Genomic DNA, 109,819 nt, shown 5'->3' with positions numbered 1-109,819 from the left:
TTAAGATTTTATTTATTTATTTGACAGAGAGAGACAGCGAGAGCAGGAACACAAGCAGGGGGAGTGGGAGAGGGAGAAGCAGGCTTCCTGCTGAGCAGGGAGCCCGATGTGGGACTCGATCCCAGGACCCTGGGATCATGACCTGAGCCGAAGGCAGACGCTTAATGACTGAGCCACCCAGGCGCCCTGGCAGGTTCTTTTCTGTCTGAGCTTTCGCTAGCGTGATTTACCATCCTGGTTGCCCAGGACTGTACCCATTTTAGCACTCAAAGTCCATGTCCTGTGTCACTTCTTGGGCCTGGGGGAGGTTCTAGAGAAACAGGTGAGACCCATGTTAAATCTCCCAACAGAGACTCGCGATTGTTCTGCTAAAGGCACTTTCCCTCCACTCTGAGGATGCATAAGCCATAAAAGTCCCATCAGCAGTACCCTGCCCTTCTTGACCTCAGGGCTCATTTTGCCACTTGTCCTTCACTGCTTCCCCTGGGTCTGTGAGGGCTTAAGCAAAAACGGGTTGCTGCATCATTCACGTTCAGCAACTGTGTTTTGACTTGCCAGTGTGAGTACAGCTGTTGTATGCACTTGCCCACTTTTTTCATACTCTTCCTTCTAGTCCACCGGGTCACAAACCTCTTTGACAATCTACGTGCTTATTCATAGAGTCATTCCTGCAACGAGTCAGCAAATGTTACTGAATACCTGCTCTGTACCAGGCTGTGACTAGGCACTTGCAATATTGTGAAACATACAGACAATATTCCTGCCCACATGAAGCTTATAAATGAGCTCCTAATCTTGAATCTGAGAGAAACTATGGGCTCTTTCCTCAGAGAATTTGGAGAAATTATAAATTTTCCAAACGTTAGCAGGGAGTTCACATACCTTACCCTAAAGCCTAGGATGCCTGCCTGTAAGAGTAACCAAGAGGGATACTTGGGCTCAGGGTTTTGTGGAAGTTGGTATCTTTTTTTGCACTCTTAACTTTGTTGTTTGTTTGACAGAAACCATACTCAGGAGGTCTCTGTCTCCAAGAAGCAGCCCGGGAAGGCAGCAGCATTTCTCCACCGTGGTTCATGGCCTGTAGCCCCCCACCCCTCTCTGCTTCCTGCAGCCCCATTGGGGGTTCCTCCCAGGTGCTGAGTGAAAGCGAAGAGGAGGAGGAGGGGGCCGTGCGGTGGGGGCGGCAGGCACTGAGCAAGCGGACACTGTGCCAGCAGGACTTTGGGGACCTGGACTTGAATCTAATTGAGGAGAACTAAAACTGAGAGGCTACTTCCTGGGGCCACACAGACTGACTCTCTATGGCTACTAACAAGTGTCGAGGCCCCAAGGCCGGGGGCCCAGCCTGGGAATGGGGGTGAGTGGAGGGCTCCGACTCAGGGCAGCCGGAAATCTTCTCGCTCCAGGAAGCTCGACCATGCCAAGAGACTGGCCGGGACAAGATAAACGGAGCTGGTGGCGGGAGGGACAGCCCCAGAGCAGACCCTTCCCATGGCGGCCCTGAGTGTGAGTATCCCTGCCACCGAGAAAGCAATGGGCAGGGAAGGAAGGGGTCTGCTGACCCCAGCTCGGGGAATTTCACTAGCCCCTTTGCTTCAAAGGGCACTTGTGTCTTAGAATTTGGCCAGGGTGGGGGGTTCATTCAGCCTCCTCGGAGAAATTGTGTGAGAGTGTGTGCGTGTATGGGAGTGTACTTGGGGAAAGGTGTGTTTGTGTAGCCTTAGGGAAGGAAGGCAGTTGCTCCTTAACAGCAGAGCATCATGATCCCCCAGGATCTTGAATTTTCATGGGATCGCAGGCTTATTCAAAAAGTCAAGAGGAGGGCACCAAGTTTTCCTTTTTTCTAAGTAGCTCTGGAACCAGGCTTATAATCCATAAGCACCTCTGGTTCTGCAGAGGATTATCTTTGGGGTATGGCAGGGTCTTTTAAGTGCTGTGACCCCAGCTAATGGTCTTTTTCTTAGGCCCATCCCCTCCCCTAGGTAGATCTAATATTGGAACTGGAGAGGGCTCTTTACATTGATTCTGAGCTGGCCTTTTTTCCTCATCAGATTGCATAGGCTGTATACAACTTGCCTTTGTCTCTAAGTAGATGTAAGCGCATGTGGGCAACTGAGGCAGAGTTGGAGGGGCTCCATCTTCCTCTTTCCCTCTCTACTGATGGGACTCCCCCCCCCCCCACTCTCTGAGCTTCAAGGGTCAAGAACATGGAGGGAAGGCCGTGTGTATTGGTCCCCATTATCTGAGGCCCACCTGCTGCAGAAGTGGCATTCCGTGCCCAGTAAGCATGGGTAAGCTTATCCCAGTGCTGCCCTTTGGAAGCAGACTATAGGGAAACCTGTTGTTAAAAGATCCAGGCCTAACCTCTTTTCTGACCTGCTTGAGAAAGTGGAAAGGGATGTCAGCATTTACCAGTTTGCTTGTCTTCCATTCCTGCCAGGAAATGTTTATTTGCCTCTAATTGTACCTGAGAGACCTCAGGGAGGTTGGGGCTCACTGAGGGTTTGGCTGAGGATGTGTAAAGCAAAGGCTATGAGAAGCAGCTGGGAGTTTGTTGTTGTTGTTGGATTGAATTTGCTTTTTTTTTTTGTTTTGTTTCTCACCCATAACTTGAGCCAGGGCAGCAGGTCCCAGTGGCTGCAGTGGTGGGTTTAATGGCTGCCGGACCCTTAGGCCTGGCACCAGTGGAGATACATATGGAAGCGGCCGCCAAATAGCTTGTGAGGCTTTATCCAGCTTTGGTTGACCCTGCACAACTGAATTGGACCTGCCATTCTGGTTTATTGGAGGAAGGTCGTTCTCTTCAATTTCCAGGGTGTCTTGGGATCCAATTCCTCATGTTAGGGAAGAAGATCAAAACCCACACGTTTTCTTCCTCATGGAATTGAACCTGTTACTTTCTTGGCTTCCCACATGTTGGATAGGAGCATCACCGGGGCTGCAGTCTCCTCACCTCCACTCCTGAGGATGTGGCCATTTATTCTTGAGCCTCTGGCTCTAAAGGTTCTACCCTTCCAAGGCTCTTCCCCTTCTCCTGCTAGTTACCAGGTATTATCAGTGAGCTACCAGGTCTGTAGGGGTCTGAAAGAGGCTCTCTGGAGAATCCAGGGCAACTGTGAGCCCAGGAGTTGCCCATCCTTGGTTTTATCCCTCCCTTGGCTCTAATCTTTCTTTAGGCCATAATTTCCCTGGTGCCAGCTTTTTTTCTCCTGGGGCATCCTTATCCCTGGGCTCTCTGCTGCATATTGGCTGTGCCAGCTTCCAGTAGGCCACTGGCAAGGCCAGTGGGGTCTCTGCAAGCCCTAAGCTGAAGAAGTGAGGGCAGTAATCCTGCCTCTGCCGTGGCTTCCCCAAAGCCCCTAGGGGTGCGATCCTTAGGGGAGAGGGTCTATAGATACCGTATTTGAATTCCATTACTTTAAGATCTGGAAAGTTAAACTAGTTGAAACGGTCATCTTGCTTCCCAATCTAAGCACCCATGACCCTGGGACAAGCCTTTTCAAGAAGTGGTTCATTTTGCTTTACACAGTAGATCTGTTCCAACAGTTCTGTGTAAGCCAAATACTATTTTGTGATGCATTTGGACTGCTGACCATTTAAAAGCAGCCTGTGTGATTGCTTCTTTTGTAAAGCAAGCAACCTCCCTCTACTTTAGCTGTTTTGACTATTCGGATTTTCACATATTGGGCTTACCCAGAGTGGAGCACACCTTTACAGGGCTGTGGTTGACGCTGGGTAGACATCTGCATCTGTGTTGTGTGTGTGGTGTGGCTGACCAGTAGGTGAGTATTCCTGCGTGTGTGAGTGAAGCCACTCCCAGGCTGGTGCTCTCCTCCTGTGCCCGGTGACTGCCCAGTGGCAGCTCCAGCTGCCCTTCACTCCCACCTGCTGCCAAAGTCCCTGTGCTAATGGGATTACAAATACAAAAAGTGGAAAAAAATTTTTCGTAAACTTTGTTTTATATTAAAAAAATCCATAAGTCTGTGTGTGTTAAACATGAGGTCCTGCCTCTGTGGCTGTGTTTGAAAAAATAAAGTTTTATTAGAATAATTCCTTTTCCCAAGCAATCTTGTGTACTCTAGTGTCTTCTTCCCTTCTCCACAAAGAAAGGCAAGGAGGAAGCAGGGAGAAGGCCACCTAACTCCAACAACCCCTTCCTCTAGGGCATGGCTGGGCCTTCACCCTTTGAGGGTGGTATCTGGTCCCTAGACCCTTCACGGCCATGGCAGACATATCCTGTGGCCCAGGCTTGTGTTAAGGCCTTGGTTATTTCTGGCAGTCTGATTTGGTCTTTGTTGCCCTGGTACCTATCTCCTCTTCCCTACGGTCACTCTCCCAGCAAGTTGAAGTCAAGTATTTATACATTCTAGCTCCCTGAGAAATGTCTGATGGCCCAGTCAGGAACTTGTCTAGATTGGTTTGTAGGCTTTAGGAAGTGGGGAGAAAGCAGGCCGAGAGATTTGACTGGGAATCTTTTTCTTTTTTAAGAGTTTTCACATTTTATACCCTGGAGAGATGGAGATTTAGTCATCAGAATTCAGATTCCAAAGACCTAGGCAATTTCTCCATTCTAAAAATACTGCTTTTGGAAAATTATCCTAACAGCAGAGCTTCTCTTTTGCCCTAGAAGTTGGTATTTTCCATAGTGCTTCAATTTGGGATGTTCGTGTGTTCAGGGAAGCTGTGTGGTTCACTCTCTTTAGACATTGCTATTCCACCCTTTTCCCTATGTTAGCATTCTTCCAGTTTGTGTGGGTGAAATTTAGTTGCTTAGAGATCCAGGCAGGAAGGAGCCTCTGTCCCTAAGGCATAGCCTTTCTTTACCAGTTGTGGTGCTGACTTGCCAGGCACAAGAAGAGTCAAGTTGCTTAGCCTCCGTCCCAGTTTCCTGCTTCAAATTTGTGGCACTCATCTTTGAATACCAATGAAGTGTGCAGGAGGACAGGATTGGCTTGATAACCTGGAGCAGGAGCCTTTGAGGGGATGAAAATACACTCCAAAAAGAGTGGGGGTTGTCACCTGCCCCACAAACAAAGGAGGGGCTTTGAGGAGGGTGGGGCTTTGGCATGTGGTTAAAGAAGGCTCAGTATTAAAAGTTTTTTCTTTCTTTAAAACTGCTGCTGTTTCATTTCACCCACTGAGCAAGGGTAAAGTTTGAACATCCAAATTGACTTTCCTTTTTTTCCTTTATGTTCATTCTGTTGTTGCTGTTAGATTTTTATACTGTTTCTTTTCTGTGAGGCCAAGTGAGATTTCATTTTCCACTCCTGAAGTGTGCTAGTATAGGAAAGAATGTAAACTCCATGAGGACAAGGGTTTTGTTCAGTGTTGCATCCCCAGCACGTTGAAAAGTTACTGGCACATGGAAAGGGCCTGCCATATTTGTTGAATGAATTTCTCATCTTTGCCTTCCCATCCCTGAACTTAGGCACATTTCTGTCTCTGGTGCTGAGAAGCCAGCTTTGGAACACTAGGTCAATAATTAGAACTCCATTCAGGAGAAAATCCCAACAGTGAATTTTGGTAGAAAACCTGCAAGGCAGCCAGCCAGGTTTTAGGAATTCACCCTTGTTCTCTTAACAACTGATAGTTTGTGGGCCGTGTGCTTTAAGAGATGTCTCTTGGCTCAGGAAAGCATTCTGATTCAGGCCTCGGGTTGGCTTATGTGAGATGGAAGTTCCAAGGAATAAAGAGAGAAAAAGTTCAAGGAAATGTTTCCTTGGTGCTCTACAAGGTTAGTTCTAGAATGACTTCCCAAGAGGTTTCATACTTTTTCTAAAGTCAGTAGTTGCTGCCTGCTCCCCCTTGGAGCCTTAGACCTTTGCTGCAAGAAAAGTATGTCAAGGGTAAAGAAAAGGTATGGACAGGAGTTAACTGAGTAGGCACATAAGTCTTAGAAAAGAACCGGCTACTGCTCTTTCTGTCTGTAGGGCAGATCATTGAAAGAAATGGTCACTTTTAGGATAACAATCAGGGATTATTTCTAGACCCTTTATCTATGTGGTTTGTATCTACTTCTGTATATACTCATTCTGCCTCCGTAAGACCATGCACCCTGTGCTAATCTGATACTGTTGATGTCAATGATTGAGGTTTCCCAGTGCCTGGTGTGCAAGACCATCTAGGTCAAAATTTCAGTATCTCCCCTTCTCTACGGTCCCTTTTCTATCAGGAGTTATCAATCTCTCACAGCTATATTAAATGAATTGAGATAGGAGTGGTGGGGTTTTCTTTGCCCCCACTCCCACTACTTCCATGGTAAGAGGAGGTGCTATTGAACCAGAGAGGAGAATCTCTTTATTGCTGGTCTCATCCCAATTCCCCTCTAAGTTTAACTGAGAAACACCTGTACTTAAAACATTGGCAGACTTGGAAAAGGAAGAAGTTCCATGGGTTTAAGTCAAAATACCAGGACATTGGAAGCACATGGGCCTTCACCCAGTGGAAAGAATGGTATTGTAACATCCACTGGATGTAGCACATTGGTCAATTGGAAAGGAACCTATGACGTACTGGGAGTATAGAATAGGATGGTACTATGTTATGGGCCAGTGAGAGAAAGATATTGTGTCCCATGGGCCAATGGGGAGAGTTTCCTAAAAGAAAGTGACAGGAATGGTAAGGGCGTATTTTCAGGACAGGAAATCAATAGATATTGGGGCACTAACTGCTTAGCTCAAAACACCAACTCGAGGTACCTTGCCCCTCAAGCCCCGCCCACCCCAGTAAAAGTCTTTGGGGTCTGAGGCGGGTAAGCTAAAGCCTTCTCACATATGGGACCCCCCCCCCAGAAGGAAGGTTGGGCCCAGGATGGTGCCATGAAGACCGAAGGACCCGCCCACTTCCCCACCCCAGCCGAAACTGCAATTCCCCTCCCTGCCGCAGGGGGCACTGCAGGCCCCGGGGAGGTTGGGGCGGAGCGCTGCGAGGGGCCCGGAGCTGCCGCCCCGCTCCGGAGCGCGGGGGGCGCTGTGCGGGGCCCGGGCTGCGGCTCCGCTCCCGGCCACGGGGGGCGCTGCGCGGCGCCGGTGGTTGGTGGTGGCTGTTGGGGGGGGTGGGGGGGAGCCGCGGCCGCGGGTGGTGCGGAGGGAGGCCTTGCGGGCGGATCGGGCGCTCAGCGGCAGAGGTGGTGGGAGGCGGCGGGCGGGAGCGCGGGTCTGGCCGGCCCTGGCGATGGCGGACGCGGCGGCCTCCCCGGTGGGCAAGCGGCTGCTGCTTCTGTTCGCGGATACCGCGGCCTCGTCCTCGGCCTCGGTCCCCGCGGCGGCGGCGGCGGCGGGCGGAGATCCGGGGCCTGCGCTGCGCACTCGGGCCTGGCGGGCCGGCACGGTGCGGGCCATGAGCGGGGCGGTGCCCCAGGACCTAGCGGTGAGTGGCGGCCGAGGCGGGCACTTGAGGCCGGGGCTGCGGGGCCTGCGGGCGGCCTCCCCGGGGGCCTTTGTGAGGGGGCGGTGGGGTGGGGGTGACCCAGTTCCGCGCCCCCAGATCTCCTTAGCGCCCCCCACCGGCTCCTCAGCACCCCGAGCTCTGGCCGGCATGGCTTCCGCGTCGGGGTGCGCGCCCCGGTTTCCCCCCGGGGGCGGCCAGGGCGCCAGGAGCTGCCGCTTCCACCTGGGAGGCCCCGCCTCCTGAGAGACCCCTTTCTCAGCGTCCCCCTCTCCCCAACACGCCTTGGGAACAGGCTCCCGAACCCTGGGTTCCCGGGCCCCTCAGAGTTCGGCTGGTGCTGTCGCTGCCTCCTGAAAGACGCGGACCTGTAGTTCCCAGCCTCCCTGGAAACCTGCGCCCTGCTCCCTTCCTCCCGGAGCCCCGAGTGGGGCGGGAATGTGGGCAATTGTGGGAGGCACAGAGGCTGCAGTTGGAGCTGCTCGGGGCTTTTTTATCTGGCAGTTACTTCCTCCTTGTCTGAGCCCGGCTCGGCCTGGCGGTCTCCAGAAAGGCCAGCTCTCGGGACTCTCTTCGGGCTCCTTTCTCTTTGAGCTTCTGGGTGACAGGAGCTGCAGTTGTGGCTGTTTTTGATAAGTTTGAGATGTGTCTTAGCGGGCGAATGGGGCTGCTGCTGGGTGGTGCTTTTTTGCTCCCAGCTCGGCTACTCCCTCAACCCTGGGAGAGGTTTTGTTGTGAAACTTTGTGTTGGAGCTTGGGCGCTTTTGGAATACTTGCCTTGGTATATTTTGTGATTAAAGTTGTTCGGTAAAATAGAACTTAACTAGTATTTGGGATCAGGTTGTGTTATTTTTGTTAATGTGGCGGCAAAATATTGTCTTTGAGCTTTGCAAGCCTCTTTAGTTCCTCATTCTGATAGCGGCCCTAGCTTCTCTGTTAAGATACTATGAAAATAGGGAGATTCTTTTGGAATGTAATGCATCAGCAGGCAGAAGGCAAATTTTCGTGATGAACTTGCTCCTCTAGATATTTTATTTGCTGTAAATTGGAATGATTTTGGGGGATTTGATATTGTAGGTTTCTGATACTCATTTTTCTATCTATTGATCGGTGGTGGTAGGCTTCCCCCCCTCCCCCTTATCAAGCTTTATGGGTTGTTTGGCTTGCGGTTGGCTTAGCCTTTGCTTCTGCTACTTGAGTTCACATTCTTTGATCTTTCTCCATGCTAAATAAGAAAAGGCTGCTTGGGCATTTATGAGGCTTCAGTGGGGCGAATTTGTAAAAAGATACCAGGAATACAAGGGGACGAGGATGATGATGAAGGAGGGGATTTGGATTTAAATTCCTCTGTGCTTTCTTCAAAAGACTGCTTTCTAGGTTGGGGTGGGGGAGAGGTGTCTCTCTCAGAGCCATTAATTTACCCCCGTAAGTGCAAAACATAATGAAGATCCATCATTACATGCATACTTTGACCTAAGGCCTAGCCTGCCCTAGCTTTTCAGTTGGAATTTTATATTCTAGTTGTTTCCTCCATCAGATGAATTGCTAATGAGCTCTGCACCTGAAATGGCTACCCATTCACTTTGTTGTTTGCTGGGCTCCCTAAGGGCAGAGGTTTTTGAAGCTCACTGAAATGCTGGACACTACTAAGCTAAATACTGAATAATTTTACCACTGGGCTCATTGAATTGGTTTCTCAAACCAAGTAAAAAGTTGCAGTGATTCTTGGAAATTAAAGCCAAGCGTACATTAGAACTGTGTTGAGGTCTTGCATGGAGCTGTATACATAAAGAAGCAAAGGCAGATTAGGATTTTGAGAATAAACAAGCTTGTCCTGTATGTTTATCAAGGGACATAGATGAGAAACAACCACAACAAAACTCAGAGCCTTTAGAATTTTTCACCAGTTTGCAAAATTGCTCAAGAATTGCAGTTGCTATGTTGAGGTTCTATTAATGACAATGACTAGTCTAGGATGAGAACTGGCCGTTTGTTTTTCTTTTTCATTAAAGAGATTTCCTTTGGACCCTAGACATGTGGGCCTTACCAATTTGCACCACACACCGTAGTAAACACAACCGTCTTCCAATCAAAAGTGTTCTTCCTGTACTCAAGGGTGGAGTTTTCAAGCAGCTGGCCTGTGATTGGGCAGATTTTCATTCAGTTAGTTTAAGATGTTTTCAGGCATGCTTGGTTTTGAGTAATGCATAGCAGGGCGCCCCCTGTTAAGGATGAGTAATTGAGGGTTGGATGAATGAGTTTTTGAAGTGATTGAAAACACTTCTCAGTTTTAGGCTCCATTAATACCCTCTTTCTAAATACTTTTTAATCCTGAATGTTTCAAAATGTAGCCCTGCTCCATTTAATGAACCCTTTTCTGGAAAACAATACCAAAGCCATGTACTACCTTAAAATGAAATATGAAAAAAGAAAAGTCAGGATCCTTTTGATTGGGAGTTTTGTTGTTGAGGGTTTGATAGTGGGCATCTTCATCAAAGCTATGCTAACAAATAATTACTGAGATTTTTAGATGTAATAGGGAAAAAACCTCCCCGCCCCCCATGGAATAGTAGCTTTATTTGTATTTCTAAATAGGCTTGTTTAAAAAAAAAGTCTTGTTGCAAGATTAGTTTAATGGATTTTTATGCATTTCTTTCTGACTCTAAAGTCTGTCCTCTTTGTGTTCTAAATCATTATTGGTTCATATGAGTTGCAGAGACCTTGGAACCTTCATATATGTAGGGACGGTAGGTAAGACACATAGACCAAAAAAAAAACATGGGTTTTCCTTCCCTTTTTTTTTTTTTTTTTTTTGTTAAAAAGCAAGACTTCCATTTTGTGAAATGTCAAATAACCAAAAGTACCCAGGAAAAGCCAACAATTATCTTTCACAGGCCTCCACTTGCAAAAGAAGGCTTTGCTCATCTTTCTTCATACTAGTACAAAAAATGTAAAAACATTCATCTATATACAAAGGGTTGCCTTTTTCTTAATCAAATGTATCACGCTGCACAATATCTGCAGGCTCTTCCCCCCCCCCTTTTAAGTAAGGACTCTGTTTTTTTAAGATTCTATTTTTAAGTAATCTCTATACCCAACCTGGGGCTCAAACTTAGAACCCCGAGATCAAGAGTTGCAGGCTCTACCCACTGAGCCAGCCAGCTGCCCCTCTCTCTCCATTCAACATCATACCATGGGCATCGATACCTATAGATCTTACTCATCCTTTTAGGTAACTACATTGTATTTCATAGAATGGATGTACCATCATTTGTTCAATCATTCCTCCTTATGCTGTTAAAGTTATTGAAAAAAAATTTTGGTACTACAAATAATGCTGTGGTTAATAAACTTGAGCATATATCTTGTGTAATCATGGTTTTATTTCTGTAGTTTAGACATTCAGGAGTGGGTTAGGAGCTACAGGAGTGTATGCATCTTTTATTTTATTAGGTAATGCCAGGTTGTTTTCCAGTGAGGTGAAAGCATTTCATACTCCCACCAGCAGTGCGTGCATGCAGTGCTTTCCCTTTTTACCTTTGCCATCATGGTGTCATCGGTCTTTGTCATTTTTGGCAATCCAATGGGTAAAGAATAATATAGCATTTTCATGACTACTGGCTTTTTTCTATGTTTATTGGCTCTTTGTATTTTTTTAATGAGTTTTATGCCTATCTTTTGCCCATTTGAATAAAGGAGTTGTCATTGCTCTGTACAAGTTCTGTGCATTTTCAGGATATGAACTCTTTTACTTCACAAGTGTGTTGCAGTTATTTTCTCTTTGTCTTTTAACTTGATGAGTTGTTTTGCCATACAGAAAAACAAAAATGTTTATATCATCAGATCTCTTGGACTTTTCCTAATGGCTTCTGGGTTGCTTGGGGACAGCTCCCCTGTCTTGAGCCTATATAAATGTTGTTCAGGTTTTCTTTATTTTTACCTTGAGATCTTTGATCCACCTGGAATATTTTTGCAAACGGCATGTGAGGTGGGGGATCTAACTTGTTTCCTACTGAGTAACCAATGGTGGCAGCACCAATTTTATTAAGTAAACTGCCCTTTTCTTGCTGTTTCTTATAATTAAATGATGCCTTTAGTAGCACTGATTTGTTTTGAATGTGTAGCGTAGCTATCACAGCTCTCCAGAACTTGGAAGAGGAGTGAAAGCATATCTGCCTTATTTTTTTTTATCCCTTAATCTTTCATCTTTTATCTGGCGGAAAGGTGGGCTCTAAAGTACTCCTTTCCTTTGATTCCAGATAATGTAATAATTGTAGCAGTGTCCAGGCTAGTACCATGTTTCTTCTGTCTGGGAGTCTTCCAAGAGGACTGAAAGCATATCTGTATCTGCCTTATTTTTTTTTTTACGTCGTCCTTGTCTCGGGTTAGGTGGACTTTAAAATACCTCCCTACTTTGTTTGTAGGTAATGTAATGATTAGAATCAGGTCCAGGACAGTACCATGTTTCCAGTCCACAGTCAAAGCCTGTGACCTAGAACTTCAGTCCTAATTGAAATGGGAGTTTATAGATTTTAATGATTATCCTTAAGTGTCCTTTTCTTATAATTCCAGAAGTTTAATAAAAAGCTGCATGATACACGATACGCGGTTTATTAAATAGAATATGGTTTTGTGGATTGGTGTAAGGTTTAGAGAACTTTAAATAAAAGTGAGATTGTACAAATGAATATGTAATGTTTAAGTGTGAGCCCCTCTAACTGCACTTTTCATTTTAATTCTCTTAGAGCAGGAGGTCTGTTTTTGAGACAGTGAGCCATCCTTGAGTTTTTCAGGCACTCAGGTGTTTCATATTGTTCTTTTTTTTTAAGTTTGTCTTGTATGTATGTGTATAATTGTTAATAGTTGCCTCTTTGTGTTTGCATTCTGTTTATTTTAGAGCTGTGTAGTATATCCACCAGTGATCACATACACTGGTCATTTTGTCCATCCAGCATCCTCTCTCCCTTTACTACACAATCAGATCTTTCCTCTTAATTACCCATTTGTTTCTAAGAGTTCCTTCACTAACTCCCCACCGGCCAAGGGCTCATTCCCTCCTTCAGTGCTCACTTGCCGGGTTCTCATTTCCATTGTGTTATGGTTGATTTAGTTCCCCACTTTCCTTCCCCTAAATGGTGGGTAAGTAACATGGCCTTTCTGTTGTTAGTGATTTTCTCAACAGCTGGAGTTGATTCCTGTAGGCTTTGCTTCCACAGGCCTGGGGGACACAACACCTGTTGCTGCTTCTCAGTTTTCCACTGCCTTTGACAGGTTGGTGGTTTTTAAGCCCTCCCTACCCCACTCCCCTAACTGCCAGAGTGTCTTTTACCCTTCTTCTATAGATGGGTAAAACCTGCCTGATTGTTAAGTAGTGACTCATATAGTATGACCTCTCTGTTTTGCAAGAGCAAAAACTCCATTTGTGTGTGTGTGTCCAGGAGTAATCAGGCTCTAGGGAACTGATTCTCACTAACCAAACTCTCTGGAGACTTATTTGTAAATCATCATATAAGGTTATTAATTTACAGTGGGAGATAATACCTGTCCAGAGATCTGCACAGAGCCCCCTCCTGGTCTACTCAAGACCAAATTACAGATAAGAAGGACCCTTGGTGTGCAAAGAATCGAATGAGGGAACGTGGGTGTTGCCAAACGATATTTATAGCAAGTATCCCTGATTCAGTGATCTTGCACTTTCTTAATACTTTCTGGCTTCTGCTTTGTTTCCCCTTGACCCCTTTGCTTTTAATGTTAACCATTGAAATCCTATAAAGAGAAGAGAAAGCCTGTGCATTCCAGGTTCTACCACCTCTGTAAAGCCTTTCTGAATCCCCAGCATGTTTTTTTTTTCTTTGCTACTTTAGTACTTTGTTATATGCCTCTTTTGGAATATTAATCACGGTTTTTCTTCTTATAGATATATAACAAGATGTATAGCTAGCTTATCTTCCCTACTAAATTGTAAGTTCCATCAAGAACAGAACATGCATTTTTCTGTTACTTTAAGAGGACTTCTCTGACTCCCATATCTTAAAAAGAATATTTAGAAGCTGGTATTAGATTAACTTTCACATCTGATTTATTATGGAATTTCTACTTTGTGGCCTCCTGTCATAAGGTGTTTATAATTGATCTTTAATTTTTTTGTTACATATTTCTGTTGATATGGACTTAGTACTAATTTTTTGGTCTTGAGATTAATGGAATCTTACTTGGGACTCCAGTCCGAAGTCCATCGTCCACTGGTTTTTGTGACTTATATCTGGCTTATTAGATTAGAAGCATTAGATGTTTTATTTTTGTGATTCTCAGGTAATGCATGCCTGTGATACAGAATGAAGAAATTATTTTGATGATAATTTTAAAAGTAGCCCCTGTATGTCACAACCGATTAGAAACTGCTGTTTATGTTTTGATACATATTCATCTAACCTCTTTTTTAGAATTGTTAAAAGTCGAATTCATACTGTATTTTCAATTTTGTGTTTTGCTTTTTTACTTAATGTCGCAATTTTCCTGTGTTACTGAAAACTTTTGTGTATGGGTGATTTTAATTTTCTTGGTGCTTTATTTTCCACAGGTAACATGTATTCTCAACTGAAAGGAAGACAATAAAATGCTTTCTAAGAAAAATCTTACAATTTTTATTGGCTGGATAATTTATTTAACTGTTCCTCTTTCATTGAATATTGAAATTGTTTCACATTTTAGCCTTTATCAGTTATGCCGTGATGAGCATTTTTGTGAATAAAGCCTATCCTGGATTATTGCCAGGAGTGTTATTATGGAGACACAGAGTGTTCACATATTTAAGATTCTTGATAGATAACATTTTTTTTCTTTTTTTAATATCATACCAATTTATAATCAGACCAGTAGTGTGAGTTTCTTAAGGAATGCAAGTTTATCAGGAGACCAAAGTCCACTAGGCCTTTTATGCTTTTATTTCATTTAATCCTCAGACAATCCTTTGAGATACTTACTGTCCCTATTTATAGGCAAAGGAGGTGAGGCGCAAAGAGGCTAAAGTGACTTGCCCTGGGCTACACTGCTAAGAAATGAGGAAGTTGGGATGCAAATCCAGATCTTTGTGATTCCACAGCCCCTAAAAGCGCTATATATGTATATGCTTGAGTTTTTATTCAGGTTATCCCTATGGTACTCAAGTACTTAACATTTAATTTATTGTGGTTGTTATAAGGGGGGGGTGAGGTGGTGAATAAGGTTAATTGTTAGAAAGCTATCTCTCTCTTTTTTTTTTAAAGATTTTATTTATTTGAGAGAGAGAATGAGAGAGAGAGCACATGAGAGGGGGAGGGTCAGAGGGTGAAGCCGACTCCCTGCTGAGCAGGGAGCCGGATGCGGGACTCGATCCGGGGACTCCAGGATCATGACCTGAGCCGAAGGCAGTCGCCTAACCAACTGAGCCACCCAGGCGCCCTAGAAAGCTATCTCTTGATCAAAGGAACCACACAGAGAAAATTGTTTTTTGTTTGAAAACTGCTGTCTTCTAGACATGCATCATTCCGCATCTTGGCTATCGAGATATCCCACAGTTTTGTAAAATCATTTGAAACAGACTTTACGTTTTGTTTAGAATCATTAAAATTCAGCTGGTAGATTTTATAGATCTTAAATTGGCTTTTTTCAACAACACCTGAATCAGGCAGCAAACCCTTGTGGCTGATCAAAGGAACTCCAGAGAGCCCTGCAAAATGAAAGACATTTATAGGCAAAAGGAGGTGGGACAAGAAGATTATTCTAGCAAAGAGCTGATTGTTTCAGACAAGACCACTTTCCTTGGGGGGCAGTGGGGGTCTGTCAGGCTGATTACATCACTAGTAGTGACCAGGTAGTTCCAGATTTACTGGTTTAAGATTCCATTCCTGGGAGATTTGTGATTTGATGACTTGGGCTTAGCACAAGTGACTCCATTTTGGACCTGTTGTCCTTTTTGAACAGAGTGTAGGTAGGAAAATTGGAAAAGAAAATTTAGGGACCTTGGGAGTTGAGTTAGTCTTCCATTTCCCTTACTCTCAGTCATCACAATATCCTGTTAGTATTATCTCTGTGGTTTCTCAAACTTTTCCCTTCATACAGCCTTGTGGGATTAGGCCTTTTTCATCTCTTTCCTGGATTATCATGGCTTTGTAATTGGTCTCCCTGCCTTCAGTTTCTTCTCTCTGTAATTAATCTTCCACCCTGTTCCCAAAGTTAATACTTTCCCTTTTAAAAGTATTAAGCATTTTTATGAATACATATTTTTTTAAAGAAGAAGGCATATTTACTGATTAAGTCTAAAATACTATTACCTCTTTTGTCTCAATCCTTCTGTTCCCTCACTGCCCCCCCCAAAATCTGTAACCAGCTTTTTTTTTTTTTTTTTTTTAAGATATTATTTGTTTGAGAGAGAGAACAGTCAGGGGGAGGGGTAGAGGGACAAGCAGACTCCTGCTGAGCGGGGAGCCTGACACAGGGCTCGATCCTAGGACCCCAAGGCCACTACCCACGCTGAAGTCAGACACTCAACCAACTGACACACCCAGACGCCCCTGAAGCCAGCTTTTTTGCATATAATACATCTTGGAGATTTTTCCTTAAGTGTTTTAGATGTATCTTTTTTTTTTTTTTTAAGATTTTATTTATTTATTTAATTGACAGTGAGAAAGGGAACACAAGCAGGGGGAGTGGGAGAGGGAAGATGCAGGCTTCCTGCCAAGCAGGGAGCCCAATGGCGGGCTCCATCCCAGGACCCCGGAACTATGACCTGAGCTGAAGGCAGCCGCTTAACCAGCTGAGCCACCCAGGCGCCCCTAGATGTATCTCATTTTTTAAAGACTTCTCAATACTACTTCACGGTATAAGTAAAGTGTGTTTAGACATTCATCTAATTTAAAATACTTCGTAATTTCTATTTTGATTTTCTATTTTAAACTGAGCATTAAGTTTTTCCCCAGATGGCACTATCTTTATAAAACATTTTACTATGTCTTCCCCCTCCCCGTTTAAAACTATCAGTGGCTCCCCAGTGCCTATATCAGGGAACATAAACCCACATGGGTCCAGGGTACCAGGCTTATGAAAATAGGTGAAAGACCAGAGGGTAGAGTGGAGATTGGCACCTGGAGAGTGCAGACACTGCCTAAAGATGCACATTAAAAACAAACCAACAACAACAACAAAACATTCTGCTGGCCAAACAAGACACCTTTGCCACCAGATTTCAATGCATCACGCATTAACATGCCAGTCAGAGCCCTTACAGAGCCCTTACTTACTGACTGGTAGCTCTGGCTGCTGCCTGGAACACACAGTCTGCTTTTATGTTTCTGTTCCTTTGTACCTGCTGGAAAGGCTCTCCTTTCCCTGCCAGAATGCTTGTCTTTTAAGACCCAGCATGGGTACTACTATCTCTTCTGTAAAACTGTTCTAGTTTCTCAAGGCAGATGCCTTTTCTGGCCTAATATAGCATGTTCACATCTTTGTTACTGCCCTTATTACATAGCTCTATGATCATTTCTATACCTCTCTGTTGACTCATCTGGGGTGTGAGTCCCTCTGTCAATTGCTAGCTTTATTCACCTTGATATTCTTGACCCCAGTAAATGCTATACATTAACATAAGAGGTGTTCTGTTTTTGTTGAGAGTGAATAAATGAGTAATTTTATTAATTGTAGGAAGGATGGCCTTAGGGAGAACCAGAATCTAAACTGATGATTAAACAATAAACATGAAAGCTTATGTTACTCATATTACTACTATCTGATGTTATCAAACGTGAGAGAAATTAATTGATTTTATTAAAGAATTTCTTTGATTTTAATGTCACTAAAATAAATGTAAATCACTTAGATACTATAAAAGGAATTTTTAAATAAAAGCAAGAGTATTGGCACTAACTTAACTAATGAAATATTTTACATCTAGTCCTTGGGTTTTAGCTGTAGCATGTGTAGTTCTATTTGCTGCTTCTATTCTAATAATAGAATTTTTAAAAAAAGATTTTAAATAATCAACTCAAAACTGTTTTAGTCTTGTTCTGTTCAGATACTCAACCTGCCTTGGTCATCTCTGACTCAGTCCAACCACAATCATTGATTTTTGTTAGTTTATATCCCTTCCTCCTGTTCTGTGACCTGGCCACTACCATTTTAAGAGTTCATGTTCTAGGTACTTTAGTCTGAAATGATTCTTTATATGTTCTACCTTCTTCCATTACTCTAGCTAGGGAGTAAAGCACAGTGCTAGGGCCAGAAATAAGCCTCACTGTTGAGAGAATATGTTTACATATATCCACATTCCATATTGCTCTTTATTTTCCTTTTTCTAAAGATTTATTTATTTTGGAGAGAGAGCAAGTGAGCGAGCGAGTGGTGGGAGGGGCAGAGGGAGAGGGAATCTCAAACAGACACCACACTGACCACAGAGCCCTATCTCACCGCAGGGGACTCAATCTCAGGACCCTGAGATCAGGACCTGAGGTGAAACCAAGAGTTGGACGCTTAACCGACTGCGCCACCCAGGCACCCCTCCATATTGCTCTTAAAACAAATTCATATTGTTAGCCTTGAGGTATAGCTTGCTCCCAGAACATACATCACTGTTGTTGTCATCAAAGTAAACACTTTATTCCATATATGTCCTTTGCCCAAGTGGGTTGCGAGATAATTTCCCTTAAATTAAGCAAGATCTGGCTTTCCAATAATTGAACTTTTCCCTGATGTTTTCAGATAAGTGATGATAGGATTCCTGAATATTAACTTTTGGAATGTTGAAGTTCTTTTGTACATAGAGTAAAAATTGTTACAGCTGTAGTACAGTTACTTCTTTTAGCGTTGTTGTATTTGTGTGTTGCTATAACTTATAATTTTGTGACTCGGGTTGATTTTTAATGTGGTTGGCAGATTAGAACTGCAGCATGGCACCTGGCTGTCATTTGCCATGGAACCTCAACCTCTGGTTTTCTGAGTGATGCCCAGTACAGGACTGTCACTCAGGGTCAGACTCAGCCAGGGCATTTAATGCTTCATGCTTCTTTACATGCCATGCAAGGTCTTGTGTCTCTTTTAGCCACCTCCTCCTCCTGACATCAGTTATGTAATGGTACCACTCTGGTTCAAAATCCAAGCCATTGTTGCATTTTCCTTTGCCCTTTTATCCAGCCAGTCATCAAGCTTGGTGATAGAACTCATGGATTCTCCTAAACACAAGTCATTTTTTTTTTCCTAGTCTCACTGCTCCCACTCTAAGTCATCGAAGAACACTCCCTATTACCTTCCCCAACTCCAGTCCATCTATAGCCACTGGTAGGTAGGCGAATTTCCTTAAAGCTGACTGCTCTGTTCATAGCTTGACCTCAGTTAGAAACCTTTTAGTGGCACTTGTGTACATGCATGCACACACAAGCACACTTACCCCTCCCATTGGCAGCTGGATGAATCCCCAATTTTTCATCCCAGTATTCAAGGTCTTCCACCTTGACTCTTAGTTTTTTTAGCCTCATCTCCCACTCCTTCCTCCACAGTCTGCTTATATAGCTCCTCGCCATCCTAGAACTTGATTGGGACTTTTTTTTTTTTTTTTTTTTTGGCCTCAGCCCATGTAAGTCCCTCTGGACCCCTGAGGTGATCTCTGCTGCCTCTTTATTTTACTTTATTTCTCTTTGTTTTATGGCATATTATTCCCTAAGTAGTGCTTTGCAATTGACCAAAGTGCTTTTGAATCCATTACTTAATTTAAATTTCACAACCTCTGTATGAGGGAAGTAAGACAGGTGTGTCGTATCACAAGGGAGAAAGCCAATGCTTGAGGAGGGAAGAGTGACTTGTCCAGTGTTGCAGTTCATAGAGTGGAGCTAATGCTCAAATCCAAGCCTCCTAGAACATAAACTCCAACCTTTGTTTATTTATGCTGTTACTACCTTTCTTGGTGCCTGGGTCTGCACATAAGTGCAGACTTGATTATCTCTTCCCAGTTGTACGCAAGTTATTTGAAGTTGTGTTTTATTCCCTTGGAACATATATGTATATGAGTGAGCCCATTCATATATTAAATATATTGCAGTTCAGTGTTCTCTTTCTCTATAAAAAATCATGCTTCTGCTTTCTGAGCCTCGTTTCCCCTTTGTGTGTGTGTAAGTAGAAGTGAAGCTTACTTGTTATAATAAAACTGGAGCTTTATATAATGAATTTAATTTCTGGGATAACTTTTCAGCAATGCACTCCACACCCACAAGGTTATATTGTCTGTGAAGAGATTAAGCCTAATGCTAGGCTACTGAGAAGTGATTTCACACTTTTCAAGTATAAGTGTCCTGAAATTTCATATAATTGTACCTATAATTTTGTATGTTGACTGGATGAGAACATGTATACCAACAAAAGCTGATACGAATTCAGTAACAATTTTAATGGATTTAAATTTTATTCATTATATCATCAACATATATTTTTCAAAGATTTTATTTATTTATTCATTATTTGAGATAGATAAGGAAGAGCACAGAGGGAGAGTGAGAGAAGCAGACTCCCTGTTGAGCAGAGAGCCTGTTGTGGGGTTTGATCCCAGGACCCTGAGATCATGACCTGAGCTGAAGGCAGACACTTAACCAACTGAGCCACCCAGGTGCCCTCATCAACATATATTTTTAAAATAATAGTACATATATATACGACATATGTAGTACTCACTCTATAGGAAATGCTTGGTGCCCCTAGTACTTAAAAATCTTGGTAACTCCATGGTTCCTAGTTGGGAGTCACTGCTCAGGGATTCTGGCTTTGTCCTACATCACTCATTGTTGCCTTAGGAAGCTTCTTGTGAGAAATTTCCTACAGTGCCAAGGGGTTGAAAAAGCATTGCTTCCCTGCGTAATGGCTTTGTTTTCCGACAGTGAGAGGGGCACCTGGCTGGCTCAGAGGGTAGAACATGTGACTCTTGATCTCCAGGTTGTGGGTTTGAGCCCCACGTTGGGGGTAGAGTTTAATTAAAAAAAAGATGTAGATGGTGGGACCTATGCAGCTGACTTCCCATTTTCAAATTGGCCTTTAAGAAGCTTAGAGCCAAAAACATCAGTTAGTCATACTAGCTGTATAGATCCTTAGCGGCCAGCTTAAGTTTTCCATTTTATACTTTGATAGTGACTTCCTTTTGTAGTTTGCTTGGTCTTGATTTTTTTTTTTCATTTATATTTTATCATTTTATTGCATGTGTTTCCCAAAAGCAAACTAAAATTCTGTGAAAATGAATGAACACTCTAGCCCTTCTATGACCAGCTATATTTTAGGTCCTGGGTATAACTATTTTAAATACTGATACCTATTTGCATATGTCTTGCTCTTTATGCTGCATGTGAAACATGCTCAGAAGTCAGAATTTATATGGAAAAGCCAAACCTAAGCATACTATTTATTAGAAAAATGTAGTTTGATTTAATATGAATCACTTTCAAAAACTTCTTACACTGTCTACTTAACCATGTCTCAAAAAGTAGAGTGTCTCTTGTGGGAGGAAGCAAAGCCTTGTTGATGATGATAGCATGCCTCTCCTAACAGATATGAGATCACTCCTGGCAGGGGTAATTTTTTTTAATTAAATAAATTTTTAAATTAAGTAAAATCCACACGTAGGACTGGGAGGGCAACTTCTTTTTTCAGTGTTTATCCTTTTGAATTTTGTGCCATGTGTGTGTATCACCTATTCAAAAAAAAAAAGTATCAAAAAAGTTCATAGTCCTTTTCAATAGAACTGTAAAAAATTTCTCTCCAGCCTAATAGACTGTGAGCTCTTTGAGACCAGGAAATGTGCTAGATTTCTCTCTCTTATTTCTGAACCTAGTCCAGTTCTTTATACATAATAAGTCCCCAGCTGGTGTGCATAGATGTAAATTGGAAACCAAGAGTTACAAATTTCAATAGGATCACGGCTAAAAATTGTTGACTGTGGATGTGCCCCCTTAACTCTGCTACCCTTTTCAGAGTGAAGCTGAGCACAGCTTCCTTGCTCTGAAGTAAGATTGATTTTTATTGAAATTCATTAGAAGAACTTAAAAAAAAAGTAGAATTTTTCCTAGTCACGGTTTATGTTTCTTTAATTATTACAGTGTGGATTTTTCCAGATGTGACCTCCAAACTCCTTTTCATCTCTTTTTGCAGATCTTTGTAGAATTTGATGGCTGTAACTGGAAGCAACACTCCTGGGTTAAAGTTCATGCTGAAGAGGTTATTGTGCTTCTGCTGGAAGGGTCTCTGGTATGGGCACCCCGGAAGGACCCAGTCCTTGTCCAGGGCACTCGAGTCTCAATCACACAGTGGCCAGCCCTGGTGAGTGATTTATTGGCTAGGAACACATTTGGGCTTTACTCCTATGTTATAACTGTAACTGTGGTATTTACCCAATAGCTAAACTCTTTAGAACTCCCAAAACTCCGCGTTTATCCCTAATATACCTTTATTCTGAAGTTACTAAAGCAAAAATTGGGAGATCTTTTCTCCTGTGTCTTCTGAAACTTACTTTGTTTTATTGAAGTATAATTAACATACAGGTTTATATTAGTGTTAGCTGTACAATATAATGATCCAACAATCCTATGTATTACTCAGCGCCCATCGTGATAAGTATACTCTCAATCCTCTTTATTTCACCCCTGCCCCCACCTACCTCCCCTCTGGCAACCAACCACCAGTTTGTTCTCTGTATTAAAGGGTTTTTGGGGGGTGCCTGGGTGACTCAGTTGTTAAGCGTCTGCCTTCGGCTCAGGTCATGATCCCAGGGTCTTGGGATCGAGCCCCGCGTCGGGCTCCCTGCTCCGCGGGAAGCCCACTTCTCCCTCTCCCACTCCCCCTGCTGTGTTCCCTCTCTCGCTGTGTCTCTGTCAAGTAAATAAAACCTTAAAAAAAAATTTATAAAGGGTTTTTTTTGTCTTTTTTCTTTGTTCATTTTGTTTCTTAAATTCCACATATGTTGGAAATCATATGGTATTTGTTTTCCTTTGTTTGATTTATTTCACTTAGCATTATACCCACTGAGTCCATTCATGCTGTTGAAAATGGCAAGATCTCATTCTTTTTTATGGATGAATAATACTCCATATGTGTGTGTTTTCTTTATCCATTTATCTGTGAATGGACACTTAATTGCTTCTATATCTTGCCTGTTGTACATGACCCTGCAAGAAACAGGAGTGCATGTATCTTTTCAAATTAGTGTTTATGTTTTCTGGGTAAATACCTAGTAGTAGAATTAATGAATCATCTGGTAATTGTATTTTTAATTTTTTGAGGACCTTCCATTTCCCACAGTAGCTGCACCAATTTACATTCCCACCAACAGGGCAGGAGGATTCCTTTTTCTCCACATCCTCACCAACACTTGTTATTTCTAGTCTTATTGATACTGACGGGTGTGAGGTGGTATCTCATTGTGGTTTTGTGCATTTCCCTGATGAGGAGTGATGTTGAGCATCTTCTCATGTGTCTGTTGGCCATCTGTATGCCTTTGGAAGGTCTGTTCAGGTCCTCTACCCATTTTTAATTGGATTATTTGGGCATTTTTATGGTGTCATGTGTTTTTTATATTAACCCCTTATGGAATATATCATTCGCCAAATACCTTTTCCCATGGAGTACGTTGCCATGTCATTTTGTTGATAGTTTCCTTTCCTGTGCAAAGGGTTTTTATTTTGGCATAGTCCTGATAGTTTATTTTTGCTTTTGTTTTCCCTTGCCTGAGGAGACATATCGAGAAAAATGTTTCTATGGCCAGTGTCAACGAAATTACTGCCTATGTTTTATTTTATGGTTTCAGGTTTTAACATTTGGTTGTTTAATCCATTTTTTTTTTAAAGATTTTATTTATTTATTTGAGAGAGAGAGAAACAGCATGAGAGGGGAGAGGGTCAGAGGGAGAAGCAGACTCCCCGCTGAGCCGGGAGCCTGATGTGGGACTTGATCCCAGGATTCCAGGATCATGACCTGAGCCGAAGGCAGTCGCTTAACCAACTGAGCCACCCAGGCACCCCAATCCATTTTTTTTTTAAAGATTTTATTTATTTATTTGAGAGAGAGAATGAGAGCAAGAGAGCACATGAGAGGGTCAGAGGGCGAAGCCGACTTCCCGCTGAGCAGGGAGCCCAATGCAGGACTCATCCGGGAACTCCAGGATCATGATCTGAGCCGAAGGCAGTTGCTCAACCAACTGAGCCACCCAGGCGCCCTAGGTGTTTAATCCATTTTGAGTTTATTTTTATATTGGTGTAAGAGAATGGTCCAGTTTTATTCTTTTGCATGTAGCTGTACAGTTTTCCCAACAATATTTGTGAAGAAACTATCTTTTCCTCATTGTATATTCTTGTGTCCTTTGTCATAGATTCATTGACCATATAAGCTATAAGCATGGGTTTATTTCTGGGCTCTTTATTCAGTTCAGTTGATCTTTGTGTCTAATTTTGTGCCAGTACTGAAACTTTTTATGTTAGGTAATATTTGATACTTTTGTTTCTAAAGAATTTTTCCCCTTTAGTGTCTTCTCATAGTAAGGTTATGAAACAATGTAATCCTTAAAGTCTTTTCTTTCCCTAAGAACTCATTATTTTCCCCCCAGCTAGATAAAATTGACATACAACCTTGTGCAAGTTTGTGAACAACATGATAATTTGATATACATATATATTGTGAAATGATTGCCACACAGTAAGGTTAGTTAATATATTCCACTGGTTCACATAGTTAATATTTGGTGTATGTGTGATCAGAACTTCTAAGATTTACTTTCTTAGCAACTTTCAAATATACATTATTGTTAACTTCAGTCACTATGCTTTACATTAGGCCCCTCACAACTTATAACTGAAGTTTGTACCCTTTGACCACCTTTACCCATTTCACATTCCCTCTGACCGATGGGAATCACCAGTCTCCACTGTATCTCTGAGTTCTTTTTTTTTTTTTTTTTGGTAGCTTCCATATGTAAATGAGATTCTATCTTTTTTTTTGTCTTGTCAGAGAGAGAGAGCAAGGGAGCACAAGCAGGGGTAGCAGCAGGCAGAGCCAGAGGGAGAAACAGGCTCCCCACTGAGCAGGGATCCCGATGCGGGGCTGGATCCCAGGACCCTGGGATCATGACCCGAGGCGAAGGCAGACACTTAACCAGCTGAGCCACCCAGGCCCCCTGAGATTATATCTTATTTGTTCTCTGTCTGACTTATTTCACTTAGTAAAATGCTCCCAAGTTTCATCTATGTTGTTTAAGTGATGGGCTTTCCTCCTTTTTTATGGCTAAATGGTATTCCTGCGTGTGCACATACCACATCATTTTCCTCATCCGTCACTGGATGCTTAGGTCGTTTCCATATCTTGGCTGTTGTGAATAATGATGTAGTGAATGTGGGGGTGCAGATTTTCTTTTGAGATGGTGATTTCATTTTCTTCAGATACATACCCAGAAATGGTATTGCAGCATCATATGGTAGTTCTATTTTTAATTTTTTGAGGATCCTCCATGCTGTTTTCTATAGTGACTGTACCAGTTTACCCTCAACTGTGCACAAGGGTTCCCTTTTCTCTGCCTCCTTGTCAGCCCTTTTTGTCTTTGATGATAGCCCTTCTGACAAGGTGTGAAGTGATGTCTCCTTGTGGTATTTATTTGCATTTCCCTAATGATTAGTGATGTTCAGTCCCCCTCCCCACTTTTTTAGAGAGAGAGAGAGAGAGTGAGCATGGAAGTGCAGAGGGGGACAGAGGGAGAGGGAGAGAGAATCTCAAGCTCGCACCACTTGGGGCTCAGCACAGAGCCCAATGCAGTGCTTGATCTCAACGACCCTGAGATCATGACTTGAGCCAAAATCAAGAGTCAGACTCTTGGGCGCCTGGGTGGCTCAGATGGTTAAGCGTCTGCCTTCGGCTCAGGTCATGATCCCAGAGTCCTGGGATTGAGTCCCGCATGGGGCTCCCTGCTCCTTGGGAGCCTGCTTCTCCCTCTGCCTCTCTCTCTCTCTGTGTCCCTCATGAATAAATAAATAAAATCTTAAAAAAAAAAAAAACAAGAGTCAGACACTTAACTGACTGAGCCACCCAGGTGCCCCTGTTCAGCTCCTTTTTATGTACCTATGGGCCATTTGTATATTTTCTTTGGATAAATGTCTATTTGGGTGATTTGCCCATTTTTTAGATTAGATGATTTGTTTTTGCTTTTGAATTGTGTGAGTTCCTTATATATTTTGGATATTAACCCTTTACCTAATACATGATTTCTCCCATTCCTTATATTGCCTTTTCATTTTGTTGGTCATTTCTTTTGCTATTTGTAAGCTATTTAGTTTTTTTTTTTTAAAGATTTTATTTATTCATTTGCGAGAGAGACAGAGAGAGAACAAGCAGGGGGAGAGGGAGAGGGAGAGCTAGAGGGAGAAGCAGACTCTCTGCTGAGCAAGGAGCCCGATGCGGGACTCGATCCCAGGACCCTGGGATCATGACCTGAGCTGAAGGCAGACGCTTAACCACCTGAGCCACCCAGGCACCCCAGTTTGTTTGTTTTTGCTTTTATTGTTTTGTGCTTAGTTTTTTTTTAGTAAGTTTTGTTTTCTGAAGTTGGACAGAATCGTGGTGTAAGTTTAATTCTGAGAGTATCCACTGTTTATATCCTGTTAGCAAAGTAAAGCATAAATGTCTACTTTAAAAAAAAAAAATCTCATTCTCCTGTGGCTAACCAGAGTAAATATATAATACTCAAAACAAATATTTTTTTACCTATTGATTATACACAGCATCATTTACTGGACTGTCTTTTTGTTTTTTAAATTTTTATTTATTTATTTGACAGAACGAGAGAGGGAACGCAAGCACATGGGGAGAAGGAGAGAGGGAGAGGGAGAAGCAGGCTCTGAGCAGGGAGCCTGATGCGCAGGCAATGCGGGGCTCAGGGGCTCAATCCCAGGACGCTGGGATCATGACCTGAGCTGAAGGCAGACGCTTAAAGACTGAGCCACCCAGGCACCCCTCTTTTTGTTTGTTTTTAAGGCCATTTCCAATTGAACTTGTAGAAGAAGCTCAAATTGACATGGGCCCCTGGGTGACTTTTGTAGGCTGTTTATGAAACAGTAATATGAATTTACCCATGAACATTTATACCAGTGATTATTTTACAAATCTAACAAAGATTTCAGGAGTTCTAGAGACCATAATGGTTTAAGTCTTTATTCTGGGAATTTACTGTAATTTAGCCCTCTTGAAGCCTGACAAGATTAGTCAGATCCCTAGAGGGATTGCGGAATTTCTCATTCTTTGTGTCCTTTTTAGCTGTAAATAAGACTGTTGAGCTGACTTTCTGGTCTAGTTTGCTTCCTAGTATTATTTGTGGGGTAGATGCTGGGTTGGGAATGTTTTTAAGAACTTACACTTTAGCTTATCTGTATTTACTGGAGTGAAATATATTAATAATGGATATTTTCTCTAAAGTTAGAGATGTGGTTGAATTGTTACCTATTTTCTTTTCCAAGTTCTAATCAATTTGTCCTTTCTCTTTCACAGACTTTCACTCCCCTAGTAGATAAACTTGGTTTGGGTTCTGTGGTTCCAGTTGAATATCTTCTGGATCGAGAGCTGCGTTTCCTGTCAGATGCTAATGGATTACATCTGTTTCAGGTACTTAGCACTTGTTCTAGTTCTTTTTTTTTTAATTTAATTTAATTAATTAATTTATTTAAAGATTCTATTTATTCATCTGACAGACACAGTGAGAGAGGGAACACAAGCAGAGGAAGTGGGAGAGGGAGAAGCAGGCTTCCCGCTGAGCAGGGAGCCCGATGTGGGGCTCGATCCCAGGACCCTGGGATCATGACCTGAGCCAAAGGCAGACGCTTAACACCTGAGCCACCCAGGTGCCCCAAAACTTGTTCTAGTTCTAAACTTATTTTTCTCCTTGCTAGTTTTTTTGTTGAATATAAATATGTTCCCCCTTTTAGCATTGAAAGAAGTACTTCCTCCCAATAATTTACTGTGCCTTTTATTTTTTTTTAAAAGATGTTATTTATTTATATATTTGCCAGAGAGTGAGAGAGCACAAGGAGGGGGAGCATCAGCCAGAGGGAGAAGCAGACTCCCCAATGAGCAGGGAGCACGATGTGGGGCTCAATCCCAGAACCCCGAGATCATGACCTAAGCCAAAGGCAGATGCTTAACCAACTGAGCCACCCAGGCATCCCTCCCTGTGCCTTTTAAAGTTTCTCTGCTACCTTGAAAGTTTATTCACTAGCTGAGGCTTGTTTCCTCTCCTGCATACCCCACCCTACCCTGAAACCACTTAAGACTTAAGAGCACAGGGGCGCCTGGGTTCCCCCTCTCCCTCTGCTACTCCCCCTGCTTGTGCCCTCCCTCTGTCAAATAAATAAAAAGGCATTTTTTTTAAAGATTTTATTTATTTATTTGACAGAGAGAGACAGCGAGAGAGGGAACACAAGCAGAGGGAGTGGGAGAGGGAGAAGCAGGCTTCCCACAGAGCAGGGAGCCGGATGCGGGGCTCAATCCCAGGACTCTGGGATCATGACCTGAGCCTAAGGCAGACGCCTAACAACTGAGCCACCCAGGCACCCCTGTCAAATAAATAAATAAAATCTTAAAAAAAAAAAAACCTTAAGATCACAATTCTAAGGGTCTTCTGAGAAGGTGGCTTCCCAGAGGTGGCTCCTTGTATAACTAAAGGGTGCCTATATACTTAGGTCAGTGGCAGAGAAGCTGGAAGTTTGGGCTGATTCCAAGCAGCATTAAATATTGAAGAGCTTAAGGCGCCTGGGTGGCTCAGTTGGTTAAGCGACTGCCTTCCGCTCAGGTCATGATCCTGGAGTCCCGGATAGAGCTCCCTGCTCAGCGGGGAATCTTCTTCTCCCTCTGACCCTCCCCCATCTCGTGCTCTTTCTTTCTCATTCTCTCTCTCAATAAATAAAATCTTTAAAAAAAAAATATTGAAGAGCTTAAGTTTATTTCTACTTACAAAGAAAAGGGATAAGTTAGTAGTTTAAACAAACTAGCATCCGAGTTAGAGTTTCAGAATTTATGGATGGTAATAATTTATTTCTCACTTGTAAGGTTTACTGTCTGAAGGTTAAAAATTAGGAGACTTCTAAGAGTTTTGCTGTCTTATTGAATCAGCCAAGGGCAGTATTTCCTTAACAATGTTGTGTGAAATATTAATGATGATTTCTTTGTTGATATGTCTTCCTCCCTCTTTAGGCTTCACTTCCTCTCACCACCCTTGCTTTATTCATCTTTGCCATACTCGTGCTTCTGTGAGTAGGCACTCAGTAAATGTTGGATAAATACCAAAATATGCCAAAAGAGTTACATGGAATAAGATATTTTGTGATCAGATATGTATGAGAAACACTGACCAAAACAAATTTTTTTCTTCCATGTTTTCTCAGAGCCTTTAATATACTACTGTGTATAGAAAGATAGAGTAGGTAATATTTCCTAAATCTAACTGATCCTAGCATCGTTATTTTTTGCAGAACATCTCATGAGACTAGAGTTTTACAGAACATTCTTGGGCCATGCTGGTGTAGAGCTCCTCAAGGGTATGATTTTTCTAATCTGATTAGATACTATTGCTTTCATTTTAATATTTGGTTGTTTTCTTCTTTTATCTTTACCAGATGGGAACAGATAGCCAAAACCAGATTCTTTTGGAACATGCTGCACTGAGAGATACAGTTAATGCTTTGATCAGTGACCAGAAGCTACAAGAGATATTCAGCCGAGGTAAGAACAGGTAGTCTTCTGTCCCTGAATCCTGAATCAGGTATGTGATCAGTGTTGAAAGTGATTGAATGGGGAAGACACCATGCAACTCTAAACATTTGTGCTGCTTTTTGTGGGGAGAGTCAAGAGTGTGCAGTTGGCTAAATCTCTAGAATAGTTTGGAAAAATACGATCTTACTCAGACCCGTTTTCCTCTTTAATTACATTTCATACTATCCAATTTTGTTGTGAGTTTTGTTCTGTTGGGTTTTTTCCCATTTCTTAAATATTTATTAAGGACGAACCTTGGGGGCGCCTGGGTGGCTCAGTCCGTTAAGCATCTGACTCTTGATCTCAGGGTCATGAGTTCAGGCCCTGCACTGGGCTCCATGCTAGGCGTGGAGCCTACTTGGAAAGAGAAAAAGGACAGACCTTGTACTAGACACAGTGTTAAGGTGGTAGAGCTAGAAAATCTCTGCCCTTATTGAGCTCAGTGTCTGTGAGGTTCTCAAGGAGTAAAGACTATTAACATAAATAACATCTTAGAGTGCAAGTACGTTCATAAAAGAAGGTGTCCACAGACTCCTTCACATTAACAACGTGTTAGTTTTTTTAAGAATGATAAGAATTATTAGCTTTTTCCAGTTCAGATACAGATTTGCCCAAGATTCCACATAAAGAATAGACTATCCTTCCCTTCATGTTGTACATCTACTCCTCTTCCATTCTGAACCTCTTGAAAATTGTGATTTTCAGTGAAATAGAGTCTTTGATTCTCTTTTGTCAAGCTGTATCTGAATGGGTAAAGGTAAGTAAACTGGTTTATTGGGAGAAGGAGAGTATCAGGATAAAGTGATGTTTAGTAATCAAGGAAAAATATGGAGGCAGAAGGGATGTGAGGTAAAATTGATAGCAGAGAGAAGAAAATTGAGTGGACAGAATGAGAGGTGGAGATGTATGGGTGTATGTATAGGAAAATTGAGGAAACTTAATTATTGTTCTGAAAGATAATAATTTAAAATCAGTAATGATTTAACTATATAGTCTCAAATATACAAGATATGGAGAAGAGAGAAACTGTCCTTCAAGAGAATCTGTTCTTTTTGGAGGGACAGCTGAAATTGCAGGGTAACATTACCTGCTGATAAAGTAATATCTTTAAAACTCTGTGTTCCTAGGAAGACAGGTGCTATATTTGTTCAGACTATTATTAGTGCAGAGGCTGGAAACCTCATAAATTGAACTCTCCACCTACTGTTACTGAAAGTCAGCAGAGTGTAAATGGTTATCATTCCTATGGTCACTTAACATAATAGTATACTCAACTTCCTGGCCTTCATCTTTTATATGTATATGTCAGATCAGATATGTCTGATAGATTTTTTTACTACCTGTAGTTTCTATTTGTAAGTGTTCTTTTTCCTGTATTACTTGTGCAACTGGAAGATTGAGATAAGATGAAATCAGATCTGGGAAATGCTAAGGGATCTCCAAATAAACAGAATTTACAAAGATCACTAGGAAAAACTGTGTTTTGTTTTTGAATTGCTGAGTATGGTAAATCTGAAATTGCTCATTTATTCAACTCCTTACAAGTTGGAAAGGCTAAATATTTACACCAAATAGTTTTCCTTATACTTTTAGAGACAATCATGAACTATAGCTCAGCCAAACATATTCAGTACTGACTAATCTCTCCTTTAGGTCCCTACAGTGTCCAAGGTCACAGGGTCAAAGTATACCAGCCAGAGGGGGAAGAAAGTTGGCTCTATGGTGTTGTAAGCCATCAAGACTCCATCACCCGTCTTATGGAGGTCTCTGTAACTGAGGTGAGGTTTTGGCTTATTTCCTCTAAGATTCATCCATCCCCTTACAGAGGGTTGTGTAGAGAAAGGGAGCACTTGACTATGTATTAGAAGACTTGGGGTCTAGCTCTGGCTCTTTCACTTAATGACTGTATGACCTTGAGAAAGGCTGTTCAACTTCCTTAATTGTTCTTCCTCATTGTTCTCATCTGTAAATTAAGAGATATTTCGGTACTCCGCCAGCCCCACCTCAGCACTGTTTTGGGAACTGAGATAATATATTGGAAAGTGCTTTGAAATCTGTAAAACATTAACATAAAAATATAAAGTGGTATTGTCCTTATTTTATCATATCCATAAAGGTTAGTAGTTTAAAATCTAGTCAGTGAGCATTTGCTTCTGTAATACTTACACCCACTCCCCTATAGATGCTAAAAAAAAATGTGTCATTTCTAATGAAGTAAATATAAATAAAGCACTGCATCTAGAGCTACCTGGAGAATTGTCTAGGAAAAACAACAGATGAGTGTTTTGAGACAAACAGAAATGTATTTGTGCTGTCTTTGAATTGGTTTCAGATTTGCTCTCAGCAGTCACATGTAATGTAAGCGTAAATGATTTTACTTAATTCCTTTTTGAGTTTTCAAAAATATTACTAATCTTCATTTTAAAATGTCAGAAATACATATAAATAAAGTAGATATTGGAGGCCACCCCTTCTCCTAGGCAAATAATCACAAATAATCACTCCCCTCATTGGTAACCACCATTAATAGTTTGGTATGAATTCCATATTCTTTGAACCATCTTGTGTGTGTGTGTTGTAATATTTGCATGTTATAAATTTATGTGATAAGTATATGAGCCATACTTTATTAATAAATGGGATTATGTGATATATATAGTTCTATAATTTACCTTTTTTACTTAGCTGTAGATTATCAACATCTTTCTGTATAAATATACATAGAAATTTGCCTCATCCTTTTAAAAAAGATGCATGCTGTTCCACTGAATGGGTATATTATAACTAATTTAATCTAAAATTGATGGACATTTACGTCATTGCCAGTATTTTCAGTAATACAAATAATGCTGCGGTGAATATCCTTGAACATAATATTATACACTACTTCACATATTGGAATAAATTTCTAGGTATATAATTGCTAGATCAAAGGATATGCACATTAAATCTGACAGGGTGTCAAATCAGCTGCTCCCCAGTGTTTTTGTTTATTGATAGAGTGGTTCTTTTAATGACGTTCGGTTCTGTAGGTTTTTACTTTCTGATATGTACAGAATAGGAAGATTTTAGAGTTGCAGAATTTGAAATTAATGTCTCTAAAAGAGACACTTGGGCATTGAACTCAATTCTTTGATTCATCAATTTAACAAATATTTGAGTGCTTACAATATTTCTGACCTTTTTTGGATATTGTTATTCTGGCAGTGAATGAGATAGTAGAGAACCCTGCTTTTGTGAAGCTTTCATTCTATTGGGAGTAGAAACAAAGAGATAATTACATGGATTATAGAAGAATACGTAATTATGTCTTTGGACAAGGCTTAAGTCTTTTTTCTCCCCTTTTTCATATTTTCTGCTATTCTTCTACTCTAGAGTGGTGAGATCAAGTCCGTAGATCCCAGACTGATCCATGTGATGCTGATGGATAATTCAACTACTCAGAGCGAGGTACAGTAGTCAACTGAGTCTCTGAGCAGACTCATGATCTTTCTTTATCTTATTAAGCAGATTCCTCATGCTTGTGTTATCCATGGATGCCCTTCAGGTTTCCACTCTGGCCACTGTACATTTCTTGCTCTCTCCAAGTCTTGTCTAGTTAAGGGAATATAGTCTCAAGAAGGAAGTATAGTTGGAGCAAACCCTTTTAATCATGGCTGTGTTACCCAACCATTTTAGAACTCTATGGCCTATTTCTTCTTACATTCTTTCAGGACAGGTATATTTGATATATTTGAAAGATATAGTAGACAGTTAAAGCTGTAACAAGCAGTAGTAATATTTATAACCTACCTAGTAATAAGAAATGGAGAAGCTGCATCCTTTTTCTTTCTATTTAGTGGTAGTGAGCTCCAAGAAGTCTGAAATTTTGTATCCCAAGAAGAAATAAATCAAACAGGTGCCTAGTTCAGTGCTCAGCACACAGTGGATTACTCCATAATTACTGTGAATCAGGCCAGCTCTTGGTTCATTCAGAATTATCATAACCCAAAAAAAGATATATAATAAACCAGTGTCTGAACCAATCAAGGAATGCCATGTGAATTTCTTTTCACTAAGACATTGACAAGACAGCTGTTTAGCCACATGTTCCTCATAGTCTCTTAGCATCTCTGTAATATTGCTGTCTTGGCTACTCCTGCTAAGGATATGGTTCTTCTCATCTTTATCCAGTCATTCTTGCCTTGATAAAACAAAATCAAGTTAGGAAAAGAAGAATCAGGGTTAAATTTAATAGCTCTTTACTATATATTATATTGCCACAAGTAGGATAAGTCTCTTGACTATTTGCATGACTGAAAATATCTTTTACTTTGATGGTGTGTTGGGCCCCTTTTTATTCCCTTCCTTACTTCATTCATTCACTAAGTACCTCTTAAATGCCACGCACTATTCCACTGGTCAGATATAACTGGAGAGTACTGGTCTCCATGTCTTATGCTGTCTACTCACATGTGAGTAGCTCACTGGAAGTAGGACATACATTTAAGTTATTGCTCAGGGAGGTTGCAATGAGCCAAGATCAGCAATTTGGCTAGATGCATAAGAGGCGAGATCTATGGTTTTCAGAAGCAGATTACCAAAAGTATGGAGGAAACAGAAGTAAATCTTGAGCTTTGTTAAGAGCTATAGAATGAAATTAAGGGGAAAAAGATGGAAATGAAGGCAGCAAAAAAAAAAAAAAAAAAACAAGAGTAGAGAAACTAGAACTGGCAAGAAGAAATATAAAATTTGAAAAAGTTGCAGTTATAATAGCTATATGTTACAACAAAATACAGATCTCTACAAAGAAGCTATAAATATTCAAGGGCTGTAAGATTAATGAAGTTGGTAAATATTAATGGCTGCATAACTGTGTGTCACTAGCTTATTGCCACCCCGACACACGTTATCTGAGTAAAACTATCTGAAAGGTACCTAAATAAAGCTTAAAAAAAATAAAAGGCATTGCTTCCTCGTGGGATACCATTCTAATAATGTTCTAGATAAAAGTTCTTGCAGCACAAAGATTTCTTGAGAGAATGGTAGCTGAGTTCCAAGCCCCTTTCCCCACAAGGAGGAGTTTATTTAGAGAGAGGAATTGTGTCTTCTGATCTTTTAAGGTTGCTTGGCCTCTCAATTAAGGCACAAGTCAGATTTCATGAGATAGGCTGAAATTATTGGAAGAGCTAAGGGAGTTGGCTGTTTGGTCTATGGTAGCCTGCCTTTTTTGCTTTCCTTTGTCTAATACTTTGAAATAAGTTCTGGAGATTGTCTCTTTATAAAAGTGTCCACAAGAGCAATCCAAACCTGCCTGTGTTGGACTCACTTTCCCTTTGGTCACAGACTCATAAATGTTACTCTTCCTATTGTTAAGTTGTCACCAGTTTTTTAGTGACTTCTGAATAGAGGAGATTTTATATTTCAATACTTGAAATGCCAGTTTCAGTCAAATAAAGAGAAAAATATGAAATAAAGCAGATTTTTTTTTCATTGAAGGGCAAATGAGCTCCCATCCTAGCACTAGCAGTCTTCTTTTGTGAATGAAATTCCACAGATTTTTCAAACCCTCAAAAAAGTCCATTTGAGGAAGCGTTTTATTTAAGGGAAGGTTTGCCAAGTGAGTTAATCTCTCGTAACCATTATCTTGAATACATGTGTAAATTGAGTCACAGGAAGATTGGAGCTTTCTGACTAAGGGGATGTCTTAGAGCTGGCATTGGAATGTAGCAATCTGCCTGCTTTGATGATCTGCTTCTAGAGATGGGAAAGAGCTAACGGTTTATGGTTTTCACAGGATGGAAGGTTCCTTATAATAAATCTTTTTTGAATTTTGTTTTGTAGGGGGGTACGTTAAAAGCAGTAAAATCTTCCAAAGGAAAGAAGAAGAGAGAGAGCATAGAGGGGAAAGATGGCCGGAGGAGGAAAAGTGCTTCGGACTCTGGGTGTGACCCTGCATCAAAGAAATTAAAAGGAGACAGGGGTGAAGTAGACAGTAATGGGAGCGATGGAGGTGAGGCGAGCCGAGGGCCCTGGAAAGGAGGGAATGCCAGTGGAGAGCCAGGGCTGGATCAGAGAGCCAAGCAGCCACCGACTACATTTGTCCCCCAGATTAACCGCAACATTCGCTTTGCCACTTACACCAAAGAAAACGGCAGGACTCTGGTGGTGCAGGATGAGCCTGTAGGTGGGGACACACCTGTACCTTTCACTCCATATTCTACAGCCACAGGTCAAACACCTTTGGCCCCAGAGGTGGGTGGAGCCGAAAACAAAGAGGCAGGAAAAACACTGGAACAAGTTGGCCAGGGCCTGGTGGCTTCAGCAGCTGTGGTCAGTGCCGCCAGCTCCACCCCAACCACGGTGAGGATCTCAGACACTGGCCTTGCAGCAGGGACTGGGCCGGACAAACAGAAAGGCAGCCGGTTACAGGCCCCAGGAGAGGTGAGTTGTTTCAGGGGCAGATTTGCAAGATTTGGGCTCATTCTTTTACCCTACTCTAATGTTAACACATTAAACAGCATCTAAAATGCCACAGGGAAGGAGTATTTCTGAGATGTGCTTAAATTATACTCTGAATAGTCCTTTACTGCTCGTTGGGCAAATGTGTATATTTTAATAACTTTATTAGCTCTTAAAAGTCACCTGAACAATTGCACTAATCAAAAACTGATTATAAAACCCAATTTAATGAGATACTCAAAGAGATCTGGTGGGGAATCTTTTTAATTCAATTATCTATTTAGTTCACATAGTGGTTGAGCCTCTACCAGGCCTATGAGAGGCAAGGTTAATGAATTACAGTTGGTAACAGTGAACGCTATAATTAAGGCTATGTGAAAGCGACTATTACCATCCCCTGTTTTTAGTTCATCATCTTCTATGGTATTTCCCTTTGAGGCTAGGCTTCTTTCCATGATTTGATATGGCTATAAAAGTTTTTTTTTCCTAACTTACTCTTTTTAAGGCTTAACTGGAAAATTTGATGGAATTAATCACAGTAGTATCCAACTTAACTATGTTCTTTATCCAATACACATGTTCATTGCTGAAATGGAACTTCTGTTAATTATGAGTTAACACCACGTTGGCTCCCCAGTCAAATTTGAAACAATATCAGAATCATTTCTTACAGTCTTTTGACTCTTATTTTGGTTCACCAAAGAATGATTTATGATGCTAGTCATCTTTTTTTCAGACTGGCTGTTTCCTCAAGCTGGAATATGAAATACAAAGACAAAATATAAATGATTTTTTAAATTATATATAGGAAACTACTGTGTGCTAAGTACTGTATATTATAAACAAAGAATTGAAATCCCTATTTGAAGGAGCTCAGTGCTTAAGATGGAATCATTTTAGGTATAACAGTGCCAGGTAAAACATGGCATATACATTTCATCTGAGTTCTTCCCCTCCTAGGAGATGGAGTTTGTGAATCCTTAGTGGGGAAGGAGGTGAAAGGTCCAGGCAGAAGAGGAGAAGGCCTATAAGTGCAAATTTTGCACTGTTTATGGGTTTGTCCTCTGTTAGTTGACCAGCATTCCCAAGAAAATTAGGTGAAGATCTTATGTGGATGTCCACTGTGTATAAGTCATCATATTGCTCAAATTAATTAAAATCCAGTTCATGTCAAAGGCAGTGTAGATGTAAAGGGGGATTACAAAGTACACCACATTTTATATGCTGCAGGAGGAGACACAATGAATGCTGTTATTCTTGGGGTAGCAAAGCTGAATAGAGGAAATGTGGATTCAGAGGGCATTTTCCAAACAAGTTGCAGAAGTTTCTGTGACTGTATCAGTGATTTTGGTAGTGTGGCAGCCTAAGTATTGTCCTGGGATCTGATTTAAAAGTACAGAAATGGATGTTTCCACTATGATGTCAAATCTTAAAATAGGGACACAGCCTCCAGGAAACGTCTTGCCCTAAAAATTAATTTGAAACCAGTTTGTCTTCGGTTTCTTATAAAAAAAGGATTTAAAATTTAATCATTTGAAGGAAAATGAAAGGCCATCCAAATTATTTTTCATTCATGTGTATATTTATTTTTAAAGGGTAACTTTAGTAGTGAAACCTGAGCTGCCCATGCTGGATTGTTGGAGTCATGCAGGTGTCAAGGCTCCTGGCCAAATTCTGCTAATGAAACAATAGCCAGGGGCGCCTGGGTGGCTCAGTCGGTTAAGCATCTGCCTTTGGCACAGGTAATGATTCTGGGGTCCTGGAATCAGGGCCTATGTCTGGCTCCATGCTCAGCCTGGAGTCTGCTTCTCCCTCTCCCTCTGCCCCTTCCCCCACTTGCGCTCTCTCTTTCTCACTTTCTCTCTATGAAGTAAATAAATAAAGTCAAAAAAAAAAAAAAGAAAGAAACAACAGCCAACCCTTAGGGCTGTGTCTTTCTATTCTCTTCTTTTTTGTTGGGAGGGGGTTTAAGTCAGTAGTTGTTGGTAAGTGGGAAGGAAAAGAAAAAGAATAATGGGGCGCCTGGCTGGCTCAGTAGAGCGAGTGAGTCTTGATCTCTGAGCCCCACATTAGGTGGCCCCACATTGGGTTGCCCCACGTTGGGTGTCGAGTTTACCTTTAAATAAATCAACAAACAAACGAACTTCAGGTTTTTAACTCTAAACTGCCATGAAGCAGCCTCTGTAGCAGATGTCAACTGGAGGCAAGCCATAGGTGGCCAGCCTGGTTCTCGTGCCTCTGTGCCACCCCAAGGAAGTCCTAATGTAGGCTCCTCTTGCATATTTAAAGAATACCTTAAGTAAACAACCCCCCCTTTGGACAATAGCCATTTCCTTTAGACTAATTTTTTTAATTCTGGAAAAGTAACCAATTTACTATTTTAACTAAAGTGTTATAATACTGTGGTATTTAGTACATCCATAGTGTTGTGCAACCATCAGCACTTTCTAGTTAACAAAAATTTTCATCACCCCAGAAGCAAGCCATTGATACCTGTTAAGCAGTCCTGGAATAATTTTTGTTACCAGTGTTTTAAAAATGAATGTTTAGAGATAGCATCCTCTGTTACCTGAAAGTTGATTTTAAGTGTTCAGACCTGCCTATGGACGTTTCTCTTTGCATGTATATGGATGTGTAATATATATGACAGGGATTCTGCCCTTTACACACATACCTTTTATTTACATGCAGAAGTTAACATTTTCAGGGTGGAAAAAAAGGAAAGTTTTTTGTTTTTTAAGATTTTATTCATTTATTTGACAGAGAGGGACACAGCGAGAGAGGGAACACAAGCAGGGGGAGTGGTGGAGGGTGGGGGAAGCAGGTTTCCCGCCGAGCAGGGAGCCCGATGTGGGGCTCGATCCCAGAACTCTGGGACCGTGACCTAAGCCAAAGGCAGATGCTTAACGATTGAGCCACCCAGGAGCCCCGGAAAGTGTTTTTTTCACTCTCCAATTTGTTAGACTGAATACTTAAGTTTGGTGGGTGTATGAGTGTTTACACTTTTCCTCTTTTGAGGCTTGTTAGATCCTAATGATAACAAAAGGGTTCAGTGATGAGTGTGCTTTCTTTCTCTCCCCCTCCCTTTTTTTTTTTTTAATGTAGGCTCCATGCCCAGCGTGGAGCCCAGTGCAGGGCTTGAACTCATGACCCTGAGATCAAGACCTGAGCCAAGGGGCACCTGGATGGCTCATTCGTTAAGTGTTTGCCTTCGGCTCAGGTCATGATCCCAGGGTACTGGGATCGAGCCCCACATCGGGCTTCCTGCTCAGTGGGAAACCTGCTTCTCCATCTCCCACTCCCCCTGCTTGTGTTCCCTCTCTCGCTGTCTCTCTGTCAAAATAAATAAAATCTGAGCCAAGATCAAGAACCAGACACCTAACCGACTGAGCCACCCAGGCTCCCCATGAGTGTGCTTTCTATAATTTAACGTCTTTAGGGCTAACTTTAATTGGAACACATATTCAACTTTTAGGTTGATTTGGGCTCATAAATGAATGGCCAAGTTCTAAAATCATCCATCTGAGGGAGTTTCAGACTAATACAGAGAATATTTTTCCTTAATATACAGTGGGCTTGTGATGGTACTGAAGTTACTTTTGTAAGATGGGCAGTTAGTTTAAATAAATCAAAACTTTTAAATAAATCAACACTTTGACAATAGCTGAGGCCATTGAAGTGGATTAATATTACAGGGCCTCTAAATTCATTTCACAGTAAAAGCTGCCGTCTGTCTGTTCAGGAACCCTTTTCTCCAATTCCTGGTAGAGTCTTTTCCAAATAGAAACTAAGAAGCCTACACAGCCTCTTAGTGCTGTGACAGCCAGTTGGCCAACAACCAAGGGAGTGGCAGGATGAATGACATTCTGCTATCTCTAGCTCACCCTGTTAAAGATGCCCTCTGTGTGGCCTGTGGCAGGTTTCTTCCTTAATGCCTTAATGCTTCTTTAATGTGAGATGTAGTTATAAGAGCAGGTTTATTTGTTTTTTAAAGATTTTATTTATTTATTTGAGATAGAGAGCATGAGAGGGGGGAGGGTCAGAGGGAGAAGCATACTCCCCGCAGAGCAGGGAGCCCGATGCGGGACTTGATCCTGGAATTCCACGATCATGACCTGAGCCGAAGGCAGTCGCTTAACCAACAGCCACCCAGGCGCCCTGTTTTGTTGGTTTTTTTTTTTTAAGATTTTATTTATTTATTTGCACAGAGAGAGAGCAGGAACACAAGCAGGGGCAGAGGGAGAGAAAGAAGCAGTCTCTCCGCTGAGCAGGGAGCTCAATGTGGGGCTGATCCCAGGACCTGGGATTATGACCTAAGCCAAAGGCAGATGCTTAACAACGGAGCCACCCAGGCGCCCCTATAAGAGCAGTTTTCATGGAATTGTAGGAGAGAAAGGTTGACTTGACCCACAAGAAACATTGGCCTAAGTCCAGGAAAGAGGTGGTCAAGAGAAAGCAGCGTCATTAACTCGGGCTATCTTCTTTTCAGAATTCAAGAAACACTGTTCTGGCCTCTTCTGGATTTGGAGCATCTCTCCCAAGTTCATCACAACCTTTGACTTTTGGAAGTGGAAGGAGCCAGTCCAATGGGGTTCTAGCCACAGAGAACAAACCTTTGGGCTTCTCTTTTGGCTGTAGCTCTGCACCAGAGTCTCAGAAAGACTCTGATCTCTCCAAAAACTTGTTTTTTCAGTGCATGTCCCAAACTTTACCCACCAGTAACTACTTCACTACCGTTTCAGAGAGTTTGGCTGATGATTCCTCCAGTCGAGACTCATTCAAACAAAGCCTTGAGAGCCTGTGTAAAGGCAGATCCACTCTTGGAGCAGACACTAAATCAGGCTCTAAGGCTGGCAGCTCTGTGGATCGGAAGGTGCCTACAGAGTCCATGCCCACCCTCACACCAGCCTTCCCACGGAGCCTCCTAAATGCCCGCACCCCGGAGAGTCATGAAAATCTATTTTTACAGCCCCCTAAACTGTCCCGAGAAGAGCCCTCTAACCCTTTCCTTGCATTTGTGGAGAAAGTTGAACATAGCCCTTTCAGCAGCTTTGCATCTCAGGCATCAGGTAGCTCTTCTTCTGCTACCACTGTCACCTCTAAGGCAGCACCCAGCTGGCCCGAGGCTCATTCCTCTACAGATTCGGCATCTTTAGCAAAGAAGAAAACCCTCTTCATCACAACTGACTCCTCTAAACTGGTGTCTGGTGTTCTGGGGTCAGCTCTTACCACCGGAGGTCCGAGCCTCTCTGCCATGGGGAATGGCCGCTCCAGCTCACCCACCAGCAGCCTCACCCAGCCCATTGAGATGCCTACTCTCTCCTCCAGCCCCACAGAGGAGAGGCCAACTGTGGGGCCTGGGCAGCAGGACAATCCCCTCCTCAAAACCTTTAGTAACGTCTTTGGCAGGCACTCAGGCAGCTTTCTGTCCTCCCCAGCAGATTTTTCACAGGAGAACAAAGCTCCTTTTGAAGCTGTGAAAAGGTTCTCACTGGATGAGCGAAGCTTGGCTTGCAGACAGGACTCGGACTCCAGTACCAACAGTGACCTGTCAGATTTGAGCGATTCTGAGGAGCAGCTGCAGGCCAAGACTGGCCTGAAGGGGATTCCAGAGCACCTAATGGGGAAGTTGGGCCCCAATGGGGAGCGAAGTGCTGAGCTATTGCTGGGCAAAGGCAAAGGGAAGCAGGCCCCAAAGGGCCGGCCACGGACCGCCCCCCTGAAAGGTGATCTTGCTGGGGTTATCCATTGGCTTGGCTCGGGCACTAGCCTTGAATGCCTGCCTGTTGTGCTGTTGGGCAGCAGAAGCCCTTTCTTTGATGGAAAGTTCTGTAATCATGTAGAATAACATGCCCAGAAGGGCCCAGTAGAGGCCCCTCATCAGACCTTTTGGTTCAGGGCAGGATTGCGTCTAACCCAGCAGTGTTACTAAAGAGGGATATCTACCTGTGTAATAATTCCATAGACAAGAACCCTTGATACTCCTTTTGCTCAGGAGTTCTTTCCTGGTGTTTTTCTCATCCCTTTCTACTTCTCTTTGGCCCATCCTCTTTAATTTACTTTAGAGGAGTTACTGAGTACTGGACTCTGTTCTCACATAGCAGCCTTTCATAGACTTACTTAAGCAAAAAGAATCAACCCTCAAATTTGCTTCTCTCTGTTACATATATAAAGTTTTAACACCTCTTCCAAAAGCCATTAACTCCTATGCTGTGTGGTTATGGTCCAGAATTGTGTAAGGGCAAGTATCTAAGAGAAAGTTGAATGGTAAAAGTAACTGTTGTCTTTAGGAACTGGCATCCCATGGAGGCACAGGAGTTGTTGATTAGTAGAACAGTTGTATTCCCAGAGGCCTGAGGCAAGTGGCTACCTTCTGCCTTCTTGGGTTTTCCTCACCCATGCCAGAGTTGTTTCCTCGTAATGGGACACTTCCCACAAATTCTCTCCATGGTCTTTAGCTTCCAGCTGAAGCCTCTTTGCTCCCTCCCTTTCTGTCAAGGATGGACCTGATAGGCACAAGCCCAGCCATGGCAAGGAGGAATGAGCCAGGTCAGGACAAGAATGCATCCCCAGGTGGATCATGTTATAGGGTCTCATTAATACCAGTCATGACCAACCGTTTCTCCCCCTTCCCTTGCCACAGTTGGCCAATCAGTGCTGAAAGATGTGAGCAAGGTGAAGAAGCTGAAGCAGTCTGGAGAGCCCTTCCTGCAGGATGGGTCCTGCATCAATGTCGCCCCTCACCTGCACAAGTGTCGGGAGTGCCGCCTGGAGCGGTATCGGAAGTTTAAAGAACAGGAGCAAGATGATTCTACTGTGGCCTGCCGCTTCTTTCACTTCCGGAGGTACCCAAACCCGTCTCCGTCTCCTTCCCAGTTTCCATTTCTCACTCTTTCTCTGAATCTCACACCTTTTCCTTGTTTTCTTAACTCCTTTGCTCTGAGTCTTTGCTGAGGTTCTGCCATAGGAGCCACTCAGGTGTTTGGATTGTGAAGTGACTTGTGGCTTTGTCCCTAGGGAATTGAAGGTGAACAGTCTCAGCTGCTGGCCCCTGAGCTTCGTTGAGTTATTCCTAACTTGGGTTCCATTTGAAACCAGTGGTACAAGCAGAAGGATGCCATGTTGTAGTATGGATCTGCCTGACCACTTTTCGGTGCTAAAGTAACTTGAGTCTCTGAGAGAAGGGGAAGGAAGATTAGGAGATAATGGAAAGTGTCTTTGAAATAGAGGTAACTGACAAATCCGGGGAAGGTCCCCTGCTTTTACCAAACAGCAGGTATTTAGTCACTTTCCTTCTGCTTGATAAACTTAGAAGAATTTCTTCCAAATGATCTTTCAGGAATTCATTTTTTTTTTTTTTTTTAAAGATTTTATTTATTTATTCATGAGAGACAGAGAGAGGCAGAGGGAGAAGCAGGCTCCCAAGGAGCAGGGAGCCCGATGCGGGACTCGATCCCAGGACCCTGGGATCATGACCTGAGCCGAAGGCAGACGCTTAACCATCTGAGCCACCCAGGCGCCCAGGAATTCATTTTTAAAATAAATCCAAATGGTTTATCCATGTAGTGTGGATTCACTCATTCAGCAAATTTTACTGAGCACTTACTGTGTGCCAGCCACTGTTGTGGGCACTGAGGGTTAAGCAGTATAAAACCATAAAGATCCAGCCCTTAGAGGTTTGCTGAGGAGGCAGACAATAAATAAGGAAAAAAGATTAAATACATGGCATGTTAGCTGATAATAACTATGAGAAAAATAAAGACAGGAGAGAGGACTGAAGTAAGGGGAGGTTAAGAGAGGCTACAGTTTAAATAGGATGGTTTTGGGGGCGCCTGGGTGGCTCAGTCGTTAAGCGTCTGCCTTCAGCTCTGGTCATGATCCCAGGGTCCTGGGATCGAGTCCCGCATCGAGCTCCTTGCTCAGCAGGAAGCCTGCTTCTCCCTCTCCCACTCCCCCTGCTTGTGTTCCCTCTCTCGCTGTGTCTCTCTCTGTCAAATAAATAAGTAAAATCTTAAAAAATAAATAAATAAATAGGATGATTTTAGAAAGTGAGATTTGAGTAAAGACCTGAGGGGGTGAAGGAGTGCTCCACACATTTTTCTGGAGACAAGCATTCCAGGTAGAGGGCACAAAGAGCAACTGTCTCGAGGCTGGAATATTCCTGGTGTGTTTGTGGAGCTAGTGTGGCTAAAAGAGTGGAGATGGGGGAGTTGAGGTCACAGAGTTAACAAAGGGTCCGCATTTTAAAGGAATACACTAAGGGCCTTGGCTTTTGTGCTGAAAGAGAAGTCATTGAAGGTTTTGAGCTGATGAGGGACACTGAGGAATGTTTTAAAGGATTGCTGTAATTGCCTTCTTGAGAATAGATTATATTGAGGCAAAGGTAGGAACACGGAGAAATAAGGAGCCTGTTGGAATTATCCAGGTGAGAAATGATGGTGGCCTAGTGATGGAAGTGATGAGTCTGTTTGGATTAAGGATATATTTTGAGTGGGTCCCTGGGTGGCGCAGTCTGTTAAGTGTCTGCCTTCGGCTCAGGTCGTGATCCCAGGATCCTGAGACCAAGCCTCACGTTTGGCTCCGTGCTTATCAGGGAGCCTGATTCTTCCTCTCCCTCTGCCTGCCGCTCCCCCTGCTTGTGCTCGTGCTCTCTCTCTGTCAAATAAGTAAAAATCTTTAAAAAAAAAAAAAAAGGGGGATGTATTTTGAAGGGAGTACTCATGATTTTCTGATGGGTTAAATGAGGAGTATGAAAGAAGGAATGGAGTCAAAGATGATTCTACAGCTTTGACCTATTACTGATAAGATTTCTCAGGGAAAAGCAGGTTTGGGGACGAAAATGGGAACTTTTAATTTGGGCTTGTTAAATTTGAGATGCCTATTAGATTTCTAGATGGAGATGTTGAAAGAGCAGCTGGAAACTCAGCTCTGGAGTTGAGGGGGGAGAGTCCAGGCAGGAGGTTAAAAATTTGAATGTCACCAAGTATTTAAAGCTGTGTGTTGGGGCGCCTAGGTGGCTCAGTCGGTTAAGTGTCTGTCTTCAGCTCAGGTCATGATCCTAGAATACTGGGATTGAGCCCCATGTCCAGCTCCCTGCTTGGTGGGGAGCCTGCTTCTCCCTCTCCCACTCCCCCTGCTTGTGTTCTCTCTCTCTCAAATAAATAAATAAAATCTTAAAAAAAAAAAAAAAAGCTGTGTGTCTACTTGAGATCATGGAAGGAGTCTGGGTGTAGATAGAGAAGAGAAGCATTCCTAGGACCAGTCAATCCTGGTGTTCTCCAACATTGAGAGACTGGAAAGGTGAGAAGGAGCTAGTAAAGGAGGTTGAGAAAAAAAAAGCCAGTAAGGTGTCCTGGAAGGCAAGTGAAGAAAGTACTTCCAGGAAGGAATAATGAACTGCGGCAAATACTGGGGATTCGGTCAGGTCAGATGAGGACTGAAAGTGACCACTGGGTTTAATGGGGGGAATGAGCTTGTCAAAAACAGTTTTGGTATGTTGGTGAGGGAAAGCCTGGTAGGAGTGAATGAAGAGAAAATAAAAGGGAAGAGGAAGTGGTGACAGTCAGTATAGACAACTCTCAAGAAATGCTGCTCTTACAAACAAATAAATGGAGGGTGTGGGATTGAGAGGATTTTTGAGATAGAAATGTTTTAGAGGATTTTTGAGCTAGCAAGTTTAAATACAAGAATGATTCAGTAGGGGGGAAAACAGATGATGTAGAAAAGAGAATATGTGGTGTGATGCCTATGCAAGAGGGTAGGATGTAGAGCATAGGTGGAGAGAGAGGTCTTGGCTGGGAGCTAGTTCATTCCTAGCAGCAGCAGGTCAGATGGAACATGGGGCCAGTTGCAGGAAGGCCTGGTAGTATGGTGGAGGGAACTTGTGGGGCATCTTTTCTCTTCGTATTTTCTCAGTGGAATACATAGCAAGGTCCTCATGGGGAGAATTATACTAGAGGTTAGAAAAGAGATGAAGTTCTGAAACAGGCATCTAGGAGCATGAGTGTGCACCAGGAAACTTGTGACTGGGAGGCAACATGAAGGGCTCACCTCACACAGGTAGATATGAATTTCAAGTATGACACTGAGCGTGGCTGGTTTCCTCTGGTCACGTTCAGTGGTGTGGGTGCACATGTGGAACAGGAGGATGGACAAACAGAAAGGCATTTCTGAGGACAGCTTTTTTTTTTTTTTTAATAGATTTTATTTATTTATTTGTCAGAGTTAGAGCACAAGCAGGGGGAGTGGCAGGCAGAGGGAGAAGCAGGCTCCCTGCTGAGCAAGGAGCCCGATGCGGGGCTCGATCTCAGGACCCTAGGATCATGACCTGAGCTAAAGGCAGACACTTAACTGACTGAGCCACCCAGGCGTCCCCTGAGGACAGCTTTTTAAAGAACGCAGACATACTAATTGTTCACAAGCCTTTCTGCTAGTGCAGAGAATACATACTGTGTTGGTCAAATAGGGTGGAAATGTTTTGGGGTTTTTCTGTTTTTAAGTATGTCTGCACCCAGTCTGGGGATTGAATTTATAACCCCAAGATCAAGAGTTGGATGCCCTTCCAACTGAGCCAGCCAGGTGCCCTCCAGGGTGAAAATTCTTAATGCACACTGATTGCTTTTAAGTCCCTTTAATGTTTCTAGCTCCTAGGGTTTTCAGTGTGTATTAGTTTGCATGGCTGCTGCGTTTTACCATGTATTTGACTGTCTACCTTCCTATCTCAGGTTGATCTTCACTCGGAAGGGGGTACTCCGTGTAGAGGGGTTTCTGAGTCCCCAGCAAAGTGACCCTGATGCCATGAACCTGTGGATTCCCTCTTCCTCCCTAGCAGAAGGGATAGACCTAGAAACCTCAAAATACATCCTGGCCAACGTTGGGGACCAGTTCTGCCAGCTCGTGATGTCCGAGAAGGAGGCCATGATGATGGTGGAGCCACACCGTAAGACACCCTCTTACTTGTTTTCCAGGCACTCCTGCTTGAGAACTTTCATTTTCTGTTGCTTAAAGGAGAAGTGGTGGGAGTGGCAGATGGCCTTTTCTCTGGATGAATTAGACTGATAAGACTTTTCTTTATAGCAAACTAAGTAGCTGAGGCCCTAACTGTATCCAGCAGACTTTATTCCTTCCTCGATCCCTGTCTGGGTTTGGGTCACTGAATATTTTCAGTTTCCTTTGAACCAGTTTATATTAGTGATATTATATGGTTTGTGAATAGATGAAGTGCCACTGGGTACCGTGTTTCGCACCTAGAACCCACCATTATTCAGACATTTATGATATTTCGTGTCTGTGGGATAAAGTACCCAAGGAATATTCTACTATGAAATTACTCCCTACATTTCAAGTGAAGAATCCTCTTACTTCAAACTCCCCCAAATTGAAATTTTTACAGTATCTTAAGTAGCAACATGTGGCATTTATTTTCATTGACACTTGTTCGGAAATATTAGCAATTCCATCCATTTTCTTTCTCTTAACATTTATAGAAACACTAACTTCTTACATCCTTGAGTTTATTGCTGGACAAAACACTACACGTAGCAGTCAGTGGACTTGGGGTCTTTTGCTGTTACTCACGATGATCAGTGTCAACAATATTCCTCTTCCTCTTTTCCACCAGAGAAAGTGGCATGGAAGCGAGCAGTGCGTGGTGTACGGGAGATGTGTGACGTATGTGAAACAACTCTCTTCAACATCCACTGGGTTTGTCGCAAATGTGGATTTGGGGTCTGCCTTGACTGTTACAGGCTCAGAAAAAGCCGGCCGCGCAGTGGTGAGCAAATATTGTCCTGTTCAGTTCTAAAGGTAACCTGTCATTGGAGGTATGGGACTTGAAGCCAGAATGGGTTTGTGCCCCCTCTTGAGCTGCTTAACTTCCCTCATTTTTGTTGCATCGTGAGGCCTTAACAGTTGCCAATATTCCACCTAACTGGGTAGGCTAAAAGAAGCCAAGAAGGGTTATTCTTCACCTTCCCTTGTTGTGTTTTTCTTTTTTTTTTAATAACATTTTTATTGAGATATAATTCACCCTTTTAAAATGTACAATTCAAAAGGTTTTAGTATATTCTCAAGGTTGTGCAACCATTTTCACTATCAGATTTCACTGTGGTCGCTCCAAAAAGAGATAATGTACGCATTAGCAGTAACTCTGTATTTCTCCCTCTGCTCAGCCCTTGGTAACCATTAATCTACTTACTGTTTCCTCTCTGTAGATTTACCTGTTCTGTACATGTCCTGTAAATGGAATCATACAATATCTGGCCTTCTTTGACTGACCTCTTGCACTTCAGCATACTATTTTAAAGCTTCATCCACGTTATAGCATGTATCATTAACTCATTCTTTTGTATTGCCAAATAATATTCCATTGTATGGATATACTACATTTTGTTCATCCATTCAGTAATCGATGGACATGTAGGTTGTTTCCATTTTGAGCTGTTATGAAAAGTACCACTATGAACATTTGTGTACAGGTTTTTCGTGTGAGCATAGGTTTTCAATTCTTTTGAGTATATGCTTAGAGTGGAATTGATGGGCTATATGGCAGTTCTATGTTTAACCCTTTCAGGAACTGTCGAATTGTATTCCAAAGTAGCTACATCATTTTATAATCCCACCAGCACCGCACAAGGGTTCCAGTTTTTACCCTTTGCCAATGCTTAGTACTGTCTGCCTTTTTGGTTACAGCCATCAATATTGGCTAGGAAGGACTCCCTATCTCATTATGTGATTTTGATTTGCATTTCCCTGATGACTAATGGTGTTGGGCATCTTTTCATGTGCTTATTGGCTCTCTTAATTGGTTTATCTTTGGAAAAATGACTAGTCAAATCTTTGCTTCCTTTTGTCCTTGCTTTATCTTACTACTTATCTGAAAACCTTCTTGCCCCTTAACCTCCTTATTCTTCCCTCTTCAGAGATACTGTGCAACCATTGGAACACAGTGGTTTAGAGCTTATGCTACTGGAATTTGAAACCTACTTTCACATCTTATTACACCAACTGTGGTATCTTGGGCTAATTTCTTAATCCCTCAGAGCCTCAGTTTCCTTATCTATAAAATAAAGGTAATATGAGTACTTCTCGCACTGTATTGTGAGGATTAAATGAGATATTGTATTTAGAGTAGTTATCACAGGGCCTGACATCCACTACATAGCGTGTGTTATGTAGCTTTTCGATCTTCCACTTCTGCCCATGAAAGATTAACTTCCACAGGAATTGCCCTCCTGCCTTAAACAAGAAAACCAGACTAAATATATGAAACCACGGTTTTAGACATTGGACAGCAGGCAGCATGAGCCTGTGATCTCTAAGAGCAGGGAAGAACCAAGGCAAATCCTACAATTTCACCAGTTTACTGCCTGCAGGCAGTTTGCAGGCTGCAATAGAGGGAAGAGCAACTAAACCAAACCGTCTGGCAGTCTCACTGAGCTGAGACAGAGATCAGAGTCTAAGAGGAGTAAGGCAGTGTGCTGAAGACGTTAGAGCTTCACAGAGAGAACACCAGAGGTCTGCAGAGAGGTCACCTCAGTTTTTGGCTATATAGTGATCTGCACATATACGAGGTAAAACTCTGTGAGGCCCAAAAAGGAACCTTCAGAAAGCAATTGACTTAATAATTTCCACAACTTACCATTTGTATTGCTACCAGCCAGAGTGGAAAGACACTGGGCAGAGTCCAGAAAAGTCATACTTTGACAGTGGGACTAATATAGTCCCAGAATAAAGGCTGCTCTGGAGATAACATAGTGTAAAGCAAGCCTTGGAAGGATCAAACTGATCTGCAGGCTACTCAGCTATGCACCAGACTAAAACCAAACACTCTTTAAAGGATTACAACAAAATCCAGTACTCTGAAGCATTAAAGTCAAAAAAACTCTGCATTCAGTCGTGAATAATCAGGGGGCACCTGGCTGGCTCAGTCAGTAGATCATGCAACTCTTGATCTCAGGGTCGTGAGTTGGAGCCCCACACTGCGGATAGAGTTGACTTAAAAAAAAAAAAAGAAAGAAAGAATAATCAGGTATGAGTCTCTTTGGTAAATGGTGCCGGGAAAACTGGACAGCTACTTGCAAAGGAGTGAAACCAGACCACTCTCTTACACCATACACAAAAATAAACCCAAAATGTATTAATAAATGTGAGACCCAAAACCATAAAACACCTGTAAGAAAACACAGGCAGTAATCTCTTGGGTATTGGCCTTAGCAAAATTTTCTGGATATGTCTTATCAGGCAAGGGAAACAAAAGAAAAATAAACTATTGGGACTATACCAAAATAAAAAGCTTTTCCACAGCAAAGGAAACTTCCATCAACAAAATGAAAAGGCAGCCTTCTGAATGGAAGAAGATATTTGCAAGTGATATATCCAATAAAGGGTTAATATCCAAACTGTATAGAAAACTTAACTCAAAAAAAAAAACCCTGTCTGGTTAAAAAATGGGCAGAGGACCTGCATAGACATTTTTTCAAAGAAGGCATACGGCTGGCCAACAGACACATGAAGACATGTTCCACATTATTCTCATCAGGTAAACGCAGACCAAAGCCACAGTGAGATCCTACATGTCACAATGGCTAGTATCAAAAAGACAAGAAATAACAAGTGTTGGGGAGGATGGAGAAAAAGGAACCCTCCATGCACTTGATGGGAATGTAAATTGGTGTAGTCACTATGGAAAACAGTATGGAGATCTCTCAAAAAAATTAAACATGTAAATGTGATCTAACAATTCCACTACTGGGTATTTACCCAAAGAAAATGGAAACACTAACTCAAAAAGATGCACCCCAGTGTTTACTGCATTGCTATTTACAATAGGCAAGATACGAAAGCAACCCAAGTGTCCATCAGTAGATGAATGGATAAAGAAGATGGGGTGGGGGTGTATACACATATACACCTACATACCCACAATGAAATACTACTCTGTCATAAAAAAGAAGGACATCTTGCCACTTGCAACAACATGGGTGGACTTACAGGGTATTGCACTAAGTGAAATAAGAGAAAGACAGATACCCTATTTTTCACTTATGTGTGGAATCTAAAAAACAAAACAGGGGCACCTGGCTGGCTCAATCAGTAGACCATGCGAGTCTTGATCTTGGGGACCTGAGTTCAAGCCCCACATTGGGCGCAGAGACTAAGAAAAAAAAAATTTTTTTTAAGATTTTATTTATTTATTTGACAGAGACACAGTGAGAGAGGGAACACAAGCAGGGGGAGTGAGAGAGGGAGAAGCAGGCCTCCCACTGAGCAGGGAGCCTGATGCAGGGCCCGACCCCAGGACCCTGAGACCACGACCTGAGCTGAAGGCAGAGGCCTAACAACTGAGCCACCCAGGCGCCCCAAGAAAAAAATTTTTTTAATTAAAAAATAATAAAAGGGTGCCTGGGTGGTTCAGTCAGTTGAGCGTCCAACTCTTGATTCCAGCTCAGGTCATATATCAGGATCATGAGATTGTGCCCCACGTCAGGCTCTACGCTGGGCTTGGAGCCTGCTTAAGATTCTCTCTCCCTCTCAGGCGCCTGGGTGGCTCAGTCATTAAGCATCTGCCTTAGGCTCAGGCCATGATCCCAACAGTTCTGGGGTCGAGCCCTGCATCAGGCTCCCCGCTCTGCGGGAAGCCTCCTTTTCCCTCTCCCACTCCCCCTGCTTGTGTTCCCTCTCTCACCATGTCTCTCTCTGTCAAATAAATAAAATCTTTAAGAAAAAAAAAAGATTCTCTCTCCCTCTCTCTTTGCCCCTCCCCCCACCCCCTCGCACGCTCTTGCTCTCTCTAAAAAATAATCAAAAAAATAATAAAAACTAATATGAACAAATAAGTAAACTCATAAATAAATGCAGAGAACAGACTAGTGATTGCCTGAGGGGAAGCAGTGGGAGGTGAGCAAAATAGGTGAGAGGGGTTAAGAGGTACAGAGTTCCAGTGATAAAATAAATAAGGCACAGGGATGAAAAGTATGGCACAGGCAATATAGTAATTAATGTTGTAATAACACTGTATGGTGACAGATGGCAACTACATTTATCATGGTGAGCATTAAGTAATGTATAGAACCGTCAAATCACTATGATATAAACCTGAAACTGCTTTGGTATATCAACTATATGTCAACTATATTTCAGTAATAAAAAATTTTTATTTTATTTTTTTAAGATTTTTATTTATTTATTTGAGAGAGAGAATGAGAGAGAGAGAGAGAGACATGAGGGGTGGAGGGTCAGAGGGAGAAGCAGACTCCCCGCTGAGCAGGGAGCCCGATGCGGGACTCGATCCTGGGACTCCAGGATCATGACCTGAGCTGAAGGCAGTCGCTTAACCAACTGAGCCACCCAGGCGCCCCAGTAATAAAAAATTTTTAAATAAAAGCATAATCAGATATGTAAAAAAGCAGGACAGTATGACCAATAATCTGGGGAAAAGAAACCATCAATAGAAACAAATCCAGAAATGACAGTGATGATAGAATTACTGTAAAAGAACCTTCAAGCTGCTATTATAAATGATATAAATATATTGAAAGACATAAAGGGAGACATGAACATGATGAGTAGAGAAACGAAATACATAAGAGACCCAAGTGAATCATAAAGGGATGAAAAATATCTCAAAAAAAATTGTACTAGGTGGGATAATAGCAAATGAGACACTGCAGAAGAAGCTACGAAGTTAGGCATAACAGTAGAAAACCAACACTGAGCACAGAAGAAAGACTTAAACTTTTATAAATTGAAGAGTGCCTTGTTGAAGTATAGGAAATATCAGGCAGTCTACCAAACATACAATTGTTGGGAGTTCCAGAAAGAGAAACAGTGGGAGGGCAGATGCAAAAAATATCTTAACAAATAGAGCCATAAATTTTCCAAATTTGATGAAAGAGCTATAAAACCACAAATCCAACAATCCTCAAACAGAAGAAGCATTAAGAAAACCACCCAAAGCACATCATAACCCACCTTACTGAAAAGCAGTGATAAAGAGAAAATCTGAAAATCACAGGAGGGAAAAAAACCCACAACACATTATATACAAAGTAACAAAGGTAAGAATGACAGCCAACTTGTCGGAAACCCTGTTCACCCGAAGACAGTGGAACATCTGCAAGTGCTAAAAACAAACCTTTTAACCTGAAATTCATACCTACTGAAAATATCGTTCAAAAATGAGAGTGAAATAGTTTTTCGGTCCAAGAAAAGCTGATAGAGATCATCGCCAGCAGATTCACACTCAAAGGTAGTTTTATTCAGGGAAAACAATTGATACAGTAAGGGAATTCGGATTTATACGAAGGAATGAAAAACTTCCTATGTGATAAATATGTGAGTACATATAAAAGACTTTCTTATTTTTAATCTTTTTAAAAGATAGCTGTTTAAAGGAAAAGTAGCAATGTAATGGTTGATTATATATGTAAAATTAAAATACGTAGTTAACAGCCAAAAGAAAGGGAGGGAAATGGAGGAATAGTTTCATAAGGGTCTCACACTGTGTGTGAAGAGTGGTATGATATTTGAAGATAGACCGCTAAGTTACAGATACTTCAAACCCTAGAGCAAACAATAACTAAGGTATATATAGCTAAATAAGCCAGAAGTAGAGACAAAATCAAATCATAAAAGCAGTTAATTCAGAAGACAGAGGAAAATGTAGCAAAAAATGGGACAGATAAACATACACAGTGTATCTTGTATTCAGTTTTCTTGGGGTGGGTAGCGCAATTACAAAAAAAAAAGTCTAAAAAGGTCTTTGAGGGAGTGATAAAGAAATAAAGGTTGAAAAACACTGAACCTAGGTAGATATAGGTGGGAACATCTTACAGAATGCAAAAGACTGAATTTTTCTCCCTGAGATCAGGAGCGAAGCAAGGTATCTGCTTTTCATAACTTCTATTCAGCACAGAGCTGGCGTTACTAGTCCACATGATGAAATAAAAGCATACCCCTCCCCCCAACAAAAGGCCTATAGACTGGAATGAAGTAAAATGTTTTTTAATTTCCTGGTGACGTGATCATCTATATAGAGAATACCAAGTAGAGTGCCTTGGCTGGCCGAGTCAGAAGAGGGTGTTACTCTTGATCTCGGGGTCATGGGTTCATGCCCCGTGTTGGGTGTAGAGATTTGTTCTTTTTTTTAACTTTGTAGTCTTTTTTTTTTTTTTAATACTTTATTTTTAGGTAATCTCTACACCCGCTGTGGGGCTTACACTCACAACCTGAGTCAACTTCAAGAGTCATGTGTTCTACCGACTGAGCCAGCCAGGCACCCCAGATGTAGAGATTATTGGGTGGGGGGGACTTCAAAGAAAAAAAAGAAAATCTCAAGAAATCTACAAAAAAGCTACAAGAACTAAAATATGAGTTTAGCAAGATTGCAGGACAAACTCAACACAACAAAATCAGTTCTATTTCTATATGGTGTCAATGAGTAATTTGAATTTTTAAATCAGTATCATTTATGGTAGCATCAAAAAAACATGAATTGTGTGGGGATAAATTTAGTCAAAATGCAAAAAACGCATACACTGAGAACTGCAACATATTGCTGAGAAAAATGAAAAAAGACTAAATAAATGCAGAGATGTGCCATATTCATGGAAAGAAGACTGTGTACTAAGATGTTACTTCTTCCAAATTAATCTATTACATGTAATTCAAATCAAAATCCCAGTAGACCTTTTTGTAGAAATTGACAAGCTGGTTCTAAAATTTATATGAAATTCAAAGGACTAGAATAATCAAAACAATTTTGAAAAAGAAGGCAGTTGGAAGATTTGAACTACTTCATTTTAAGAGTTATTATAAAGCTACAGGAATCAAGGCACTGTGGTAATACAGTAGAACAGAGATAATACACACGTATATAAGCAACTGATTAGTTGACAGAGGTGCCACAATAATTCAGTGGGGAAAAGATCTTTCAACAAATGGTACTGGAATAATTGTGTATTCTTACTCAAACCTAATTTTTACTCACGCCATATATTAAAAGTTAACTCTTAAGTAAATCATAGGCCTAAACATAAAAGCTAAAACTCTAAAAACCTCTAAAAGGAAAAAAGAGAAGATCTTTGTGTCCTTGGGTTGGATAAGTATTTTTTAGATAGGACACAAAAAGCAAAAGAAAAAATACTATCAAATCTGAAAGTTTTTGCTCTTCAAAAACAGTCTCAAATAAAAAGGCAAGCCTCCCATATTTGTTAAAGGACTTGAATCCACTGTAAAGACCTCTTGTAACTCAATAAGAAGACAACCCAATTTTTAAGTGAGCAAAAGATTTGAACAGATACTTTATCAAAGAAGATCAATGGAAAATTAAAACCATAATGAAAAATCCCTAATATCCACTTGGAAGGCTAGAATTTTAGAAACTGGCTGTACCAAGTGTTGCCAAGGATGTGGAGGAACTAGAACTCTTAAAATTGCTGATAGGAATGCAAATTGGTACCATCACTTTGACCCAGCATCCCACTTCTAGATATTTATGAGAGAAATGAAAGCGTGTCCACACGAAAGATTGTCCTTGGATGTTTATAGCAACTTTATTCATAATAGCCCAAAATTGGAAACAATCCAACTGTTCACCAGCTGGTGAATGAGGGGTTTTTGTTGTGTTTTTTTTTTTTTAAGTATATCCATACCATGGAATAGTACTCAGCCATAAAAAGGAATGAATTACTGATACATGAACAATATGTATAAATCTCAAATCATGCTATCTGAAAGAAACCCAACACAAATGACTATATACTGTATGCTTCCAGTTATATGAAATTCTAGAAGAAGCAAAACGTTAGTATTAGAAAGTTGATCAGTGGTGGCCAGAGGTTAAGAAAAGGCTTTTGACCACAAGCAAAGGACTTGAGGGAACGTCAAGAAGGGAGATGGAAATGTTCTATATCATGATGGTGGTAGTGTTTATACAATTGTATACATTTGTCAAAATTCATTGAAGTGCACACTTTAAATTGTTAAATTTTTTGTATGTATATACAATAAATAACAATAAAACAATGAACCAGATTTTTTAAAAGTTAGATGTTATCTTCTCTGGCCCATGAGAAAATTGGCTTTTAGGATCTGAAACTCTGACTCACTAAGAAGGATACATTTTGTGACCCTCATAAAGTAAATGAAGTCATTTCATTTCTGTTTCAGAGACAGAAGAGATGGGTGATGAAGAGGTTTTCTCCTGGTTGAAGTGTGCAAAGGGACAGTCTCATGAACCAGAGAATCTCATGCCCACACAGATCATCCCTGGCACAGGTTAAGGGAGTTCTTTTTTAAGTTTGGTGAAAGAGGGGGCTCCTGGCTGGCTCAGTCGGAGGAATGGTGGCTCTTGATTTCGGGGTTGTGAGTTTAAGCCCTACATTGGGTGTAGAGATTACTTAGATAAACATTTTTTAAAATATTAAAAATAAAAAATTTTGGTGGGGAAAAAAGTGTTTTTCATTTAATTGAGTTATAATTCACACACCATAAAATCTGATGAAATCGTTTATCTTGGCCTGATTTTTGTTACGCCTCCCCAGGTTTTTCTTACAGTTTGAATTGTTAGATATCAGTTAGATTTTATGCAGCCAGTGCACACATTTTGCCTCATCTTTCTGGTTAGAGAAGTTGGTTGCTTTTCTACGTAACATTTTACATTCCTGTGGTTGGCAGGATCAGAATAGAGAAAGTCCCACATGTTTCCAGAAAGACTTTTGATTTTAGGTTTGTAAAAATCCAGCTGAAGCTAATCAGACCTCTTGAATCCATGAAGAAGGCAGCTTAACAGTAGCAATGAATGGTCCTGTTTATGTCACAGTCCCAGCTTAGTTCAGTGGTTCCTCCAAAAAGTCTGTTTCCAGCTTCCACACTTCCAATAACACATACACATTCAAGATGGTCAGTCTTCTATCTATATTCTCCTCTGCTGTGGCAGGAGCACTCTTTGGATCCTTATACCCCAGTGCTTCCAAGCAAAAGGGTTCCCTCAGTGCACTGATAGGATGCCTGCTCCCTACTGATCTAAGCACTGATTATAAATGTTCACATTAAGTTTACATTACATACAAAAAAACATACTGTTTTTTTCCCCACGTTTTCTTTTCTTTTTTGTTAGGTATAACTTAAAGCATATAGATCTCAAGTATACAATTCAAAATGTTTACATGCTCTCGAACATTGAGGAATCTACCCCTAGAGTTTCTCCTGCAGGTCACCTTGTTAATGTTTACTAGAAGAGGGAGTGTAGCTTAGTGGTTAAGAGTGCACAGAACTTCAAGGCTAGGTATACCTCAGTTAAACTATTAGTATTCCCATTTACCAACTATGTGTGCTTGAGCAAATGACGTAAACTTCTCTGAGTATCAGTTTCATCATCAAAAACTGAGAGTATGGGGCGCCTGGCTGGCTCAGTCGGTGCAGTGTGCGACTCTTGGTCTTGGGGTTGTGAGTTTGAGCCCTATATTAGGTGTAGTGATTACTTAAAAAATACAATCTTCAGGGGTGCCTGGCTGATTCAGTCAGTAAAACATGTGACTCTTAATCTCAGGGTCTTGAGGTCTGGATGTGGAGCCTACTTAAAAAATAAATTTAGGAGCGCCCAGGTGGCTCAGTCGGTTAAGTGTCTACCTTTGGCTCAGGTCATGATCCCAGGGTCCTGGGATCAAGCCTCTGCTCAGCAGGGAGCCTGCTTCTCCCACTCCCCCTGCTTGTGCGTTCTCCCTCTCTGTCAAATAAATAAAGTGATTTAAAAAAATTTTTTTAATTAAAAAATAATAATAAAATATTTTTCAAAAAAATTTGAGGGTAAAAGCTACTATCTCATTGAAATGTGGTAAGGGTTGAGGAAGATAATGTAAATGAGATCCTTAGCACAATGCCTGGCACATGAAACATTCTGAGGCTTTTGTTGTTGCTGTCTTTCTTCCAGCTCTTTACAATATTGGAGACATGGTACATGCTGCCCGGGGCAAGTGGGGAATAAAAGCAAACTGCCCTTGTATTAGTCGGCAGAACAAATCTGTATTGAGACCTGCTGTCACCAATGGGATGTCACAGGTAAAGTGGTATGTGTGGGTATAAGTGAGAGAAATTTTGCTTCTTAGTACCAGGAAATGCCCCATTTTCACCTGTGTTGTCCTAGGTTACTGTAGGATACCTGAGGAATTAGGGGATGGAGAAGTGTTTCTAGAGGGAGCCCCAAAAAAGTTACTCAAGGGACTTGAATTCCCTCTGCCTGGTATGAGTTTCTCTTCATTCATCTTTAAAACCAGTTCAGGCTGGGTTGATAAATAGCACAAAGAAATTCTCTGCATCTTGTCAAGATTTATACTTCAGCGTCCTTGTATAGCTGAGAAGTATGGGAAATGTTACTAGGAAGGCAGGCCTATCTGTGTGCATGGTCCCTGTCCTTGTCATGTTAGGTACTGAGGACAGAAATACGAAGATTGGCCTGCTGAGCTGGGATCATTCTACCCTGAAAAAAATGCCAGGCCTCCAGAGAGGCAGTGGTTTGCTCATTGCTCTGTCAGAGGTGGAGGTCATTCTGGTTCGATGGTAACTGTTTTGAACAAGAGGCTGTTTTAAAAACACACATGCACACGCACACGCACATACCCCTACCTGCTTATATTTGGAGGGCTTTCCAAGAACACAACTAACACATGGTCAGTAGGAGGCACGGGAATTAAGGCTGATGAATCTCAAGGTATATTTTCAGTAGACTCGACATATTAGAGCAAATCATCTGGAAAATTCAATAATAGAACAATAGACATTTATGGAGAATTTATGTGTGCCAAACACTATACTGAGCTCTTGGCATATACTATCTCATTTAATCCTCAGAACAGCTTTATGAGGTCACATTCTAATCACCTGTTTGCCATTGCAGAAATTAAGCCTCAGGCATGCTACATAAATATAGTTTAATAACATTTTAAAATACATTGTATTATTTATTGTTACGTTCATTATTCTTTCCACAGAACCAAGCATAGTTTCTGTCACATTGTAGGACTCCTTAAATATATGGTGAATGAATGAATGAATGAAATAGCAGTTTATGGGACAACTTCATGTTGTTTTCCTAGACTTTTTCAGTGTCAGCAGCCCTTACTATGTGTTTTTTTTTCCTATGCAAGGATAGCACTCTAACTGTGTTGGCCTTCTGTGCTTTAGCTTCCTAGCATAAACCCTAGTGCCTCTTCTGGAAGTGAAAGCACCTTCTCAGGCGGAGGAGGACCTGCAGCAGTAACATCAGAGACCGACCATGTTCCGAGAGCCGACAGCACTGACGTCAGATCTGATGAGGCTCTGAAAGCAGAGAGTTCAGCTTCAAATAGCAATAGTGAGCTAAAAGCCATCAGGCCGCCTTGCCCTGACACCGCTCCCCCCTCTTCGGCCCTGCACTGGTTGGCAGACTTGGCGACTCAGAAGGCTAAAGAGGAAACAAAAGGTGAGGTAAACACAAGCCTCTGCCCTGTCTGTGGGTGGAACACTCGAGTTATTCTGAGATTCTTCACACTCACACATTACCATCCACATTTATGAAACATGCTGCTTGCTTTCTCTTGCTAATCACATGAAATGAGGAAATCTCTTTTCATTTTCTTTCTAGAAGTGGAGCTTTTTTTAAAAGGCACATGCCTGGGCTCTACCCCAGACCTCTTTAATCAGAATCAGTAGATTTTTAATAAGCTTCCAAGTGGTTCTATTATGCAGCCAGGGTTGATTTTTAAGTAGACACTTAACCGACTGAGAGTAGTAGGCACAGAGAATCACCTGGGGGATTGTTACAAATGCAGATTCCTGTGCCCCACCAGAACTATTAAATAACAGTCTCTTAGAGTACGAACAAGATTCTCCATTTCTAGTGATCACTCTAGGTGATTCCAGTACAAGTGTTCTGGAGACCCCATTGCAGGAACACTGTCTTAGCAAATGAGGGAGATGAAAGATGGATGGGAACAAGAGGGAGTTTGAAATCCAGATCAGGGAAAGGAAGGAAGAAGTAGGAGAGCTTCTTCTTGGCCATGATCCTACTATAGTCCTACCTGGTCAGGCTTGACCCAGACAAACCGTATGTAGCTTGGGGGGCAGGGAGGGGAAAGTCTCTCCTTCTTCCCACTTGGCTAATATTTAGGAGTCACTTGCCTGCTGGATGTTCCTTATCATGCCTAATGCTATTCCCGGTTATGTCCTTACAGAAGCAGGGTCCCTGAGGTCGGTGCTCAGTAAAGAGTCTCATTCACCCTTTGGGCTGGACTCGTTCAACTCCACTGCAAAGGTCTCTCCGTTGACTCCAAAGCTTTTTAACAGTCTGTTACTGGGTCCCACTGCCTCCAACAACAAAACCGAAGGCTCTAGCCTTCGAGACCTCCTTCACTCCGGGCCCGGAAAGCTTCCTCAGACCCCCTTGGACACAGGCATACCCTTCCCCCCGGTCTTCTCTACATCCTCAGCAGTAAGTGTCCTTTCTACAACTCTAGCCTTTTCCAGTGAAGAGCCATCAGAGATCTGGTAACTGGGTTAGAGTGTATATGGGTGACTTGTATTCTCTATGTTGTCTGTCCAGCTGACAAGATCTTTCTTTACATTGAGTTTGGGGAATGTTTGGGATCCTTTTAAATCGTGAACTTTTTGTGCTGTGTTAAGAAGTCAGTAGAAATTGAGACATTGTAATTTTCAGTCAGCAGAAATCACTATTTTCTTGACAATAATGGGCATTAATTTTTTTTTTAACCCAGGCGGTACATCCATGCCCCCTTCTCTTGGATATCTAATAGACACCTCAAACCTAACACATGTAAGACCACATTCCTGCCTCATCTTCTGCCCATAAGCCTGCTTCTCCTTTAGTTTCCTCTCTTGGTCGTGGACATCTGCATTTTTCCCATTGCTTGGCCAGAAATCTTGGAGTCGTCTCTCACATGTCATGTCTAATCTGCCAGCACATCCTCAGTTTGATCTTTAAAATGGATTCAGAGTCCACCCATTTCTCATCAGCTCCACCACTTCCCATCTGGTCTGAGCCAACATCCTCCCTTTTCCTGCGTGTTTGTAGTAAACTCCTTAGAGGTCCCTTTATTTCTTCCCTTCTCCACTCTGTATGTTGTCAGCACAGCAGCTAGTGAGTCTTTTACAATATAAGTGATCTCATTGCTGTGATTTAGGGCAGCTCTGCCTAAAGCCCTTCGGGGGCTTCCTATTTCTCTCATAGTGTAAACAGAGTCCTTTCAGTGGACCGGAAGGCTCCAGCCCTATCCGTGCATCTTCCCCGCTCTTCCCTGGCTTCAGCTACCACTCTCCTTGTGCGTGCTGCTCTGGCCACCCCCACCTTCTTGTTCTCTGAACGGGACCAGGCAGCCTCCCTCTTCAGAGCCTTTGCACTCGTCCTTTTCTTCCACCTGGAACGAACTTTCTCATGTAACCACAGGCTTGCTTCATCATCGGTTTCGTCTCCTCCCTCCTGAAATGTCGCATCCTGTAAGCCTTCTTCTTAAATCACCCTTTTTACAGTCCATCACATTCTCATTCTCCTCCATAACTCTCTTCCTGGCACGTCATATTTTTTCCCTAGCATTCATTACCATGTTTGCTATTTTTTCTGTTATACCTCTCCTTAAAGGACTTTCTTACTTTTATTCATTTGTGAATCACTAGTGCCACAGTTTGATACATAGTAGGTGTTTGTTAAGCATTTACTGAATGAAGGAATTCACAAGATACAAAATTTAAATGATAGAGTGAGAAGTCTCCTTCCCATCGCCCTCTCCCAGCTACCTGTTTGCCTTTCTGGAGGTCAGTCATCGTTTCAGGGGCTTACAGTGTGTGTGTGTATATACACACACACACATAGAGTTTCTTCCGCCTCCTTTTACACACGTGTTCCACACCTTGCTTTTCTGCTTTCAGTTTGTATTATCTTCGAGATCATTTCAAGCGAGTACATGAACATGCTTGTCAAATTCTTTTTTATGATTAACGGCTGAAATTCGATGAGCTGTGGGTGGTTGAGCCCTGTACAATGTGGATTATTTGTTTCTCTTTTGCATTCGTGACTTAAAAAATTACTTTTGGCTCTGTTTTATTTGTACATGCTCTGTCAGTTCTCCTTTTCCTTTTTTAGTTTTCCCAGGAAGTTACGTGATTACACGTACTTTGTACAAATAATGATTAGTGATATTTCAGGCATAGGAATAGTCATGTTTACAAAAGCACTCTCAGTTCCGACATTACAGATGTCATTTTGATTTCTGAGCCTGAGCCTTCCCATCACCTGAAACATGTGAGAGATTCTCACTTGTGTGAGAAGCAGGGGAAGAATTGGGATTAGGAGACTTCTTTCAGAACACACATTTCCAGTTGGATACTTTGGTTTACCCCTTTATTGGGGTATACTCCCTGGTTGAAAAGGCACTGCCTTGATAAGTGTCTTTATTACTTAATTGAGGTATTGTATCCCTTGGGCATGGTGGTGAGGAAAAGAAAATTTATAACCTTCAGTGATCGTTTCTACTCAGTACTACACAGTATTCTGTGATCCCTGTGGTCTCCATGCAAATCCGATGCCAAAGATATTTCTTAGGTCTCCAGTCTCCTGAGGCAGAGGGGATCTTTCCGTACCTTTCTTTTATAAACGTGAAGCACAATATGAAGGTTAGGAAGATTTAAGATCTTGACTTAACAGACCCCGCCCTTCAGTTACAAAAGCAGTTTCAGTAACTTTTAATGAAACTTAATGAGGTAAATCAGAACTCCTTCTTGTGAAGACAGCTGGGAGGCAGTTTTGGGAATGCCCTTCTCATGGTGCCTCAGTCAGACTTACCTGATGGAATTGTGTGTGGCAGGGAGTGAAGAACAAGGCCAGCCTACCCAACTTCCTTGACCACATCATTGCCTCAGTGGTAGAAAATAAGAAAACCTCAGATGCTGCAAAGCGGGCCTGTAACTTGACTGATACCCAAAAGGAAGTGAAGGAGATGGTGATGGGGTTAAATGTGCTGGACCCCCATACCTCTCACTCCTGGCTCTGTGATGGCAGACTTCTGTGTCTTCATGACCCCAGCAACAAAAACAATTGGAAGATCTTCCGGGAGTGTTGGAAGCAAGGCCAGGTAAGTAAGAATAAGCAGTTACCTGGGCTGGCTGGCTGCTTATCCACCACAGCTGCCAGGAGAGTTTCATTTCTGTCTGGGAGACTTTTTGCCAGGGAGATTAAGACATAGTAAGTTCATTTTAGACAGCCTTCCTACTTCAGTTTTTCTTGGGTTTAAAAAAAATCAGAAGATTCCTAAACATATATCGTGGTTCCTTCTATTTCTATATAATTCTTATATTTCTATATAGCGTGTAGCTCTGTGTTCTTTAAAGGGCAGTTGAAATGTCTGTGAAGTGGTGATCTGCCATTAATGACACCTTTAGAGGAAAATCCTTAAGTGTGACATGGGGGTAAGGCGAAGGTGGGTGGAAGTGAATGGTACTTTTCTAGGTAAATATTTCAAGGCCACACAAGTTTGAATGATAGTGTGATAACACTTGCTAATTTTTATGCTTTAGCAGGTGCTTGAGAAAGGGGGAGGTTATGGAATTGTCTGGATAGTTTTTCATTCTAGATGCGAGGAAGTATTCTCAAAGGTGCATTTGTCAGCTTTTTGTTCTCTCACCCCAAAATAGTGGTAGATGCCAGAGCAACAGAAGTGATTTCTGTGGCATGCCTCCCAGGGTGAGAATCAAGAATAATGATGGAGTAGAAGTAGTTTCCATTTCCTGCAACTGCCATGTTCAAATCTTTAGATTCTGAAACTGGGAAAGAACAGTAAATCATCATGAAGAAGAGGAGGTTGTCCCCAGGAAACCTCCTTTCTGTCCCTTAGCCCTGAGCTAAAAGTATTTCTAAATGGTTCTGATCAGGATATTTTTGTTTCCACAGCCAGTGCTGGTTTCAGGGGTACATAAAAAGCTCAAGTCTGAACTCTGGAAGCCAGAAGCCTTTAGCCAGGAATTTGGAGACCAGGATGTGGACTTGGTGAACTGCAGGAACTGTGCTATAATTTCCGATGTGAAAGTTCGGGATTTCTGGGATGGCTTCGAGATCATATGCAGTAAGTATCTTTGATACTGGCAGACTGAGCATCTATACACCCAGCACTGCCCCTGGGCTGAAATTAAATCTTCTTGGCACATGGAGGGTAGGGATTGGAACACATGTTCTGTCTTGGTGCCAACCAGGTAGCTCTCATGGCAATAACATGACTCCCAGAATACACATGCTCCCATGGGTTGTGTGGAGCACTTTCACTGAGGAATGGGGCTGGAATTCCTGTGAGATGGAAAAATATAGCATGTGCTAAAGCAGTGGGTGAGGAAAACAAAGCACACTTAGTCTGTTATGACAGGTTACAAGTCTGAAAATAAGAAGTTAGTCTCCTAAACTTTTGGTCACTGAAAAATCAGGCAGGAGCCAAACTAGCAGATTATGGGAGTGCTTTCTATCTTCCAGAGCGATTAAGATCAGAAGATGGGCAGCCAATGGTGCTTAAACTCAAGGACTGGCCTCCTGGGGAAGATTTTCGGGACATGATGCCAACAAGGTTAGTGAACTACAGTGGGTCATCTTGAGACACTTCTGCCTTGCTGGAGCATCTCACAGTAATTATAGAAAAGGGGACTTTGCCTCTTTGCTTTTTTCCCCTGTAACAAGCTAAGTCATCTTTCCTGATCTTTTATAGGTTTGAAGATCTGATGGAGAACCTTCCCTTGCCAGAATATACCAAACGAGATGGCAGGCTCAATCTGGCTTCTAGGCTACCCAGCTACTTTGTAAGGCCCGATCTGGGCCCCAAGATGTATAATGCCTACGGTATGAGGGAGAAGCCCAAATTGCCCTTTTTGGATGCTACCATTCCCCATTTCACCTATAGAGGGAGATATTTAGTCAGGGTCATTTGTAGAGATAATGGAGGGCAAAGTGACAGTTGCTAGAGAAGTTAACAGTGTCCAGGATGGTTTGGAGTTTTGTTTGTTTTGTTTTGTTTTGTTTTGTTTTAGAGGGGGAGGGGCACACGGAGAGGGAGAGAGGATTTTAAGCAAGTTCCATGCCCAGCATGGAGTCCTTTGCAGGGCTTGATTTCATGACCCTGAGATCATGACCTGAGCTGAAATCAAGAGTCAGTTGCTTAACTGACTAAGCCAACCAGGCGCCCCTTTGTTTTGTGTGTGTGTGTGTGTGTGTTAATTAGTTTGTTTGTTTATTTTTAAGATTGATTTTAGAGAGAGTATGAGCAGGGGGAGGTGTAGAGGGAGAGGGAAGGAGAGAGAATCTCAGGCAGACTCCGTGCTGAGCACGGAACCCAACCCGGGCTGGATCTCACAACCCTGAGATTATGACCTGAGCTGAAACCAAGAGTTGGACACTTAACTGACTGTACCACCTAGGTGCCTCTGTTTGTTTATTTGTTTTAAGATTTTATTTATTTGAGAGAGACAGAGACAGAGCATGATTGGCGGGGGAAGGAGGCAGAGGGAGAGGGAGAAGCAAACTCCCCGCTGAGCAGGGAACCCGACGTGGCACTCAGTCCCAAGACCCTGGGATCATGACCTGAGCCGAAGGCAGGCGCTTAACCATCTGAGCCTCCACCCAGGCACCCCTTTATTTATTTATTTTTAAGATTTTATTTATCTGGGAGAGAGAAAGACAGAGAGAGCAAGAGAGAGCACAAGTGGGGAAGAGAGGGAGAAACAGGCTCCCCACCGAGCAAGGAGCCCAGTGTGGGGCTCAATCCCAGGACCCTGGGATCATGACCTGAGCCAAAGGCAGACACTTAACCGACTGAGACATCTAGGCACCCCTTTTTCTTTTCTCTTCTTTTCTTTCTTTCTTTTTTTTTTTAGATTTTATTTATTGTTTGTTTTTTTAAAGATTTTTTTTACTTTTAGGTAATCTTTACACCCAACATGGGACTAACCTTAAAACCCTGAGATCAAGAGTCACATGCACTACCAGCTGAGCCAGCCAGGCACCCCAAGATGGTTTTGAATGTGCTTGCTTTTGTCATATTGATTTGTGTCACATCTATAACTTGTGTATCTCCAATAATTTGAAAGCTTCCTCTCAAATATTCTGTGCAAGAGGACATGATTCTTAGTTTTTGTTTTTTTTTTAAGATTTGATTTATTTATTTATTTGACAGAGAGACACACAGCGAGAGAGGGAACACAAGCAGGGGGAGTGGGAGAGGGAGAAGCAGGCTTCCCGCCGACCAGGGAGCCCAATGCGAGGCTTGATCCCAGGACCCTGGGATCATGACCTGAGCCGAAGGCAGACACTTAACGACTGAGCCACCCAGGAGCCCCTGATTCTTAGTTTTTAAGAGAGTTGATAAAATAACAGTGAAGAAGTCTGAGTACCATGCTACCCATCGTGCTCTTTGTGGAGTCATAGTAAGGCCATAAATCACTATGAAAGCCAAGCTTCTGCTGAATGTCAGCGATGCCCATATCCATTTTGCTTTTAAAGGAGAGATTGTTGCGGGGGGGGGGTGTGTGAATCAGTTCAATGGCCAAATCTAATGATAGTGTCAGCCAAGCTAGAAATCAATCTTAAAACACTAGAAAGGAGATGAGGAGAGTGATTTCTTAATAAACAGACTTCACTCTTTCACTGTTACCCATTTAAGAACATCTTCAAGTGTGTTTGCACTTACAGGGTCTTTGTGGACTTTTCATAGTATTGCCCTTTCACCCTGCATATCCTCCTTTTCCCTCAGGCTTGATAACTGCGGAAGATAGAAGAGTTGGCACAACGAACCTTCATTTAGATGTGTCTGATGCAGTTAATGTGATGGTGTATGTTGGGATCCCCATCGGGGAGGGTGCCCATGATGAAGGTATGATTTCTAGAAGCCACTACTTCAGGATGGTGAGGCTTGGCCTCGGTGTCTTCCTCCTCACTTATGGCCAGTGGCTTTTTCTTAACTCTTTCCCAGACATGATGCATAGTAGGCACCCAGTGGATGTTGCTAGATGAAAGGAGGTTCTAGGAGAGAGGAGTGGTACTTCTGTATCTTTGACTAGAGTCATTCTTCTTATGGGAATGCTCCCTTTTCCACTGAGTGTATAGCATTAGAAAGAGGAATGAAGAAGGAAGGGCCAACTGGCTCACTTGGTCCATCAGCCAGACCACCTGTCAGGTGACAGATGATGAGGCCATCTCATTGGCACAGAATTGAAGCATCAAAGTGATATTTTGCTGCATTTGCACTCCCTGCCATCTCTGTAAAATTAATATGTGTTAATTATGGAATTTCTATTTTAGAAAACAGAAAATTTTAAAGAAAAATAAGTAACTCAAAGTCTCACGGTTTAGGGATTATCAGTATCATTATTATGGTATATTTGCTGCCACAATTTTGCTTTTAATCCTACATACCTGCAGATCCTTCCATTATGTTGTCCTTTAAGGGATTATAATAGACAAGCATTAGAAGCCTACCCTCTTAACTTGCCAGAGAAGCTTTACGTTTCATGGCCTTAAATCCATAGAACCCTAGAGTTTGAAGAGGTCTTGAGAAAGTGTATGGATTCTGTCTACTTAGAGCAGGAAACGACCTGCCATTTGAACATAAGATGTGGCTACACAGTCTGAGCAGGAAATATGTTTTAAAAGAAAACACTACCTCCAAAAAATGCTGAGTTTCTATTAAGTAAGGAAGATTTAGGATTGTTCTTCCTGTGTATAGGAAGCTTAGACAAATATGAGTTTTGATTCTTTGATTCTGCTTTATATTACTCCAGAGAGATGGAGAATAGTAGAGACTAAACTTGTTTGAATTGGACATTTCGCTTTACTCAGAGGTACTGAAATGGCTGGTTACATTGAAAAGTAATTGTGCTCTTTTCAGAAGTACTCAAGACAATTGATGAGGGGGATGCTGATGAGGTGACAAAGCAGAGGATTCACGACGGAAAGGAGAAGCCTGGTGCTTTGTGGCACATCTATGCAGCCAAGGATGCAGAAAAGATCCGGGAATTGCTCCGAAAGGTATGCCCCTGGGTAGGCTCCCAGCTCCCAGATTAAGCGTCTGGGGTTGCTGCTGACACAGCCTGCTTAGGGTTTCTCCAGTGGAGTCTCTTGGCTTTAAAGACCTGTACTTTTGGGGGCACTTGGGTGGCTTAGTCGTTAGGCATCTGCCTTTGGCTCAGGTCATGGTCCCAGGGTCCTGGGAGCGAGCCCCACATCAGGCTCCCTGCTCCGCGGGAAGCCTGCTTCTCCCTCTCCCACTCCCCCTGCTTGTGTTCCCTCTCTTGCTGTGTCTATCTCTGTAAAATAAATAAGTAAAATCTTTAAATAAAAATGAAGACCTGTACTTTTTGTCAAAATGGCCTTGAATCAGTCAGGCCCTGAAGGCCTGAATCCACACCTGGAGGATGTTGAATAGAACAAGCAGAAGATTTGGCCCACTAGGGACATTGTTTCAGCAAGCTGGATTTATGCTGTTATTTATGTATTGATTTTTCCATCTTTGGGTTTGGCTTCAGGTTGGAGAAGAGCAAGGCCAAGAGAATCCCCCTGATCATGACCCAATTCATGACCAAAGTTGGTACCTGGACCAGACCCTCCGTAAGCGACTCTATGAAGAGTATGGTGTGCAAGGCTGGGCCATCGTTCAGTTCCTGGGAGATGCTGTCTTCATACCTGCTGGAGCCCCACACCAGGTGGGTTCCACTTGGTTCCATGGGCTTCCCTATTTCTGATTTTCTTACTACTCGGGCAAGAGTTATAAGGGGCTGGACTGGACTGGCTGGGTGTTTTGGGGGTTTTGTTTTTGTTTTTTTTTAATTATGTTCAGTCAGCCACCATATAGTACATTAGTTTTTGATGTAGTGTTCAACGATTCATTAGTTGCATATAACACCCAGTGTTCATCACAACATGTGCCCTCCTTAATACCCATCACCCGGCTACCATATCCCCCCCACCCCCTCCCCTCAGAAGGACTGGCTGTTCTTAAACTGCAAGTTATTTTTTGCTTTTTAGTTTTCTTCTGTGTAATTTTAAATGTACATTAAAAAGAATTTTTTTTTTAAAGATTTTATTTATCTATTTGACAGAGAGTGATACAGCGAGAGAGGGAACACAAACAGGGGGAGTGGGAGAGGGAGAAACAGGCTTCCCACTGAGCAGGGAGCCCGACATGGGGCTCAATCCCAGGACCCTGGGATCATGACCCGAGCCAAAGGCAGACGCTTAATGACTGAGCCACCCAGGCGCCCCTGTACATTTAAAAATTTTTAAATAAGGGAGACCATTTTTTAATAAGTGAAAGTCGCAGCTCCCCTACCTGGGCCATACTCCTATTCAGTCCCCTCATCCTGCCTTCTCCAGAGGTAGCCTACTGTTAACAGTTTGGTATGTATTTCTCCAGATCTTTTTCTGTGTAGTTACTAACATTTTCGTATATAAATTTATCCTTGTAATTTTTCTGCATTTGTTTTTATGAAAATGGAATATTAGAAGTATTTCTCTAGTTTTAGGATTTTTTTTTTTTTTTTTTTAACTATATCATAGATGTGCCTGGGTGGCTCAGTCAGTTAAGCATCTGCCTTCAGTTCAGGTCATGATCCAGAATCCTGGGATTAAGTCCCGCATCAGGCTCCCTGCTGAGCAGGGAGCCTGCTTCTCCTTCTCCCTGCTGCTCCTCCCCTGCTCGTGCTCTCTCTGTCTCTCTCTCTCTGTCAAATAAATAAACAAAATCTTTAAAAAAAAAAAAACTATATCATAGACATTTTCCAGGTGTTGCTGACTTTCTAATGGCTCTTCTCCCTCTGTACTTTTCCCCTCCCAGGTGCACAATCTATACAGTTGCATAAAAGTAGCAGAAGACTTTGTATCTCCAGAACACGTAAAGCACTGTTTCCGCCTGACGCAGGAATTCAGGCATCTCTCTAACACTCATACAAACCATGAGGATAAACTGCAGGTAAATAACTCCTTCACCCCTGCTCTGTCTCCCCATCTCCTACTTGGCTACATACAAAGAACACACATTCTGCATCGGTCCTCGTCACACTCGCTTTTAGAGAACACTCACCTTTTAACGTAATCATTTCCGCCATCACCTTTTATTTCTCTGCCCCTGGGAGATACAGTATTTAGTGCTGATAACTGACCAGACTGATTTTTCCCAGTCAGGTGGCGAAAGCTCTGTGGCAGTGTGTTTCCAAGCATGTTTCCAAGAAGGGCACTTCCCCAGAGCTGCTTCTCACAATACATTTCTGTGCAGAATCAGTTCCTTAAAGTCCTGAGAGGACTGCAGTCCATGTCCCTAAGAATTATTGGGTGCTGCAGTAGCATTTAAAAAAAGAAAAGAAGAATCAGGAAGCAAGATTCCCCAGGCAGAACTTCAGCAATCCAAATACACAGTCTCTCCGCCTCCTGCCAGTAGATTCAGTCACCTTCAACCCTGATCTGATCTTTTTGGCTGTTCCTTTTTTAACATGTAGAACATTTCAACCATAAAGGTTCTTAGACAAAGTCCAATCATGGGGATAAACAGGTAACATTGATACTGTAGATAAAATGCAACTCTGCAGGCCTACCGCCATTTCAGACCTCACCGCCATTAGGTCTCTCTACTTGGGACATGTCACCTCCAACACTCTCAGTCCTCTGTCACTGCTTTATTTTTTTCTGTAGTATTTTTCACTAACATATTATGTATTTTATCTGTTTGTTTCTGTCCCTACTAGAATGTAAGCTATTTAAGCTCCACGAAGGCAGGGATTTTATTATTTTATTCCCTGCTTTTCCCTGGCACAATATCTGATACATTGTAGGTACTCAGTAAATATTTGTTGAATGAGTACAAAAATTTGATAAGGAATAGCAAAAGGGGGCTTGTGTGCCCATCACTCAGTGTAAGAATTAAAGCATCCTATACATACAGATAAACAGCATTAACACACAGGACACACAGAACAACTACATTATTGAAGCTTCCGTGTACCCTTCCCCATTCTGTCTCCTTACTTTCCCTCCCCAGAAATTATCACTATCTGGGTTTAAAATTCTTTTTAGCCTGTTATTTTAGTGACTCTAAGTGTTCCTTCCTGCTTGATGTATAATATGTGTTCCTCTTAGACAATAAGAAAATACGTACAAGCACAAAGGGAAAAAATTTCCAATAATCTGACCTGCCCACTGTTGTTTTAGTGCATCCCTGTTAGCTCCAGGAGCTTAGACAAGGTTCTTAACTACCGGACCTTGGTTTCCTCAGTTTCTCATGTGTAAAAATGATGATAATAATAGAATTGACCTCCTAAGATTGTGGAAAGGATGAAATGAAAGTCCACGTAAAAAGCCTAGCGGTAGTGCCCAGCACTTACTAAGCATAGAGATGAAAGTGTGATTATATAGCCTTTCAAATGGGTTCATCATTCTTTTTTGATTATATACCTTATATCCTCTGTGATTTGTAAATCATCTTTGGGATTGATTTGGGAAGTATGCAGTCCTGGCTGAGAGGTTTCCTCATTAACCACTAGGCTTTATAGGCTGTGTAAAACATACATTTTTGTGGGGCTCCTGGGTGGCTCAGTTGGTTAAGCGTCTGCCTTCAGCTCAGGTCATGATCCTGGGGTCCTGGGATCGAGCCCCTCATCGGGCTCCTTGCTCACTGGGGAGTCTGCTTCTCCCTCTGTTCTTCCCCCTGCGTGTTCTTGCTCGGGCACATGTGCGCACTCTCTCTCTCTGTCTCTGTCAAATAAATAATATCTTAAAAAAAAACACATTTTTGTTTGAGAATATAATATGGGGCTGTCATGAACTGACTGCTGATTGCTCTCCCCAGGTGAAGAACATCATTTATCATGCAGTGAAAGATGCTGTTGGCACCCTCAAGGCTCATGAATCCAAACTGGCAAGGTCTTAGGCGTGGAGAAACTCCAGACTCCCCTGTGAAGCAGGTTTTTCACTCACAACACATACAGGGAACGGCGGGCTTCTCTGTTGGAGCAGAGGCCCTTCACTTGGAGCCAGTGTGGTCAGTATTACAGACTCCAGCCACTCTTTTCTACGCTGCCTCAACACTGAAGGTTGACACAGGAAAGTTGCACTGTTCACACACACAGTTTCAGACTCCAAGCCGAGGGTTCCACATCCCCATCCTGTGGTCTTTTGGAATTCTGAATTGCCGGAACGTTGCTGGGCTTTCCTGCACATTCTCGTGACTTGAGATCCATGGAAACCGGGAATGTGGGCACACCTTTCTTTTCTTTTTTCTCTCGTGCCTAGTGAAGTGGGAATGTGTTTGGAGGTAGGGGGAATCCCATAACTGGTACAAGTAGGGGGTAATTGCTTAAACATGCCTGGTGGAAGCCTGACAGTGTCTCTGCACGTGACCTCTGACACAGCCCATCCCAGGAGACGGGGTGAAGCCATTCCCCACAATCTCTCCCGTGAACACTGGAGTCTTACAGGACCCAGGGAGAACCCACTGCTTTTCCCAGGAGGCTCCAGGATTAGGAAATGTGTGTATTTAGTGAAAAATAGGTTTGTAGTGAAATAGTTACTATTTCATGAAAGTAGATATTTTTAGAATTTTTGAAATACCACAGTTGTTTTCCTGGATTATGAGGAAAGGCACATTACATTTAGTCTTCCTTTCGATAAAAATCTTTGAAGAAATATGATTTTTAGAAATCAACTGCCCATTATAGCACAAAATCAGCCAAAGCAGAATTTAAAAGGATTGGCTTTTTAGGATTCTTTTAGTTTTCTTCCCCTCCCATCTCAGTCCTTTGTTGAGGGAACAGCCAACTGAGAAGGAACTTTGTCCTGTCTGACCTGTGGTGTGTCCTATGAATATACACACCAGTGACGCAGGAACCATTTTCACCTATTACCAGCGTTCCCTTGGGACTCCTCTTACACTTCCAAATGCAAAGGAAAGTTTGATTTCCTACATGAGGCTTTTTGGTTTTTTGGGTTTTTTGTCCAAAAATATTTTCTGCAAAACTTTCCAACTCCGTGGAGTTTTATTAAGAATTTATTTGAAAGTGATGGAACTCATTGGCCCGTAGATACGTTGGAAAATGTATCTGTCTTCTTTCCAGCTGTACGGTAGTGCCCTGCAGGCTTGTTTATATGTTCACAGTTACTTTTTTTTTTTTAATAAAAGTCATTTACTGTAGAATACTTTTAATTTCACTTTCTGTATTTTAATTTTGTTGAAGGGCTGATTGGGATTTCCATGTTCTTATTAAAAATCTAACAAATCTGTTTGGAGTGGACTAAATTCTTCCTGTGCCAGCCGTTCTGAAAAGCGAAAGCAGGTTGAGTGCGGGGTGAAGGTGGAGGATGGTTCATTTTCAGATCTTCATTACATTGCTGCTTCCAATTACCCTTTGCTTCCTGAATTGGTGCCTTTTTGAGAGAGGAAAGTGCCAGGTCATTGTGGTTTGTGGGCTTGGGGGGGTGAAGGGAAAAGGTCACTTGAGTTAGAAGGTGGGAGAAAATATGGGTTTTCCATAGTTTATGATGTGTGCATGGAATGGGAAAGGTGAGGTCTTGACCTTCCTGGGGCAGTCAGGAATGAGGGGGGTGGCAGATGGCATGAGCAAGGTTTTGGGCCATCGGTGATGGGGTTCCTCAAAGCAGAAGGCCTGGCTGCCCACATAGGAAACATTGTGGCCCTGGATCCACCTCAGAGTTGGTGGGGAAAGACCCAAATGGGATTTTTTTTTTTAATCAAGCAGTAATTAAAGTGGCTTGAGCATTGAGGACAGACTACATTCCCATTAGAAAAGGCCTTTTGAAGAGGAAGTTGTAAAGAATAGCAAGAGAGGTCATCAGAGGCTGCTTCTCCAGACCCTGTTGGAAAACATCTTCCAAAGTGTTTGAGCCTGGAAATACAATTATCAGGGTGGAAATAGACCATTGTGTGGTTCAAGGATACTGAGTTTGAATAGGACCATAACTGAAATACAGAGTCGGAGCGTGTCCTTTCAGCCTGGGTGGGCACGGGTCGAGGCTGTGATCACCAGAAGACTTACACCTCCACTTAAAGAATGCAGAAGCTTTGAAATGGGACAGGAAAGGAAAGCAATGGGGAGAAAAGGGGGTTGCAGAGGTTGGAGCTTTGTTGCTTTGGTGAAAATCAGGAGGCGGGCTAGCCTACATTCTGGATATAAATGTCTTCAGAATTAGGGCATACGCTGCTGCCAGTGTTTGCTGATGGGGGTGGAACTGGAGCCCCTGGACCCATCTCCAGCCTAGACGTCAGGCCTCCAACCCTTCTGTTTAAAGAGGGTCTGCCCCTGGGGTATTCCCCTTGAGAGCATGGGCTCATTCTCCTGCAAAGCTGAGCGAATGACAACCTTAAAAAAAAAGCATATCAGAGGGGGGAATGGGTTCTCCTTCAACTGGGATGATTGGTGATGGCCAAGAAAGGGGTAAGGTGGACAGGTGCCGCTATACTTGACTTCAGGAGCTGTTGGGTGGGTGTCTTTACAGGGCCTGGAATGGGGGAGGACAGTTTGCTGGCCAGCAGTTGGGAGAAGTGGCCTGATTAAAGTAGACTTTATGGGTTGCATCTTAGCATGACTTAGTGGTTTTGTGACCTTGGCAAATTATTGAACTGCCCTAAGGGCCCCATTTCCTTATCTTCAAAATGAGGATAATTATAACCTCTGCCTTATGGAATGGTAGTGAGGATTCAGTGAAATAATGCGGGTAAAGCACTTAACCTCAGGGCCTGGCAGTACGTACTCAGTAAGTCCTAGCTAGTATTCCTCAGCCTGGTGTGGACAAGGCGGGAGGAGGGCTAGGATGTCAGGATGGAACCTGAAGGCCTGTGAGGACCTCAAACCAGGGCTTGGAATCCAAGAAAGAGGAACAAGCGATTAGAGGAGGGCAGGGCGCTGAGGGTCAAAGGCGCATGCCCGGTGATAGCAGGTGCAGGGGGGCGCGCCGCCGCCGCCGCGGCCGCCGCCGCCGGGGCCTCCCCTTTAAGAGCCGCCGCCGCCGCCCACGGCCCGCCGCTGCGGCAGGAACCTCCCCTTTAACCGCGGCTGCTCGGCGCTCCGCGGCCCCCGCGGCGGCTGCTGCTGCTGCGGCTGCTGCTGCTTCTGCAGCTCCTGCTGCCGCCGCGGTCGCTCGACCTCCGGCACCTGCATCCTCGGCCGCGGGCCGGGTCCTCCCCGCCCCGCGCCCCGCCCGGCCCCGCCATGGTGTCCTGGATCATCTCTCGCCTGGTGGTGTGAGTGCGGCGGTGGCGGGGCGCGGCCGGCTGGGAGGGGGATGGGGAATAGATGGGGGGTGAGGGGTGCTGAAGCCCTGGATGGACCGCTCCGGGGCCTCGTACAACAGAGTCAACTAAAGGCACATCGTCCCTATTTGGGGTCCCCGGAGACAAGACATGGGGTGTAGGACCCAGGACCGGAGGGGGGAATATTAGAAGAGCCATAGCACGGCCGGCTTCTCACACCTTTTATTTTTGATTTTCCTGTTCCTTCGCCTTCTTTCGCCCTCCTTCACCCTAGGGCTGGGCAGCATGGCCTGATTTATGAGGGGAGATGGCATGTCCCCTCCCCCACCCAGCAGATCCCCGGTGGAGGGGCAACTCAGACCTGGGCCCTCATCTCCCTTCGAGGATAGGGCTAATGGAAGAGTGGAGAGCGAGGCAGGGCCTCGTCATTCCATAGCTTAGGGCCATAGCTAGCAGCCTTGGCTGCCTTCCTCTTCCACTCTCAGGACACCGGAGTTGAGGGCACATTCTCTGGAGGCCCCCTCCCCCGGGGTGGACATCTGGGTACTGGGAAGCAGAGATGCTTGGAAGACAAAGTGTGGGAGGTAACTGGGAGAGGACGTGTGTGTTCAGCCTGGATTTGTGAAAAGCCACAGAGGGGACACCGTTAGGTGGCCTTCATTCCAGGCTGCCAGCCGCATTGTGGAGCTATGCCCCCCCACCCCGGCCCCAGGAGGGAAGCCTGCTCCCACACCCCACACTTTGTCCTTGAGGATTCCACCCTCCCACCCCCTCTCCACAGGTCAGTTGGGAAGTATCCTGCCTCTGTGAGGCAGGTCCCTGTGAGCACAGGCAATACCCACACACTGTCAAGGAGCTGGGCCCGGCAGCGGCTCTGCATGGGCCTCAGCCCACCCCTGCCCCGGCTGGGACCCTGCCCCTCAGCCATCACTGTGGGGGGACTGACACACCAGGATTCCCTCCCTCTTGCCTTCTTCCCTTCAGTGCTGTTACGTGCTTGTGTTCTGGCTCCCTCTAGACCCACGAGGGTCTCCCTTCTTCCTCCCCCATCCCATCCAGGAAATCCTGGGGCCTCATACCTCCCGGTGGCCTTCAGGGTGGCTGTTCTCTCTTACCTGGATGAGTTCCCTGGGGGCATCATTCCTCTTATTCACTCACCTGTGTCCTGTATGTGGTCTCTAATGGGATCACTACCAGGTTGGACTCCAGCCAGGGCCTCAAGCCCAGCGCCCTCCCCCCGCCACTGAGCTTGGTCCCAAGGCTGCTTACATGAGATAATAAACCTTTTTGCCCTTCTAGGGCCTCCTGCCCCTGTGCCCTCTGGTCCCCAGGTCCCCAGGGCCACAGCGGTGCCTCTGACTGCCACAGAGTGCCCTGTTAGACGGTGTCACATTCCCTTACAGGCCTGGCCCTACCCAGCCCGGCTCTGAGACAGGGAAGTAGAGGTTAGGGGCAGATGGGTATGAATGAGCACTGTATCCATAGAAGGAAGACACCTGTGGCGGTGACCAGACCCCTCCCGCTCCCCATGATATGTTTATGCATAACCAACGATCATGGCTAAAGAGACCACATTGGACCCTCTGGCCTCTGGGTCTTTCTTCACCTAAGGGCCTGGAGAAAACCGGAACGATAAAGGGGAAAAGGCATCACCCTTACCATCTGGGGGCCTCCGTGCTTGTGTATTCCGAGGCTGAACTACTTTGACCATAACCACTGATCTGAGTTCATCAGTCCAGCTGATGTGGCACTCTGGAGTTCTGTCCTTCCCTTACCTACCCAGGGACTGACTGATGCAGAGCTGGGAGGGAGAGGCCACTGCTCTTGGCCGAGGGGACCAGTAACCCTGCCTGCCTCCCTAGGCTCATCTTTGGCACCTTGTACCCAGCCTATTCTTCCTACAAGGCCGTGAAGACAAAAAACGTGAAGGAATATGTGAGTTTGTGACACTTCATCTCCCACCCAACCCACATGGCAGAGATAGGGGAGGACCGTGGGTCACGTTACAGACAGGAGTGACTTTGTACCGATGCCTCAGCACTAATGAGACCCTGCTTCCAGAAGGTTCCTTTGTGTTCCTTTCCCCCAGCCCCGGTGGGATCCACAGACAAAGTTGAGATCCTGAGTGTCCCTCACCATAGCTGGCAAGTGGACACAGGCTCCTGGGTGTTCCCCTGAGGCCCCAGCTAACACTTGCCCTCTGTGCCTTCAGGTGAAATGGATGATGTACTGGATCGTCTTTGCTTTCTTCACTACAGCTGAGACACTCACGGATATCGTGCTTTCCTGGTGAGGTCCAGCATCCTTACCCTGCACCCCAGGGCCCGGGGTTTAGACTCTCTACCCCACCAGCCAAACCAAAGATTGAGAGCTGGTGTGGAGTCTCCCCACAGTTCCATGGGGTCCTGAATGTCCACCCTTCTCCACACAGGCCTGACTTGATCAGTAGAACGAGAGACATAGCCCCCACCTTTCTTTCTGGTGGCAGCCAAAGCACCACCATAGAATTCAGGCAGCCTGCTTCTGCCAGACTTGCTGTGTGACCTTGGGCAGGTTACAGCTTTGTAGGTCTCAGTTTCCCTGTTGGTAGAATAGGATTCAATCTTACAAACTTTCGAGGCTGGTATTTCGAAGCACTACTAGACTATGTTACGAGCACTTGGAGGACAGAGAATGTCTTAATTGCTATATGTATATTTACAGCAGGAGCTCAAAACATGTTTATCGGGTGAGCACACGCCTCTTGGAAGAGAGGAGTAACACAACATAGAACATCGTAGGACGAAGAGAGGACAGTTTTATGGAGAAGTAGAGGACAAAAGATGATTGCCTTTGTAGATTGTAAGGGCCAGTGGCCTTTGAGAAAAACAGTTGTAGTAGAAGTTGAGTGGGGTCAGATTAGGAAAGAATAATGGGTTAGAAATTGAGGACAGCGAGCATAGATGCTTCTCGACACAAACAAAGGAAAACGCTTTGTGAGGAAGTAGGAGATGTGAAGGAGTCTGTGGCCTGAGGAGAAGGAGCGGGGGAATGGAGAGCAATGCTTAAAAGCAAGAGGCATGTCATGACAGCAAGGGATGGGAGTCTTCCTCATGGGGGGAGGGCACGAAGAGAAGGGGGTGAGGACCCAGGAGTGGACCCAGGACAGAGGAGTAGGAATCTTCTGTCAGAGTAAGAGGCCTGGAACTCCAAGAATGAAGTGTGCAGAGAGCCACTGCCGAGGGGGATTCCTGCTGGGGGCACTTCTCACCCGTCCCACTTGCAGTCTCAGCCGAGCCTCCCATTCGCCTGCAGATGAGAAATGCCCGGTCGCCCGAGCCCCGTGGGGACCCCAGTGCACTAAGGGGTGGGGGCCAGCTAGGGCCTTGCAGGGGGTCAGCTCACCCCCTGACTCCCCATCCCAGGCTCTGCCACTCACCTCTGTCCCACCAACAGGTTCCCCTTCTACTTTGAGCTCAAGATCGCCTTTGTGATATGGCTTCTGTCCCCTTACACCAAGGGCTCCAGCGTGCTCTACCGCAAGTTCGTGCACCCGACACTGTCCAACAAGGAGAAGGTTTGCCCCCACTCTCGGCTGACTTCCTTCCCTGCCCCAGGCCGAGGCAGCCCAGCGCCTGCAGCCGTGTGCATTCCTGGCTCTCCCTGTGGGTGCCCAGAACCTGAAGAGATCTGGCAGGGCCCTGGCCTCCTGGAGCAGGCCGTGCCTTTGCCCAGGTGTGAACAAGGGCAGGGCAGGGCCTGGCCAGTGGGGCCTACCCCTCACCTCCTGCTCCTTCCCCTCCAACCCCTCAGGAGATCGACGAGTACATCACACAGGCCCGAGACAAGAGCTATGAGACCATGATGAGGGTGGGCAAGAGGGGCCTGAACCTGGCCGCCAATGCCGCGGTCACAGCCGCTGCCAAGGTGAGATGGGGGGCAGACCCGGGCTCCCAGGACCCCACCTTGCTCGTTTCATGCCCCTGGCCAAGCCCCTTTGCGTCTACCCTGTCCTTGGGGCTGTGATGGTTTGGGGCTTGTGCAACTCAGGGGTGCGGGCCTGGCTCTACCAGCCCCCGGCTATGTGATTCCCTCTCCGGGCCAGTGTCCTCATCTGTGGAAACGGCAGGTGCGGCCCCAGCCTGTCAGTGCTGCTGTGGGATGGGGTGAGGACAATGTGGGGAAAGCTGCGCGTGCTCCCTGGTGACCTCTATCTCCACCCCGCCCCTTCCTCCGGTTCTCCCGGTGCGTGGTGGTGACCCTAGGGCCAGGGGGTGCTCTCAGAGAAGCTGCGGAGCTTCAGCATGCAGGACCTGACCCTGATCCGGGACGAGGATGCACTGCCCCTGCAGGGGCCTGACAGCCGGCTCCGCCCCAGCCCCGGCAGCCTCCTGGACACCATTGAGGACTTAGGTACAGGCAGGGCCCTGGGCTGGGCACAGGGAGGTCAGGGGGTACGTACCATGAGGACATGGAGGCCAGGTGGGAGAGCCACCAGACCTCTGTTCTCCTTTGCTCCCCCAAAGCAGGAGATGATCCTGCCCTGAGTTTAAGGTCTAGCATGAACCAGGCAGATCCCCGGACAGAAACCTCTGAAGACGATATGGGAGACAAGGCCCCTAAGCGGGTCAAACCGGTCAAAAAAGTGCCCAAAACTGAGGTGAGAGCCCAGGCCAGAGCTTGGGGACAGGGGGAGGGGATGTGAGCCTCGGCTGAGCCCTCTGACTTCCTCCCTCCTTCCTACAGCCGCTGGCTTCCAAGACACTGAAGACCCGGCCCAAGAAGAAGACCTCTGGCGGGGGTGACTTGGCTTGAGGTCCTGACCCCGCCCCCTCCAGGCTGCAGAGCCCCTGGTCCACACTGTGCCAGTAGCCCAAGTGTCTCAGGCCCCAGGACCCCTCCAATGGCTGCCTGCCCAGTGACCACTCCTCTGGAAGGTCTTGGAAAAGAGGAAGGAGGCCCTGCTGTGGGGGTGGAGGGTAGAGGCTGGAGGAGTTGCTGAGGACTGAGCCACCCAAGGAGGTGGGGGCTCCTTAGAGCCCAATTTGCTATTCTCCCTGCTCCAGTCCTGCCCCCACCCACCCAGTGCCTTGCTGAAGACCATGGCCATCCTCACATGCCCCCACTGCTCTTGTCTGGGGTGCGGTGTGGGGGCAGTCACAGTCCAGAATGACCAGAGATGGGCCCGAAGGCACCTGGGAGACCAGGAGGGAGTGGGGAAGGCTTCACAGAACCTGGCCAAGGGCTCCAGGCCACACCTGTGAATGGAGGGCAGGGCCTTAATGTGCGTTTAAAGGACCAGGATGGCCAGGCCAGAGCTGCAGCTGGGGGCATTGGGTAGGGCTGTGTGCTACATGCCCCGCTAAAAAGAAGTGGGGCTCTAGGGGTGTGTGTGTGTGCGCGCGCGCGCGTGTGCGTGTGTATTTCTGGGTCTAGGGTGGGGGGGATTTGGGGTAAAGGACTTTCCTGCCAGCAGCGACCACCCCCCCACCGCAAGCCCCGGCTGGCCCTTCCCTGCTTTCAGCCCTCCTTCCTACTCTCAGACCCTCAGAGGACGCCAGCCCGCCCTGAGAGGATGGGATTCTGAGGACCTCTTACCTCCTCCTCTGCCCTTGATACCCTTCAGCCTCCTCCCATTCCTGCGCTGCCCCTGTGCTGGGCTCCTCCACCCCCCAGGGCCCACTGCAGAGGCCCCTGCTGAGCCAGCTCCTTTCCTCCTCACCTGGGGGCTCATCTTCCTTTCCCCCAGAGCCTTCTTCCTGTGCCAAGCAAACTGGGCCCCATGTGAGCAGGCTCTTATGAGCCCAGGCTTTGCCCCACACTCTACCCCAGCTTCTGCCATGGCTTCAGTCAGGGCCAGGAGGAGTGTGTGAAGAAGAAAAGAAATTTCGGAGCCCAAGGGCTCCCAATTCTGTGGAAAGAGGGTGCCCGTTGGACCTTTGGCACCAGATGAGCCAATAAACCAAATTCTGGCGCCTCATGTGTTTCAGCCTCTGTGCTTTGTTCTTGGCCCCCCAGGCCACATGTGAGAAGGACCTCAAGTGAAAAGCAGGGCCCAGCTGTGGGAGGGAGAGGGGAAGAGGTCGGACTGCGCGCCCCAGGAGTTCTGATCTCCAAGAATCGAGATGGGCTTCAGCTGGTTCAGTCTGGGAAAATGGTTTGGAGGTTCAAGATACAGCAGGGGGGGCGGGGGGGGCGCCCGGGTGGCTCCGTCGGTGAAGCGTCGGTGAAGCGGCCAACTCTTGGTTTGGGCTCAGGCCCTAATCTCAGGACCCTGGGAGCAAGCCATGCTCAGCGGGGAGTCGGCTTCAGGATTCTCTCTCTGTCTCCTCTGCCGCTCCTACTCCCTCTGCTTGCACGCGTGCTCTCCCTCTCTCAAATAAATAAATAAATCTTAAAAAAAAAAAAAAAAAAGATACAGCCAGGAGAGGAGGAGAGACCAGGACTTAAGGGCTAGGGGCCCCAACCTCAAGGTGGTCTTGTCCCTCAGAACCCTGCCCAGAGACCTCTTCCCCCAGTGGACCTTCTGATACCTGATAGAAAGTGCCCGTGTAAGCTCTAACGACAAAGACCCCCACGAGGTTCCCAGGGAAGAGAAGGTAGGATTTGGGGGCGGCTGGGCGGGGCACGGAGACTGGATGGCCACAGTGTCTAGAAAGGCCAAAGAATGTTGGAGGGGAGCTGTGAGCCAGAGACTCTGAAAGGAGGAGACGGGTAGGCTGAGGGAAGAGGTGGTGATGGGGAACCAGCCTCATGGTGCATGTCTGACCCTGGGGACAGAAGGGCCAAAGGCTGGGGCCACAGAGGCAGTCCCTGTGGCGCCGGGAGGGAGGGCTTGAGCCCCGGGCTGTTGGGCTGCGTTGGAGGAGAGAGGGAGGGAGGTTGCTGCGGATGGGGTCTGAGTCCTTGGGAGGTAGAGTCAAGGCCACTGGGGGCCAAGGGGCACAAGCAGCTAGGAATGAGACCTGCAAGGCAGTGCGCAGGGGAAGGGAAAGGATGGCAGAGGAGCTGAGGCCGAATGGGAAGAGAAAAAAAAAGGCAAAGGGGGGGGGGGGGTGAGGTGAGGCAAGGAGGAGGAAGGATGGAGGGAGAGGAGAAGCAGCACGGCCTTGTGGAAGAGAAATGGAGGAGGCGGAGCATGGGCTGGGGCACCGGGTGTGTGCGGGCCCGGCCCCAGGTCTGCAGAAAGTCTGCAGACTTCCAGGGGGTGAGAGCACCCCCTGACCTCCCTGTGCCCAGCCCAGGGCCCTGCCTGTACCTTCCCTTCCCTGGCATCACAGAGGTATGTCCTCCTACCACACTTGCGCCCAACTGGCCAAGAACTTGAGCTGTGGTCGCAGTGGAGGCGAAGCGAGAAACGTCCTTTTCATCTTCCCTGAAAAATTCCGGTCGACAGACCTCGGAAGGTCATTCCTTTCACCACTGGCCTCTGAGCAAACTGGTCCCTTTCTCTCTCCGAAAGGAGAGGATGTGTCAGGGTAGAATTCAGGGGAGAGACTCCCTCGTTCGAGAAAGATCTCCAGAGAGCAAGATGCTGCAGTCTCATGCTAGCCGCTACCATATGGTCAGGAAACCAGGTTAGGCCCTCTCTAACCTAAATCCCATTTGCTGCATAACACACCTGCTCGCGTGCATGCACACGCATGCAGATACACCCCCCCGCAGGGACCGGTGGCTAAGGAGGTCACTGCCAGTTTCCCCATGCCAGGCTCTCCAGGCACATCTGGGTTTCTCTGTGTCAACAGGAACATGCTCAGATTTCCAAGCTCCCTGGTCCGTTGCCATGGAAACATTGAGTCAGTCTCCTAGAACTCGGCTCAGGGCCTGGCCCCTGTGGTGCAGGGAAGGAGAGGAGAGGTGGAGGGTGACAACGAGATGGAGGGCAAGCCTCCTGGGAGGGGCTGGTGGGACACATTTGGGGCTAGGTGACATCTTGCTCTATCTCATTCCTTGGGACCACCTGCCGTCTCCCATCTGCCTCAGTAGACCTCTAGACCAGGGCAGTGGGGAAGAGATGTCCGAACAGAGGCTAGAGCTAACGTGGAGGATGCTTGATCACTGCCTGGGTCCCCAGTGGGCATCAAGGGATATTAGCTTTTGAGTGGGAGCTGAGGTCTAGCCCTGTGCCCCATGCTCAAGCCGTCTTGGGGACACTTGAGGTCCCTGGATAGAATGTCCTCAGGGCTGGAGCTGCTGCAGCTGGCTCCCCCTCCCTTTCTTGTGTGTGTCCCACACCCTGAGAACCTGCTTAAAATGGGATTTCCAGGCTGTGACGTCAGAGGGAAGCCAGCAGCTCCAGCCTGTACCAGCTCTTCCTTGATCAGCAGAGCTGAGGCCAGTCTTGCTCAGCCTGGAGGAAAAAGGGCTAGCACAGGAGGGAGGGTTTCTGAGGGCTCTGGATCATGGTCCTCATATCAGTGGCTTCCATGAGAATAGGGAGAGACAGTAGTAGGGAGAGGCAGGCTAGAGCCACAGCTGGCTTCCTCACTGCCTTAAATTTCAGCCAGTTCGTGGTCATTTCCCTCCCAGATTTCTCTAGTTTTTCCCTCTCTGCGCTGAGTCAGGGCTTCTTGGTGGAGGAGGGCACCTCAAGTATTAGAGCCATTTGGATTCTGCCTGAGAACTTGTACCCTATCTAGGCTGGAGGCCCGGAAGGGTCGGAAGGATGCCTGCAAGGAGCGAAAAGTCCACTAGGTGGCGCAGGCCGCCCTCTGTGGGATTCCCATCCCTGCAGGGGAGAATCTTCATGCAGTCAGTCCGCCTAAGGTGCCTCATGCCCCCACTCCCTGGAGTTGGAGGTTCATGAAAAAAACATCCTTGCAGGGATGCCTGGGTGGCTCAGTCGGTTAAGCATCTGCCTTCGGCTTGAGTCATGATCCCAGGGTCCTGGGATCAAGTCCTGCGTTGGGCTCCTTCCTCAGCGGGGAGCCTGCTTCTCCCTCTGCCTGCCGCCCCCCCCCCCCCGCTTGTGCTTTCTCTCTCTCTCTCTCTGACAAATAAATCAAATAAATAAATGAAATCTTAAAATATATATATATTTAAAAAAATCCTTGCAGGTGCATGAAGCAGGTATGGATTCTCAAGCCATCACTTCCTAAATCCAGCCTGTGTGCCCACCCCCTGCACACTCCCCAGGGGATGGTCAGACCCAAAGGGGAGCTACTCCCCTTGGGTGAGGATCAGGCACCCTCCTGGGATCAAGGGAGTTGCCAAGCTGACTCTGGAAGGGCCCTACAGCCCCAGGAACCCAACATAGGTTTCCGAAATGACATCTAGAGGGGCTGCTGGAGCTAATTTCAAGGTCAGGTGAGGAGAGGGACCCAAGAGGTAGCAAGGGGTAGGGAACTTAGGAGGGGCGGGCTAGGCCCAGAGGGAGGGAAGCTCACTTGGCCGCAGGAAGTCTCTGGATATGATTTCCCTGATGGCCACATTGGCAGTCCCAGGCCTGCCCCAGGTTTTCCTGTTTCCTGCCCCTTCCCTTAATTTCATCTGGGGCACTATAGGATTAAAAAAGGAGAAAAAAGACCCTAATTTCCAAATGCTGCGATCCCAAGGTACTTTTGCAAGAGCCAAGGTGGGGGTTCCTTAGTGACCTACCTTTCCCTGACCTCTTTCCCAAAATGACCCCACCAACCCTGCATCCCTAATGAATTACCCTCTCCTTTTGTCCCAGCCAGGTGAGTGATCAATAAATAATGCTGTTTGCTTGAAATATTGATGGCAAGTTTTACACTAGCATCCCTTAGCTGTGCCTGTCATTGGGGAACTCGAGAGGTGACAGAGAAATGCATGGCCCCCAAGAGCTCTCTCCCGTCTCTGCCAACAGAGGGTCTGTCTTTGCCAAGATTTCAACCTGTTCCCATCTCAGCCAGAATCATGACTCATTCCCATCAAGTAGGAAGAGGGAAGGTCCCCCAGAGACTCAGCCAGCAACCTCCAACCTGGGGAGAATCCGGTAAGCTAAACCAAACAGAGACCCTTCTTGATACTTTTGCCTCAAGACAAAGAGATCCCATTTCCTCTGTTCCACGTCCATCTTGGACCTGAGTGGCGACTCAGAAGGAGACCTGCACGTTCCCTGTTTCCCAGGTTGACTGTTTAGAGCCATGAGCAGCAGGGACGCACATGCTCCCAGGCTTCTCTGGCCCAAGTCACTGCTATCTGGTTTTGTTCTCCCTGGAAGACAGGGAGGAGAGAAGAGGAGAAGGTGGAAACTCTTGAGCCCTCTTGAGCCCAACTCATGCGGTGGCAGCGCCCTCCTCGGCAGAAGCCAGGCACACTCATCTCTGTGCATGGTGCCTTCTGCCCAGGCCCTCTTGCTCTGCTCCACTCGATCAGCTCCTGCATGCACGTCAAGCCTCGGCTTAGATGCCACGTCCCCACCCCACCACATCCCATCCGGGTCCCTGTGGCACTCCGCTCTTCCTCCCGACACCTTTCCCCATTTGGTCATTGCTTAGCTCCCCACCAGACTGAAAGCCAGAGCACAGGTGACGCGTCTACCTGGTTCACCACTATTTCCCCAGCATCTAGCACACAATAAGCCCTTGGCATATTTCTGTGGAATGTTCGAAGGATGTCCCTGTAGCATTCTTCCACTCCTGAGAAAGCACCAGCCTTCAAGCCTCAGTGTCTCTCTGCGGAGCTGTTCACCTGCACCTGAGGATGGGTGTCTGCCCTGAACAGCGGCAGCCCTGAGGAGCCGCCCTTGCTCTGATCCCCCCACCTCGCATGCGCTCATGCTCACTTGCTTTCCTTTCTCATACACACACAGACGGGAGTCAGCATTCCAGCCACATTCAGTTCTCACTTTAATTCAAAAGCTAAATTGGGAAGAAGAACAGCTTCACACTCCCAATTTAGCCTGGGAGAGAAAAAGGGAGACAGCCTGGATTTGCCAGGGAAAGGAGAAAGCTGGGTGTGGGGTGGGGGGGGTGGTGGCAAACATAGCCAGAGCCCAAGGGAAGACAATGAAACCCTCACCACCCAGCTCCTAAAAATAAACCATCCATAGCTATGACCCCAGAATGACCCCTATTAAGCCTCTCTCCCATACAAGCGCAGCCATTCGGGGCATTACCCAGTCTAGGGCTGGGATTAGGGGAGGTGGAGGAGACTGTGGTTATTAAAACCGTGAAAAGAGGGAGATGCTGCTGCTTTGGTCACTGGTAGTACAGAATCGGGAAGTCCTTCTTAAATCTAACTTTAATCCCTCTTGCGATAGCTGATGGATGATGAATAAAAAGAGTCCTTGGACGCCTGGGTGGCTCAGTCAGTTAAGCGTCTGCCTTCGGCTCAAGTCATGATCCCAGGGTCCTAGGATCAAGTCCCGCGTCGGGCTCCTTGCTCAGTGGGAAGCCTGCTTCTCCTTCTGCCTGCCACTCCCCCTGCTTGTTCTCTCTCTCTCTCTCTCTCTCTCTCTGACAAATAAATAAAATAAAAATAAAAAAGAGGTCTTTAAAAAAAACAAAACAAAACAGAGTCCGCAGATACTTGCCCACTAATATTCATAGCAGCATCAGTCACAGTAGTCAAAAGGTGGAAACAGTCCAGGTGTCCATCAACAGATGAAAGGATGAACAGAATGTGGTGTATCCATACCATGGAATATTATTCAGCCTCAGGAAGGAATGAAATTCTGACACATGCTACAACATGGATGAACCTTGAAAACATTACGCTAAGTGATAAGGCAGTCAAAAAAGGACAAATATTATGATTCCACTTACATGAGGTACCTAGAATAGACAAATTCATCGAGACAGAAACTATACTAGAGGTTACTAGGGGCGGGTGCGAGGGGGGCAGGATGGAGGATCCTTGTTTCATGGGTACCAAGAATCTGTTTGGGATGATGAAAAAGTTCTGCTGAATGGATGGTGGTGATGGTTGCACAACATTGTGTATATACTTAAATGCCACTGAATTGTATACTTAAAATGATTAAAATGGTAGGGTGCCTGGCTGCCTTGTCAGTACAGTATGTGCCTCTTGTTCTCCAGGTCCTCAGTTCAAGCCCCATGTTGGGCATAAAGCGTACTTAAAAAAAAAAAAAAAAAAGAGGGGCGCCTGGGTGGCTCAGTTGGTTAAGCGACTGCCTTCGGCTCAGGTCATGATCCTGGAGTCCCAGGGTCGAGTCCTGCATCGGGCTCCCTGCTCGGCGGGGAGTCTGCTTCTCCCTCTGACCCTCTTCCCTCTCGTGCTTTCGATCTCTCATTCCCTCTAAATAAAAAAATAAAATATTTTAAAAAAAAAAGAAAAGAAAAGTTAAAAAAATGGTTAAAATGGTAAATATTATGGTATGTATATTTCATCACAATATTTTTTTTTAAAAAGACATTGAGCCCAATATCAGCTTGAAGACTCGGTCGTTCTGCCACGATGGCTCTCTCTGAGGCTCGACCAGAGGGAAATCGAGTCCTAGAAGTTCCAAAGATCCCTTCCTTTGCTACCAGGACCAGAAGTGCTGGTGTACAAGGAACACCCCTCTGGGACATTCCTAAGAATAAAGATTTATTTATTTATTTATTTATTTATTTATTTATTTATTTGAGAGAGAGAGATGGGGGGGCAGGTAGATCAGAGGGAGAGAATGTTCAAGCTGACTCCTCGCTGAGTGAGCTCGACAGGGGGCTCGATCTCACTACCCTGAGATCACGACCTGAGCTGAAACCACCCAGGTGACCCCGTTCCTAAGGATAGGAGCTCATTCTTCCTACCTCTTATCTCTTCTTATCAGTATGATAATCCGGAGGGAAGCTCTTCTTCCTGGTTCTGTATTCCAGCTTCCTCTTCTGTCACTCATTTTAACTTTGCCCTAAACATAATTCCCATATGGGTGGAGTAGATACGGGGCTGGTTAAATAAGGAAAACAGATTCAAGACCCTTCCATCCAGCCTTTCTGACTGCCCTATTGACACTGTACCAAGGGACAGGGATGCACCCTTGGGCTGAGCTGCCTGTCAGTAAATTTGGGTGTCTGGTGTTCTTGTTCTCTGCCTTTGACTGGGAGGCCCCTGAAGGGAGTGTGTGATATACACCCCGTGCTGAGGCATCCAGACCTCCCTCGCTCCTGGACGACTGACTGCATGGTTCCCTGGCTGGTTTACACCAGCACCCCGCCACCAGCCTCCTGCAAAATGGCCAGTTGGCTCTCTGACTGCCCCGAAGAACTTCAGCGGGTGGGAGCTCTATGAGGGGCTCCCACAATCACTGTGCTTTCCCCACGATAGCACATTTCACACTGTTGTGATTGCCTGTTTATTTGTCTGTCTCCCCCATCAGACCATGAACTGCAAAAGAGGGGAGTCACCTTTTTACTTCTTTTTGTATCTTTAATGCCTAGAGGAGCAGATGTTTGATAAATGTTGAAATGACCTGTTCATATGTCTCTCTGCCCTATTCCACTTGACTCCAGAACCCTTGGAGGGTGAAAGCTTTGCCCAGTTCATTCTGGGCCCCCAGAGAACCTGTGGTTCTTGCCATGAGCTAGGTTTCAGCCGGAGGTTCTGAAGTCAAGACTATCTGGATTGGACCCCCTGGCTCCCCTACTGGCCCAGCTCTCTGACCTTAATCAAGTCATCCGCCCTTTCTGAGCCCCCTTCCTCATTCACGAAATGGGGGTGAGAATGGTACCTACCTCACAAGGCATTGCGAAGACAAATGCCTGTCCAATGTTTAGCACAGAACCTGTCACATTGTAAATGTGTCTTGGGGTTGGGGTGGGGGTAGAGAATGCATTTAGAGATTAAGGAAAATCAGAAGAAACAAGCACCCACCACTGACTGCTGCATCCTGGTGTTTTGGGGTGGGGGGGTAAGGCCAGTGCCACAGTGGGGTAACCCCAGGGGCTGCCTGTCTCCTCCTTCCCTCCCCCTCCCACCAGGTCTGCGGAGTGCAAGCTCACCCACCATGAAGCTGAGCAGCCCCGGAGCTGGGCTGGGCGGTGGTGAGGGCCAGAAATAACGGGCCGTTGCTATTCCTGCTTTTCTAGGCTGGATGGGAACGCTGCCTCTCTCATCTAAAGGCTGCTCCAGACTTCCTGCACATCAGTGGGCTCTTATGTAACGCTCCCCTCCCTCTGCCTGCCCGACAAGCTTCCAGAGATTTCTGCAGCCAGCTTTGCTGAACACTCAGCTGGGGGTGGGGGAGCAAAGAAGCCACCACAGGCCAGATTGTCCTCTAAGCCTAGGGTCCTGACAGCCCCGGGCCTGGGACAGGGGCCACACAGCACAGCGCAAAGGGGCTGATGTCCAAGGACAGCAGCTTCTTCTGGCATCTGCTCATTAACTCTGGGGCAGAAAGGAGCCGGAGAGCCCCACCTGAGGGTTTACCCACTCCCTCTGCCCTTTATAGATGCTCTGTGCCACCTACCCAAGTTATTATGCCTCAGGGTTGGTTCACCACTTCAGGCCCAACCTAACTGTGTCTGATGTGTGACCCCCTAGGCAGACTCCGAGGACAGCAACCCAGACCCCAACTCTCTTGGGCAGATCCCCCAACCTTGGCCAAATCCTCCACGGTCTCTTCCTGCAGCTCCTGGATCCCATCGGAGCATGCCAGGTTCCCTCTTCAGAGTCAGGGGGCCCCCTCTGCCTCAGGCCTCACTCTGCATGGGCCCGTCTCAGAATTGTGCTTCTCCACCTGTCCTAGGACTCAGGGTTCTCCTCTGGCACCCATTTCCCCCATCTGTAATTGGAGCACATGAGATGGCTTCACACCCCAACACTGTGGGGTGATTTTCTCTTTCATCTCCCCTGGTCCTTCTTCAGGCTTTCAAGCCTCCCCTTCTGTCAGTGCACCTTCTGCCTCCTTCTCCCACCCACCCCCACCAGACCTGGCCTCTTCAGGTTTCTCCTCACCCCTCACGACCCGTCACAGGGTGGGAGCAGAGCTGCCCCCAGACCTATTGAAGGCCAGGCCCTCCATATTTCCGGCAGAGGCCATCAGCTATCGGAAAGAGTGACAGGCACCCCATATAGAACTGAAGGGAGAGTCACTTCCTGAGCCCCAAGCTGGGCCACCGCCGTGGCAAACCACGATCTGAGCAGCACATGTGGGTGCTGACGTAGCCCGGGGCTGGGGAGGAGGAAGTGGCAATGGAAAAAGGGGCTTGTTTTCCTCTGAGAGGGAAAGCCTGCTCAGCCATGGGTTGACTTTCTGAGACATGATGGTTCCCACTGGCTTTCACCTGGAGCCTCAGCTGCCCTGGACAAGCTCCGTTCTGCTCTCCACTCTGCCCTCTACTCCTCTCCTATTTGCAAGGAAAGTCAGAGTGTAGACGGCAGCTGAGACGGGCACACCCTCTGAGAGCCCTCTCATCTTTCCCAGGGCTTCGGGCACCAGTCACCCAGGGGGCGAAGTGTGAGTCACAGACTCATCCCTAATGCTCCTTCAAGTCCTGTAGATACCCGGGGCAGGGTGCAGGAGTGGTTCTGAGTGGGTCAGGGTCAGGAGTCAGGAGTCAGGGTGCAGGAGTGGTTCTGAGTCTTCCTTACTCCCAACCTTTCTTAAAGTGTTTCCTTCAGGCTCCAGGCTGGTTGTCCCATCAGGGTCGTTGGTCACAAATTAGGTACTCAAACCCCCAACTGAGATTTGGTTCCACGGGGGGGGGGGGGGTCTTTTCCTTCTGTCTCCTCCCCTTTCAGTGCCCCCAGTCACAGCAAACAGGAATGTGCCTTTGGCCAAAAGAAAAACCAGAGGAGAATGGGCATAACCTACTTGCCTCCAGCACTATTGCTGAGAAGGTAGGCCTCGAGCATAATCCTATCCAGGGAGGAGGCTCTCAGGCCCTTCTTCTTGCTGGTTTTCCAGTCACAGAGAGGGCTACGGTCTGGGTGGTGTGTAGGGGCTTTGAGCCAGCTCCTCTCACTGTTCCTGTGGAAGCTGTCTTCCAGGGCCATACAACCATGAAGGCAGAGCAGGGCTGAGAAGGCTGCCTCCTCCTCTGTAGGAGCTGTAGAAGGCAGAATGAGGGAGATGAGGGTGGAGGGATGCAGTTTATCCAATCTCACAGCCCACACCTTAGCCGGAGGGCCTAGACTGATCACGGCCTTTTCCCTCCTGAGGCCTTTGCCCAGCTGTCCCCTTTGCCTAGAAGGCCCTCCCCGCCACACTCCTCTATGCGGAGTTGGCTTCCTGTCATCCTTCATGTCTCTGCATAAATGTCACCTCTTCTGAGATGCCTTCCTTCACCTCTCCAATATGTTATACTTACCATAATCAGAAATCATCCTTTTAATTTATGTAGCTGTTTACTTGGACACAAGTCTCCCACCGAGTAGCAATTTGGTCTATCCTCACTGAATGGCAATTTACAGGAGGGCAAAACTACATCTGCCTTCTTCATTGCAAAATCCCCAAGACTTAGCACTGCCTCTGATACAAGAAGTGGCAAATAAGCCTTTTTTTAAAAAAATGAATGTTTTACTCAACCTTACCTCCTACTATCTCCTAATTGGAACCCTCTCTGCTCCTGCCCATTTTTTCCAGAAAGAGCACACAAGGATTGTCCTGGCCCCCTGACTCTCAGCCCTGACCTGCAACTGCCTCGCTTCCTCACCACAGAGTTTGGTCCTTCGCATGTTTTCTCTCCTCCAAACTCTCTTCGTCATCCCTGCCCCACTCCCTGGAATCTCTCCCTCCTTTTATCTTCTGTGTTCTTCAGCGTAACTGACATTTGGTGGCTAACGGGGCTGCTTCCTATTCTTAATTCTCTTGCAACGTGGGATCCAGTCTTTCTTCTGCCCAACTGTAAGCCTCTTAGAGTCAGGGGCCTCTACGGTAGACCTTCCCAGGCCTTGCCCATAGAGTCTTCAGAAAAATTCTTTGTTGTTGTGGATAATGGGTGTATTGATGAGAAACTGCTGGGTTGTGAGTAACAGAAACTGAAATGATTATTTTATTAAATCAAAAAACAATGCCTTGGCCTTCATAACTAAAAAGCCCAGGTTGTATCGAAGACTCAGTCTCTGCATGTAGATACCTTCCGTTTCCCTCTGCATTGGCTTCATTTTCAGGTAGGCTTTCCAGTCCTCATGGCAAGACAGCCTCCAGGCTTACATTCCATTGGCTTAGCACCACCAGAGAGAGAACTCTTTCAAGAGTTGCAGAAAAAATCCCAGAAGTGCTTCACACTGGCCTGGTTTGAGTCATGTGCCCATCCTGACTCAATCGTTGTGGCTAGGGACATGGAATGCTCGAGACTGGAGCATCCTAGATGGATGGCTAGGTGTGTGTGACATACCCAACTCCTAGATCTGGGATGGGGTTATCTTCCTCCAACCACATGGACTGGATTGGTTCCCCAAAGGAAATTACTAACTAGGATCTATTATGAAAAGAAAGGGGAATTGCTATTGCATATGCAAACCAAAGATACAGACAATAAGGATTTCCAGTGTCCACTTTCAGCAAGGACCTGAAGATACCTTAGGTCATTTTGCACATTAGAATCGTAGTGGAATTGGTTTGCTCTGGCTGGGGTTGGGAGATGTGCTCTTGGGGTCTGGACACCTCCCCAGGGACAGAAGGAGAATCCTGGGATGAGGAACCCACTCAGTTCTGGCACTCACAAGCTCAGAAAAATTGTGACTCAGTTGGTCTAGGGTTAAAATATTTTTCTTTTTTTTTTTTTCCAGAATTCCACAGGTGACTCTGTTATACCAGCAAGGTTGAAAAATTCTGCTCTGGGAAATGATGTTCTACTGCAGCAAGAAAGATTCAGATTAGCTCTTCTGGACAATGTCCCCTGTGTTTCTCCCTCTCTGAACAATTTTTCAGAAAAGGGTGACTGGAGTTTGCTTGGAGGCTGAAGATGGGTGGGTGAATTGTGGGTGACCCTGAGGGTCAAAAGCCCCTGAAAATAACAATAGTCACTGTTTATTGAATGGCAGTTGCAAGGCAGGCAGTGTGCTTTGGGACTTCAGAGACTCAGTCCCTGTAACTTTCAGTGTTGTCACAACAATCCCTCCACGTGGGTTATCATTAACATTAACTCTATTTTACAGTTGAAGGAAGAGAGATAGGAAAAGCCTGGCTAAGATAGCCCCCCCAGGGAGTGGCAAAATGGGCATTCCGACACAAGACCATCTGACCCTGACTGGCAGGAGGCCTCAGAGAGGTGCATCACTCATGCCCCTAATGAAAAACACGGGTAGGCAGTGGGAGTGGCCCCCCACCCCGCCCTAGGCTTTTGGGTTGGGGAACTCAGACTTAGAGTACAAGAGACAAGGGTTCATTGCCGGATTCCTTAAATAGATTTTTATAAGAAAATGTGTGTGTCTGTGCTTGTGTGTGTGTGTGTGTGTGTGTGTAAGGGATACAGACGGATGAAGCCCCAGAGTTATGCCCCCTCCCCCAATTTAAACCCCCCCGACTCCGACCTGTTTGGGTTCAGCAACCCCAGCCCCGCCCCCTTCTGTCCCGGGGTCCTCAGCACCCTCCTTTCACACACCTACTTTCTGCTTTCTTTTTCTTAAATTCAGAAAAACAGCACCTCCCCTCGATTCAGAGCTAGAGCAGGAACCTTCCCCTCTTGGAATCCCTGTTTTCTTTGGGGTGCGCACTTGAATGCGGGGAGTGATGATGGGACCGAGAGGGCTTTCCCGTCAAGTCCGGCTCCCGGGAGACCTGCAGAAATCGTTCCCGCCTACTCCCCCCGCCCCCTCTCCGCCGCCCTTAGCCCGGCTCGGAGAGGGGAGTGTTATACCGCCCGGAGTCTGGGCGCCTCGGCGGTGACGGCTCCCCAGGGACTGCAGGGAGAGCCCAGGCTGCGGCGCCTGCTCAGTTCGTGCTCACTGCGTCTAAGGCTCCCCCGGCCTGGCTCCGCGCCCAGCACAGGAGCAGGGAGGGGGGGCAGGAAGGCGGCGGAAGAGCCCACTCGGCCCGGGGCCCGGGGAACCGAGCTGGAGAGGGGACCTCCAGGGGGCAGCACCGGGCCGCTTAAGCAGGTCCTCTCTGTGCCAGCCTAGGGGTCCCCAGACAGCCCATAGGAAAGCCCCCTTTTCAGATTGTCGCACTGCCCGCCCCACCTCCATTTGTTCTGGATAAAGGTCGGAAAGTCTCCCACCACAAGGACCGCCAGCTTCTGGTTGAGAAGCAGGTGGCCCACCACAACGCAAAGGGACGTCGGGGATCATCTGGCGAGTAGTTCCTAGCCTCAGTTTCCCCGATGACACCTGGAAAGGCACCGTGCCATTGGTCAAGGCCCGGGGGGTCAAACGCTCCGCCTCTCCTGGGCGGCCTCTGCCCCGGCCAGCCCAGTCACTCCTCCCCTTAGCTCCCGCCCCGCTCCCACGGTCCCAGAGGTGGGCGGGAGGGCCCTGGATGACGGTGGCAGAACCCCGGCCCGACTCTCCCTCGCCCCCGCCCCGGGCCCGGGCTTCCCCAGTCCAGTCCCCGCTGGGGAGCCGCCTGAGCCGCGGTGCACCTAGCTCTACGAGCCCCGAGACCTCCACCTGGGCGTCCCCAGCTCTTGCGCACGTTCGGGCTCCCGGCTTGGAACCAGGGAGGAGGGAGGGAGCCAGGGAACAGCAAGCAACGACCCGGAAACGCCATATAAGGAGCAGGAAGGATCCCCCGCCGGAACAACCCTTATTTGGGCAGCGCCTTATTTGGAACGGCCCGATATGGCCCGGCCGCTTCCGGCTCCGGGAGGAGGGAAGAAGGCGGAGGGAAGAGGCGGGGGCAACGCTGGGAACTCCGGAGCAGCCTGGGTCCAGGAGTCCTCAGCTGAGGCCTGGGTCCTAAGTTTTCTCGAGGCCTGGGCGCCCAGGGTGCAGGAGTCGGCGCGGGGGCTGAGGTGAGGGACGGCGGTGCCCACCGCTCTCGGATAGGGGGCTTCACGTCACTCCGGGTCCTCCTGGCCGGTCTTGCCATATTAGGGCTTCCTGCTTCCCATATATGGCCATGTACGTCACGACGGAGGCGGGCCCGTGGCGTTCCAGACCCTTCAAATAGAGGCGGATCCGGGGAGCCGCGAGAGATCCCAGCGCGCAGAACTTGGGGAGCCGCCGCCGCCGCCGCCAGCTACCGTCGCCGCCAGCTGCCGCCGCCGCAGGACCGGCCCCTGCCCCAGCCTCGGTAGCAGCGCCGCGTCCACGCCGGCCGGCGGCGAGGGCGAACCTGGAGGCCCCACCAGCTCTCGCCACAGTGTCCCCCGCGTCCCGCATGTGACCCGGCCAGGCCCCCGAGAGTGTGTCCCCCGCAGCCACGGCTCCGGGCTGCGCCCACCCGTCCCAGCACCAGCTCTCCAGCCCGCCCATCCGGGATGGCCGCAACCAAGGCCGAGATGCAGCTGATGTCCCCGCTGCAGATCTCCGACCCGTTCGGTTCCTTTCCTCACTCGCCCACCATGGACAACTATCCTAAGCTGGAGGAGATGATGCTGCTGAGCAACGGGGCTCCCCAGTTCCTCGGTGCCGCCGGGGCCTCGGAGGGCAGCGGCGGTAACAGCAGCAGCAGCAGCGGGGGCGGTGGAGGTGGAGGGGGCGGCAGCAGCGGTAGCAGCAGCGGCGCCTTCAACCCTCAGGGGGAGGCGGGCGAGCAGCCCTACGAGCACCTGACCGCAGGTAAGCGGTGGCCTACGCCGAGGATTAGCCCCTTCGCCACCATCCTGGCGACCAGTCCTTCCCCACCGCCTTGCAGCGCCCCCTTCACCGCAGCAGCAGTGTTCCTGGACCTCAGGGATGCAAGTGGGGTTTCCCTTCCCTTCCTCAGGGTCATGTGTTAGAGGGATACCTGGGGACATCCACCCTCACCCTCACCCTCCTCGTCCCTAGCGGTGCGCAGAGGAGCTAGCTTCTGTTTTGGATGGAGAGCTCGGGCTGCGTGGGAGGGTGGGGGGGGGCTTGTTTTGAAGAGTAGGGCTGCGCCCCCCTTTCTCCAGACAGGCTTGCGTTGCCAACAGCCTGTCCCCAAGGAAGGGCCGTGATCCGTGCCCAGGGATGTCCTGGCAGCAGGGGGCAGGGGGCGCGCACTAGACGCGGCGGAAGGGGTGCTGGCGGGAATCCCTCCGTGGCGCAGCCGCCGCTGCGGAGCGCTGTGAGCTGCAGTGGAGGGGGATTCTCCGTGTTTGCGTCAGCTGTTGTTGAAATGGGCTCTGCCGCTGGAGCCGGTCCAGGAACATTGCAATCTGCTGCTATCAATTATTAACCAGCTCAGGAGTCAATGGTAGCCAGCCCGACCTCTTGCCTGGCAGCTCGGGTGCTTCTCGTTCTCCAGGGATTGCTCTCCAGTAACCAGGCCTCCCCCTTCTCTCTCTCTCCTGCCAGAGTCTTTTCCTGATATCGCTCTGAATAACGAGAAGGTTCTGGTGGAGACAAGTTACCCCAGCCAAACCACCCGGCTGCCCCCCATCACCTACACTGGCCGCTTCTCTCTGGAGCCTGCACCCAACAGTGGCAACACCTTGTGGCCTGAGCCCCTCTTCAGCCTGGTCAGCGGCCTCGTGAGCATGACCAACCCACCGGCCACCTCATCTTCAGCACCATCGCCGGCAGCCTCCTCCTCCTCCTCCGCCTCTCAGAGCCCACCCCTGAGCTGCGGGGTACAGTCCAACGACAGCAGCCCCATTTACTCAGCGGCACCGACGTTCCCCACACCTAACGCTGACATCTTCCCCGAGCCACAAAGCCAGGCCTTTCCAGGCTCCGCGGGCGCCGCCCTCCAGTACCCGCCTCCCGCCTACCCTGCTGCTAAGGGTGGCTTCCAGGTCCCCATGATCCCTGACTATCTGTTTCCGCAACAGCAGGGGGACCTGGGCCTGGGCACCCCAGACCAGAAGCCCTTCCAAGGCCTGGAGAGCCGAACCCAGCAGCCTTCCCTCACTCCATTGTCCACCATCAAGGCCTTTGCCACTCAGTCGGGCTCCCAGGACTTGAAGGCCCTCAACACCACCTACCAGTCCCAGCTCATCAAACCCAGTCGCATGCGCAAGTACCCCAACCGGCCCAGCAAGACGCCCCCTCACGAACGCCCCTACGCGTGCCCGGTGGAGTCCTGTGACCGCCGCTTCTCCCGCTCAGATGAGCTCACCCGCCACATTCGCATCCATACCGGCCAGAAGCCCTTCCAGTGTCGCATCTGCATGCGCAACTTCAGCCGCAGTGACCATCTCACCACCCACATCCGCACCCACACAGGCGAGAAGCCCTTCGCCTGCGACATCTGTGGGAGAAAGTTTGCCAGGAGCGATGAGCGCAAGAGGCATACCAAGATCCACTTAAGGCAGAAGGACAAAAAAGCAGACAAAGGTGTTGTGGCCTCTTCTGCCGCCACCTCCCTCTCTTCCTACCCATCCCAGGTGGCTACCTCCTACACGTCCCCAGTTACTACCTCTTACCCATCCCCAGCCACCACCTCGTATCCATCACCTGTGCCCACCTCCTACTCCTCTCCCGGGTCCTCAACCTACCCATCCCCTGTGCACAGTGGCTTCCCCTCACCCTCGGTGGCCACCACATACTCCTCCGTTCCCCCTGCTTTCCCGGCCCAAGTCAGCAGCTTCCCTTCCTCGGCTGTCACCAACTCCTTCAGCGCCTCCACAGGGCTTTCGGACATGACAACAACCTTTTCTCCCAGGACAATTGAAATTTGCTAAAGGGAAAGGGGAAACAAGGGAAAAGGGAGAAAAAGAAACACAAGAGACTTAAGGGACCGGAGGAGGAGATGGCCACAGGAGGGGTTCCTCTTAGGTGAGACGGAGGTTCTCAGAGCCAAATCCTCCCCCTCCACTCCGCCCCAGCGTCGGCGTGGAAGGTCTGTTGGCCTGCAATCCTTTCTGCCCACTTGCCCTTCCTCCCCAGTTCCTACTCCCTTTGACTTCAGCTGCCTGAAACAGCCATGTCCAAGTTCTTCACCTCTATCCAAAGAACTTGATTTGCATGGATTTTGGATATATCATTTCAGTATCATCTCCATCGTATGCCTGACCCCCTGCTCCCTTCAATGCTAGAAAATCAAGTTGGCAAAAATGGGGTTTGGGCCCCTCAGAGCCCAGCCCTGTACCCTTGTACAGTGTCTGTGCCATGGATTTTGTTTTTCTTGGGGTACTCTTGATGTGAAGATAATTTGCATATTCTATTGTATTATTTGGAGTTAGGTCCTCACTTTGGGGGAAAAAAAAAAAAAGAAAAGCCAAGCGAACCAACGGTGATCCTTTATTTTGTGATGATGCTGTGACGATTAAGTTTGAAGCTTTTTTTGAAACAGCAGTCCTTGGTATTAATCAGAGCATGTGTCAGAGTGATGTTCCGTTAACCTTTTTGTAAATATTGCCCGACTGTACTCTCACATGTGACAAAATATGGTTTGGTTTTTCTTCTTTTTTTTTTGAAAGTGTTCTTTTTTCGTCCTTTTGGTTTAAAAAGTTTCACGTCTTGGTGCCTTTTGTGTGATGCGCCTTGCTGACAGCTTGACACGTGCAATTGTGAGGGATGTGCTCACCTCTAGCCTTAAGGGGGGCAGGGAGTGATGATTCGGGGGAGGCTTTGGGAGCAAAATAAGAAAGAGGGCTGAGCTAAGCCTCGGTTCTCCAGAATGTAAGAAAACAAAATCTAAAACAAAATCTGAACTCTCAAAAGTCTATTTTTTTAACTGAAAATGTAAATTTATAAATATATTCAGGAGTTGGAATGTTGTAGTTACCTACTGAGTAGGCGGCGATTTTTGTATGTTATGAACATGCAGTTCATTATTTTGTGGTTTTATTTTACTTCGTATTTGTGTTTGCTTAAACAAAGTGACTGTTTGGCTTATAAACACATTGAATGCGCTTTATTGCCCATGGGATATGTGGTGTATATCCTTCAGAAAAATTAAAAGGAAAATAAAATAGCTGCGGTTGGGTGCGTGTTTCCTGGGCTGGAGGTGGGGGCCCTTTTTTTGCCATCTCTTTTTTTCTTTTTTTTTTTTTTAAGATTTATTTATTGAGAGAGGGAGAGAGCGAGCATGGGGGGAGGGGCAGGGAAAGAGGGTCTTCAGCAGACTCCTCGCAGAGCCCCACAGGAGGCTCCACGTGGGGTTGGAGGCAGGGTTTGAGTCGGGGCTCCATCTCACCATGGGAGATCAGGACCTAAGCTGAAACTGAGAGTCAGATGCTTAACCAACTGTGCCACCCAGGCCCCCCCACTTTTGCCATCTTTATTGAGGGCTTTGAGGGGCTTTTACAGAGACAGGGAAATTCCTTCCTTTTTTTTTTTTTAAGATTTTATTTTTAAGTAATCTCTGCACCCAACATGGGGCTCAAACTCACAACCAGGAGATCCAAGAGTCACATGCTCTACTGATTGAGCCATCCAGGCACCCCCAAGACAGGGAAATTCCACTCAGAGTCGTGCCTGCTGTGTGTCCCTGGAGTGAATTCTTTGAGAACTGTGTGTGGGTCTCTTTTTGATACTGGGCCTCAATCTGGTGGACTGCAGCCTTATCTTGGTTAATTAAAGCTAAAGAAGGCCACAGGTAGAAGCGGAACATGAGTGCCCGGAGGCAGTGCTATTCTCTTGGCCCCAAATGTTTGGCTGGCCCTGCCCCGCATTCTCTACCCAGGGTTGGGGAAAGCTATGTTCTTGGGAATCCCTGCTATATACACTTGGGGGAGATAAAGGGTGGCCACAGGGCTTTGGAAAGTAGTAACAAGGCTGGAGCTGACTCAGCTTCTCCTGCCCATCCTCCATGTCCCCAGAAACCTGAGGGCATCGAAGAAGCCTAGAAGAGGTGAGGGCCAGTTCTCAAGCCAAGAATCCTTCCAGGAAGAAATCTCATTACTTGCCAGCTGGAGCTGGGATCCTTGGCAGCTTCCAGGAATACAGGGCAGAGTGGGCAGGAGGCTGGCCTGGTATTTAAGTTTCCCTTCCAGACCAAGTCTGTCCCATTGTGTAGGAGGCCTGAGGTGCTAGGTTCCCTGACCCCAGCTCCCTGATGGTGCATACTCATGGCTGGAGCAATTCTTAGGGGCCTATTAGCATCTGTCTACTCTGTGAGAGGCCTTGAGCTGGTCACAGCAATGCAGATTGTCGGTTTAAGAGACAGAGATGTAAGCCAAAAATTGTAACATGGTGTTATGTTATATAATGTGGACAAGCGTGGGACTCTATGAGAGCACAGGGAAGGATACTCAACCCACCCAGGAGCTTAGGAAAAGTGAAAAAACTGAGTTGGGAAGGGTAAGTAGGAGTCAGCTCAATTGACTTGCTTTGTATGTGAGCCAGGGAGGGTGTTGGTGACTCTTTGCCTGGGAGAGTGAATGGATAGACTATTGAATGCAAGCACTACCGTCAGCCCTGACTTGAGCCTTTTATGAATTGGTCAGACACTACCACCCATTGGGTATTTGGGTACAATAGACTTGATGTCCTGGAATTCCCAAGCCTTGGCTTCCCTCTCAACTTCTGATCCTCCCAGTCAAGGACAGGGAAGTATCTTCTATACCCAGTATAGCTATCAGGCCTCGGGTGGGGTTGAGGTCTAACCTGCTCCACTCCTTCTCCCTCTGAGGGTCTCCCAGGTTACCCATCAACACTGCTCCTGGAACCAGTGGAATTCCAGCAATCTCCTGACATTAGTCCAATTCTCTCTTTTCCATTCTAGCCCTCAATGACCAACACTGTTGATCTCTGCCCTTTCCCATGATACCAGACTCCTCAGCCCGGAGCACGGGGAACCAAGCCACATTTTCTAGCTAAGGGCACATCCCCGTGAGCCTCCTCGCAAAATTGCCAGGTCCTGATGAGACAATATTTGTATTGACACACCTTTTCCCAGCCCCACCTACCCCTCCCCATCTCACTCTGGGCCCAAGAACACAAGTCCATGCCTGTTACACATTCTTAATAATTTCTCACCACAGACTACCAAGGCAGTGGGCGGGGGGGCAGCCCAAGGGGAGGGACAACATGGCAAGAATTAAATAGGAAAGAAGGAGTAAAAAGACTCTGTTCCTTTAAAGCAGAAAATCTCCTATGTTACTATTACAATGCCTCAGAATCAGATTCCCAGGCCCCCTTCCTAAGGCATCTTATTCTTTTTTTTTTTTTTTAAAGATTTATTTATTTATTTATTTGACAGAGAGGCAGAGAGCACAGGTAGGCAGAGGGGCAGGCAGAGGGAAAGGGAGAAGCAGGCTTTCTGCCGAGCAGGGAGCCCGATGCGGGGCTCGATCCCAGGATTCTGGGATCATGACCTGAGCCGAAGGCAGTCGCTTAACTGACTGAGCCACCCAGGCGTAGGGCATCTTATTCTTGAGGTCTGGGATAGGGGCCTGGAATCTGGTCTTGATAATGACCATGCCAGGCAATTCTGATGCAGAAGTCTTGTTGAGAAATTCTGCAAAGATTGCTAGCTAATTTTTATTAGTCCTGTCACCAGGGTTCCTTTGGATTCTGCCACTAGAAACTCAAGTATCTCTGCATAGCTGAAATAGAGCAAGACTCAAAAATTGCCCCATTTTACAGACCTATAGTATTAAAAAAAAAAAAAAAAAAAAAAGGAAAGTGTTCATTTTAAATCCTGCTCCTGTGAGGGAAATCTGAAACCAAGGGCATAGGGCAGTGCTGATAAAAGCTCTATCATTATCAAGGCTGAGGTTTCGGAAAAGACCCAGATAGTGTTGAACAACTGACTGTTCCTGGGGACATTGTCTAGGGCTTCGGGGATGTGGAGGATGGAGAGGGGTGGGGTAGAAGAGGAGAGGGGGTAGGGAAACTTGGCCAGCCAAGGCTAGGTTTAGATTCTGAAGGAAAAAAAAGAACCAGGTTTTAAGGACCCTCGACCCTTCTTCCTAGTACCTGAGAGATACTCTTTTGAATCTCAAGAATGTTGAGCCTCATCTTTTTGGAAAGATTCTAAGCACTCAGAAAGACATAGCTTAGCCTGGTTGTCAGGCTGGGTTTTAGATGTGCTTCCTTCTACCTCCCTCCCCCTGGAACCTCCAAACCCAGGGAGAAATGGAGTCAGGAATGGGTACTATAGGGACGCCTGGGTGGCTCAGTCGGTTAAGCATCTGCCTTCGGCTCAGGTCATGATCCCAGGGTCCTGGGATTGAGTCCCACATCGGGCTTCTTGCCCTGCTGAGCAAGGAGCCTGCTTCTCCCTCTGCCTGCTGCTCCCCCTGCCTGTGCAGTCTCTGTCTCTCTCTCCGACAAATAAATAAATAAATAAAATCTTAAAAAAAAAAAAAAAAAAGGAATGGGTATTATAGGGTCAGAGGTAGTTCCTGAAACATCCTCTGCTCTCCCCATCCCTGCTGTTTTCCTGGTTTAGCCACACTTGGTGTAGTTTGCGAGGGGAAGACTGAGCAGAATGAGATCTCAGTGGCCCTAAGGGAAATGAGGCCAAGACTAAAAGAATCAGGCGTTGAGCAAATAAGGTTTCAACATTTTACCCGTAAGCCTCCAGGTGCTAATAAGATTTTTGTGCCCAAATAGCAAATCTAGACCTCCACTGTAGTGATTTTTCTTCCCAGATCCCTCTTCCCATTACTAGAACTTAGGAAAGCCTTTTGAGGCAAAGCTTACTGGAGAAGTTCTCTTAGGTTGGGGCGCCTGGGTGGCTCAGTCATTAGGCGTCTGCCTTCGGCTCAGGTCATGATCCCAGGGTCCTGGGATCCAGCCCCGCATCAGGATCCCTGCTTGGTGGGGAGCCTGCTTCTCCCTCTCCCACTCCCCTTGCTTGTGTTCTCTCTTTGGCTGTCTCTCTCTCTGTCAAATAAATAAATAAAATCTTAAAAAAAAAAAAAAAAAGAAGTTATCTTAGGTCAAATTGGCAGCTTGGCTCCTCATTTGCAAGAAAATCTATTTCATCTCTCTTTTCGGGAGCTCTCTCCAACAAGCCCATTCTCCTCAGTGCTTAGGTTGTTTATTATTATTATTATTATTATAGCTTTAGTGAGGTACAACTGATGTCGAATAAACTGTACAATTTGATGAATCTCGATATATGTGTTCACAGGTGAAACTGTAGACACAATTAAGATAATGAACATATCCATCACTTCCAAAGCTTTCCTTGTGCCCCTTGGAAATCTTTCCTTCTTCCATCCTTGTCCCTGGGGCAACCACTGATCTGCTTCCTCTCACTATATAGATCAGTTTCCACTTTCTGGAGTTTCATATAAATTTAATAATTCAGTATGTACACCTTTTGGTCTGGTTTTTAACTTAGCATCATTATCTTGAGATGCATCGATGTTGTTGCTTGTATACATAGTCCACTCCTTTTTATTTCTGAGGAGTATTTCACTCTATGACTATAGCACAATTTCCTCACCCTTTTACCTGTGGATGGACATTGGGGTTGGTTCCCTTTGGGGCTATTATAAATAAAGCTGTCGTGAACATCTGAGTATAAGTCTTTGTGTGGATGTGTTCCCATTTACTCCAAAGCTCCCCATTCTGGCTCCTTTTTCCCACCATGTCCCCAATTACTCACCTCCCTTTTGCTAGAAACAATAATCACCCATCTTCCCCCAAACTCATACAGTTAAGGGCCAGCCTCCTAAAAGATCTGCTTCATTTAATTTTTCCTCACATAAACAGAGCCAGCCCCTTCATCATTTTTATTGCCCTATTTCAAACTCCTTCCCACTTGTTTGTACCTTCCTGGTAATGAGACATCTAAGGCTAAGCAAGGTATGCTGTTGTTATTTATTCAGCTTGGCAAATGTACATGAGTCCTTGGTGATACTTTTCTAAGGTACCTGGTAGTGGGTGGGCTACATACTGATGAGGCACTTTGACCTCAAACAGAGGAAGGGGCTAAGCTCAAATGGTGTGGGAGGCTGCCTTGGGATACAGGTCTTGAGAGGTTATCTGTCCACCTTAGCACTATCATCTGTGGGTTCTTCCCTGGATGGGTTTTCTGGAACACAGGCCCCACTCACTCACTAGTTGTCAAAAACCTTATCCTACTGAATTCCCAACTCTCAGTTCTGAGGTAGTTTTTTTTTTAAGATTTTACTTATTTATTTGAGAGACAGGGAGAGAGAAAGCACGAGGAAGGGGAGAGGCAGAGGGAGAGAGAGATGCAGGCTCCCCACTGAGCAAGGAGCCCGATGTGGAACTCGATGGGATCATGACCTGAGCCAAAGGCAGATGCTTAACCAACTGAGCCACCCAGACACCCCAGTTCTGAGGTAATGTTGTAAGTACAACTTCTCTCTCTCTTCTTTGGGTGCAGGGAGCCTGGAACTGCAGGGCAGCCTGAGAGTGGAAAGGGCAGCTAAGGCTCTGTGTTCTCAACTGTGATAACCCGGCACTTGTTGCCTGCCTGGGTGTAGGTCGGGGTTGGGGTGAGGGGAGATGACTTTACTCTTTTCCAGATAGACAATAACAAGTGTTGGTGAGAATATGGAAGAATTGGAACCCTCCTACCTTGCTGGTGGACATGTAAAAATATACCACTTTGGGAAATAGTTTAGCTGTTTCTTAGAGAGTTAAACATACATTCACCATATGACCCAGCAATTCCATTCCTGGGTATGTACCCAGGAGAAATGAAAACACGTTTGTACAAAGATATGAATATAAATGTTCATAGCAGCATTATTCATAATAGCCCAAAGTGGAAACAATCCAGATGTCTATTCAACCAGTGAATGGATAAACAAGACGTGGTATATTCAAACAATGAAATACTATTCCACAATAAGGAACAAAATACAGATGTGTGCTCCAACATAGATAAACCTCAAAGACATTATGATTAAAAAGTTTTGTGCATACTGTATGATTGTATTTTTATGAAGTGTCCAGAAAAAACCAAATCTATAGAGACAGCAGATTAGTAGAGACTGGGGTAAGGGTAAGTATTGACTGCAAATCAGCTTGCTATTTTGAGGATGGTGGGGTATCCTAAAACTGGATTGTGATGTTCCAACAACTATAAATTTACTAAAAGTCATTGAGTTGTACAAATGGATGAATTTCATGGTATATAATTATACCTCAATAAAGCTTTTTTAAAATTCCTGTACTTCAATAAGTCTAGATTTTAAAATTCTTTTCTCTTTGAGTGCCCATTCTCTAGGTGGGCTACGCAATGTTAATTCTACCCTACAGATATGTCCTCCAACCTTTTTTTTTTTTTAAAGATTTTATTTATTTATTTGATAGAGAAAGACACAGCGAGAGAGGGAACACAAGCAGGGGGAGTGGGAGAGGGAGAAGCAGGCTTCCCGATGAGCAGGGAGCCCGACGTGGGGCTCGATCCCAGGACCCTGGGATCATGACCTGAGCCGAAGGCAGACGCTTAACAACTGAACCACCCAGGAGCCCCTATGTCCTCCATCCTTGAGGGTGAACCTCTTGGGTCCTCTCTCCTGCTAGCTGCCCTGGCCTGTGCTCTAACCAGACCCTCTGCTCAGAGGACATAGCCCTCTAAGATTGTGGTGCTGATTTGCAAGCTGGAGGCCGAAGAGCTGGCCCTAAGGTAGGAGGGGTGGAGGTCCTCCTGACTCTCGCTTAGGGATTCATTTTGAAGGAAGGGACTTTAAAAATCTGGGGAGGAAAATGGGTGGAAATGAGTCTATCCTGAAGTGTCTTCTCCTATCCCTGTGAGCCACGTAAATCAGTCTGCCTACCTGGGTTAGAGTGCCTCCTCACTTTCCAAACAAATCCAGAAGTCAAGTTTCCACACAACCAGTAATGGGTGTCTTCCTCAGAGAAAATTTCAGCACTTTCCCAAACTCATTTCTCCTCAGAACCAACTTCTCACCCCAGAACATTTTCAGATCCAATAACCAGACTCCTGAGAACCAAACTGTTCTTCCTTTATTCAACAAATGAGTGGAGCATCTACTGTGGGTGAGTTGATCCAGGCCATTTGGAGGGGGTCTGGGAGAAAGACAGAAAAATCCATCCCAGTCTGCCACTCACCTTTGAGTCTATTTTTTTTTAAAGACTGTATTTATTTATTTATTGTAGATAGAGTGAGTGGGGGAGGGGAGGAGCAGACGGAGAGGGACAAGCGGAGTCTATGTGGGGCTCCACGCAGGGCTCGATCTCACAACCCTGAGATCATGACCTGAGCGGAAATCAAGAGTCACACGCTTAACTGACTGAGCCATGCAGGTGCCCCAACTCTGAACCTCTTTAGAGTCAGCTGTGAGTTTTCCCAAACTGGCTTCTCAGAGACGGTGAATCTCCTCTGGCTGCCTTATCACACCCATTTTCAGTCATCTCAACGCCAACATCTCCAACTGTGTTCTCAGAACCACCTATTTATTACTCTCAGGTCCACTTGACTTGTAAACCTTCTCAAATCAGTGATCAGCAGTACCTTGGGAGTATTCCTAACCTCTCCTGCTGAGCAGGGAGCCCATATACTGTGTCTTTTAAAAAGGGGGGTAATTAAGAGGGTGCTTGGCTGGTTCAGTCAGTAAGGCATGTGACTTTTGATCTCAGGGTTGTGACTTTGAGGCCTACTTTGGGTGTAGAGATCACTTAAAAATAAAATCTTAAAAAAAAAAGTAAAGAAAAAGAAAACCATTCTATTTATGAAAGTAAAAGAAAAAAATAAGACTAAGCACATAATTTCTAGAATCTGGCGTGATGTGGGGGTATTCATGAAGGTCCCCTGATAGAGTATTCTCTCTCCCTGCAGGGATCTGCCCCTTCAGCTGTAAGGTGTTACAGCAGAGTGCTTAAGAATAAAGAAAGGTTTTCTAGAGACTCGGGTTTCTAGGTTTTTTGCTGCTGGGGCTAGCAGATAGAAGCACCGGAGAGCTGCTGCTGACTTCTAAATTTGAGGGCTGTAGGTCTTTCTAAAAATCAGGAAGGATTGTTATTTTGTTAACTTGCTGAGCTTCCTCAACTATGTCTTAGAGAACTCTTGAGTTCTTGACCCATCATTGAATTATCTCTATCCCCATTTCCAATACACAATTCAAACATGCCACTAGGCTCCAAGCCTTTCTCTTAAATTTCTTTCTTCTGCTTATTGCTGAGTTGATATTAACCAGGGGGTCTTGTTGGTAATTCTTGGATCGACTGCTTGCTTTGTGGGGTCCCCACTTATTAGGCACATAAAAGGAAGAGCACAAGTGTGGGTAACTTTCTTGGGGCCACACTCAGCACTGGGCCATCCAAAGTCTATGCTGTTCCTTCAGCCCCAGTCTCTTATCCAAAAAACATTTTTTAAGAAGACTTTATTTATTTGAGAGAGAGAGCACGAGAGGGGAGAGGGTCCGAGGGAGAAGCCGACTCAGGGGAGCCTGATGCGGGACTTGATCCTGGGACTCTGGGGTCATCTCCTGAGCAAAAGGCAGTTGTTTAACCAACTGAGCCACCCAGGCACTCTCTAAAAAACATTTTGTTAAAATACCTGCTTTATTGTTAGACCTTGAGCATGCAGAGATAAACTAGATAGAGTCACAGGGGCAGCATAGAATTGGGTGTGAGAAAGATTTGGACATAAATAAGTACCTTACAGTGTGAAATATTAGGGGTGCATATGGAACAGGGAATGACTAATTCTTCTTTTTTTTAATTTATTTTATTTTACTTATTTATTTGAGAGAGAGAGAATGAGAAACAGCATGAGAGGGGAGAGGGTCAGAGGGAGAAGCAAGCTCCCTGGTGAGCTGGGAGCCCGATGCGGGACTCGATCCCGGGACTCCAGGATCATGACCTGAGCAGAAGGCAGTCGCTTAACCAACTGAGCCACCCAGGCGCCCCGGGAATGACTAATCTGTCAAGGAGAAGATGTAGGAAAAAGGTGTGGAAGAAAGACTGGGAGTTCACAGAAAGATTTGCAGGCAAGGATTTAAAGGCAAGGAGGTCAGTGTGTTCAGAAACCAATGAATTAATGGTAGTGTGGCCAGGAAGCAAGGAGAGGAGGGGCAGGGAACATAGCTGGAAAGGCAGGTCAGGGCCAGATTTGGAAGCCTGTACTTTTCCTAGAGGCAACAAGGACTCAAGTGTTTTTAGGGGGAAGACCAACAACTTAGTATGACAGTGTTTCTGGGGTGTTTCAAAGGCCATACTACTTACTGCCTTGCTGGGAGGGTACTGGTGCCCTTGTTCCACTTGCAATTTAGTTATTGCAATAATAACAATAATAATAACAATAATTTGAGCTGGTCACTTGAGATTTTACACATGCTCTTTAATTTCGGCTTTTAATAAAGTATGAGTCATCTCAAGCCCAACTATTCGATTCAGTCCATTTTCCTTCAAATCAGTTAGAACTTGTAACTATGCTCCAATTTAATGGGTAATCAAAGCCTCATATATATCTTTTAAGATTTTATTTATTTATTTATTTTTAAAGATTTTATTTATTTGTAAGAGAGAGAGCTAGGGAGAGAGGAAGAGAGAGAGGGAGAAGCAGACTCCATGCTGAGCAGGAAGCCCGGTGCAGGACTCAGTCCCAGGACTCTGGGATCATGACCTCAGCCAAAGGCAGACGCTTAACCGACTGAGCCACCCAGGCGCCCCGAGATTTTATTTTTTTAAGTAATCTCTACACCCAGTGTGGGCCTCGGACTCACGACCCCGAGATCAAGAGGTGCATGCTCTCCTGACGGAGCCACCCACGTGCCCCACAAACCTGGTAAACACTAATCTACTTTCTCTTTCTGTAGATTTGCCTGTTCTGGACATTTCATATAAATGGAATCATACAATATTGTAGCCTTTTCTATCTGGCTCTATTCACTTAGCATAATGTTTGTAAGGCTCATCCATGTTCCAGTATGCTTCAGGACTTCATTCTGTTTTGAGGCTGAATAATATTCCATTGTATGGATATACCACCTTTTTGTTTACCCATTCATCAGTTGATGCACATTTGGATTGTTCCACTTTGGCTATTACAAATAATGCTGCTGCTATGAACATATGTATAGATTTCTATGTGGACATGTTTTCACTTGTCTTGGGTGGTCCCTTTTTGTGATGTTAAAATTAATTGGTGCTTTCAAGTATTAATGGGATTAGGAAGTTCCTTTAGTCTTTCACCTAATAGAATCCCTGATGATTGATGATCCTTGTCCAAATCCATTATCTCACAGAGGTTACAAAATGGTGATTTTATAATTCTGTCATTCCATTTCATTTATTAGCCAGAATCTAACAATAAAGAATTTAGACTAAATGACATTTGTTAAGGGGTGCCTGGCTGGCTCAGTCAGTAGAGCACGTGGCTCTTCATCTTGGGGTTATATGAGTTTGAGCCCCACGTTAGGGGTGGAGTTTCCTTAATTAAAAAAAAATCATACTTGTTTAAAAAAAAGGGCAGGATAAATAATTGCCTGTTTTGTTTCTTTTATCAAATAATGATATTTCGGTTTTTTTAATATTTTATTTATTTGAGAGAGAGAGAGTGAGAGAGAGAGCGTGAGAGGAGAGAGGGTCAGAGGGAGAAGCAGACTCCCTGCCGAGCAGGGAGTCCGACGCGGGACTCGATCCCGGGACTCCAGGATCATGACCTGAGCCGAAGGCAGTCGCTTAACCAACTGAGCCACCCAGGCGCCCAAATAATGATATTTTGTACTTTCCTATATGGAACCCTAATAAATTCTGGGTCCCTACATGGTCAAGACTCTAGGTGGAGTTACAAATAGAGAATTATAATCCTGGAGCCAGAAAATAAAAATTTTATTCCAATTTCTACTTGAGGAATTATAGGGGATCCATTTAATGCCCCATAGTGATACTTCACAAAATTCCTCCTACTTCTCCTTTTCCAGCCCATTTCTTTCCCTTCTCCTTTCCTTCCTTGTTCTTTATTATATAGATCAATTTAGCCTCTCTGCTCCAATTTTTCCCTCTCCCAGCCTCTCGGGCTCTACATCTCATTCTCTCTCTCTAACCAGCTGCACCCCCTCCTCCTTCCCCAGCATTTCTGATTCTACATTAAAAAAGATCCAGGAGGGCGCCTGGGTGGTTCAGTTGGTTAAGCGACTGCCTTCGGCTCAGGTGATGGTCCTGGAGTCCCGGGATCGAGTCCCGCATCGGGCTCCCTGCTC

The 109,819-nt window shown here is 45.5% G+C and overlaps 4 protein-coding genes across 10 annotated transcripts in view; all 4 read left to right on the top strand.

The window, feature by feature from the left end:
• The window catches only part of FAM53C (family with sequence similarity 53 member C), a 10,417-nt gene extending 6,367 nt beyond the window's left edge, over positions 1 to 4,050 (top strand). For both annotated transcript variants that reach the window (XM_025852226.2, XM_025852225.2), the window contains exon 5: positions 1,002 to 4,050. In XM_025852226.2, coding sequence (XP_025708011.1) covers positions 1,002 to 1,259 — 258 coding nt within the window. In that variant the 3' untranslated portion in view covers positions 1,260 to 4,050. The remainder of the gene's footprint in view (positions 1 to 1,001) is intronic.
• Positions 4,051 to 7,070: 3,020 nt separating this feature from the next.
• Positions 7,071 to 72,887, top strand: KDM3B (lysine demethylase 3B). Of its 2 annotated transcripts, XM_025852146.2 has the most exons (24): positions 7,071 to 7,368; positions 21,541 to 21,708; positions 26,911 to 27,024; positions 29,031 to 29,136; positions 30,820 to 30,944; positions 32,542 to 32,616; positions 34,990 to 35,589; positions 40,097 to 41,333; positions 42,251 to 42,452; positions 46,332 to 46,546; positions 47,228 to 47,380; positions 55,777 to 55,884; positions 57,539 to 57,666; positions 58,789 to 59,065; positions 59,817 to 60,073; positions 62,460 to 62,726; positions 63,542 to 63,713; positions 64,112 to 64,202; positions 64,341 to 64,471; positions 66,378 to 66,497; positions 67,512 to 67,651; positions 68,149 to 68,325; positions 69,456 to 69,590; positions 71,460 to 72,887. In XM_025852146.2, exons 1-24 carry the CDS (start codon positions 7,174 to 7,176, stop codon positions 71,538 to 71,540), a joined length of 5,274 nt encoding a protein of 1,757 aa, XP_025707931.1. In that variant the 5' UTR covers positions 7,071 to 7,173; the 3' UTR covers positions 71,541 to 72,887. The 2 variants fall into 2 exon arrangements, with proteins under 2 accessions (XP_025707931.1, XP_025707932.1); XM_025852147.2 differs by lacking the exon at positions 34,990 to 35,589.
• A 1,786-nt stretch (positions 72,888 to 74,673) lies between these two features.
• Positions 74,674 to 80,835, top strand: REEP2 (receptor accessory protein 2). Of its 5 annotated transcripts, none has more exons than XM_025852232.2 (8): positions 74,674 to 74,867; positions 76,739 to 76,811; positions 77,089 to 77,165; positions 78,312 to 78,432; positions 78,669 to 78,782; positions 79,127 to 79,268; positions 79,382 to 79,515; positions 79,602 to 80,835. In XM_025852232.2, the coding sequence occupies exons 1-8, from the start codon at positions 74,836 to 74,838 to the stop codon at positions 79,668 to 79,670; spliced, it is 762 nt and encodes a 253-aa protein (XP_025708017.1). In that variant the 5' UTR covers positions 74,674 to 74,835; the 3' UTR covers positions 79,671 to 80,835. The 5 variants fall into 5 exon arrangements, with proteins under 5 accessions (XP_025708017.1, XP_025708018.1, XP_025708014.1 ...); XM_025852233.2 differs by having other exon boundaries at positions 74,676 to 74,867; positions 79,385 to 79,515; XM_025852229.2 differs by having other exon boundaries at positions 74,676 to 74,867; positions 79,121 to 79,268.
• A 13,984-nt stretch (positions 80,836 to 94,819) lies between these two features.
• Positions 94,820 to 98,691, top strand: EGR1 (early growth response 1). The gene is made up of 2 exons (XM_025852318.2): positions 94,820 to 95,426; positions 96,129 to 98,691. The coding sequence occupies exons 1-2, from the start codon at positions 95,126 to 95,128 to the stop codon at positions 97,454 to 97,456; spliced, it is 1,629 nt and encodes a 542-aa protein (XP_025708103.1). The 5' UTR covers positions 94,820 to 95,125; the 3' UTR covers positions 97,457 to 98,691.
• The last annotated feature ends 11,128 nt before the right edge of the window (positions 98,692 to 109,819 follow it).

Source organism: Callorhinus ursinus, unplaced genomic scaffold (genome assembly GCF_003265705.2).
Source record: "Callorhinus ursinus isolate GAN/ISIS: 27379988/994484 unplaced genomic scaffold, GSC_fseal_2.0 scaffold83, whole genome shotgun sequence".
In the NCBI taxonomy this organism is placed as follows: Eukaryota; Metazoa; Chordata; class Mammalia; order Carnivora; family Otariidae; genus Callorhinus; species Callorhinus ursinus.
This window is presented reverse-complemented; position numbering and strand designations above follow the sequence as displayed.

What these genes read in the sequence shown, in the direction of transcription:
- EGR1 (XM_025852318.2), top strand. Translation starts at nt 95,126, where the DNA reads ATGGCCGCAACCAAGGCCGAGATGCAGCTGATGTCCCCGCTGCAGATC. An exon ending in CTACGAGCACCTGACCGCAG is followed by an intron (nt 95,427 to 96,128) that starts GTAAGCGGTGGC and finishes CTCTCCTGCCAG; the next exon opens with AGTCTTTTCCTGATATCGCT.
- REEP2 (XM_025852229.2), top strand. Translation starts at nt 74,836, where the DNA reads ATGGTGTCCTGGATCATCTCTCGCCTGGTGGT. An exon ending in CAAAAAACGTGAAGGAATAT is followed by an intron (nt 76,812 to 77,088) that starts GTGAGTTTGTGA and finishes CTGTGCCTTCAG; the next exon opens with GTGAAATGGATGATGTACTG. An exon ending in CGGTCACAGCCGCTGCCAAG is followed by an intron (nt 78,783 to 79,120) that starts GTGAGATGGGGG and finishes TGGTGACCCTAG; the next exon opens with GGCCAGGGGGTGCTCTCAGA.
- KDM3B (XM_025852146.2), top strand. Translation starts at nt 7,174, where the DNA reads ATGGCGGACGCGGCGGCCTCCCCGGTGGGCAAGCGGCTGCTGCTTCTG. An exon ending in ATTCAACTACTCAGAGCGAG is followed by an intron (nt 32,617 to 34,989) that starts GTACAGTAGTCA and finishes TTTGTTTTGTAG; the next exon opens with GGGGGTACGTTAAAAGCAGT. An exon ending in AGTGTTGGAAGCAAGGCCAG is followed by an intron (nt 62,727 to 63,541) that starts GTAAGTAAGAAT and finishes TTGTTTCCACAG; the next exon opens with CCAGTGCTGGTTTCAGGGGT.